The 144,179-nt window shown below is 40.5% G+C and overlaps 1 protein-coding gene across 1 annotated transcript; it reads right to left on the reverse strand.

Moving 5' to 3' along the window:
• Positions 1-40,030: 40,030 nt before the first annotated feature.
• On the reverse strand, positions 40,031-104,736 carry LOC136164252 (uncharacterized). Its single transcript, XM_065929004.1, has 4 exons — positions 104,638-104,736; positions 92,513-96,178; positions 78,690-78,986; positions 40,031-40,459 (listed from the first exon to the last, which is right to left on the reverse strand). The coding sequence occupies exons 1-4, from the start codon at positions 104,734-104,736 to the stop codon at positions 40,031-40,033; spliced, it is 4,491 nt and encodes a 1,496-aa protein (XP_065785076.1).
• Positions 104,737-144,179: the final 39,443 nt, after the last annotated feature.

Genomic DNA, 144,179 nt, shown 5'->3' on the forward strand with positions numbered 1-144,179 from the left:
GATCTACTGATTTGTCCGTGTCCCTTTTCTTTTCCTTCCGGAAGATCTGTCTTAAATTAACTTTTTAAAAAAGAACTGTTCAGTTTGGATCTGCCTTTAAAACACAAAACATGAATTTGATTTTTAAGGTGAAAAGATGTAGGGCTCTGTAAAGATGATAACTTCCTTTCACTATATTCTAAATATGCAAATAAATTAATCTGTTACAACAGTAACACTCACTCTGACGTAACCATCCTCTATTATTCTTAGATAGAGGTGTTTAAGGCCAATTAAAACTTAATTTCCCATGACAGGGACTGTCAAAATATCTCCCTCAACCACTCCATAAACACTTATGTCAAGGGCTTTATAACAGTGAATAACTACTACCAGACAAATTCTTCCATAGATAACTGTAGACACTAAAAAAATATAAACACTGCTATCAGATGACACCGGGGAACGACCTAAAACAGCCTTTCCCAATACTCTTTCCGGAGGTTTATCAACTACAGACTTAAAAAAATAACTAGACTTTGCACAGGAACAATTTTTTTTAATCCTATCATATATTTGCTTTTCATTTAATTAATTTCTTCTCTCACATTGAATATTCCCTCCTTTCTACCTAATTTTGAATTTAACTTGCTGCTCTTTCCCTAACTTCTTTAGATGGATACTCAGATCTTTGATGTAATACTTGATGATCCACTGAGGTGTTGGTTCCACTGTGCTCGACAGGACACATTTGGAATACTATTGGCCACAAACTTCCAAGAGGAACTCTGACAAATATGGCCACGCCTAGTTGAAGGAAGCTAGGATAACGACACGTCTATGAACATCAGGAAATACTGATGGTTACCCTGGCAAAGGGAAGAGTTGGAAACAGTGGAGATGAGAATGATTTTCAGACATTTGCAAGGCTGGCACATTTAAGAAGAACAAAATTTTATTTGAATTACTTCAAAGAATGAACAACAGAAAAAAGCTATAGGAAGGTTGATTTTGCATCAGGAAAAAGCCTTTCTCAAAGTTGTAAAGTTTTCAAAATTAAGACTAAAAGGGCTTCCTTGGTGGTCCAGTGGTTAAGACTGCGCCTTCCAATGCAGGTGGTGCAGGTTTGATCCCTGATCAGGGAGCTAAGATCCCATGTGCCTTGTGGCCAAAAAACCAAAGCATAAAACAGAAGCAATATTGTAACAAATAAAGACTTTAAAAATGGTCCACATAAAAAAATCTTAAAAGAAAAACTTAAGTGTTCAATTAGGGATGAGGGGAGTGACAGGAGTAATAATGAAGGGGTTCTTGACTGTCGTTAATGTTAAATGTCGTAAATGTTAATGTTAAATGTTAAAGTTCTTGGTGATACTCTTCTCCTAAGTCAAAGACAGCCTTAGTTCTATGAACATAACTGCCATAGCCTACTTATCTCAGGAGTATAAACATAAACAGTGTCACGAATAGAAGAGGGGACCCCTGGGCAGGATAACACAGCCAGGGCCTTCCTAGCAGAGCCCAATACATGCTATGCTCTTAGAAGAAAGTGGGGAGGTCAAGGTGGGGTCAGCCAAGGAGCGCCCTGAGGACAAATTTTTAAATCAGTTTCTGTTTTCCCATCCTGCCTAGTCCCATTACCAATCAGAATCTAGGGCACTTTATTAAAAAAATTCTACATATAAAGTCTTGATTACAGATGATTAGAAGAAGGAAAGGATTTAGAAAAGGATTCATTGCAAGATTTCTTTCAATAGCAGGCAACCCATTCCCACCTCTAGTACATTTAAAAGACAGTTCAGCTTTTCTTTCTTTTCTCTTATATGAAACAAATCAGCTTTTCATTGTGAAAAATTTTAAACAGTGAGTACATAAAATGAATAGTGGAAGACTGCCCACCACAGTGCCTGTATAAAACACTATCAATAATTTGGCATGTATCTCTCTAATCCACATTCTGAACATATACATAGACATACATGCCAAGATTCAACTTTTCAAATTTTAACTTATATACATGTCTGTATGTATATGATTCATGACATTAATGTAAGAAGAAATGAAACCACTGAGTACTGATTGTTTATAAAATGGCAGGCATTAAGCTATGTATTTTACTTCATTTATCTTGCTTAATTCTCCTAACAACTCAATAAACAGGTTTCATTCAATCTCATTTGAAAGTTGAGAAGTGGAGGCAGAGAACAGTGCTTTTCCTAGTAAGTGCTTGAGTTCAGATTTTGAACACAGGACTCTCTGGATTAAATTCTCTTGCACTCTCCTGATTCTCTCTCCCTTGGGGCTTGCAGGTGGTATTGCTCCACCATCGTGCCTTCACTGTCAATCTACTGAGGAAGAAATTTGCCCCCCATAATAAAAAGAGGTTCGAGTTGTATAAACCAGACAAAACAGTCTCAACAAAATGCTATTTGCTTAACACTTTTTAAAGAAAGGTGTTTGTTTATTTTTGGCTGTGCGAGTCTTCGCGCTGCATGCGGCTCTCTCTAGCTGTGGTGAGCTGTGGTGCCCGGGCTTCTCACTGTGGCAGCTTGTTTGTTACGGAGCATGGGCTCTCAGTGTGTGGGCTTCAGCAGCTGCAGCACTCAGCTTCAGTAGTTGGGGTTCCTGGGCTCTAGAGCATGGGCTCAGTAGTTGTGGCTCACAGGCTTAGTTACTCTGCTGCATGTGGAATCTTCCCAGACCAGGGATCAGACCCAGACCCAGACCACTGGCAGGCAGATTCTTACCCACTGCACCACCAGGGAAGTCCAATATTGGCTTAATGTTTTATTAGACAGATCCCAGAACTCCTTCTTAATGCATGTGACTATGACTCATGAAACACAACTTTTCAATTCTTCAAATGCTAAACTGCTAACTTATGGATATGTAGTTTCCCTTCCTCCTCAGTATCACAAGCTCCCCAGCCCAGCACAGCCCACAGCCTTAGGAAGACACAAATCTTCCTAACTGCTAACAAGGCAGTTCTAAGAGGGGACCCGGGGTCTTAGGTTATAGCTGTATAAAAAGAGATCTTGCCACATTTGCTTTGTCTCCCTGTTTTTTTTTTTAAGCTGAGATATAATTGACACATAATATTGTGAAAGTTTAAGGTGTATAACATGTTGATTTGATATTAATACATTTATATATTGCAATATGTTGACCACACTGTAGAATTACCTAACACCTACATTAAATTACATAACTATAATTTTTTGTGGTAAGAATAATTAAGATCCATTCTCTTGGCAATAAAGCAGCTGTTAAGTTTATAACATTATTGTTATCATAATTACTATGATAGATCTCCAGGACTTATTTATCTCCTAGTGGCAAGTCTGTACCTTAAATAATACTCTTCTAGTTCTCTCTCCAACACATTCTCTCCCCACACATATGTGACATCTGTCACACACTTTGTTTTTGCTGAACCATTTAAAGGTAAGATGTGGCCATGATAACAGTCACCCAGTACTCAGCATGCATCTACAGGTATGACATTCTGCTAGATGAGCACAGTATCATGATCAAATGTAAGAAAATGAACATTATTTCACTAATACCTAGATCAGAGCACACATTAAAGTTCCCAGCTATTTCTTAAAGAAGTGTTTATAACTGGTTTGTTGCAAAAACTCCTATATATTCTACCCTTGACCCCTTGCCTCTTAGGAACAGTCTTTCAGAGTCATCTAAAGTGCTGTGTTCTGGGCTTAAGTCCTCAGTTTTGTCCACCAAATAAAACATCTCTTAACTTTAAGCTTGTGCATTTTTTGTTCAGGTGACAACATCTACACCAGGTTTGGGGGCAGGTTGTGAGGGGGTTGATCTTGCCCTCTCTAGAAGGTCTTAAGTGAAACGTCCCCTGGATGCAGACCATTCTTCATTCTCGAGTTAGCACAGAGATCTGGACCTGGGCTCTGAAAGGACATGGGTAAGACAGAGACTGTGTACACTGGGGTGGGAGGCAGGGCCGGCAAGTGCAAATAGCCCCAAACACAGCAGGAAGCAGGACCTGGGATGTGGCCCTGGAAGGACTATGGATACCAGCTCTCAGGGTTGATGAGGAGGGATCAGCTTTGCCACTGGGTGAGCTTCCTCACCCCCTTCCCTTCCTGGGCCTTCATTTTCACTCTGAGGGGAAGACAATCATAAAATGGAAACAGTTTAGAATGTGGTTTTAAAATGAACAGATATACAATAATTCCAAAGATGTACCAGAAACTGGCACCACGCTTGCCCAGCCTCCTCAATTTCTTATTCTCTGCCCCTTGCCAGGCAGGTCTGGCCCCCTGGGAGGCTTTGGGAGCCCCTATGTGAAGCTCGCTTTCATTGATGGCCCTGTTTGTCCACTGAACAAAAAAATGGCAACCTAAAAGTTGAGAATTACATTTTATTCGTTGGATATACTGAGAATTTAAGCCTGGGAGACAGCCTTTCTGATCACTGAGGGACTGCTCTTAAGAGGTATGGGGAAAAAGCCAGGATACATAGGAATTATGGCAATAAAAAAGCAGATAGTAGGAACATCAAAAGATTACTATTAATGAAAGAAAACTAGATATCTCAAGTTAAGGAATTTAGCACTTTTCTTTGTATGGGAATATGCAAGAGTCTGGGATTATTGATATGCACTCCTTTGATATGCACCTCAGCTATCAGGGGCCAGCATCCTGCTTTCCTCCAGCCTGAATCCCCTCAAGGTACACAGTTAGGGTGGCTGTCGTGGCTGCTGGCTTCAGGCTGCAACATCCTCTCTTTACTGATAAGGCAGGCAACTTCCATGGCCCCCGGCAAAAATGTTCTTTTGTTGAAAGCTTTCAGATGTAAAAAGTCCCATTTTGACAAAAAACTCCTTATAAAGGATCCCTACATGAATATTTCTAAATCATTATTGCCAGTTATTTTAGCTCTTTGAAATGAAGCCCATCCATTTCACAGCAGTCAATTTCCCAAAAGATGGATCTGAAAACTCTCAGTTAATGCATATGTAACTGTGCTTAGGTTTGAATTTTAGGCTAGGTTGTCAGATATTATTTTCTCTTCAATGTTTCTGCATTTCAGTAGCGTTCTAGCAATTGCTGTCACATACTATCCAAAGCAAGGCAATGCTGGCTAAATCAGAGTTCAGAAGCAATTATCCCAGTTTTAACATCAGTGTCATCAGAGTCTCTGGGACATGGCAGACCCTGGCAGGCTGCTGGGCTGCTGTGTCTTTCACTGACCCAGCAATCTGGACAGAGTGCTTTTTAGACTTTTTTTTCACCCACCTGCCCACAGGCAACTCATCTTAGTGCTTCTGGGGACTCAATGAACCATGCAATCCCAGCAATCAGTGTTTATGAGTGTCTCACCAATGACCAGAACTCTGCTTAGAGCAGTTGCAGAGCTTACTAGACAAATTTCAAGAGACAGTTCTCATGCTTAAGAAGGAAGACACTAAACTAACATTCACTGAGAAGTTACGATGCTGCAGGAATTTTAACAAATATTGTTTTACCTCACACAGACAGTATAAGATAGGAATCACCATTGTTTCATAAATAAAGAACTGAGTGAGGGTTGGAGAGGTTGTGTCTTAGAATAAGCGGAAGGAGGGGATGTGAAGTTTAGCCACAACCAGAGCAAGCTATTTCCACTGAGAAACCAAGATGAATATATACGATAGTAAATCCAAACGACAAGGGATTACAGACATGCCCTTGTACTAGAAACCAAGGGAGAGGTGTTGTGGGTAGAGGGTGTTTCCAAGAATGAGAGACACTGGGGCTGTCCTTAAATTCAGCTGGGGTTTTGGATAGACAAAGGGAGAGGAAAGGCTTTTGGGCAGGAGCAGGAGTGGGAGGAGCTCTGAACTCTCGGGAAGATCCAGAGGGCCTCACCCCACTGGAGAAGAAAGATTTATTTGGAAAATTTTGGAAAGACAAGGACAGAGAAGGTGGTTACAAATACAAAAGACTCCAAAGCCTTGTGGAATTAACCTGTTTGATGAGAAATATTTTTGGCTCCTGATTTCAGCACGGGTTTTGGATTCATACAACCTCATTTCCAGATAAAAGAGTCAGTGGAACGAGGCATTCTTGAACTACAATTGTGTACTTCATATTCCTATTATGATCTATGGAGGTGGAGCAGTCTGCCTAGCGAAACAATCAACGCATGAGAAACAGTGAGGCGCCAACACAAATAACACTAGCCAAGCTGGAAATGAGGAACAGGTACGGCCCTTTCATCAAGACCCAAGACCCATGTCACTATCTGACTCACCTCTGTCCCAGAAGCTGTCTAGGCCTCGTGGGAGTGTTATGGTTGATCTGTGAGAAACCTAGAGGGAGAGAGATGAGGGCTGGTACTGTCAGCGAACAGTTCTTGGAGGAAGGGGAGGGTCTCACTGAGCAGTGAACTGTAGGTACAATTTGGAGAGACAGAAAAGAATGGGGAAGGAACTCAAAATGAGGTTACCGAGTAGATGAGTGGAGACACACAAGTAGGGACAAGCATGCTGATTCCTTAGAGTCTATTTTGGACAGAGCAATAGCTATATGTTAGGGATTAGAGAAATTGACCTGATGTGGAAAGGTCAACTCAGACTTCCTTCAGGTACAGATGGTAGGCAATTTGCCACAGATGGGAGGCAGAATGCCTCTCAATCTTGCTCACCTCGTGGTATACAGAAAACTGGTAGTGTCGGTATCTGTGTACTTCCTAGGGAAAGAGACAGCACTACTATATACACACAGGGGACAGATCTCAAAGGTGGCGTGGATCTGGCCGAGTGAGCATGGTCACTCTTCTGAACACACTTCATCCAGGGTGTTCTGCCTTTCAGACACTGTATCAATAGTACACACATCAGCAATGTCCTAGTTATTGCCTGACCAATCGCTCTATTATCAGACTTCAAATAGTTCAGTCCAACACAGGGAAGAGTGTCCTCATTTGCTCAGTCCCTCCATCCTATTGCTGACTCCTTCAGACGTCAACTAAAGTCTTTTAGCAGCTTTTCTCCCGTGCTACTGTTATGAGCCATATCTCCTACATCTCATCCTGTGCAGTGAGGGTTCTGAAGTTTTAGTTCTTATATTAGGTCTATGATGCATTTTGAGCTAATTTTTGAATATGCTGTGAGGTAGGGCCTAATTACATTCTTTTTTTTTTCTTTCTTTCTTTTTCTTTTTTTTTTCGTATTCCCCATCCCGATCCCCCCTCCCACCTCCCTCTCCACCCTAATTCTTTTGCATGTCCATATCCAGTTGTCTCAATCCCATTTGTGGAAAGACTATTTCTTCATCCAACAAATGACCTCAACACTCTTGCTAAAAATTAATTGAGAATAGATATATGGAGCTATATCTGGATTCTCTATTTGATTCCTTTAACCTGTATGTCTATCTATGCCAGTTCTATGTTGTCTTCATTCTTGTAGCTTTGTAGTATGTTTTGAAATCGGGAAGTAGTTGTTCTTTTTCAAGGTTATTTGGCTATTCTGGTTCCCTTGAAATTCTATATGAATTAATTTCAGGATCAGCTTGTCAATTTCTGCAGCTGAGATTTTTAACAGGGGTGATATTAAATCTGTTGATCACAGGGTGTCTTTCCATTTAGTTAGGTCTTATTTCAGTTATGTTTTATAGTTTTCAGGGTACAAGTATTGCATAACTTTTGTTAAATTGATTCCTAAAATTTTATTTTTTTGATGTAGCTTTCAGTGTACAAGTCTTGCACTATTTTTATTAAATTCATTTCTAAAATTTTAATTTTTCATGCTATTATAAATGGAATTGTCTTAATTTCATTTTCAGACTGTACAGTGCTAGTGTGCAGAAATACTCATTTCTGTGTGTTGATCTTATATTCTGGAATTCATTTATTAGCTTTAAGTGTGTGTGTGTATTGTATGTATATTCTTTAAAATTTCACAGATGTCATCTGTGAATATAGTTTTACTTCTTCCTTTCCAATCTATATGCCTTTTATTTCTTTTTCTTGCCTATTTGTTCTGGCTAGAACCTCCAGCAGTGTTGAACAGAAGTAGTGAGTGTAAACATCCTTGCCTTGTTCCTGATTTTAAGGGGAAAGTTTCAGTCTTTCACCATTAAGTACAATGTTAGCTATGGCTTTTCATATGTTCTCTGGGACACCCAGACTGGTTAGATTTCTCCTTCTTTGATGTACACAGCATCCCATACTTCTCTCTACAGAAACACTAAGAATATCACCCTCTGCAATTACTCTTGGTAATGTGTTTTTACACTCCCTCTTGCTGGTCTTTCCCCAACTAGGGCAAACTTTCTGTGAAGGAACAACTTCTTGTTTCTAACTGTATTCCAATAGCTCACACAAAGCCTGACACATGCTGGGCATGCATGTGCGTTTGGCAAGTGTCTGACACTAGATTCCAGCTTTCAGCTGTGGGTCCCATGCTCCCTTCGGCAGGGGTCCTTCAGGGCTGTGGCTTCCCATGAAGGAAGGCCCATCTCTAGCCCTTTGTTTTTGTCACACACAGTTGCCATCATGAACAGTGGTCTCTCTGTTTGCTCTGGGCCATCCTCAGACACTGTGTACAAGAGAAGAAGACAGACTAACCAGGTCCTCAGGAATAAGCCTTCCACCCAAGGAAAGTCCAGAATGCAGGATGCTGTCAAGGATGACAATACCTGAGAGCTTGGGGAAGGGTGCAGTGAGGATGTCTGGATGGAATAGGCCAAGATGGAACCTGGCCTGGGTCAAATTCCACAGAACCATTAGCACCCTGACCTGACACGTGCATGTGTGTGACGTGTCAGTATCTGTGCTAAGGTGTCTGCACACGCGGTGTCTGCCAAGTTGAAGGGTGAGAGAGGGGTCCTCTTGTTGACTCTGCTGTCATCAGTGAGGCTGGGCTTGTGTGCTGACTACTTAGGTGCCCTGTTAAGCACTGTGTATTTGTACCATATGCCCACTGTCATGGTGACTCCCAGCTTCCTCTTATCCACTCTCAGAAGTTCTTCATACATTCTTTACACCAATCTTTGCCATTTACAAGATACTCTAAGTAGCTTTACTAGTCTGGGACTTGCTCTACTTCCTAGTCTGTGAAAAGTCACACTGTCTAGAAAGTCTTTTGAAGTAGTGTTATATTTTAATGTTATCAAAGTTGTCTGTCTTTTGCTATATACTTGGGTTTCTTTTTTGGCTTTGACTTTCCTGCCAATTTAAAGGCATGTATCTTTTCCCTCTAGTTATGGTTGTATGTAGTTTTGGTTTCTCATTCAATTTTAAATCTGAACACCTAAGTAAAAATGAATAAATTCCTTAAAATGTAAATAAAATGGTAAAATGGAAATAAAATGGCATGGGAAAATGTGAACAAGCCATTTAAGAAACACAATTTAAGAAATTAAAATGGTTTAAAAAAAACCTTTCTGTCCCAAATCTCTTGGCCTGGATGGTTTTATACAGGAGGCTATCAACCTTTTAAAGAAGAGTTAATTCAGGGAATTCCTTGGTGGTCCAGAGGTTAAGACTCTGTGCTTCAAATGCCCAGGGTCCAGGTTCAAGCCCTACTGGAGGAACTAAGATCCCACAAACCACAAGGCACAGCCAAAAATAAGTTAATTCATATCTTATATAAGTTGTCCTAGTAAGTAGAAAAAGAACAAAAACTGCTCAATTGAGGCTGGTATACTATGATTCAAAAACCAAAGAAAGGAATACATGATAATAAAAAACCAGGTTCAGATCTCCTTTATAAAAGTAGATGTAAAAATCCTAAACAAAATATTAACTCACCAATATAACAGTGCATTAAAAATAATGCATAATGCTTAAATAAGGGTTTACCCAGAAGGGTAAGGATGGTTCCACATTAGATTATTGATCAGTGAAGTTCATCACAATAGTAGACAAAAAGAGGAACAAACCAAAAGATATTTCAATCAATTTTGAAAAAGTATATTAAAGGCATTAAGTTTAATGCTTATAAAAAATCTTTTTGCAAAACTGGAATAATAGAGAATTTCTTTTTACATATTAATTTAAAAAGTAAAAAGAACTCATTTTATTATGAAAATGTCCAAATAAGGGTAGTTCTACTATAATGCAACATACATAAAATCACCATGCTATGTAAAAATCATGCAAGAAAAGCTGCAGGATTTGGGGAAAAGTGAGGCTAGGGGGATAATACTCAAATGACTGGTTGGTAACACACTAATAAAAGACAGAAGTCCATTAAAAATGAAAATGAAATGAAAAGAAATGAAAAAAGAAGGAAAGAGCAGAATGTCAATAGCTAGTGTTGGGAAAACTGGATTACTAGATGGAGAAAAATCAAACTGGGTTCCTAGCAGCACATTATACAAAAGTGGACTCCAAGTGATTTAAAGACATAAATGAATGATAAAAATATGAAATTAAATGCTTACAATATAAGAGAAATAAGGCAGTAACTTCTTAATAGGACAAAGCACAAGTCATAGTTCAGTTCAGTTCAGTCACTCAGTCGAGTCCAACTCTTTGTGACCCATGAACCGCAGCACGCCAGGCATCCCTGTCCATCACCAACTCCCAGAGTCCACCCAAACCCATGTCTGTTGAGTCGGTAATGCCATCCAACCATCTCATCCTCTGTCGTCCTCTTCTCCTCCTGCCCTCAATCTTTCCTAGCATCAGGGTCTTCTCAAATGAGTCAGCTCTTTGCATCAGGTGGCCAAAGTATTGGAGTTTCAGCTTCAACATCAGTCCTTCCAACCCAGGACTGATCTCCTTTAGGATGGACTGGTAGGATCGCCTTGCAGTCCAAGGGACTCTCAAGAGTCTTCTCCAACACCACAGTTCAAAAGCATCAATTCTTCCGCGAGTCAACAATATTGATCAATTAAGACACTATGAATAAGACTGCAATAAGATGACAGATTGAGACTATATTTGCAATATTTGTATCCAACAAAGGGTGGCATTTACATACAAAAGTAACACTTGCAATCAATAAGAAAAAATGTAGAAACGCAAATTGAAAAATTAGAATCAGATAAATGCAAATTAAAATGATGAGATCACTTTATTTCCACGAGACTTGAGGTGAATTAGAAAGCTGGTATTTTCCAGGTTTTGGTGATGGTGTGGAATATGGTACTCTCATACTCCAGGTGGAGGGATGCAATAATCCTGGCAGCACTTAATTAATACAGATTAAGATAAATACAGATACTCCATGGTCCAACAATTTCTTCCTGGATATATGTTCTCCCAAATGCCACAGCTTATAAAGAAACATTTCAATGTTATATTTTTTGTCGAATCAATTGTGGCAGTAGCCAGTTGAAGGCAATCTGGGTATTCATCAATGAAATACTTGGTAAAATGTAACAAAAAATCATAGACAAAATCATAGACGATGGTGAGAACAGAACAGCAGCACAGGTAGACCTCAAAAACATAAAGATACGGTGTTTCTGCTCTGGAGGTGGTGACTGTAATCCACACAAGCCACTTATGGAGAACAGTTAGAAAGATTAGACAAAATCTAAAATACAGGCTTTAAGACATGTGAGAACTATCCACAGAGGTCAGGATCCAGAGAACAGGCTCAAGCAAATAAACGAAGTATTTATGGGTGTCCTTCCCTTGGAAAGGGGGTGCTGAATCGCACATGACAAAGCAGAGGAATGGCTGGAGGGTGGGACAATACTTTTGATGAGCCCAGGAGGTTGCAAGCGCCCTCCAAAGAGCGTGAGAGTGGGGACTTTCTCTGCTGGGACTTCAAAGGACGCCATGCTTGGAGTGGGGACAAATTAGGCAGACAGGCCCTTGTAGGATTTGGCTCAGCTTTGAATAATTTGAAACTGGACTAAGGTAAGGCAAAGTACTACTTCCCAGAGTTACTTGGCAGAAGAAAATATGAATCCCCTTTGGGGTAAGGTATATCATCCTAAGCCCAAAATTATTTCTATAAACAATTCTGCAAATAGTCTGTTCATCATAAATATAACCAGGCACATGTAAAGGAAAGGCAATATGAACAAAAGAAAGAACTTCAACAGAAACAAATCCACAGGCAATCCAGAAACTGACTATTTTCTGGTTACAACCACAAAATGGTTATAAGACACAGATTTTAAAATTAATATATAGGTTCAAGGAGATAAAAGGCAAGATTGACTACTTCAGCAGGGAGTGAAGATCATAAAAAAAAAAAAAAGAAACAAATGGTACATTTAAACTGAAATCAAGGGCTCAACAAATGGGTTTAACATAAAGTTAGATACAACTGAATAGCAAAACTAGGTCAGACAAAAATATTGAGAATATAATAGGGATAAAATGATGGAAAGCAGAGAGATAGTAACAGACACAGTAAATTCACTTCTCACTGAGAAGGCCCACATGTAACTGAAGTTCCAGCACATGAGAGAGAACATGCTAGAAGCAATAAATGCTTGAAAAGAATGGCTGAGAATGTTTCAAAATAGGTGACAAACAACAAATCACAAGTTCAAGAAGCCCTATGAACTCTAAGCTGAGTAAATGAAAAAATAAAAACAACAACAACAAACTATATCTAAGGCAAAGAGAAAATCTTATAAGGAGCTGGGGAGGAGATAGATTGACTTTAAATGTGCAGAAATTAGGGAATTTCCTAGCAGTTCAGTGGTTAGGACTTGGTACTGCTGCTGTGGGCCCAGGTTCAATACCTGGTTGGGGAACTAAATTCCCACAAGTCCCATGTTGCAGCAAAAAATTAAGAAACAAAATAAAATAAAACTATAAATGTGTAGAAATTAGACCAACAGTTGATGTTCAACAAAAACAATGAGAACTAGAACATAATGTAATGATATCTTCAAAATGTCAACTTCTTTATGCAGAAAATAAAGGAATTAAAGTAAAAGGAAGGCATTTTCTAACAAAGAAAAACTGAAAGAGTCTCAAGCAGATATACTTTAAAGAAAATATTTGGCATGTTTATTCTGGCAGAAGGAAAAGGATCCTAAGTAGGAAACTTGAGGTTCAGGAAGAAATGAAGAGCAATGAAAAATGTAAATATATGGGAAAATAAAAACAAACACTAACTCTACAAAACAGCGATGTTTTGTTGAGTTAAAAATACATAGATTAAAAATATACAATTAAAGTAAAATTAAAATATGTGACAATGATGGCCTACAAGTCAGCAGAAGACTATTCTAGTGTCCTTGTATTGTTATGAGGATGTTAAGAGTATTAATTTTATTTATTAGACTTTGATAAGAGAGTGGTAATTATAATCTTTAGGGTAACCACTAAAAAATAATAAAGTTTACAACTATCAAGCTAACAGAAGATTAAAAAAAGGAAAAATAAAAAAATAGTTAATCCAAAAAAGAAATGAAAAGCAAATCAAAATAGAATAAATGAAGCATACTTATTAAGATGGAAGATCCAAATCCAGATATATCACTAATCACATTGAATATACCAATTAAAAAAGAGAGATTTTCATATTGGATTTTTTAAAAATCTACTTGCTATTTTTAAGAGATACATCTAAAGTCAGATAAAGGTTAACAGAATGATGTGTCATGCAAACACTAACCAAAAGAAAGCTAATGCACCTGCATTTATATCAAGGTAGACATTAAGACAGTATACACTATTAGAGATAAAGAAGAACATTTAATAATGCCAAAAATGTATTATTTAAGGAAGAGAAAACCAAACCTAAATTTGTAGGCTTTAAAAAACACAGCCTCTAACTATACAAACAAATAGAAAAATTAAAAATTCTAGTGGAAGATTTAGGCATGCTTGTCTCTGCAACTAAAAAAAGCAAGCAAATAAATATAGCAATAAGACTTAAATGACACATCTTGAATCCAATAAAGGCAGAATATACATTCTTTTCAAGTACATATGAAACACTGAAAATGCTGTGAAAATCAATAACATTTCCGTAAATTTCAAATGGTTGAAATTATGCAGATCTTTTCTCTGCCAATGCAAGTCAAAAGTTAAGAATAAAAACCTAATTAGAAAATATATATATACATATATATATATATATAAATTAATAATATACTTCTCAATAGCACACAGGCCAAAGAAGAAATTTCAACAGAAATTAGAATGTATTTTGAACTGAAAATTAAAATATGAAAATCTCTAGAATGCAACTTAATCTGCTTAGAGGAAAGTATATTGCCTTAATCTTGTATTAGAAAAGGGGATGAGCCTTAAAGTCTTTATTTTAATCTCACTCTTGAATGATGTTTCATTGAGGTATGAATTTTTGACACCTTGAAGTGCTGTGAAGTTATTATTGAAGTTATTATTTTCCTGGCTTCCACTGTTACTAAGTGAAACTGAAAGCCACTCAGGTGTGTTCAACTCTTTGCGACCCCATGGACTATACAGTCCATGGAATTCTCCAGGCCAGAATACTGGAGTGGGTAGCTTTTCCCTTCTCCAGGGGATCTTCCCAACCCAGGGATTGAACTCTGGTCTCCAGCATTGCAGGTGGATTGTTTACCTGTTGAGCCACAAGAGAAGCTCAAGAATACTGGAGTGGGTAGCCTTCTCCAGCAGATCTTCCTGACCCAGGAATCAACTGGGGTCTCCTGCATTGCAGGTAGATTCTTCACCAACTGAACTATGAGGGAAGACATTATTAACTAGGCTTTCAATCTAATATGGTTCTTTGGTGGATTATCTGGCTTCTCTCTCTCTTTTTCTGGTTGCTTTTAGTATCTCCTACTGTCTTCAGTGGCTCAGATGGCAAAGCGTCTGCCCAAAATGTGGGAGACCTGGGTTCGATCCCTGGGTTGGGGAGATCCCCTGGAGAAGGAAATGGCAATCCACTCCAGTACTCTTGCCTAGAAAATTCCATGGATGGAGGAACCTGGTGGGCTACAGTCCATGGGGTCGCAGAGTCGAACACGACTGAGCGACTTCACCTTCACTTCACTGTCTTTAGAGTTAAGTGAAAAGGCTGGCTTGAAACTCAATATTCAAAAAACTAAGATCATGGCATCTAGTCCCATCACTTCACAGCATATAGGTGGGGAAACAATGGAAACAGTGAAAGACTTTATTTTCTTGGGCTCCAAAATCATGGCAGATGGTGACAGTAGCCATACAGAATGAAAGTGAAGGGCTGGAAAAAGACATTCCACACAAACAGAGACCAAAAGTAAGCAGGAGTAGCAATACTCATATCAGATAAAATAGACTTTAAAATAAAGGTTGTGAAAAGAGACAAAGAAGGACACTACATAATGATAAAAGGATCAATCCAAGAAGACTATATAACAATTATATATGCACCCAACATAGGAGCACTGCAATATGTAAAGCAAATGCTAACAAGCATGAAAGGGGAAATTAACAATAACACAATAATAGTGGGAGACTTTAATACCCCACTCACACCTATGGATAGATCGACGAAACAGAAAATTAACAAGGAAACGCAAACTTTAAACGATACAATGGAACAGTTAGACCTAATTGATATCTATAGGACATTTCACCCCAAAACAATGAATTTCGCCTTTTTCTCAAGTGCACATGGAAACTTCTTCAGGATAGAGCACATCCTGAGCCATAAATCTAGCCTTGGTAAATTAAAAAAAAATGGAAATCACTCCAAGTATCTTTTCTGACCACAATGCAGTAAGATTAGATGTCAATTATAGGAGAAAAACTATTAAAAATTCCAACATATGGAGGCTGAACAACATGCTTCTGAACAACCAACAAATCACAGATGAAATTTAAAAAGAAATCAAAATATGCATAGAAATGAATGAAAATGAAAACACGACAACCCAAAACCTATGGGACACTGTAAAAGCAGTGCTAAGGGGAAGGTTCATAGCAATACAGGCTTACCTCAAGAAACAAGAAAAAAAACAAATAAATAACCTAACTCTACACCTAAAGCAACTAAAAAAGGAAGAAATGAAGAACCCCAGGGTTAATAGAAGGAAAGAAATCTTAGAAATTAGGGCAGAAATAAATGAAAAAGAAACAAAAGAGACCATAGCAAAAATCAACAAAGCTAAAAGCTGGTTCTTTGAGAAGATAAATAAAATCGACAAACCATTAGCCAGAATCATCAAGAAACAAAGGGAGAAGAATCAAATCAACAAAATTAGAAGTAAAATCGAGAAATCACAACAGACAACACAGAAATACAAAGGATCATAAGAGACTACTGTCAGCAACTCTATGCCAATAAAATGGGCAACTTGGAAGAAATAGACAAATTCTCAGAAAAGTATAACTTTCCAAAACTGAACCAGGAAGAAATAGAAAATCTTAACAGACCCATCACAAGCACAGAAATTGAGCTGTAATCAGAAATCTTCCAGCAAACAAAAGCCCAGGACCAGAAGGCTTCAGAGCTGAATTCTACCAAAAAATTAGAGAAGAGCTAACACCTGTCCTACTCAAACTCTTCCAGAAAATTGCAGATGAAGGTAAAACTTTCAAACTAATTCTATGAGGCCACCATCACCCTAATACCAAAATCAGACAAAGATGCTTCAAAAAAAGAAAACTACAGACCAATATCACTGATGAACATAGATGCAAAATCCTTAACAAAATTCTAGCAAACAGAATCCAACAACATATTAAAAATATCATACATCATGACCAAGTGGGCTTTATCCCAGGGATGCAAGAATTCTTCAATATCCACAAATCAATCAATGTAATACACTACATTAACAAATTAAAAGATAAAAACCATATGATTATCTCAATAGATGCAGAAAAAGCCTTTGACAAAATTCAACATCCATTTATGATAAAAACCCTCCAGAAAGCAGGAATAGAAGGAACATACCTCAACATAATAAAAGCTATATATGACAAACCCACAGCAAACATTATCCTTAATGGTGAAAAATTGAAACCATTTCCCCTAAAGTCAGGAAGAAGACAAAGGTGCCACTCTCATCACTACTATTCAACATAGTTTTGGAGGTTTTGGCCACAGCAAACAGAGCAGAAAAAGAAATAAAAGGAACCCAGATTGGGAATGAAATAAAACTCTCACTGTTTGCAGATGACATGATCCTCTACACAGAAAACCCTAAAGCCTCCACCAGAAAATTACTAGAGCTAATCAATGAATATAGTAAAGTTGCAGGATATAAAAGTAACACATAGAAAGTCCTTGCATTCCTATACATTAACAATGAGAAAACAGAAAGAGAAATTCAGGAAACAATACCATTCACCATTGCAATGAAAAGAGTAAAATACTTAGGAATAAAGCTACCTAAAGAAACAAAAGATCTATATATAGAAACCTATAAAGCACTGATGAAAGAAATCAAAGAGGACACAAATAGATCCAGAAATAAACCATGTTCATGGATTGGAAGAATCAACACAGAGAAAATGACTATACTACCCAAAGCAATCTATAGATTCAATGCAATCCCTATCAAGCTACCAACGGTATTTTTCACAGAACTAGAACAAATAATTTCACAATTTGTATGGAAATACAAAAAACCTCGAACAGCCAAAGCAATCTTGAGAAAGAAGAATGGAACTGGAGGAATCCACCTGCCTGACATCAGGCTACACTACAAAGCTATAGTCATCAAGACAGTATGGTACTGGCACAAAGACAGAAACATAGATGAATGGAACAAAACAGAAAGCCCAGGGATAAATCCATGCACCTATGGACTCCTTATCTTTGACAAAGGAGACAAGACTATACAATGGAGAAAAGACAATCTCTTTAACAAGTGGTGCTGGGGAAACTGGTCAACCACTTGTAAAAGAACGAAACTAGAACATTTTCTAACACCATGCACAAAAATAAACTCAAAATGGATCAAAGATCAAAATGTAAGACCAGAAACTATAAAACTCCTAGAGGAAAACATAGGCAAAACACTCTCCGACATAAATCACAGCAGGATCCTCTATGACCCACCTCCTAGAGTAATGGAAATAAAAGGAAAAATAAACAAATGGGACCTAATGAAACTTAAAAGCTTTTGCACAATGAAGGAAACTATAAGCAAAGTGAAAAGACAGCCTTCAGAAAGGGAGAAAACAGCAAATGAAGCAACTGACAAAGAATTAATCTCAAAAATATACAAGCAACTCCTGCAGCTCAGTTCCAGAAAAATAAAAGATCCAATCAAAAAGTGGGTCAAAGAACTAAACAGACATTTCTCCGAAGAAGACATACAGATGGCTAACAAACACATGAAAAGATGCTCAACATCTCTCATTATCAGAGAAATGCAAATCAAAACCACAATGAGGTACCATCTCATGCCAGTAAGAATGGCTGCTATCCAAAAGTCTACAAACAATAAATGCTGGAGAGGGTGTGGAGAAAAGGGAACCCTCTTACACAGTTGGTGGGAATGCAAACTAGTACAGCCACTATGGAGAACAGTGTGGAGATTCTTTAAAAAAACTGGAAATAGAACTGCCATATGACCCAGTAATCCCACTCCTGGGCATACACACTGAGGAAACCAGAATTGAAAGAGACACGTGTACCCCAATGTTCATCGCAGCACTGTTTATAATAGCCAGGACATGGAAGAAACCTAGATGTCCAGCAGACGAATGGATAAGAAAGCTGTGGTACATATACACCATGGAATATTACTCAGCCATTAAAATGAATACATTTGAATCAGTTCTAATGAGGTGGATGAAACTGGAGCCTATTATAAAGAGTGAAGTAAGTCAGAAAGAAAAACACCAATACAGTATATTAACGCATATATATGGAACTTAGAAAGATGGTAATGATGACCCTATCCACGAGACAGCAAAAGAGACACAGATGTAAAGAACAGACTTTTGGATTCTGTGGGAGAAGGTGAGGGTGGGATGATTTGAGAGAATAGCATTGAAACATGTATATTATCATATGTGAAACAGATAGCCCGACCAGGTTTGATGTATGAGACAGGGTGCTCAGGGCTGGTGCACTGGGATGACCCAGAGGGATGGGATGGAGAGGGAGGTGGGAGGGGGGGTTCAGGGTGGGGAACACATGTACACCCATCGCTGATTCATGTCAATGTATGCCAAAACCACTACAATACTGTAATTAGCCTCCAATTAAAATAAATTAATTAAAAAAATAAATAAAAGACACTTGCTCCTTGGAAGAGAACCTATGACAAACCTAGACAGCATATTAAAAAGCAGAGATATTATACTGCGCCAAAGGTTTGCATAGTCAAAGCTATCATTTTTCCAGTAGTCATGTGAGAGTTGGACCATAAAGAAGCCTGAGCACTGAAGAATTGATGCTTTTGGACTGTGGTGTTGGAGAAGACTCTTGAAAGTCCCTTGGACTGCAAGGAGATCCAACCAGTCAATCCTAAAGGAAATCAACCTTGAATATTCACTGGAAGGACTGATGCTGAAGTTGAAGCTCCAATAATTTGGCCACCTGATACAAAAAGCCGACTCTTTGGAAAAGCCCCTGATGCTGGCAAAGATAGAAGTCAGGAGGAGAATGGGACGACAGAGGAGGAGATGGTTGGATGGCATCACCGACTCAATGGACATGAGCCTGAGCAAGCTCTGGGAGATAGTGAAGGACAGGGAAGCCTGGTGTGCTGCAGTCCATCAGGTCACAAAGAGCTGGAAACGACTTAGTGAGTGAACAACTGTCTTTAGCAGTTTCCCTGGTGTCTCAGTGGTGACAGTGCTGCCAATTGCTGGAAACTTGGGTTCAATCCCTGGGTCGGGAAGATCCTCTGGAGAAGGAAATGACAACCCACTCCAGTATTCTTGCCTGGGAAATCCCATGGACAGAGAAGCCTGGCAGGCTACAGTCCATGGTGTCTCAAAGATGTCAGATACTAAACTCAGTCACTAGACTAGACTAAGAGACTAAACAGCAGCAACAATAACATCTTTAGAGTTCTGTAGTTTCACTATGATGAGTAGTGTGTTGTCATTATTGAATTAAGGATTCATAATTTTAATGAATTTTGGAAAATTTATAGCTATGCATCTTTCAAATGTTTCTCTTATTCTATTTTCTCCTATTTGGACATTCATTAAATACATGAATGTTTCTCAAATACCCTGGGTTATCACTAAACAGGGACTAACTTTTAGGTGATTTCCCAATTTGTAGGGTCTCAGCAATGAACTGAGGTAAATTTGGAGTCATGTATGGTACAGGCCCAATATTTCACATTCTCAAGGAGAGGTTTTTTTCCCCCCTCACTCAGAATCTAAACAGAGATAGCAAGAACTGAGTATAATAAAAAATCCACTCTTCCACCCTGATGTACACCTCTTAGTGAGTCTCAGTTTTGTATTAGGTTTTTAGTTCCATTTCCCAGCCTCACATCAGTCTAAGGACTGATCTGTTCCCAAGTAGATGACAGCAACTCTAGCTGCTGCATTTTCCCATTAAATGCACTGCTCCTCCCCATTAGACGCAGTGTCAGGGGAAAAAATAGAAGAAGGCTATGCTCAGTCATGTCTAAGTCTTTGTGGTGCCATGACTGGGGCCTGCCAGTTCCTCTGGCCAAGGAATTTTCCAGGCAAGAATATTGGAGTGGGGTGCCATTTCCTACTCCAGGGGATCTTCCCCACCCAGGGATCAGAACCCACATCTCTTGCATCTCCCGCATTGGCAGGTGGATTCTTTACCACCAGCACCACCTGGGAAGCCCCAGCGTCAGAAGATATTATTAACTCTTGTCTTTAGAGTCTCCTAGTGCTGGCACCTGAGACTTCTCTTTCATTCCTATGTGTTGAGCTGTGCAGTTAATTTTTGTTGTATTTTATCCAGTGTATTGAAAGGTTTATAGCAGGAGGTTTTTGTTATCTCAGCTCATCATCTTGCAGAACTGGAAGCTGTAATTTTATTTTTACCAGTGTAAAAAATGCTAGCTGAATTGTGACCTCAAAGCTGTAAACTCATCAAGAAACTAATAAGAAATTAAATATTTATTTTAACAAAGAAATCATGGAATCTTGCTCTGTAAAATGTCAGACTGGTGATTTTTTAAAAATTAAAACAATACCCAAAATACTGCCCACAAACCTTTTACATACCTCTTTAAATTGTTTACAAATCATACTCTCCCTCCCAGCCACAGAGATTGAAGAGAAAAGCAGAATTGAGCTAAGCAGAAAGAAGCCTAAATCTCAAATACAGTCAATTTTCATTAGGAAAAAAAATAATAAAACTAACTGCTATTAAGAATGTGTCCAAGAACTTAACCAGTTAACACCTGGAGATCATTATTCATGGGGATTAGCTGCCTATGTTTTTCCCACCCACAGCTCTTGGTCACAGTTGGTGTTTCCGGGGTGACGGCTTCATAACCGTCATAGATCATAACCACTGACAATGGTACTTAGGGAAAGCAGAAGGCAAGTTAAATGCTGATTTAGCATTTAATATGTTCCAAATACTGTTGGGAACTTTACGTTCAATATTTCAGTTAATTAAGTGTCATTAATCCTGTTCTAGACAGAAGAAAATTTCAGGTTCCAGATTAGGTAAAGAACCTGAGCCAAAGAGTTCACAAAGACTGGAGACAGGACTTGACCTCAAACAGGTATGACTTTGAAGCCTGTGCTAGGTCTACTCCATTAAAAAACTTTCTTTAGTATCTGCTGATAAGCAAAGAAGTTAAATCGGCATCTCTAGATTCAACTAATAAGAAGAAATGGCTTCAAAAAGTTTAGGCTGAAAATACAAAAATGTTAAAAGCAAAACAGGCTTGCTGTTTAATCCTCGGCTATTGAGTATATTTTTCTCAACAGAGGAAAATCTAGAAACGCTGATTTAATTTTTCTTGCTTATTAAGTATCAGCAGATACTGAAGAAGGCTGAACTAGGTCTGTATGATATCAATTCATTTTATATAATTTTTTTTTCTTCTGAATCTGTCAAACTCTAAAATCTCACTTCAAAATTTAATATTTCTAGACTCCAAACCTGCAAATCTGACTGGATCCCAGCACATCACAGAGGTTAGGAAGTCCCAGGTAAAGGTGAACATGCAGGGGAAATGATTCACTGTGCATGCTATTTATTTGCATGAGCACCTGCCTGGTGCTCATGACAGTGCTGTGTGGTATCAGCAATATGGAGGCTAGAACATGTGTCCTGGGAGCAGAGAGCTGATGGAGACAAGTCTAGCATATTTCACTGCACACAAGCCATACCAACACAAATACCAAATCATACAGGATGATCTCAGCTTGTGTAAGTGCACAGAAAAAAAATCTGGAAGAAAAAATACTAAAATGTTAAGAATGGATCTAATTGGGAAGAGAGGTTGTGGGAAATTTTGTTCTATTCTTTTACATTTATTCTTCTCAGATTTTTTTTAAATCACACTGATGCTTACTGCTATTTTACAAGATACATTATTTATAATACAGCATATTTCTCTAACACAAATATATCAGGTCTACTATATTACTGAAATTATAGAAGACAATCCTGTTCTAGGGACTCACACCAAATGGTAAATAAAACCACAATCAAGGGACTTCCCTGTGCTCCAGCAGTTGAGAATCTTGCCAGTGCAGGGGACACAGGTTTGATCCCTGGTCTGGAAATATTCCACGTATCTTGGAGAAAATCAGCCCGAGCGCCAAAGCTGCCGAAGCCCACATGCCTAAAGCCTGTGCTCTGCAACAGGAGAGGCCGCTGCAGTGAGAAGCCCACGACCTTAACCAGAGACTGGCCCCACTCACTGCGACCACAGTGCCCACGCCCAGCAATGAAGGCCCAGCACAGCCACACAAATCTCATCTTCAAAGACCCACAAAATTTAATTCAAGCATATCAGAAACCTTCAAATTTTACACGTTTTGCTCAGAAAATACAATTCTAGAAGTTTATCTTAAGAAAATAATGATGAAAGGCTACAAAGATACCCAGTAAAGAGTTTAACATACTAAAAAGTTGTAAACAACCTAAATGCTCAACAACAATGTATTAACTAAAAATACCATGACATGTCTATATAATGGACTAACATGTAGCCATGAAAATAATATTGTTGAGAAATATTTAATAACATCTAGAGAAGCCCACAGCATGTTATAGTGTGTGTGCATGTGTGGCGGGGGTCAGGGGGAACTGGTCATGAAACAATACTATGAGTTTCATCTTGTTAATGAAAGGCTTATACACAAAATAAAGATTGGCCAATATACACCATAATGTTAATAGAAATGTTATCTGGGTTGGGAGATTTCAAGTGATTTTTTTCTAAAATTTCTATAATGATCGTATATTAATTTTATAATACTAAAGATCGATAAAAATTAATTCTTTAAATCTGAACTCCAGATCCAATTTCATTTCTTTGAGTCCACGTATCATAACTTCATGTGTGATACTAATTTCCAGCCCAAGATGCTTCCAGATATGGAACACAGCCTACTCAGATGCAGTCTGAGCTGGGAGTTCTGGCCTCCAAGGCCAACAGGAAGCCTCTAACCTAAGGAAGTCCTTCCTGTCCCCTGGGGTGGACTTCAGGGGCATGGAGTGAGAGGAACCTCACCTGCCTCTGGCCTCTCTCGGCTGAGTCTGTTGCCAGGGGCCAGCCAGCCTCCCTGGGTACTCACTGGGGCATAGACTGACCTACTCATCCACAGAGGATTTACTCAGCTTGTTTTTCTACCAAGAATTAAATCATTTATTCCATGAATTTATTGAGCATCTACTTCCTCTGTGCTAGGCAATAAATTAGTAACTTTTGCACACATTACTTCCTTTAATTCTCATGAAAATCCTCAGAATCATGTTATGGTTCTGATTTTACAAATGAGAAGCCTGAGGGCAGAGAATCAGGTTGCTTGCTCGCTCCTCACAGTAAGAGGCACAGTTGAGATCCAAGATCCCAAGCCCAGTGCTTCCTACAGGTTATTTCTTTAAAAATAAACTAAAAGGTCAATTTTGAAGCTTTGAACATCAATCCACATCTATCACCACATTCACAAGCTGCTTTTCCATTAAAATCCCATAGTCAATGTGGCCTTGACATAGCTAATGCCCACTGCTAAGAGTCTGTAGGCTCTGCCAGGAACCCAGTGAGGAGCAGCATCAATAATGTGGAGGTCTGCAAATGAAAACTAAACTACAGTGAGGTATCACCTCACACTGGTCAGAATGGCCATCAGAAAAAAAATCCAGAAACAACAAATGCTTGGAGAGGGTGTGGAGAAATGGGAACACTCTTGCACTGTTGGTGGGAAAGTAAATTGATACAGCCACTATGGAAGACGGTATGGAGATTCCTTAAAAAACTAGGAATAAAACTACCATATGACCCAGTAATCCCACTCCTAGGCATATACCCTGAGGAAACTAAAATTGAAAAAGACACATGTGCCGCAATGTTCACTGCAGCATTTACAAGAGCTAGGATGTGGAAGCAACCTAGATGTCCATTAACAGATGGATGGATAAAGAAGCTGTGGGACATGGAATATACAGCGGAATATTGTGCTGTGCTGTGCTTGGTCACTCAGTTATGTCTGACTCTTTTGACCCCATGGACTGTGGCCCTCCAGGTTTCTCTGTCCGTGGGGATTCTTCAGGCAAGAATACTCAAGTGGGTTGCCCTGCCCTCCTCCAGGAGATCTTCCCAACCCAGGGATCAAACCCAGGTCTCCCGCATTGCAGGCAGATTCTTCACCATCTGCGCCACCAGGAAAGCCCCAGTGGAATGTTACTCAGCCATAAAAAGGAACGCTTATTAGAACATCAGTTCTAATAAGGTGGATGAATCTAGAGCCTGTTATACACAGTGAAATAAGTCAGAAAAAAAAAAACAAATATATATTGAGGCATATACATGGAATCTAGAAAGATGGTTCTGGTGAACCTATTTCCAGGGCAGCAATGCAGATGCAGACATAAGAGAACAGACTTATGGACAAATGAGCTGGGGAGGAAGGAGAGGGTGAGATGAATGGAGAGAGTAGCATGGAAACATATACACCACCATATGTAAAAAGATAGCCAATGGGAATTTGCTGTATGACTCAGGGAACTGAAAACGGGGTCTGTAACAACCTAGAGGGGTGGGAAGGGGTGGAAGGTGGGAGAAAAGTTCAAGAGGGAGGGGAAATATCTGTACCTATGACGGATTCATGTTGCTGTATGGCAGAAGCCAAAGCAATGTTGTAAAGCAATTATCCTTCAATTAATTAAAAATAAAATTTAAAAATATGGAGGTCATTCCACAGTGGAAGGAGATTCACCATCAACTGGGTTGTTTGAGGAGCCTCTTCTGGAAGCCAGAGATGCTGGGCTACCTTCTGACTTCCCAGAGCTGCCTCCCTGTGCTCCTGCTCAGGTGAACCTGGGTCCAGGACAGTGAAACGCAGCTCACAGACTCCCTGCTGGCCTGGGATGGCCTGGGCACGGGCCGGTACCAGCAGCACAGGGCAGGTCAGTGCCCAGGCTGGCCCAGCCCGGCCCAGCCCTTTGCTGCCTGGCCACATGTGGGTGGCTGCACCCTTGTCACGGGTCATGGGACTGCTGGAACTGTGGCAGATACATCAGAAGGAAGACATGCAGGAAGCACAGAAAAGTCTGATTGCTGAGTGAGATGGGTGACAAGAGGATAAAAGAGGCCCCTTCTCCCTGGTGCCTGTGCAGAGAAGTGCTCTTCCCGCTGAACCGCCCACAGCAGGAGAGGCTCTGGGAGAGAGAGCAGGTGCAGACACTTATTAAGCATCTCTTGCCAATTATTTTCCCACAATTTCACCTGTGTCTCACACTAGCCCCTTTACAATCCTGTTTTCTTAGGGAGATGGCTGCAGCCTGAACATGAAGCAGAGGCACTGCTGAAAGGGACTGTGTGGCTAAGGAGGTCTCAGAGTTGGTTATGCTGGGCCCCAAATTAGTCTGGCTCTATTGCTGGGGCAGGGGGCAGTGTTCTGAGATCTGTCCCGTAGTCCAGGCCGGCCCTTCTGAAGTCTGAGCACAGAAGAGTTGCAGCCCAGACCCCAATGAGCCCATCTCACCAGCTCTCAAGGAGCCTCTCCACTTCAACTGGCTCAGCAGTCCTGTCTGAGCTGTGCTTCCTAACAATCAGTGTCTTCATGGCTTCCTGTGTATAAATAGCATCTTTTTAATGAGACTAGAAACTCCCTTGCAGTAGATACCTCTTGGAACATCTGTCTGCCCAGCTCACAGAGGCAATTATGATTGTGCTGGCTTCCTGGGAAGACGCTGCTTTCCACGGCAGACAGAGAAGGAAGCTAGCATGGAGGAGAGCATCAAGTGCCCTCACAGACCCCCGCTACTGCCTGACCCCCAGGCTCTTGCTGGGCCAGGTTGCGTCTCGGCTTTCGTACACCACACCTCTTCTTTTGCTTAAGCTTTTACATCTCTCATTTTATATCACTTGCCTCTAGTCTATGGGTCCCAACTTTTTTTTTCACTGTATCTTACACAATTCAGGTTCTCAGTTAAGACTAATGAATTCAGAGAGTTGTCCAGATTATTTTCTGAAACTTTCTGAAATGTTTCCGCATCTGCCTTCATCTGCCTTCTCCCCTCAAAACAAATTATTTGCTGGCACTACTATCGGCTGATATCAGTGAGCATAATTCAGAAGGCTCTTTTATAACCTCTCACCTGACTATCTAACTATTCTGGCAATAAACTTGGAGCCCAGGGGAGGCTAGGAGCACCCTACGGTGCAGGTGGAGCAGAAAAATGTGAGCACGAGGTCAGCATCTGCCAAATGTGTCCCTCAGGTGGACATGTGTGGTGTGCGTACACACACACACACACATTCTGGAGTCAAATGAACTTTGAAAGTGCCACAATGTAGATAAGAAAATCATAGGCTCTGAGATGTTTGACCTGCCTTCCCCAAAGTTATCTGATTGGGATCCACAATCTCTTGGATTATAGAAGTAAGCGACAAGTAGAAAAAGTTACTTTTCCACTTAACATTGCTCACAACTAGTGCTGTAATCTAGGCCACACTCTGGGATGTGTGTTTCTACTTTCACTTTCACGGTAATTGCCTTAGACAACCTCATCACACAGCAATTTCCTCACAGCTCAAGAGATCAAATAAGCATTTCAGATGAGACGCAGATGGAATGGAAGAAACATGGTAAACCAATAGACCAGAGGTCAATTTCAAGCTACCTGATCAATCGTCTGTGTGATGTGATCACCACTTGGTACACTCTGTGGAGTCTCATTTTTCTTTATAAAATAGAACTGTTATGAGTATTAAATAGAACAATTCTTATTTAAAATGGCATTTCTCCTTTCTCTTCCTCATCTGCATTCTTTCAGCAGTGTTCTTTGAGCTACTGACAACAGAGGGTGGGTAGAGAGATGCTTAGATGACAGGTCTGGAAGCCTAGATCACTTAAATTCATGTTTTAAAATGCACCCAGAATTAGATTATAAAATCTCTTAAAAACCGCTTTATTTTTGGCTGTGCTGGGTCTTTGTCACTGCTTGTGAGCTTACTCTAGTTGCAGGGAGTAGGGACTACTCTCTAGTTGCGGCGCACAGGCTGCTCATTAAGGTGACTTCTCTTCTTGTGGAATACAGGCTCTAGATGTGTAGGCTCAGTGAGTGCAGTGCCCCGCGGCATGTGGAATCTTCCTGGACCAGGGACTGAATTCACGTTCCCTGCATTGGCAGGTGGATTTTTCACCACTGGACCACCAGGGAAATCGAGATTATAAGATCTCTTAAAGAAGCTTTATTCTGATTGGCCTAGAAAGAAATATTTATATAAGTTGAATATTCCAAATATTACCAGAAGTTAAGGAAATTGAATCTCAAGTATTTTTAATGTTAAAAACAGAGGTATTCTCATAGAAACGAAGAGAAACTTCAAGTAAATTTAGGTAAATCTTTTGACAAATATGACTAGCTTAATATTTGGTTTAATAAACAAAGCTATGTCTTCTTTGTGTTAAATAACTATCCATGTTAAATAATATATTTGTAAATTTTAATTTTGCTTGGGTATGTTCTTCCTAAACATATATGGGCGTACTGATTGTATAAGCTAGCATCATATATACTAAATGTTTAAGATTATAAAAAATGTATATTTGTACCTACCCAAATTGAGTCATTATTCTGATAAACTTTCAACAGTAAGTATGTCAGCTTGAAGATAATTTCTAACAGCTTTATGTAACTCAACCTTGGAGTTAACTGTTGAGTGGGAAAGGTATCTAGATAATTTCAGTAAGATAGAATACTGCATCATTGATACTAAATAGAAGTTAAGTTTATGTACTCTTGCTTTTTATTTTTATATGCTACAGAGAGACTGCATATAGTTAGGTCTATTAATCAATGTATTCATTTTTTCCACTTTGAGAAGCTCTGCTATAAGAGACGGAGAAGGCAATAGCCACCCACTCCAGTACTCTTCACTTTCACTTTTAACTGTCATGCACTGTAGAAGGAAATGGCAACCCACTCCAGTGTTCTTGCCTGGAGAATGCCAGGGACGGGGGAGCCTGGTGGGCTGCCATCTATGGAGTCGCGAAGAGCCAGACACAACTGAGGCGACTTAGCAGCAGCAGCAGCTATAAGAGATAGAACAGAGCTACATCTGTATCTGTAGATACAGAAAGTCTATGTCATGGTCAAAGCTGACTAGGAGTTGATGGGTTTTTAAGTAAGATTTTCAAAAGGAACTTTAGTATATAATATTATACTGATAAAAAAAGATTTTGATGTTCTATTAAAAGGAAAACAATTTCTTAAAATTATTGGTCAGCTATTTTTTTTTCTGGCCACACCACATGGCCTGCAGAATCTTGGTTCTCTGATCAGAGATCTAACCCGGGTCCCTAGCAATGGAAGCATGGAGTACTAACCATTGGACTACTAGGGAATTCCCTACTGGTCTGCTCTTAGTAAGAGGTTGTAGAAGGTTATTAATTGCTTTCTGTGTAATCTGCCTACAAAGTAGAGATTCTATGTATTATCAAAATCATTCCTTTGTGTTTGATGTAGACTTTGTTATGACTTTGATTATTTAAGAAAACAAAAGTTTCTTAGTTAGGAAATAGATAAGGCTCTTTACAATAATGTTTATTTTAGAAATATTTTATTAGTTAGCCAAGTACCGTTCTCAGTAACCCAGATCCAACTTAATCAGTGTTCAAATCTTGTGACAATTTTTGATATTTTATGTTTCCAAAATTAAATCCTAAATGATGACTTTTCCACTTAAAACTGTTTTGTGATTTCCTAGAGGGCTCCTGGAAAATCATAATGCACTTGTTCCCTCACCTTATAAAAAAGTCAAGTGCGAGATATATTTAGGCCTATTTGATACTGATGAGTCAAATGGGAAGAGCTATCAAGCCAGAAGAGTTGCATGGCTTTCCGTTTATTGTTGTTCAGTTGCTAAGTCATATCCGACTCTTAGCAACTCCATGGATTGTAGCACACCAGGCTTCCCTGTCCTTCACTATCTCCTGGAGTTTGTTCACATTCATGTCCATTCAGTAGGTGATGCTATCTAACCATCTCATTCTATGCCAATCCCTTCCCATTTTGCTTTCAATCTTTCCCAGCATCAGGATCTTTTCCAATTAAGTGACCAAAGTATTGAAGTTTCAGCATCAGTCCTTCCAACGACTATTCAGGTTGTTTTCCTTTAGGATGGACTGGTTGAATCTCCTTGCAGTCCAAGGGACTCTCAAGAGTCTTCTCCAACACCGCAGTTCAAAAGCATCAATTCTTCAGTGCTCAGTCTTCTTTATGGTAACTCTCACATCCACACATGACTACTGGAAAAACCATAGCTTTGACTATATGGACCTTTGTCGGTAAAGTGATGTCTCTACTTTTTAATATGCCATCCAGATTTCTCATACATTTCCTTTCAAGGAGCAAGTGTCTGAATTTTGTGGCTTCAGTCACTGTCCACAGTGATTTTGGAGCACAAGAAAATAGTCTGTCACTGCTTTCACTTTTTCTCCTTCTGTTTGCCATGAAGTGATGAGACCAGATGCCGTGATCTCAGTTTTTTGAATGCTGAGTTTTAAGCCAGTTTTTTTCACTTTCCTCTTTCACCTCATCAAGAGGTTCTTCAGTTCTTTGCTTTATTGATGTTTATTAATATACAGATGCTAATATACAGACCTGATTCAGACTTATTGAATCTATATATAGATATTTTTGGCATATTCTAACTGTATACTTGCCATATTCATAACATAATTTGATGAGGATTTTTACATCCTGAAGCTTTGTCCTCTGTAAAGATCACCCTCTGTACAGATTCCCTGTGAATGTTAATCCATTTTAATAAATTAGATGTGATGTTAATGGCCTTCTTTAAGAATAGAGTTAGGCATTATGTTTATAGCTATGATGTCTCAGGTTTTTTTGATTGAATTCATTATCTTTCTTTGTACACTGCAGAAACAACTAAATTTCCTTGTCCATTACATTATTATTATGAAGTCTCATCAGATCTTTCATTTTAATGTTCTGTCTCTTAGATGTACAAGAACCCTCTTTTGTTCTTCTCACATTATCTTTAACTCATAAACTGCCACTTAGTAGACTAGAGTTTATAAAGTTAAAAGAAACATTTGTAAATGATATCTTTATCTCCCTGTCTGGCCTCTCCAGAATTTAAAAATTCTTACTGAGTATTCTTATTTTCAAAGTAATGTAATTATTTGTGTAGGTTCAATAAGAATCTATCCTCCTTGTCAATGGAAGGAATACCTGGAACACTGGCTGTGCAATCAAACCTTTGCCTAGAATGACATATTTGCGAATGATTTGATTTAGTCAAATGTAACCAGACACTGTAAGTAGTTAAGGCTGACTTCATGGAGTCAATGTTTACAAAGCTCTCTTGGAAAAGTGGCCTGATGTCAGGCAAATAGGGTTCCCAGAACAGAATTAGCTGATTTACATAACTGATTTTAACACATACTAGAAAGCTACAACAATCAAGAATCATGTGGTATGGGTAAAAGAACAGACCCTTAGATCAGTGGGAAAGAATAGGGAGTTTGGACACAAACACAGATTTTGCTGAAAACACAGGTTTTCAGCAAAGGTACAAACGCAATTCAGTGGAGAAAGAAGTCTTTGAACTAAATGGTGCTGCAACGTTTGCACATGCACATGCAAAAAAAGAACTTTCACCTTCATCTCAAATCTTAAAAAGCTAACTCAAAATGGATCAAAGATCTAAGTATAATATGTAAAACTACAAAATGTTCCTGAAGAAAACACAGCAAAAACTCTTTGCATCCTCAAGTTCAGTCAAGATTTCTTGACTATAACACTGAATGTATAATACATAAAAGAAAAACTATAAATTAAATTCCATTAAAATTACAAATTTTTTCTGTGCAAAAGAAACTATCAGAGAATTAAAATACAAGCCACAACTGGAAACATTTGCAAATCATATATCTGACAAAGTACTTGTACTCAGGACACAGTATACAGAACTCTCAAAACCCAATAATAAGGAAAACTGGCAAAAGATTCAGGTACTTCCACCAAAGAAGATATAATATAGAAAATAAGCATATGAAAAATGTTCAACATCAATAGTCTTTAGGAAACTACAAATTAAAACCAAATGAGACATTACATACCTAACAGAATGAGTGAAAAAAATGCAATACTAAGCATGGACAAGATTCTGAGCAATGGTAACTGTCATACTTCAATGGTAGCTACTTTGAAAAAAAGTTTGGGATTTCTTATAAATAATAAATAATCTCTGTTCAAAAATGAAAAATGATCTCTGTTTGTTTCCAAGGAAAACCATTTAATATCACAGTAATCCAAGTCTAATGCCCCAACCAGTAATGCTGAAGAAGCTGAACTGTTCTATGATGACCTATTAGATCTTCTAGAACTAACATCAAAAAAAGATGTCCTTTTCATAATAGGGGACTGGAATGCAAAAGTAGGAAGTCAAGAGATACCTGGAGTAACAGACAAGTTTGATCTTGGAGTACAAAATGAAGCAGGGCAAAGGCTAACAGACTTTTGTAAAGAGAACACACTAATCATAACAAACACCCTCTTCCAACAACACAAGAGATGACTCTATACATACACATCACCAGATGGTCAACACCAAAATCAGACTGACTATATTCTTTGCAGCCAAAGATGGAGAAGCTCTATATAATTAGCCAAAACATGACTGGGAGCTGACTGTGGCTCAGATCATGAACTCCTTATTGCAAAATTCAGACTTAAAGAAAGTAGGGAAAAACACTAGACCATTCCGGTATGACCTAAATCAAATCCCTTACGATTATCCAGTGGAAGTGACAAACAGATTCAAGGGATTAGACCTGATAGACAGTGCCTGAAGAACTATGGATGGAGGTTCGTGACATTGTACAGGAGGTAGTGATGAAAACCATCCCCAAGAAAAGAAATGCAAAAAGGAAAAATGGTTGTCTGAGGAGGCCTTACAAACAGCTGAGAAAAATAGAGAAATGAAAGGCAAAAGAGAAAAAGAGAGATATATCCATCTGAATGCAAGGAGAGAAAAGAAAGCCTTTTTAAGTGAACAATGCAAACAAATAGAGGAAAAAAATAGAATGGGAAAGACTAGAGATCTCTTCAAGAAAATCAGGGATAGCAAGGGAACATTTCGTGCAAAGATGGGCACAATAAAGGACAGAAATGATATGGACCTAATAGAAACAGAGATATTAAGAAGTGATGGCAAGAATACACAGAAGAACTATACCAAAAAGATCTTAATGACCCAGATAACCACAATGGTGTGATCACTCACCTAGAGCCAGACATCCTGGAATTCAAAGTCAAGTGGGCCTTAGGAAGCATCACCATGAACAAAGCTAGTAGAGGTGATGGAATTCCAGTTAAGCTATTTCAAATCCTAAAAGATGATGCTGTGAAAGTGCTGCACTCAATATGCCAGCAAATTTGGAAAACTCAGCAGTGGCCACAGGACTGGAAAAGGTCCGTTTTCATTTCAATCCCAAAGAAAGGCAATGCCAAAGAATTTTCAAACTACCACACAACTGCACTCATCTCACACACTAGCAAAGTAATGCTCAAAATTCTCCAAGGGAGGCTTCAATAGTACATAAACCGAGAACTTCCAGATGTTCAAGCTGGATTTAGAAAAAGCAAAGGAATCAGAGATCAAATTTCCATCATCATCAAATTGCTGGATCATAGAAAAAGCAAGAGAGTTTCAGAAAAACATCTACTTCTTCTTTATTGACTATGCCAAAGCCTTTGACTCAATCACAAGCTGAAAAATTCTTAAAGACAGGGGAATATCAGACCACCTTAACTGCCTCCTGAGAAATCTGTATGCAGGTCAAGAAGCAACAGTTAGAACCAGACATGGAACAATGGGCTGGTTCCAAATCAGGAAAGGAGTACATCAAGGCTTTATGTTGTTACCCTGCTTATTTAACTTAAATGCAGAGTTCATCATGTGAAATGCTGGGCTGAATGAAGCACAAGCTGGAATCAAGACTGCTGGGAGAACTATCAATAACCTCAGATATGCAGATGACACCACCCTTATGGCAGAAAGTGAAGAGGAACTGAAGAGCCTCTTAATGAAGTGAAAGAGGGGAGTGAAAAAACTAGCTTAAAATTCAACATTCAAAAACTAAGATCATGGCATCCAGTCCTATCACTTCGTGGCAAATAGATCAGGAAATAATGGAAACAGTGACAGACTTTATTTTTTTTGGCTCCAAAATAACTGTGGATGGGGACTGCAGCCATGAAATTAAAATATACCTACTTCTTGGAAGAAAAGCTCTGAGCAATCTAGATAGCATATTAAAAAGCAGAGAAATTATCTGGCTGACAAAAGTCCATCTAGTCAAAGCTATGATTTTTCTAGTAGTTATGTACGGACATGAGAGTTGGACTATAAAGAAAGCTGAGTGCTAAAGAATTGATGCATTTGAACTGTGGTTTTGGAGTCCCTTAGAAAGCAAGGAGATCGAACCAGTCAATCCTAAAGGAAATCAGTTCTGAATATTCATTGGAAGGGCTGATGCTAAAGCTGAAGCTCCAATACTTTGGCCACCTGATGCAAAGAACTAACTCCTTAGAAAAGACCCCAATGCTCAGAAAGACTGAAGGCAGGGGGAGAAGGGGATGACAGAGGATGAGATGGTTGGATGGCATCACTGACTCGATGGACACGAGTTTGAGCAAGCTCTGGGAGTTGGTAATGGACAGGGAAGCCTGGCGTGCTGCAGTCCATGGGGTTGCAAAGAGTTGGACACGACCGAGGAACTGAACTGAACTGACCATTTACCAAATACAATTCACTCCATGGTATTTACCCAAGAGAAACATAACTTACCTCCATAGAGACACTCATACAGTAATGTTCACAGAAGTTTTATTTGTTATAGACAAAAACTGGAAATAACCCAAATGTCAATCAGTTAGTGAACTAATAAGCAAACTGTGGTACATCTATTCAGTGGCATATTATTTGGCAATTAAAAGGAGAAAATCAATCACTGATACATGCAAAAACATATGCATTATGCATTATGTCAGGGAGAAAAGCCAGACTAAAAATAAAATATGATATAACTCCATTTATAAGACATTCTGGAATAGGCAAAGCCATCTGTATAGAGAATAGCCTAGCCAGCAACTGGAGGTGGGCAAAGGGGTTGACTGCAAAGAGGAAGCTCTAGTTTTTTAGAAATGAAAGTTCTATATTTTGATTATGGTGGTGGTTATACAGCTGCTTAAACGTGTCAAAACTCACAGCATTATATGCTAAAGAGAGTAACTTTTACTGTGTATAACTTTAAGAAAAATAGAGAAAGATGGAAAAAAGTATGCAAGCAATTTGGTCATGTCAACCGTCTGCTTGAAACCTTTCCATGGCTCCAAGAACTGTCAGTCCACATTTTCCAGCACACAGCCACAGTCTGGTCTTCTTGGCTCCAGCCCCATCTCTTGCTATGCTCCTCATTCAATACTATTTGCAATTGCTGCATGTTGAGCCACAGTACCTAGCACAGGTGCTCAGTCAGCACCTGACTGAGGTGCTGACATTCCTTCCCACATCTTTCTGCATTTGTTTATGCCAGCCCATTCTCCTCAAAGCTCTTTCTAGTCCTCACCACAGTTCACTTGCAGGCAGTAAGTCTCAGGCAATACCTCCTACTGACATCTCTCTAAACCACTTCCTCCCTGTCTCTGCCCCCCATAATAAGTTGGGTCTGGCACACTGCTTCTGCGCTTCCTTATCTGTAAAGACAAAGATGTTCAAGACTTGCATATTCTAAAGAAAGGACTGATTTTCAGTTGGCTCCTGGAAGACTGATTCTTAAGTCCTTAAAATTTCCTGCCACTAGCAGTCTTTCATACCTGGGACCTTGGAACATGCCAGATAGTTTATACTAATTATATGATTGTGCTAGGGCCCTTGAGCTACACTGTATTAGTGGCCTCGGGACGGACTGAAGATTAAATAAGGTCGGTCGGTCTTACGCATGCTGCATGCCTAAGTGACTGACTGCACATGAAAACCCTAGACCTCAAGGCTTGGGTGAGCTTCCCTGGTTGGCAGTGCTTCCTAAATGTTGTCACCATGTTGCTGGGAGAACCGAGCATTGTCCATGGGATTCAACGAAAGCCCGTGTTTGGAAGCCTGTGCCTGATTTCTCCTGAACTCTGCCCTATGTACATTTTGCCTAGGTTTTAATTTGAATCCTCTCACTGTAATATGTTGGAACTATGAGTATGACCACTCTTCTGTGTTCTATGATTCCTTCTACAGAATTGTCTACTGAGAGTGATTCTGGTACATCAAACCATTGTGTTAACTTCGGTCAGAGCACTTATCATAATGAGCTGACACTGCCTCTCTCTCTCTGCTGTGATTCCTTCAAGGGCAATGACCTTGGACGATTTGTCTGCCATCTCCGGTGCCTAGTGCTGTACCCGGAAAATGAAGTGTTAAGTAAATGTCTGATTGTAAGAGAGGCACAGTCATCTTATGAGTCTGATTCCCTTCTGAGCCAGAAAACCACCTCCAGGGCTTGAAGAAGAATACAGATGTAGCATGGGTTCTCTCCCAAGAAATCATGCAAAAGCACATGTAGTAAGAACTGTCAACCCCAGCAGCCTGAACTAAGAATTAAGCCTGTGAGACAAAACATCCAGAAGAGGAATTTTAAAAACCTCAGCCAAGTAACAGCAGTGTGATAGCATAGCAGAGGGCTACAGAGGCTATAGGTGCTTAAGGGGAGATGAGAACAGGGAGCAGAAAGAAGGGCCATGGAAATTTTACTCTGTCAACTATGTTGTATTTTCAAATTTTGCCTTTAAGGAAAGCCTTCTTCAAATCAGGATAAGTAACATTACAGTGGAAAATGTCAAGATTGGATATTTAAAATTCAAGAAGTCTTTGGAAACAAAGAATGTCTACCTACAGTTCTCTGCTGGATTTCCTGCTAATGTTCTGCCCTGCAGGTTAGCTGCAATTCCAGTCTCAATTATGAGCCTTTCTGGCTCTTGCTGACAGCTTTTAAAATGTTTAGCAATATTCTCTATCACAAAAATCACAACAACAATACTTAGGTTTTGCTAAGGCTCTTTTACTGGTAATTCTTAACCTTACGTAAGCAATAAACACAGCTCAAAGCAACGTACCTGTACTTTGTCTTAGAGTCACAGATCATTCAAAAAGAAATACAATACGTGATAAATGCCAACTCACTAGCAGGAACCCACCTTAAATCAACATCTCTGACTAGAATCATGGAGTTGATTAGAAAAGAGGTCAAGCCTTAGATATCAATCTCCTCATTTTGAAAATAGGGGTACCTGGGACCCAGAAAACTAGCCCTGGCTGTTGAATAAAGACAACAGTGACCAGGCAAATAGCTAAGACATTATTTCAACGTGTGAACTCCCCCAGAATTCTGCTTTTCTCTGTTGGGCCTGGCATAGGCTCCACTCCAAACCTAGCAGAGTCCCCTGATAAGGCACACCAATCCAGCCCTGAAAGCGAAAGTCGCTCAGTCATGTCCAACTCTTTGCAACCCCATGGACTATACAGCCCATGAGATTCTCCAGGTCAGGATACTGGAGTGGGTAGCCTTTCCCTTCAACAGGGGATCTTCCTGACCCAGGAATCGAACCGGGGTCTCCTGCATTGCAGGTGGATTCTTCACCAACTGAGCTATCCTAGTCAAACATGACCTAGCTGGAAAACTGAGTATGTTACTGCATCTCTCTGACCCTATTTTTGTATCTGAATTGTAGGAGAGCAATGGATTTTTATGTGGTTAATGAAGTAACATGGAGCCTTATGCCTGGCATGTGTAGAAGATACTTAACAAATGTACCTTCCCTTTCTTTTTCCCATTAAGTTCTCCTCTATGGCAGCCTTTCCAATGAGATTTCCTCAACTGAACTACAGATACCCCCAAAATTATTTGAATGTTACCAAGGATGTTATATCCATTGTAAAAGAATAGAATTCACTCATTGCATATAATGGGTGTATCCGGACATCAGGACTTAGTTCTCTCCAGAAATTCAGTTAAGAGCTGGTTCCACGGACTCCTACGGCTACACAGGGTTCGTGTACCCTTTCACACCTCTAGTACAGAACATTACCCATGCAGAGCCTCCCAAAACAAGGCAGAAAGTCAAGGCCTGAGGATTCTCACATCAGCTCTTCCAGTATCATGTTGCTTTAAACCCTCCCCTGCCACTGCAGGGGCAACTCTGAGCCCCTCGAGGAGAAGCCTTCTGGGCCTTAGCTTTTACCTTGTCTCCCCTCACCCACCCTTCTCCCACCCTACACCTTCATGCACACACAGCAGTTATCTCTCAGCTCATCCCAGCTGCCTCAGTTCTCCCAGCCTAGTCCAGACAGTCCACGGATCTCAGGAGTGTCTAATAAACCTAGGCTTCTGCCATATTCATCTGACTTTCGCCTGCCCTGGGGGCCACCAGGGCTACACTCCACACAAACCTCCCCCCTCCCCAGGGGCTCTTTGGGCAGGTCTTCCATTGCTGAGGAGGAGCAGTACTTCACTTGACTGTAGAACTGAAAGGAAAGTTATCTGGGCAAAAAGAAGAAAGGGTTCATTTGCCAATTTGCTTAAAGTTCCCCTTTGGTATTGATCTCGTTTGATTTTCTTAAACTGAGGGCTATTTAAGCACTCCAGAGAGGAAGGAAAGTTTCAAGGGAACTGGGATGGGAGGGAGTAAGAGCTGCAGAATTCTGAAAAGCCTTTAGTTGGAGCGTACATCAACAGCTGAGTCATTCAACTTTTCTGAGTTTCTCCTGCTTGTTCTGAGACAAGACAGATTAAGAGTCATGGAGTGTTCAATGCAGGTGAATGGGCATGCTTCTTCAAGTTTACTGATTTTAGAGCAGAGTTCAAACCATCTATCTGCCATTCTTGGTCCTCTTACACTCAAGCCAACCTCTACTCCTCTTCAACCTGGCCTGTGCTCCATCCAGGAAGGTGGGGACAGGAACGGGACAAGGATGCGGGAGGGGATGCCACAGGACAACCCTGAATATCTGGAGCCCCTAGCTTTCACAGGCTGCACCCCAACCCCCATCCAGAAGCATAATGGGCGCACCACCTCCGTTTCCCAGGCAGCACCTGTCTTCCTTTATAGCTTTCACTGCAAGGGCTCAAAACTAACTTGAATGTTTCTAAGTAAAATATAAAGATTGTAGTTTAACAACTAATCAAGGGTCACCACTCTGGGCTTGCTTCTTTAACTAATGTTTAGGGTCAATATCTTCCTATCAATTTGCACCCAGAACTCGGTCCCTAGGATATGAAAGGGAGCCCTAAGAGGAGCCCACCAGTCCCAGGGGACACCACAGCAATCCCATCTCCGGCAAACGCAGTTTCCGCGGTTCCAGGAGGAGAGCCCCTCCTCTGGCAGAGAGCCTCAGTCCTGGAGCCAGGACCACACACACTGAATCCAGTCCACCCTTAGCCAGAGAGCCTTCTCCTCTCTCCTATTTTACAGAACCCAAGGAGCTGCAGTTCGGAAAGCCAGACCTGTGCCATCTGGTCAAGAACGTTTGGAGAAGGGAAACAGCACATCAAGGGATCACATTCTATTCTCACCGTAAACACTCGATTTCTGAGTTGAGGACGCGCCTGGCACGAGGGGGGAGGGGGCCGACTAGGCTCAGCTGTAACAGAAGTGGTTAAAAGAAGGGACGAGGGTGGTGGGCGGTGGTGGTGGTAAATCAGAAGAAAACCCGATAAAACAGGGATTCGGAAGAGCGAAGCAATAGGAACCAAGGAAGCGGATGATGGAAACGAGCAATAGAAAAAGTGCAGGAGGAAAGGGCAGGCGGAGACACCGTCTCGAGGGGGATGGAGAGAAGGCGCTCTAGACGGACTGACGCGGGGAACGGAAGGGGTGCGGCGGCGCGAGGGGCGGCGGCACCCTTACCGGCGGTGGCCGAGCGCAGGCTCTCCAGGCTCCAGGAGCGGGACAGGGCGCCGCGCATGCCCCCGCTGCCGCCGCGGCCCCCGCACACCACGCCGCTGCTGTCCGAGTCGGAGCCCGGGGACAGCCCGGCGCTACTGCCGCCGCCGCTGCTGCTGCTCGTGCCGAGGTCCCCGCTCGTCTGCCCGCTCGACTCGCTCGGGCATTGCTGCGCTCTCGTGCAGGCGGGTCCCAGCTCCAGCCACAGGTTCGCGGGCGGCTGGGCCGCGGCGGCGCCGGGGCTGCCGGGCGACGGGGCCAGCGAGCCGGGGCCCGGACCGGGCGAGGGGCGTGCAGACGGTCGCGCGGCGTCCTCGGCCCCATCCCCGCCGCCGCACGGCCGCCGCTCCGGGCCAGCTGACATCATGGGGCTCCGCTAAGGAGGCTCCCGGCCGCCGCCAACCGCTGGGGCTCTGCGGCCGCGGCGGCGGGGACCCTCAGCGGGCGCGGGGCGCACGCGGCTCGGGCGAGGTCAGGTGTCCACCGGGTAAGACGCGGCTCAAGTGCTCGCCGCCCGTCCCTGGTCGCCGGGCGGGCGCTGAGCCGCGGCGCCGACCCCGGTGCGGGTCGCGGGCTCGGTCAGCACGCGCTCACGCAGGCGCGCACGCAGACTTGGGGCGGCCGCGGCGGCGGCGGCGGCGGGCGCGGCGCGCTGGGCCCCGGGCAGTTCTCGGTCCCCGCAGGGCCGTGCCCTGCCGCCGGCTTTCGCGCGCGTGTGTTAGGACTGGAGCATCCTTGGAAGGAGGTGTCCCAGACACCCCGCAACCATGGCGGTGAGGAGAGCTGGCGGGCGCTGGCTTTACCCCCTCTAGGATCCAACGCGTCCTTGCCCGTCTGGGGCAGGAGCGTAGGCAGAAGGCCACGCTCAGCCCTGCAAGCCGGGTCGGGGAGCGCGCTTGGTGGAGTCGCGTCCCTCCTCTCCCGGTCTGCCACGCTGAGGTGCGCGGGGAACGCTCGGCACTGACGCCCCTCGGGCCAGCGGGCCAGCAGGAGTGTGCCGGCGGTGCTCTGCCAGCAAAAGTAGAGTCACGGTCTACGCCAAAGAATTTGAAAAAGTGTCTGGGAAAGTCCAGAAACAGGTGCAAACGAAAATGGGTCACAAAGCACATGACATAGAGCCGAGAGCCCAGGATTCTAGGGTTTCTCGAATTTTGTTGTTGCGGAGGCGGGGACTGGAGAACGGAGCGTTTCCTCCGACGCTCCCACACACCCGTGAGCATTCTGTAGGGTCTTGGAGTGTGTCTAGAGGGAGGGTGAGTTACCTCCACTGCTCCAAACAAGCGTGACGATCAGTGAGAAGTGTGAGAAGACGTCCCAGTATCTACTGACAAGGGCTAAGCAGGGCTGCTGACAGCCCCCACTCCCAGGCTCACCACTCCTGCAGGCTCTAGGGAACTGGTTGTAAAGCAGCATAAGTATTAACGATGGTGAGGATGAAATGAGAGTCCTTGTCATGCCCTAGCATACTAGCTGGTGTAGGGTGAATGCTAGAAAAGTGGTCATTCTCTCTCCTTCCCTCCACTTGGGGTCGATTTCCTGTAGCCTATCTCCTTCCCTAAGCAATGTGTGTGCCTAGGTCTGTATCATAAGGGATCCTGCCTCTTCATAGATATCATCTCCTCTTCTTACAGGCCCTGGGTTATCTCTCCATTTGATACCCACCCTAACAACTCAGGGGGCTGGGACAATGGCATGGCAGCGTTTAGGTACAGAGTATAGAACTCTGCACAAACAGAAGGCAATACTAGTGTTTTGGAAGTTCAATTGGTGAGCATTGCAGGGCGACTCAGCTAAATCTGTACCTTGAAGGCCCCCTCCCCCCTTAACTTCTCTGGGAATCCTTGATCATTCCATATGCACACTTCCCACCCATGGCTCCATTCTTTGCCGTCCTTGGAAAGGGCAGCCCTCCTCTGACTCCCCCTTGCTCTTTAGTGCAGGCTTTCTGCAAGGAGAGTCACCATCTGTGTTCTTGTTTCGTTGTCCTGTTGAGGCCTGTGAACCTAGCCCTTGTGGGTAGGAAGAACTTCTGTGGGAGGGATGAGTCACAGATCAGGAGACACCCTCCCAGTCTGTCAGCAAATCTGTGGGTTCTCCCTCCAAAATAACTGTCCAAGGTGCCCGTTTCTTTTACTTTACTGCTACCACTACCACACTGTGTTTGGAAGACAGCTTCAGTTTGTTGACTTCCACACAACAGCCAGAGAGGGAGCTCTAAATTAAGATATAAATCATACCATGACCTGCTCCTGATTCAGATCCTTCAGAAGCTTCTCTCACAATCAGCGAGTCCAGCAAGACCCTGTGTATTCCCCACTCTATTCTCCACTTTCTGTCATCACTTCCTTTCCCTTGCTCTTTGCACTCCAGCCGTGGTGGCTTCCTTGCTGACTCTCTTTCCTGACTGAGGGCCTTTGCACTTATTGTTCAGGGAAGAGTAGAGTGTCTTCACTGAGTTCTGGTGTGCAAAAGGGATCCACATTTAAGACCACAGTGGTGATGGCAGCTGAAATTAAGGCTTACTACTTGAGGTTCCAGGAACATCAGGGGACAAAAGTTGGTGCAGTGAGATGTAGCTGCCCCGCCCCCACCATGGAAAATATTCCATTGTGTATATACCATATACATACTACTGCATCATGAAAAAGAATGAAATAATGCCATTTGTAGCAACATGGATGAATCTAGAGAATATCATACTAAATGAAGTAGGTCAGAAAGAGAAAGACAAATACTTATAGGTAGAATCTAAAATATAACACAAATGAACTTATTTACAAAACAGAAGCAGACGTAGAAAACAAACTTAACGGTTACCAAAGGGGAAAGGAATAAGTTAGGAGTCTGGGATTAATGGATACAAACCGCTGTATATAAAATAGAGAAACAACATCCTTTTACCACATAGCACAGAATACTCAATATCCTGTAATAAAATAATGGAAAACTTAAAAAACTAAAAAATATATAACTTTATTTTCATGGAATAATAAATACAGTTGCAAAAGAAGGAGTGAGAGAGTAGCAAGGAATATTAGTTCCATCCCATAGAAATTCTGTGAGAGTCAACTAAAAACTGTTAGAACGAGTGCATCTTTAAACGCCATACAAAAATAATCAAGTATAGGATAGATATTACAACAGACTCTTTATATCAGTTATGTAGTTTAACTCGGGTCTTTTATTTGTCTTTTACTTCATTTTTTTCAATTTAAGCAAGTATACTACATGATTTCCATGTGACTGTTATTCTAACACTTTATATACCTCCCTTTTAGCCATGGATTCTAGCTATTAATATCTCTCACATTACTACCTGTTAAAAAAGATCATAAAATATAATCCAAATCGCCTGTAAAAGGAGTAAAGAGTTCCTATATCAAGCAGAGTGGGATAACCTATTTTAATTGGTTTGCAGAAGCCTCCAAAAGCTTCAAAATTAAAAAGTAGCTTCATTAAATATTTATTGCAAAATGCTAATGAAAAATTAAAGACATAAGAGGTATGAGATGAATCTGGGCTCTTGGCAGTGAGAGCACAGAACCCTAACCACTGGACCACCAGGGAATTCCCAAGACTGATGTAATTTCTATTGCTCCCTCTATCCTCTTTTATTTGAGTGCTCATTCTGGTAATCCTTGTCTGTAGTGCCCAGTTGAGAGACGAAAGTAAAATTTCATGTCCTCTCCTGTCCAAATCCAGACATACTGGTTATTGATTGTCTCCCAGGGACAACTGTTATCTTCTTGTTCGTCATTATCCAAGTCTTCCTTTTGGCTATCCTTGGAAGTGGTGCTAAGATCTTGTAAGGATAATATCTTCTGCATTGTCTTTGAGAACACCTTTATATCTAATTCAAGCTACCAGAAATATTTAGTTTGTCCCAGCTGAAATCTGACAAGACATTTGAAAGGATTTAATAACTCTATGATCAGAAATTTGGCCAAAATGGAAGCCAAGGTTCACAGCCTGTCAGGACTTTTCTTAAGGCCTTTTCCCCTAAGTTAATTGTACAGAGAGGGAGAGAGAAAAAAATTCCAAAATAGGTGGATGGGTTATTAAATCCTTTCAAATGTCTTCTTAGGTTTCAGTTGAGACAAACAGTAAATATAAACCACAAACTTCAGAGAGGTAATTCTAATCTGGAGAATAAAAGAGGGGAAAGGTTATTTGAATTTAGAGAAATGAAAAATAATGTGTCTTCTCCACAAATATTAGCCAAGAAAGTTTTAGCTATCTGAAACAGATGAACTTATTCCAATTGTTCTTTTATAAATAGTGATTTTTACATCATCGTATCTGTCTTGTAACTAAAATTTTGAAACGAAGCTATGAGGTCTCTGTTTGCCTTTGTATGTTTCTCTGTTTGTATTAGGTTGGTGCAAAAGTAATTTCAGTTTTGCATTGTTGAACTTTGCCATTTGACATTGGGATACATTCCTAAATAAATGTGGCTATGTTATATATCATTTAAATGTACATTTCTTGATTTTTTTGCTAATAATTTATTATTTGTTGTTTATTTTATATTTATTTTAGACTATGGAACTGATTTTAGACAAAAAGCAAATTTGAGTGATTTTCTTATTTGAGTTCAATCATAAAGCAGCAGAGACAGCTTGCAACATCAACAATGCATTTGGCCCAGGAACTGCTAATGAACACACAGTGCAATGGTGGTTTAAGAAGTTTTGCAAAGGAATAGAGAGCCTTGATGATTGGAAATTGATAATGACCAACTGCAAGTCATCATTGAAGCTGATCCTCTTATAACTACACACGAAGTTGCTGAAGAACTCAGCATCGACCATTCTATGGTCATTTGGTATTTGAAGCAAATTGGAAAGGTGAAAAAGCTTGATGAGTGGATGCCTTATGTGTGCTAAGTTCCTACAGTTATGTCCAACTTTTTGCAACCCTATGGACTGTAGCCTGTCCATGGGATTTCCCAGGCAAGAATACTGGAGTGAGTTGCCATTTCCTCCTTCAGGGGATCTTCCCTGATCCAGGGATTGAACTCTCATCTATTATGTCTCCTGAATTGGCAGGTGGGTTGTTTTTGTTTTTGTTTTTTTTAACCACTACCACCACCTGGGAAATCTCACAAGCTGACTGCAAATCAAAAAATCTATCATTTTGAAATGTCATCTTCTCTTATTGTATGCAACAACAATGAACCATTTCTTAATCAGATTGTGACATGTGATGAAAAGTGGATTTTATACAACTGGCAATGACCAGCTCAGTGTTTGGACCGAGAAGACGCTCCAAAACACTTCCAAAAGCCAAACTTACACACACAAAAAAAGGTCATGGTCACTGTTTTGTTGTCTGCTGCTGGTCTGATTCGCTATACCTTTTTGAATCCCGATGAAACCATTACATCTGAGAAAAATGCTCAGCAAATCAATGAGATACACTGAAAACTGCAACATCTTTAGCTGGTGTTGTTCAATAGAAAGGGATCGATTCTTCTCCACGACAATGCCTGACCACATATCACACAACCAACACTTCAAAAATTGAACAAATGGGGCTTCGAAGTTTTGCCTTAGATGCCAAATTCACCTGATCTTACACCACTGACTGCCACTTCTTCAAGCATCTCAAAAACTTTGCAGGGAAAACACTTCCACAACCAGGAAGAGGCAGAAAATGCTTTCTAAGAGTTCATCAAAATTCGTAAAAGTTCATAAAAATCCAAAGCATAGATTTTTATGCTACAGGAATAAACAAATTTATTTCTCATTGGCAAAAATGTGTTGATTGTAATGGTTCCTATTTTGATTAATAAAGATGTGATTGAACCTAATTATAATGATTTGAAATTTATGGTCCAAAACTGCAATTATGTTTTCACCAACCTAATATATATGTGGTTGATGTGTGGTATTTCCTACCTCTGGATGATATTACTAAAATTAATCTGTAAAAGACCTCTATTTAACTGCTTTAAAAACAAATAAGCACTTACAAACAACCACAAATTAAGGGTTTGTTATTCTAAAAGCTCTGAGAATTATAAACGAACACAAATGCTTTTCAGGTTCATGAGATCTGAGAAAATTTCAGTATTAAAACTAGTTTAAGTTCATTGGCTTTGAGTCTGAGCAAACTCCAGTTCAGTTCACTTGCACGGTCGTGTCCAACTCTTTGCAACCCCATTGACTCAGCATGTCAGGCTTACCTGTCCATCACCAACTCCCAGAGTTTACTCAAACTCATGTCCATTGAGTCAGTGATGCCATCCAGCCATCTCATCCTGTGTCGTCCCCTTATCCTCCTGCCCGCAATCCCTCCCAACATCAGGGTCTTTTCAAATGAGTCAGTTCTTCACATCAGGTAGCCAAAGTTTTGGAGTTTCAGCTTCAGGATCAGTCTTTCCAATGAATATTCAGGACTGATTTCCTGGTTGGATCTCCTTGCAGTCCAAGAGACTCTCAAGAGTCTTCTCCAACACCACAGTTCAAAAGCATCAATTCTTCAGCATTCAGCTTTCTTTATAGTCCAACTCTCACATCCATCCATCACTACTGGAAAAACCATAGCTTTGGCTAGACAGACCTTTGTTGACAGAGACAAAGTAATGTCTCTGCTTTTTAATATGTTGTCTATGTTGGTCATGGCTTTCCTTCCAAGGAACAAGTGTCTTAATTTCATGACTGCAGTCACCATCTGCAGTGATTTTGGAGCCCCAAAAAGTAAAGTCTATCACTGTTTCCATTGCTTCCTGATCTATTTGCCATGAAGTGATGAGACTGGATGCCATGATCTTAGTTTTCTAAATGTTGAGTTTTAACCCAACTTTTTACTCTCCTCTTTCACTTTCATCAAAAGACTCTTTAGTTCTTCTTCACTCTCTGCCATAAAGGTGGTGTCATCTGAATATCTGATGTTACTGATATTTCTCCCAGCAATCTTGATTCTAGTTTGTGCTTCATCCAGCCCAGCATTTTGCATGATGTATTCTGCATATGAGTTAAATAAATAGGGTGACAATATAAAGCCTTTATGTACTCCTTTCCTGATTTGGAACCAGTCCATTGTTCCATGTCCAGTTCTAACTGTTGCTTCTTGACCTGCATACAGATTTCTCAGGATGCAGTTAAGGTGGTCTAGTATTCTCATGTCTTTAAGAATTTTCCAGCTTGTTGTAATCCACATAGTCAAAGGCTTTGGCGCAGTCAATATAGAAATAGATGTTTTGCTTAAATTCTCTTGCATTTTTGATGATCCAAGAGATATTGGCAACTTGATCTCTGGTTCCTCTGCCTTTTCTAAATCCAGCTTGAACATCTGGAAGTTCACAGTTCATCTACTGTTGGTGCCGTGCTTGGAGAATTTTGAGCATTACTTTGCTATTGTGTGAAATGAGTGCAACTGTGTGGTAGTTTGAGCATTCTTTGGCATCACCTTTCTTTGGGATTCAAATGAAAACTGACCTTTTCCAGTCCTGTGGCCACTGCTGAGTTTTCCAAATTTATGGGCATATTGAGTACAGCACTTTCACAGCATCATCTTTTAGGATTTGAAATAGCTTAACTGGAATTCCATCACCTCCACTAGCTTTGTTTGTAGTGATGCTTCCTATGGCCTAGTTGACTTTGGATTCCAGGATGTCTGGCTCTAGGTGAGTGATCATACCATCGTGGCTATCTGGGTCATGAAGATCTTGTTCTTGCTACCTCTTCTTAGTATCTTCTGCTTCTGTTAGGTCCATACCATTTCTGTCCTTTATTGTGCCCATCTTTGCATGAAATATTCCCTTGGTATCTCTAACTTCCTTGAAGAGTCTCTAGTCTTTCCCATTCTACTGTTTTCCTCTATTTCTTTGCATTGATCACTGAGGAAGTCTTTCTTATCTCTCCTTGCTATTTTTTGGAACTCTGCATTCAAATGGGTACATCTCTCCTTTTCTCTTTTGCCTTTTCCTTCCAGGTTTGCAAGATGGCAGAGTAGAAGGACGTGTGTTCATCTTCTCCTGCAAGAACTCCAAAATTACAACTTGCTACTGAACAACTGTTGACAGGAAAGATACTTCCACCAAAAAGATACCCACGTCCAAGGGCAAAGGAGAAGCCCCAGCAAGATGGTAGGAGGGGTGAAATTCAGTTTAAAATCAAACCCCATACCTGGCAGAAACACTCGAATGGCTCAAACAAAACCTTGTGCACACCAGAAGACCCCACAGAGACTGAACCAGTCCTGCCTTTGAATGTGTGAGTGTCTCCTGCAGTGGCACAGGTCAGCTGTGGTCTGCCACAGGGGTAGGGGCTCTGGGTGCAGCAGACCTGGGTGTGGCATAAACCCTCTTGGAGGAGGTCGCCATTAACCCCACCATAGAGCCACCAGAACTTACACAGGACTGAGGAAACAGACTCTTGGAGGGCACAGACAACACCTTGTGTGCACCAGGACCCAGGAGAAAGGAGCATTGACCCCACAGGAGACTGACCCAGACTTGCCTCTAAGTGTCTGGGAGTCTCTGGCAGAGGTGAGGGTCAGCAGTGGCCTGCTGCAGGGTCGGGGGCACTGAGTGCTGCAGTGTGCATAGGACCTTTTGAAGGAGGTCACCATTATCTTCATTATCTCCACCATAGTTTGGCCTTGGGTCAAACAACATGGAGGGAGCACAGCCCCACCCATCAATGGAAAATTGGATTTAAGATTTATGGAGCATGGCCCTGCCCATCAGAACAAGACCCGGTTTCCCCCTGAGTCAGTCTCTGCCCAATCAGGAAGCTTCCATAAGCCTCTTATCATTATCAATCAGAAGGCAGATAGAGTGAAAACCACAATCACAGAAAACTAACCAAACTGATCACATGGACCACAGCCTTGTCTAACTCGATGAAACTATGAGCCATGCCATGTAGGACCACCCAACACGGATGGGTCATGGTGGAGAGTTCTGACAAAACATGGTCTACTGGGGAACGGAATGGCAAACCACTTCAGTATTCTTGCCTTGAGAACCCCATGAACAGTATGAGAAGGCAAAAATATAGAACAATGAAAGATGAACTCCCCAGGTTGATAGGTGCCCAATATGCTACTGGAGAAGAGTGGAGAAATAACTCCAGAAAGAATGAAGAGACAGAGCCAAAGCAAAAACAAAACCCAGTTGTGGATGTGACCGGTGATGCAAGTAGTACAATGCTCTAAAAAACAGTATTGCATAGGAACCTGGAACATTAGGTCCATGAACCAAGGTAAATTGGAAGTGACCAAACAGGAGATGGAAAGAGACATTTTAGGAATTTAGGAATTTAGACATTTAGACATCGACATTTTAGGAATCAGTGAACTAAAATGGACTGGAATGGGTGAATTTAACTCGGATGACCATTATATCTACTCCTGTGGGCAAGAATCCTGTAGAAGAAATGGACAAGCCCTCATAGTCAACAAAAGAATCCGAAATGCAGTACTTGGATGCAATCTCACAAATGACAGAATGATCTCTATTCATTTCCAAGGCAAACCACTCACTATAACAATGATCCAAGTCTATGCCTCAACCAGTAATGCTGAAAAAGCTGAAGTTGAATGGTTCTATGAAGATGTACAAGACCTTCTAGAACTAACACTGAAAAAAGAAGTCCTTTTCATTATAGGGGACTGGAATGCAAAAGTAAGAAGTCAAGAAACACCTGGAGTAACAGGCAAATTTGGCCTTGGAGTACAAAATAAACTAGGGAAAATGCTAATAGTTTTGCCAAGAGAACGCACTGGTCATAGCAAACAGCCTCTTCCAACAATACTAGAGAAGACTCTACACATGGACATCACCAGATGGTCAACACCAAAATCAGACTGATTATACTCTTTGCAGCTGAAGATGGAGAAACTCTATACAGTCAGCAAAAACAAGACTGGGAGCTAACTGTGGCTCAGATCATGAACTCCTTATTGCCAAATTCAGACTTATATTGAAGAAAGTAGGAAAAACCACTAGACCATTCAGGTATGACCTAAATCAAATCCCTTATGATTATCAAGTGAAAGTGACAAATAGATTTAAGGGACTAGGTCTGATAGACAGAGTGCCTGAAACAATCTGTTCTTTTAACTTCTTTGTCTTACTCTCTTTCTATCTATAAAAACTTTCCAACTTGTCCAGTTCCTCAGAAACTCCTTTCTACTTGTCTGGTGGGATGCTATTCTGATTCATAAATTATTGCTGCTGTTCAGTTGCTAAGTTATGTCCAGCTCTTTCCAACCCCATGGACTGCAGCATGCCAGGCTTCCACATCCTTCACTATCTCCTAGTTTGCTTAAACTCATGTCCATTGAGTTGGTGATGCCATCCAACCATCCCAAACCTCCATCACCCCCTTCTCCTTCTGCCCTCAATCTTTCCCAGAATCTGGGTCTTTTCCAATGAGTCGGCTCTTTGCATCAGGTGGCCAAAGTTTGGAACTTCAGCTTCAGTTTGGTTTCCTTTAGGATTGACTGGTTTGAGCACCTTGCTGTCTGACAGGCTCTTGAGAGTCTTCTCCAGCACCACAATTTGAAAGCATCAGTTCTTTGGCACTCAGCTTTCTTTATGGTTCAGTTCTCACATCTATACGTTACTAGTGAAAAAACCAGTTTTGGTTATAGAGGCCTTTGTTAGCAAAGCGATGTCTCTGCTTTTTAATATGCTGTCTAGGTTTGTCATAGCTTTCCTTCCAAGGAGCAAGCATCTTTTAATTTCATGGCTGCAGTACCGTCCACAGTGATTTTGGAGCCCAAGAAAATAAAATCTGTCACTGTTTCCACTTTTTCCCCTTATACAAATTATTGAATAAAGGCAAATAGATCTTCAAATTTACTCAGTTGAAATTTGTTTTTTAAACACATGTTGCAGCAAATTGAGAATGTCAATAGATAAATAGCAATTATTTTTTGAAAATGGATATTCTAGAGTTGAAGAGTACAATAACTAAAATTAAAAATTCACCAGAGGGTCTCAATAGTAGATTTGAATCACAGAAAAAAGAAGTAGCATACTTGAAGAGATAAATAGAGATTATGCAAACTGAAGAACAGAAAGAAAAAAGAGTGAAAAAAGTGAACAGAGTCTCAGAGAAATAAGGACTAGCCCTAGCACTGTCACTGTTAGGTGGAAGGATTTCTTAAAGGTGGGGACCAGGCAGGGTGCTCCTTTCCCAGCCATGAGTAGATAATGGGAGTACCAGAAAGAGAAGAGAGAGAAAGGAGAAAAAAAACTCAAAGAAATAATAGTTGAAAGCTTCCGAAATTTACTGAGAAACAAAAAACAAACGTGTCTAGGAAGCACAACAAATTCTAAGTGGGATAAATGGAAACACACCCCCAAACAGACACATCATCCTAAATATGCTGAAAGCAAAAGACAAGGAGAAAAATCTTGAAGACAGCAAGAGAAAAATGATATATAACTTACAAGGGAAACCCAGAAAGATTAGCAGCTGACTTCCCAGCAGAAACTGTGGGGGCCAGAGGCAGTGCGATAATAATAAAATTACTAAGAGAAAAAAAAAAAAAAAAAGCCTTTCAATCAAAAGTTCTATATCCAGCAAAGATTTCTTTCAAAAACAAATGCAAATAGACTTTCTCAGATAAACTCTGAGAAAATTTGTTTTAGGAGACCCAACTTACAAGAAATACCTAAGTTCTTCAGACTGAAAATAAGTTACCCTAGATGGTAATTCAAATGCACATGAGCAAAAACAGAGTATTTGTAAAAGATACTGTAAGTTATTTTCCCCCTTTTTTTCTTTAACTGATTTAAAAAGTGACTGTATAAAATAATATGTATCTAAAGTATTGTTCCTCCTACAACAAATAGAAATGTAATAAATGTAGATTATATCTGCTAATATTAGCATAAAGAAGGTATGTGGGAACAAAGCTGTAATAGCTAGGAAAATAATGACAGATGGTAGAGTAATAATTTTAACAATGCATTGTTGGGTTTGTAACATTAATAGATATAATATGTGTAACAATAATTCCACAAAGAGGAGAAAAGGAGTAGAGCTATATAGGACAATATTTAATTATCTTAATGGATTAAGCTAATATACATCTGAAGTTTATTCTAATAAAGCTGGAGGGGCTGTGTTGACATCAGATAAAATAGACTTTAAAACAAAAGATGCTGGAGACAAAGAAGGGCATTTTATTACAATAAGAGAGTTAATCCATCAAGAAGATATAAGTATAAATATATATACACCTACCTAAGATCAGAGCACTAACATACATAAGGGAAAACTGACAGAAATGAAGGGAGAAATAGATAATTCAATAAAAAGAGTTGGAGATATACACCCAACTTTCATTGATGGATAGAGCAACTATACAGGAGATCAAGGAAAGAGACTTGAACTACACCATAAACCATTTAAGCATAATAATCATACTTAGAACACACCACCCAACAATAATAGAGTACACTTTATTCTTAGGTGCCCTTGAAACATTCTCCAAACAAACTTCTCCAAATTTTAAAAAATGGAAATAGTACAAAATGCTTTCTCTGACCACATGGAATGAAATTAGAAATCAGAAATAAGGGAAATTTGAGAAACTCACAAATATGTAGAAATTAAATAACACATTCCTAAATAATTAATGGGTCCAAGAAGAAATTAAAATAAAATCAGAAAATACTTTGAGATAAATGAAAATAAAGAAAAAATAGGCCAAAGTTATGAAGACAGCTAAAGCAGTGCTCAGAGGGAAGTTTATAGCTGCAAATACCTATATTAAGAAAGAAGAAAAATCTTAAATCAACAACTGGATCTGCATCTAATGACACTGGAAAAAGAAGTGCAAAACTAAATCTAAAACAAACTAAACCTAAACCTAAAACAAGCAGAAGGAAAAAAGCAATGTGGATTAGAGACACAATGGAGAACAGAAATATTGAGAAACAGAAATAAAGACAAGAGAAAAAACAGAAAAATAAAAGAAACCCAACGCAGGTTTTTAAGGAAGAGGAAAAAAGTTGACAGACCTTTAGCTGGTTTGACCAAGAGAAGGAAGATGACTCACTACTATAATCAGAAGTGAAAAAAGGAACATTACTTCTGACCTTGCAGAAATAAAATAATTATAAAAGAAGACCATGAACATTGATGTACACCAACCAGTTAGATGACTTAGGTGAAATATACAAATTCCTAAAAAGACACAAGATGCCAAAACTTATTCAAGAAAAATAGACAATCTGATTAGCTCTATAACAAATGAAGGGATTGAACCAGTAATAAGACTGCCTACAAAGAAAAGCCCACACCTCCAAGTGGCTTCACCCTTGAATTCTACCAAACATTGAAAAAAGAATTAATACCAGTTCTTCACAAACTATTGAAGAAGATTGAGGGAAGATTCCTCAACTTATTTTATGAGGTCCAAACCAAACAAAGACATTAAAAGAAAAGAAAGTTACAGATCAATATCTTTTATGAATATGGACACAAAAATCTTCAACAAAATACTAGCAAACCAAATTCAGCAAACTATAATGAGAATGACATGTCTTGACCAAGTGAGATTAATCTCAGAAATGCAGTGGTGGTTTAACATCTGAAAATTAATGTAATATACCATATCAACAGAATTAAAAACAAAAAGTGCATGATTATCTCAACAGAAGGGTAAATGTTTAAAAAAAATCCAACACTATCTCATGATAAAAAACTTGACATACTAGGAATATGGAAACTTTATTTACTCAACAAAGGGCATCTATGAAAAACCTATAGCTAACATCTTATTTAAGGGTGAAGATGGGATGCTTTACCCTAAAATCAGGAAAAAAACAAGGATATCTATTCTTGCCACTTTTATTCAACTGTACTGTGCTGCAGGTTCTAATCAAGGCAATTAGGCAAGAAAAAAGCCATTCAGATGGGAAATGAAGAAATAAAACTGTCTCTGCTTATAGATAACATGATCTTGTATGTAGAAAATCCTGAGGAATCCATTAAAAATCTAGAACAAATAAAGAGATTCAGCAAGGTTGCAGGATATAAGATCAATATACAAAAGTCAATTGTATTTTTATGCACTTTTAGTGACCGTTCTGAAAATGAAATTAAGAAGATAGTTTCATTCTCAAAGCATCAAAAATTATATAAAATACTTAGGAATGAATTTTCAAAGGAAGTACAAACTTGCATTCCGAAAATGACACACTGTCATTGAAAGAAACAAAAGATATAAATAAATGAGGAAAAATCATATGTTAATGGATCAGAAAACTCAACACTGTTAAGATGACAATGCTCCCCAAACTCATTTACAGATTCAGTGCAATCCTCATCAGAATCCCAAATAATATCTTTGCAGAAGTTGATAACCTGATTCTAAACATCGAGAACTTCCAGATGTTCAAGCTGGATTTAGAAAAGGCAGAGGAACAGAGATCAAATTGCCAACATCTGTTGGATCATAGAAAAAGCAAGAGAGTTCCAGGAAAACACCTATTTCTGCTTTATTGACTACACCAAAGCCTTTGACTGTGTGGATTACAACAAACTGTGGAAAATTCTTCAAGAGATGGGAATGCCAGACCACCTTATCTACCTCCTGAAAAATCTGTATGCAGGTCAAGAGGCAACAGTTACAACCAGACATGGAAAAATGGACTGGTTCCAAATCAGGAAAGGAGTACGTCAAGGCTGTATACTGTCACACTGTTTATTTAACTTCTATGCAGAGTAAGTACATCATGAGAAATTCTGAGCTGGATGTAGCACAAGCTGGAATCAAGATTGCTGGGAGAAGTATCAATAACCTCAGATATGCAGATGACACTACCCTTATGGCAGAAAGCGAAGAGGAACTGAAGAGCCTCTTGATGGAAGTGAAAGAGGAGAGTGAAAAAGCTGGCTTAAAAGTCAATATTCAAAAAACTAAGATCATGGCATCTGGTTCCATCACTTCATGGCAAATAGATGAGGAAACACTGGAAACAGTGAGAAACTATTTTCCTGGGCTCCAGAATCACTGCAGATGGTGACTGCAAGCATGAAATTAAAAGATGCTTGCTCCTTGGAAGAAAAGCTCTGACCAATCTAGACAACATATTAAAAAGCAGAGACATTATTTTGCTGACAAAGGTCCGTCTAGTCAAAGCTATGGTTTTTTCAGTAATCATGTAAAGATGTGAGTGTTGGACCATAAAGACAGCTGAGTCCCAAAGGATTGATGCTTTTGAACTGTGGTGTTGGAGAAGACTCTTGAGAGTCCCTTGGACTGCAAGGAGATCAAACCAGTCAGTCCTAAAGGAAATCAGTCCTGAATATTCATTGAAAGGGCTGATGCTAAAGCTGAAACTCCAAAATGTTGGCCACCTGTTATGAAGAACTGACTCATTGGAAAAGACCCTGGTGCTTGGAAAGATTGAAGGCGGGAGGAGAGGGGAGCGACAGAGGATGAGATGGTTGGATGGCATCACTAACTCGATAGACATGAGTTTGAGCAAGCTCTGGGAGTTGGTGATGCAGGAAGCCTAGAGTGCTGTAGTCCATAGGGTCACAAAGAGTCAGACACGACTGAGAGACTGAACTGATTCTAAAAGTCACATGGAACTGGAAGGGACTCAAAAGAGCCAAGATGTTCCTGAAAAAGAAGGGGAAAGTAGAGAGATTCCACTTCCTGATTTCAAACCTTACTACAAAGTAATATAAACAAGACAGTGTGGTTACTAGTACAAGAATGGACATAGATCATGGAATACAATTGACAGTCCAGGAGTAAATCCATACATCTATGATCAACTACAGGCGCCATGACCATTCAAAGTGGAAAATAGTCTTTTCAACAAATGTTCTGTGGGTGCAGAGGGCTTTACGTGATGCTGTATGCATCATGTTGGGGCTCACAGAATCATATCTGAACCTGCTGATTGCACTCAGAAAGTAGTGGGTGTAGTAGACTTTATCCTGGGAACCTGCCTGTGGGGCAGAGGGTGGCATGCTCTCACATGCTAATTCTTGACTACTCTATGAAACATAGCTAAGTTCTGAAAAGAGGCAAAGATCTTGCTGGGACTGCTTAAAGCTCCCCCACCCCGGGTGATGGAACCTGTGATACACATTATAGGAAAATTTCTTGCTTCAGCTGTGCTTGAAGGATTTTAAGAGGAACCTATAACAATCTCTGAAAGGGTGTCTCCAGTGCTACTTGGCAACCAGCCATTGTTGGGGAAAAGCTGATGTCTATAAAGACAAGCAAATAGAGAAATTTCACCTATAAAAAAGTCACCAGTTAAAAGAAAAGTATATGAACTTGGAAATGGATTTATAAATCAACAGAAAATTTTACAAAATTCCCAACTTTCTGTTTTTAAGAAGCTTCAAGAGGACATTGGAAAGATTGCATGGAGATTAAAAACATCACTGAATCACAAACATTCATGGAGGCAATGAACAGTAGGTGAGGTAAACCAACAAAACAAGGTTGAAGATAAAACTGAGATATTCTCTCAGAACCGAGAGGAAAAGGATAAAACAATAAAAATAATGAGATTCTAGGATAGAATCTGGGGTAGAAAGAAATCACAGAAGTTTGGAATAGAAAAGTTGGAGTAGAAGAAATAATTGAAGAAATGAAAGCTTTCCTAAGCTAAACATTTACAGAGACCCAAGCTGCCCCTCATATTAATCTGGTGAATACAGGATTTATACTCTTTTTTATGTAAAAAGAAGTATGAAATAGAGAAATGGAGGGGTGTGCCCAATTTCTCACCGCTGTATGACAGACAGCTAAAGCCAGAGCCCTGACTTCTGACATTCAGAGCAGTGTCCTTGGCATGGCTATGCTGTGAGACTTGTCACTGAGGCTTTTAAAAATCTCTTATTCTGCAATAAATTCATCTGCTAATTAATTCAAATGAGGTCCCCAAATAATAGGAATATGATTATTAAGCATGAATTTGTAAAAATGTTCTAATTTCAAGAGCCAAAATGAGGATTATCCCAGGAAAAATGCCATGCTTACCTGTCACTGTCCCTTCCATAAGCCCCTAAACTGTTCCAAGACTGAATGAAGAGTTTATGTTAGAATTATCTTTTTCTTTGAAAGGATTCTTTCAGCAGCTGTCAAGTCAGTTTTCATGACTTTGTTTATGGTGAATTTGAGATTATAACCTTATCTGGGGAAGAATAAAAGTCCACAGTGCAATGCAGCATAAGCTCAGACTTTGGTAATGGGAAACAATCATGGTAGCTAAACTGAGTAGCCAGCTCCTGCAGGACCAGCACCCAGCAAGCACTTAGTCAGATCCAGAGGTCAGGTCTCAGGTCTGCATCAGAGCAGACTCATCAGCACAGCACAGAACATGCTCTAACAATCAGGACTCACTCACTGCTCTGCCACATCATCTTTTGCTAATCTCACTGACTTTTACAGGTCTTAACTCCAATAGGATCAAACTACAGACATCCTTGAATACCTGCCCTGTCCCCATCCCCAAGTCTAGAAAAGTACATGTTTGATATGTATAGCCATTTTGTTTCTCCAAACCTGTCTAAGGCTTTTACTCTTATTTATCCTTTTTAAGCACCATATTTGGGCTTCCCAGGTGGCACTAGTGGTAAAGAACCTGCCTGCCAATGCAGCAGACATAAGAGATGCAGGTTTGATCCCTGTGTCAGAAAAATACCCTGGAGGAGGGCATGACAACCCACTCCAGTATTCTTGCCTGGAGAACCCCATGAACAGAGGAGCCTGGCAGGCTACATCCATAGGGTCACATTGAGTCGGACATGACTGAAGCGACTTAGCACGCACGCACCATGTTTGGCCTCTTCCTTCAGTCAGCTGGATGTCTCTAAACCATAAGATTGCCATCTAATGTAATCTGTACCTGAGATCTAATATCTGTCCTTGTACTCAGAGCTTTGAGCATTTTCATCATGTCCAGCTGTTCCTGGGTTCAGTTCAGGAATGGTGGTGGCTGTACATGAAGAGGCTGCATCCCGGCTCTCAGTTCAGTTCAGCTCAGTTGCTCAGTCATGTCCGACTCTCTGCGACCCCATGAATTGCAGCACACGAGGCCTCCCTGTCCATCACCAACTCCTGGCTCTCACTGGGGCCCAGTTTCCTTCTGGCACAAAAATCAGCCCTTTTATGGACAAATATGTGATATGATGATATGATGCTTTTGCCAGTTTTTGGGAAAGGGCAGTTGGTAAAGAATATGCCAACAATGCAGGAGACCTAGGTTCTGTTCTTGGGTTGGGAAGATCCCCTGGAGAAGGGCATGGCAACCCACTCCAGTATTCTTGCCTGGAGAATTCCATGGACAGAGGAGCCTGGCAGGCTACAGTCCATGGGGTTGCAAAGAGTTGGACATGACCGAGCGACTTTCACTTCACTTGGGAAAAGGACTCAGAAAGACTGCCATAAAACTCAAGAGCCTTGTCCCTGAGAAGGAGAAATACCCAAGCCTTGTCAGTGGACTAGATAACTCTGTCTGTAATTATTTCTTCTGTAAGTTATACTCTATTATAAGTGTCAAGGGATGGTCAGTAGTTCTGCTCAAAATAAATGAATGGAGCCAGGTCTAGGAATTCAATAATGGAATCTCCCTCAAGCCAAGAATTCCTTTATCTGGGTACTAGGAACCTCTTCCTAATTGAAAGTGTTAAAGACAGTGATCTATTTCTCACACTCAAGTTACTTCTTCCAGACAAGTAAATGCAACTGTCAACAATATGATCTCATGTCTTGCTCTTGTTGTCAGGACACTGGAGTGTGAAAAAAAAAGACAGTCATGTAACTCACCAATGTCAGGTGTGGGCTCTGGCCAGCCCATGTGGTTCAATCCTGTTGGGGCACTCTGTGAGAATGGATGGCTTCTTCCAGGGAGATTCAAAGACTCTGGAGAGGCAATGATCATCTTCCTCCAACACTGGGAGAAAAGGAAAAGAGGCAGAGAGTAAATGAAGAAAAGAGATAACATGCTGTCATTGACACATAGTGATTTTCCTAATTGCCCAGGACTTTGCTGTGAGCAGAGCAAGCAGCCAAAATGCACACAGCTCTGGAACGTGCCATTCACTTCAAAATCCATGAAAAAAGAAAAGTTTCTCTTGGAATCAGTAGTCTGCAATCTGTACAGCCATATGTAACAACCATGGCAGAATAGGTTGTCATTCAACAATGTGAAATGAGGACTGTCAGCAGGTCTCCAAACCCCAAATTATGCCAGCTGGTCAGCCCACACAGCCTGACATTTCTCCAAAGCAAGACATTGTTTTAGCTATATTCGTGCAGGATTGCTTAATTAAAATGCAATCCAGTGAAGTCTCTGACACCTCATAGATCTACCCTTCAGACAGTAAGGACCAGTGTTGCTTGGGGGCTTGGTACGGCAAGAATATTGTCCCTTTCTTTATCATTCCATTATCCAGAAATAAACTTGGTCCCTCCAGATTTTGTCTACTTTATAAAGTTATCAAATTTTTTTAAAATTTTAGTATTAATCAAACAAATGTTCCATTTTCTTTTGTATTCCACACAAAGTAAGCAAACAGTGCTTAGAAAATTCTCTTAGTGATTTATGGAAACATAAATATAGAAACAAGGATTAGGGAGTGTAATACTTCATTCCATCTCCTCATTTTGAATGCAACTAAAAACCTTGGGAGGACGTATAAGTCAGTTTCCCAAGGGCTATAAATAAATATTAGCTTATGGTTTGGAGTACAAAGCCAGTATTTGAAACTATGTTAATCCTGTTGTGAGTTACCTTTTTTTGTTTGTGGTTCTTGATCTCAAAAGCAGCTTAAGACTGAGTATGGACCAAACATACTCCAAAAAGTCTTCTCTAGTCTGAAGAAAGGGGAGAGACCCTGAGGATATGAATAAATGGGCGAATCCTCTATGTTATCATTTACTTCCATCCTAGACTCCCAGGAAATCCTGTTATATCAGTATGTATGGCAGTGATGGCCAGGAGGGCCCCTAAAACTCTGAGGAAGGGGACTCTTTATGACCAGGAGAAATGCAGCCCCAAAAGCATATGGGAAGAAGCCCTATTCCTTTTTTCCCTCTCTGTCCTCCTGCCACTTGGCTCCAGAGGCAGACAGAGTTACAGGAAGCATAAGGCAGAGTGGGAAAACGAAAGTCTAGCTTTATAGCAAAAAGTTTAGGCAAACGGGGACTCCCGGAAGCCAAGACATGTCTGGAAGAATACACAAAGGAAAAAGATCAAGAAATGATACCATAAAGTTGTTTATGAACTCCCGGACTTACTGCCAAACTGTCCTTGTATGGATCTAACAATGAACGGAGGTTCGTGACATTGTATGGGAAACATGGATCAAGACCATCCCCATGGAAAAGAAATGCAAAAAAGCAAAATGGTTGTCTGAGGAGGCCTTACAAATAGCTGTGAAGAGAAGCTAAAAGCAAAGGAGAAAAGGAAAGATATTCCCATTTGAAGGCAGAGTTCCAAAGAACAAGAAGGAGAGATAAGAAAGCCTTCCTCAGCGATCAATGCAAAGAAATAGAGGAAAACAACAGAATCGGAAAGACTAGAGATCTCTTCAAGAAAATTAGAGATACCAAGGGGACATTTCTTGCAAAAATGGGCTCAATAAAGGACAGAAATGGTATGGACCAACAGAAGCAGAGGATATTAAGAAGAGGTGGCAAGAATATACAGAAGAACTGTACAAAAAAGATCTTCATGACCCAGATAATCACAAGGTGAGATCACTCACCTAGAGCCAGACATCCTGGAATGTGAAGTCAAGTGGGCCTTAGAAAGCATCACTATAAACAAAGCTAGTGGATGTGATAGAATTCCAGTTGAGCTATTTCAAATACTGAAAGATGATGCTGTGAAAGTGCTGCACTCAATATGCCCATAAATTTGGAAAACTCAGAATGGCCACAGGACTGGAAAAGGTCAGTTTTCATTCCAATCCCTAAGAAAGGCAATCCCAAAGAATGCCCAAACTACAGCACAATTGCACTCATCTCACACTCTAGTAAAGTAATGCTCAAAATTTTCCAAGCCAGGCTTCAGCAATATGTGAACCGAGAACTTCCAGATGTTCAAGCTGGTTTTAGAAAAGGCAGAGGAACCACAGATCAAATTGCCAATATCAGCTGGATCATCGAAAAAGCAAGAGAGTTCCAGAAAAACATCTATTCCTTCTTTATTGACTATGCCAAAGCCTTCAACTGTGTGGATCACAATAAATTGTGGAAAATTCTGAAAGAGATCGGAATACTAGACCACCTGACCTGCTTCTTGAGAAGCAAGAAAACTTGACCTGTATGCAGGTCAGGAAGCAACAGTTAGAACTGGACATGGGACAACAGACTGATTCCAAATAGGAAAAGGAGTACGTCAAGGCTGTATATTGTCACCCTGCTTATTTCACTTATATGCAGAGTACATCATGAGAAATACTGGGCTGGAAGAAGCACAAGCTGGAATCAAGATTGCCAAGAGAGAAATATCAATAACCTCAGATATGCAGATGACACCACCCTTATGGCAGAAAGTGAAGAGGAACTAAAAAGCCTCTTGATGAAAATGAAAGAGGAGAGTAAAAAAGTTGGCTTAAAGCTCACATTCAGAAAACTAAGATCATGGCATCTGGTCTCATCACCTCATGGGAAATAGATGGGGAGACAGTGGAAACAGTGTCAGACTTTATTTTTCTGGGCTCCAAAATCACTGCAGATGGTGACTGCAGTCATGAAATTAAAAGACATTTACTCCTTGGAAGGAAAGTTACGACCAACCTACATAGCATATTAAAAAGCAGAGACATTACTTTGCCAACAAAGGTCTGGTCAAGGCTATGGTTTTTCCAGTGGTCATGTATGGATGTCAGAGCTGGACTGTGAAGAAAGCTGAGCACTGAAAAATTGATGCTTTTGAACTGTGGTGTTGGAGAAGACTCTTGAGAGTCCCTTGGACTGCAAGGAGATCCAACCAGTTCATCCTGAAGGAGATCAGTCCTGGGTGTTCATTGGAAGGACTGATGCTGAAGCTGAAACTCCAATACTTTGGCCACCTCATGTGAAGAGTTGACTCATTGGAAATGACCTGATGCTGGGAGGGATTGGGGTCAGGAGGAGAAGGGGACGACAGAGGATGAGATGGCTGGATGACATCACCGACTCAATGGGCATGAGTTTGAGTAAACTCTGGGAGTTTGTGATGGATGGGGATGCCTGGCGTGCTGCAATTCACAGGGTCGCAAAGAGTTGGACACAACTTAGTGACTGAACTGAACTGAACTGAACCCTAAACAGAATACTAAAATCACTGAGAACCAAAATTTTTGAACCAAATTATGGAGTAGACCATTTTATAAGTCTCAGACTAGCCACAGAGTGATCCACATTATCAAAATAACACCGAAAACACCTTGAAAATTTTAACTGACATAAAAAATATAGCTCCTAAAGGCCAGTAAGAACTTCTACCCTAAACTGGATCAGTTACCTGAAAAACTTAATTATTATTCTTCATAGAAACTAAGGCTCATAATGTAATATTCAAAATGTCTAAGATACAACTCAGAATTATTTGATACACAGAGAACTATGAAAATCTCAATAACTTATAAGGGAAACTCAATCAACAGATCCCAGCACCAAGAAGACACAGTGTTGGAATTATAAAAGATTTTAAAGAAGCTCATATAACTGTGCTCTAAGAAGTGCATGTGAACACTCTTGAAATGAATTGAAAATAATACCACAAAAATAGATACAAAACAGAATACAATGGAAACATTAGACATGAAAAAGACAATAGCTAAAATTAAAATTTTACATGGGTGGAGCTTGAGTGCATTATGCGAAGTGAAATAGGTGAGACAAGAAAGAAAAAGAATGTTTGATCTTACTTGTATTGAATATGTGAAATCTTAAAAAAGAAAAGTCAAGCTAATAGAGACAAAATAGACTGGTGTACTTGCCAAAGGCAGGGAGTAGGTGGTAGGCAAACTAGATGAGGGAGCCAAAAGATACAAGCTTCCAGTTATAAAATAAGTCATGTAAGGTGCAGCATGGCAAATACAGTTAATAGCAGTGTATTGTATAACAGACATAAGGGAAACAAATGGACAGTAATACAATAATAGTAGGAGACTTTAACACCTCACATCAATGGACACATCATCAAACAGAAAATCAGTAAGGAAACAGTGACATTAAATAACACATTAGACCAATTGGACTTAATAGATAACTATAGGACATTCCATTCAAAAGAACACATGCTTTTCACATGCACATGGAATGTTCTCATGCTGGTCCACAAAACAAGTCTCAACGCATTTAGAGGACAGAAATTATACCAAGTATCTTTTCAGATCACAGTGGTATGAAACTAGAAACCTATTACAGGAAGAAAAATGGAAAAAATGCAAATATGTAGAGACCAAACAACATGGTACTAAAACCCCAATAAGTCAACCAAGAAAAATTAAAGAGGAAATCAGAGAACACCCTGAGGCAAATGAAAATTTAAAACACAACTTTCCAAAGTGTATGGGAAGCAGCAAAAGCTGTTCCCAAGAGGGAAGTTTATATCAATACAGCCTTACCTCAAGAAACAAGAGAAATCTCAAATAGATAACCAAACCTACCATGTAAAGGAATTAGAAATATAAGAACAAACAAAACCCAAAGTCAGCAGAAGGATGGAAATAATAAAGATCAGAGTAGAGATAAAACAAAAACAAAAACAAAACAACCCATAATAGAAAAAACTAATGAAAGCAAGAGCTGGTTTTTTAAAAAGATAAACAAAATTGATAAGCCTTTAGCCAGGCTCATTAAGAAAAAGAGGGAACTTTCCTAGTGGTCCAGTGGCTAAGACTCTGTGTTCCCCACACAGGGAGTTTGGGTTCAATCCTTGGTCAGGGAACTTGGTCCCAGATGCTGCAACTAAAGATGCCATATGCCACAACTAAGACCTGGCACAATATAAATAAATAGATAGATAGATATTTTAAAAAAGAAAAAAGAGAGAGGATCCAAATACACTAACTTAGAAATGAAAGAGGACAGGTTGCAACCAGTATCAGAGACGTATGAACAAACATAAGCGAATACTGTGAACAGTTACATACCAACAAACTGGATAACCTAGAAGGAATGCATAAAGTCCTAGAAACACATAATCTTCATAGATTGAGTCAGGAAGAAATGGATAATCTCAGCAGACTGACTATTTGTATTGAAACTGAACTGATAGTCAAGAACTCCCAGCAAATGAAAATCCAAAGCCAGAAGGCTTCACAGGGGAATTCTGTGTGTGTGTGCTTAGTCACTCAGTTGTGTCCAACTCGTTGGACCCTTTGGACTGTAGCCCCCAGGCTCCTCTGTCCATGGGAATTTTCAGGCAAGAATACTGGAGTGGGTTGCCATTCCTTCCTCCAAGGGATCTTCCCGACTCAGGGATTGAACTGGCACCCCTTGTGTCTCCTGCATTGCAGGCAGAATCTTTATTTGCCGAGCCATTGGGGAATTCTACCAAACATTTCAGTTCAGTTCAGTCACTCAGTCGTGTCCAACTCTGTGACCCCATGGACTGCAGCATGCCAGGCCTCACTGTCCATCACCACCTCCTGGAGTTTCCTCAAACTCATGTCCACTGAGTCAGTGATGCCATCCAACGATCTCATCCTCTGTTGTCCCCTTCTCCTCCTGCCTTCAACCTTTCCCAGCAGCAGGGTCTTTTCAAATGAGTCAGCTCTTTGCATAGGTGGTCAAAGTATTGGAGTTTCAGCTTCAATGCCTCTAGAAGACTTAATATCTACTCTCAAGCTATTCTAAAATATTGAAAGGATAACACATTCCCAAACTCATTCTATGAGATCAGCATTACACTGAAAGCAAAACCAGACAAAGACACTACAAAAATCAGAAATTACAGACCATCATCTCTTATGAACACAGATGGAAAAATCCTCAACAGAATATTAGCAAACTAAATTCAAAAGTACATAACAAAGGATCATATTGATACACCATGATCAAGTAGGATTTATCCCAGGGATGCAAGGATGATTCACTATCTACAAATCAACCAATGTTATACACCATGTTAACAAAATGAAGGATAAGGGAATTGATAAAAATGGTAGAGTAGGAGGAAGTGGAACTCATCTACCCCCACAAGCACATCAAAAATACCTCTACATGTGCAACAATTACCACTGAAAACTAACTGGAAGTTGGCAGAAAGCCTCCTGTACAACAGAGCTATAAGAAAAAACAAGATAAAGTGTAAAAGTCATATGATCTCCCAATAGATGGAGAAAAAGCATTAGCAAAAATTCAGTATCCATTCATGATAAAAACTTATCAAAGTTGGTATAGAGGTAAATTTCTTGAGATAATAAAGGCCGTTTATGACTAACACACCTAACATCATACTGAATGGGGAAAACCTGAAATCTTTTCCTTCAGGATAAAGAACAAGACAAGAATGCCCACTCTCACTACTTTTACTTAACACAGTATAGGAAGTCTTAGCCATAGCAAACAGATAAGGAAAAAAAGTACCAAAATTAGAAGGAAAGAAGTAAAACTGTCATATTTGCAGATGACATTATATTACATATAGAAAACTTTAAAATCTCCACCAAAAAAACTTTTAGAATAGATGAATTCAATAAAGATGCAGGATATAAGATTAATATACAGAAATTCACTGCTTTTCTATTATACCCTAATAATTAATTACAAAAAAGAGAAGCAAGAAAACACTACCATACAATTGCATCAAAAGTATAAAATTTCTAAGAATAAATTTACTAAAGAGGATAAAGACATATATTTTGAAAACTATAAGACATTGATAAAGGAAATTGGAGATGATACAAATAAATGGAAAGGAAATATATAAAAAATGGAAATACACACACACACACACACACACACACACATATGAACTGGAAGAAGTAATATTGTTAAAATATCTATGCTACCCAAAGGAGTCTGAAGACTTAATGCAATGCCTATCAAAGTACCCATAAGATTTTTTACAGAAGAAAGACAAATAAATAATCCTAATTTGTATGGAACCACAAAGGTCCCCAAATAGACAAATCAATCTTGACAGAAAAGAACACAGTTGGAAGTATTATGCTGCCTGACCTCATACTAATCTTCAAAGCTACAGTAAAAAAAAAAAAAAAAAAGCAGCATGGTATTGACAAAAACAGACATGTGAATCAATGAAATATCACAGACAGTCCACAAATAAACCCATGTACATATGGTCAATTCGTCTATGACAAAGGAGGTAAGAATATGCAATGGAGAAAAAGTCTCTTTAATAAGCAGTGCTGGGGAAACTGGACAGCTACATGTAAAAGAATGAGATCAGAACATTTCCTCACAACATATAAAGAATAAATTCAAAATGGATAAAGACCTATATATAAGAACAGAAAGTATATAACTCCTAGAAGAAAATGTATACAGTATACTCTTTGACATAGGCCTTAGCAAGCATGGGAAAGACTAGAGATCTCATCAAGAAAATTAGAGATATCAAAGGAACATTTCATGCAAAGATGGGCTCAATAAAGGACAGAAATGGTATGGACCTAACAGAAGCAGAAGATATTAAGCAGCTATGGCAAGAATGCACAGAACTATACAAGAAAGGTCTTCATGACCCAGAGAAGCACGATTGTTTGTGGTCACTCACCCAGAGCCAGACATCCTAGAGTGTGAAGTCAAGTGGGCCTTAGGAAGCATCACTATAAACAAAGCTAGTGGAGGTGATGGAATTACACTTGAGCTATTTCAAATCCTAAAAGACGATGCTGTGGAAGTGCTGCACTCAATATGCCTGCAAATTTGGAAAACTCAGCAGTGGCCACAGGACTGGAAAAGATCAGTTTCATTCCAATCCCTAAGAAAGGCAATGCCAAAAAATGTTCAAACTACAGCACAATTGCACTCATCTCACCAGTAGCAAAGTAATATTCAAAATTCTCCAAGTGAGGCTTCAACAGTACATGAACCAAGAACTTCCAGATGGATTCCAAGCTGGATTTAGAAAAGGCAGAAGAATCAGACATCAAATTACCAATATGTTAGATCATAGAAAAAGCAAGAGAGTTCCAGAAAAAAATCTACTCCTGCTTTATTGACTACCCCAAAGCCTTTGACTGTGTGGATCACAACAAACTGGAAAATTCTTAAAGACATGGGAATATAAGACCACCTTATCTGTCTCCTGAGAAATATGTATGCAGGTGAAGAAGCAACAGTTAGAACTGGACATGGAATAATGGACTGGTTCCAAATCAGGAAAGGAGTACGTCAAAGCTGTATATTGTCACCCTGATTATTTAACTTCTATGCAGAGTACATCATGTGAAATGATGGGCTGGATGAAGCACAAGCTGGAATCAAGATTTCTGGGAGAAATATCAATAACCTCAGATATGCAGATGACACTGCCTTTATGGCAGAAAGTGAAGAGGGACTGAAGAGCCTCATGATGAAAGTGAAAGAGGAGAGTGAAAAAGCTGGATTAAAATCAACATTCAAAAAACTAAGATCATGGCATCTGGTCCCATCACTTCATGGCAAATAGATGGGGAAACAATGGAAACAGTGACAGACTTCATTTCCTTGGGCTCCAAAATCACTGCAGATGGTGACTGTAGCCATGAAATTAAAATACGCCTGCTTCTTGGAAGAAGAGCTATGACCAATCTAGACAGCATATTAAAAAGTAGACACATTACTTTGCTGACAAAGGTTCATCTAGTCAAAGCTTTTTCCAGTTTTTCCAACAGTCATGTATGGATGTGAGAGTTGGACTGTAAAGAAAGCTGAGCACCAAAGAATTGATACTTCTGAACTGTGGTGTTGGATAAGACTCTTGAGAGTCCCTTGGAGTGCAAGGAGATCAAACCAGTCCATCCTAAAGGAAATCAGTCCTGAATGTTCATTGAAAGGACTGTTGCTGAGGCTCCAATACTTTGGCCACCTGGTGCAAAGAACTGGCTCATTGGAAAAGACCCTGGCCCTGGAAAAGATTGAAGGCGGCAGGAGAAGCAGATGACAGAGGATGAGATGGTTGGGTGGCATCACCAACTTGATGGATATGAATTTGAGCGAGCTCCAGGTAATGGTGATGGACAAGAAGCCTGGCACGCTGCAGTCCATGGGGTCACAAAGAGTCAGACACGACTGACTGAACTGAAATTTTATATATATACATATATATATATACATATATATATATATATATATATATATATATATATATATATATATGATTTGTCTCCTCAGGCAAGAATTTGTGGGTGTGTGAATCCTCAGTCATGTCTGATTCTTTGCAACCTCATGGATGTAGCCCACCGGGCTCCTCTGTCCATGAAATTTTCCAGGCAAAAATACTGGAGTATGTTGTCATTTCCTACTTGAGAGGATCTTCCTGACCTAAGGATTGAATCTGCATCTCCTCTGTCTTCTGCATTACAGATGGATATTTTACCCACAAACCATCAGGGAAGCCAAAATAAGCAAATGGAACCTCATCAAACTTAGAAGCTTTTGCACAGTGAAGGAAACTATCAATAAAATGAAAAGGCAACCTACTGAATGGGAGAAAATGCTTCCAAATGATATGTCTGATAACCAGTTTATATAAGAAACATAAATATCTCATATAACTCTGTATCAAAAAACTCCAAAACACCCAATTAAAAAAAGGGCAGAGGACCTGAATAACCATTTTCCCAAAGATGACATATAGATGGCCAAAAGGAACGTGAAAATATGCTCAACATGGCTAATAGCTAGTGAAATATAACTCAAAACCACAGTGACCTCCTACACTGTTGGTGGGAGCATAAATTGGTACAGCCACTATGGACACAGTATGGTGATGCCTTAAAAAAAAACTAAAAAACAGTTCAGTTCAGTTCAGTCATTCAGTCGTGTCCGACTCTTTGTGTCCCCATGGACTGCAGCACGCCAGGCTTCCCTGTCCATCACGAACTCCCGGAGTTTACTCAAACTCATGCCCATTGAGTCGGTGATGCGATCAAACCATCTCATCCCCTTTTGTCCCCGTCTCCTACCTTCAGTCTTTCCCGAAATCAGGGTCTTTTCTAATGAGTCAGTTCTTCGCATCAGGTGGCCAAAGTACTGGCATTTCAGCTTCAACATCAGTCCTTCCAATGAATATTCAGGAGTGATTTCCTTTAGGATAGACTGGTTGGATCTCCTTGCAGTCCAAGGGACTCTCAAGAGTCTTTTCCAACACCACAGTTCAAAAGCATCAATTATTTGGCACCCAGATTTCTTCATAGTCCAACTCTCACATCCATACATGACCACTGGAAAAACCATAGCCTTGACTAGATGGACCTTTGTTGGTAAAGTAATGTCTCTTCTTTTTAATATGCTATCTAGGTTGGCCATAACTTTTCTTCCAAAGAGTAAGCATCTTTTAATTTCATGGCTACAGTCACCAGCCACAATGATTTTGGAGCCCAAAATGACAAAGTCTGCCACTGTTTCCACTGTTTCTTCGTCTATTTGCCATGAAGTGATGGGACCGGATGCCGTGATCTTAGTTTTCTGAATGTTGAGCTTTAAGCTAACTTTTTCACTCTCCTCTATCATTTTCATCAAGAGGCTCTTTAGTTCTTCACTTTCTGCCATAAGGGGAGATCTGCATATCTGAGGTTATTGATATTTCTCCTGGCAATCTTGATTCCAGCTTGTGCTTCATCCAGCCCAGTATTTCTCATGACGTACTCTGCATATAAGTGAAATAAGCAGGGTGACAATACACAACCTTGACGTACTCCTTTTCCTATTTGGAATCAGTCTGTTGTTCCATGTCCAGTTCTAACTGTTGCTTCCTGGCCTGCATACAGGTTTCTCAAGAGGCAGGTCAGGTGGTCTGGTATTCCCATCTCTTTCAGAATTTTCCACAATTTATTGTGATCCACACAGTCAAAGGTTTTGGTATAGTCAATAAAGCAGAAATGGATATTTTCCTGGAACACTCTTTCTTTTTCTATGATCTAACATGTTGGCAATTTGATCTGTGGTTCCTCTGCCTTTTCTTAATCTGGCTTGAACACCTGGAAGTTCACGGTTCACATATTGCTGAAGCCTGACTTGGAGAATTTTGAGCATTACTTTACTAGCATGTGAGATGAATGCAATTGTGCAGTAGTTTGAGCATTCTTTGGGATTGAAATGAAAACTGACCTTTTCCAGTCCTATGGCCACTGCTGAGTTTTCCAAATTTACTGGCATACTGAGTACAGCACTTTCACAGCATCATCTTTTAGGATTTGAAATAGCTCAATTGGAATTCCATCACCTCCACTAGCTTTGTTCATAGTGATGCTTCCTAAGGCCCACTTGACATCACACTCCAGGATGTCTGGCTCTAGGTGAGTGATCACACCATCATGATTATCTGAGTCATGAAGATCTTTTTTGCATATAGTTCATCTGTGTATTCTTGCCACCTCTTCTTAATATCCTCTGCTTCTGTTAGGTCCATACCATTTCTTTACTTTATTGAGTTCAACTTTGCATGAAATGTTCCCTTGGTATCTCAAATTTTCTTGAAGAGATCTCTAGTCTTTCTGATTCTATTGTTTTCCTCTATTTCTTTGCACTGATCACTGAGGAAGTTTTTCTTATTTCTCCTTGCTATTCTTTGGAACTCTCCTTTCAAATGGGTATATTTGCTTCTCTTCTTTTCACAGCTATTTGTAAGGCCTCCGCAGACAGTCATTTTGCTTTTTTGCATTTCTTTTTCTTGGGGATGGTCTTGCTCCCTGTCTCCTGTACAATGTCACAAACCTCCATCCATAGTTCATCAGGCACTCTGTCTATCAGATCTAGTCCCTTAAATCTATTTCTCACTTCCACTGTATGGTCATACTTGCATGGTAGTGGTTTACCCTACTTTCTTCAATATAAGTCTGAATTTGGCAATAAGGAGTTCATGATCTGAGCCACGGTCAGCTCCCAGTCTTATTTTTGCTGACTGTACAGAGTTTCTCCATCTTTGGCTGCAAAGAATATAACCAATCTGATTTCGGTGTTGGCCATCTGGTGATGTCCATGTGTAGAGTCTTCTCTTGTCTTGTTGGAAGAGAATGTTTGCTATGACCAGTGCATTCTCTTGGCAAAACTCTATTAGCCTTTGCCCTGCTTCATTTTGTACTCCAAGGCCAAATTTTCCTGTTACTCCAGGTGTTTCTTGACTTCCTACTTTTTCATTCCAGTCCCCTATAATGAAAAGGACATCCTTTTTGGGCATTAGTTCTAAAAGGTCTTGTAGGTCTTCATAGAACCATTCAACTTCAGCTTCTTCAGCATTACTGGTTGGGGCGTAGACTTGGATTGCTGTGATAGTGAATGGTTTGCCTTGGAAATAAACAGAGATCATTCTGTCATTTTTGAGATTGCAGCCAAGTAATGCATCTCAGACTCTCTTATTGCCTATGATGGCTAGTCCATTTCTTCTAAGGGATTCTTGCCCACAGTAGTGGATATAATGGTCATCCGAGTTAAATTCACCCATTCCAGTCCATTTTAGTTCGCTGATTCCTAGAATGTCAATGTTCACTCTTGCTATCTCCTGTTTGACCGCTTCCAATTTGCCTTGATTCATGGACCTAACACTTCCAGGTTCCTATGCAATATTGCTCTTTACAGCATCAGATCTTGCTTCTATCACCAGTCACATCCACAACTGGGTGTTGTTTTTGCTTTGGCTCCATCTCCTCATTTTTTCTGGAGTTATTTCTCCACTGATCTCCAGCTGCACCTGGAGCACCTACTGACCTGGGGAGTTCATCTTTCAGTGTCCTATCTTTTTGCCTTTTCATACTGTTCATGGGGTACTCGAGGCAAGAATCCTGAAGTGGTTTTCCATTCCCTTCTTCAATGGACCACATTTTGCCATATTTTGTCAGTATATGATCCAGCAATCCCACTCCTGGGCACGTATCTGGAGAAAACCATAATCTAAAATGAAACATGCACCCCAATGTTTACTGAAGCACCATTTACAATAACCAGGACATGGAAGCAACCTAAATGTCCATTGGCTGAGAAATGGATAAAGAAGATGGTACTATATACAGTGGAATATTACTCAGACATAAAAAAACTAAAAAATGCCATTTGCTTCAACATGGATGGACCTAAAGCTTGTCATACTGTGTGAAATAAGTCAGACAAAGACAAGTATGTGATACTTCTTATACATAGAATCTAAAGAAATGGTATGAATGAACGTATTTACAAAACAGAAGTTGAGTCACAGATGTAGAAAACAAACTTGTGGTTATCAGGGGGAAGAAGAGAGAGGGATGAATGAGGAGACTGGGACTGACATATACACAGTGCTATATATAGAATGGGCTTTCCAGGTGCACAGTGGAAAACACAACCACTTGCCAATGGAGGAGAAGCCAGAGAAATGGATTCAATCCCTATGTCAGGAAAATCCCCTGCAATATGAAATGGAAATCCACTCCAGTTATCTTGCCTGGAAAGTTCTATGGACAGAGGAGCCTTGTTGGCTACAGTCAATGGGGTCACAAAGAGTCAGACATGACTGAGCATAAGCAAACACATATATAGAATAGAGAGCTAATAAGAACCTACTGAATAGCACAGGGAAGTCTACTGAGTACTCTGCAATGACCTGCTTGGGAACAGAATCTAAAAAAGAGTGGGTACATGTGTATGTATAACTGACTCACTTGGCTGCATAGCATAAACACAACATTGTAAATCAACTATACTCCAATAAATATTAATTAAAAAACCACAGAGAGATACCCCCTCACATCTGTCAGAATGGCTGTTGTCAAAAAGACAACAAATATTTTGTATATTTTTGAGATTAATCCTTTGTCTGTTTCTTCATTTGCTATTATTTTCTCCCAATCTGAGGGCTGTCTTTTCACCTTACTTATAGTTTCCTTTGTTGTGCAAAAGCTTTTAAGTTTCATTAGGTCCCATTTGTTTAGTTTTGCTTTTATTTCCAATATTCTGGGAGGTGGGTCATAGAGGATCCTGCTGAGATTTATGTCAGAGAGTGTTTTGCCTATGTTCTCCTCTAGGAGTTTTATAGTTTCTGGTCTTACATTTAGATCTTTAATCCATTTTGAGTTTATTTTTGTGTATGGTGTTAGAAAGTGTTCTAGTTTCATTCTTTTACAAGTGGTTGACCAGTTTTCCCAGCACCACTTGTTAAAGAGGTTGTCTTTTTTCCATTGTATATCCTTGCCTCCTTTGTCAAAGATAAGGTATCCATAGGTTCGTGGATTTATCTCTGGGCTTTCTATTCTGTTCCATTGATCTATATTTCTATCTTTGTGCCAGTACCATACTGTCTTGATGACTGTGGCTTTGTAGTAGAGTCTGAAGTCAGGGAGGGTGATTCCTCCAGTTCCATTCTTCTTTCTCAAGATTACTTTGGCTATTCGTGGTTTTCTGTATTTCCATACAAATTTTGAAATTATTTGTTCTAGTTCTGTGAAAAATACCGCTGGTAGCTTGATAGGGATTGCATTGAATCTATAGATTGCTTTGGGTAGAATAGCCATTTTGACAATATTGATTCTTCCAATCCATGAACACGGTATGTTTCTCCATCTGTTTGTGTCCTCTTTGATTTCATTGGCCTCCAACTAATAAAATAAAATTAAAAAAAAAAAAAGACAACAAATAACAAATGTTGGTGAGGGTGTGGAGAAAAGGCCACCATAATACAGGTTTGGCGGCAATGTAAATTGGTACAGCCATTATGGAAAACCACACAGAAGTGAGACAGTCAATTCCTAGGCAGGTTGATAAGAAGTACGGGGGTCCCCTAGGAGAGAGGGGTCTGGAATTCTTAAGGAGGAGGAAAGGACAAATGTTTGTTTTTCCTCTACATTCCTTGGGATTATATAACAATCATGAATCCTGTTTGAGCACAATCTCTGGAAAAAAAACTTCTGGCCAATCCTATTATCTTAAAATGTAAATTATGGGAGTGGGTCTAAGTAAGGTCTTTACAACCCCCAGACATACTTTTGATTCACAGTAATAGCTAATTAAAAGTATATAACTCCATTGCTAACGCTAGTGAGGGGCACTCTTTCTGCCCCCTTCTGATGTCTATGTCAGAAGCTTTCTCCACCCCTTTCATACTTTAATAAAACTCTATTGCACAAAAGCTCTGAGCAATCAAGCCTCGTCTCTGGCCCCAAATTGAATTCTTCTCTTCCGGAGGCCAAGAATCCTGGCATCTTTTCATGGGTCAGCAACAACCTTTCAGAAGTTCCTTAAAAAATTAAAAATAAAACTACCCTGTGATCCAGCAACTCCACTACTGGGTGTATATCTAAAGAAAACAAAAAAATAATAAAAAAAAATACATGTACCCCAATGTTCATGTCAGTACTGTTTAAAATTGGCAAGGTATGTAAGCAAACAGTGTTCATCAACAGATGAATAAAGAAGATGTGGTAAATACATATATTTGAATAATAGCCATAGAAAAAATGAAATTTTACCATTTGCAACAATGGGGATGGGCTTAGAGGGTATTATACTTAGTGAAATAAGTCCCAAAGAGAAAGATAGATGCTGTATATTTTCACTTAGATGTGGAATCTAAAACAAAAAACTCAAAGATACAGAAAACACATCAGTGGTTAACAGTGGGGAGAGGATGAATGGAGGTGGAAGATACGAAAAAAGGGGTTAAGAGGTACCAAAATACTAGGTATAAAATAATAAGCAACAAAGATATACAGTACAGAGAAATATAGTCATTACTTTATAATAACTAAATATGGAGTGTAATCTATAAAACCATTGAATCACCATGTTGTATACCTGAAGCTAACATAATATTGGACTTAAATCAACTGTACTTTTTAAAAAATGTATGTAGAGAAAACACAAGCAAATTGTATTTTAATAGTGGGTAGCTCAGCTGGTAAAGAATCCACTTGTAATGCAGGAGACCCTGGTTTGATTTCTGGGTTGAAAAGATTCTCTGGAGAAAGGATAGGCTACCCACTCTAGTATTCATGGGCTACCCTCGTGGTTAGATGGTAAAGAATCCACCTGCAATGAGGAAGACCTGGGTTCGATCCCTGGGTTGGGAAGATCTCCTGGAGAAGGTCTTGGAGGAGGTCATGGCAACCCACTCCAGTGGAGAATCCCTATGGACAGGGGAGCCTGGTGGGCTACAGTCCATGGGGTCGCAAAGAGTTGGACATGACTGAGTGGGGATAGTAAATGAACCTCAGTGGAACTAAGGTTACTAAAGGTCATTAGAAGTGGTAAAATGTTGATAACAGTAGACTGTGATAGCTTATGTATGTATATAATGCTTTTAATATAGTAGCGTTAGTCGCTCAGTCATGTCCGACTCTTTGCGACCCCATGGACTGGAGCCTGGCAGGCTCCTCTGTTCATGGAATTATCCATGCAAGGATACTGGAGGGGTGGTCATTTTCCTCTAGCAACCACTATGAAAACCATACAGAACAATATATTCAAAAATACTACAAATAAATTATTATGGAATCCTAAAAACTGTTCATGTTTTTGACAGAAAAGAATATTGGGAAACAGAAGAAACAGAAAACAAGTAATAAATTGGCAGACTTAAGCCCTAATATAATAATCATTTCACATGCTAACTGTCAATATATCAATTAAAAAACAAACATGACCAGAATGGATAAAATGGAAAGATCCAACAATGCTGCTTACAAGAAATTCAAATCAATGACAGGTTGGAAGTAAAAAGATGAAAAAAGACACATGTAAACATTAACCAAAAAATAAGTGATCATATTAATACTAATGTAGAATTCAGAGCAAAGAAAGCCAATTTTACACAATCTATTTAAGAATACAGGAAAAGAGAATTACTTTCTAACTCATTTTGTGAGGTTCATATTATCCTGATACCCAAACTATGGAAAAATAGTACAAAAGTGAAAACTCCAGCTCAATATCTCTTGTGAGCTTAGATAGAGACGATCTGGACAAAATATCAACAAATTAATAAAGGACTTTATAAAAATTATACATTCTATATATGCTGCACGACCAAGTGGTATTTATTCCAAGTAGAGACGGCTGATTCAACATACCAAAAAATTAATATAATCTACCACATCAAGAGGTTAAAGATAAAAACATAAAATGATCACATCGGTAGACAACAGAAAAAGCTTTGGAAAAAAAACTAACACATTCATGATTAAAAAAGAAAAGTCTCACCAAACTAGGAATAGAGAGGAAATTTCTCAACAAGATTCTATAAAAGTTCTACAGCTAACATCATACTTAAGAGTGAAAAAATGGAAATTTATCCTATTACATCAGGGAATAAGGCAAGGATATCCACTTTTCCCACTCTTATTCAACACAATATTGAAATTCCTAGCCATTGCAATAAGTCAATGGGAAAAAAATCATACAAATTAGGAAATGAAAAATAAAATTGTCACCACCCATAGAAGATATTACTCTTTACATAGAAAATCCCAAGGAGTCTTTAAAAAAATTTTTCTGGAACCAATCAATGAATTCTTCAAGGTCACAGGCTATAGTACAAACACACAGAAGTCAGTAATGTTTTAATATAGTAAGAATCAACTTGTGAAAAATAAAATTAAGAACACAGTGCTGCTTATCACTCCCTAAGAAAATTAAATGCAAAGATATAAATTCTAAAAAAATGTATAGGATCTGTATCTTAATCTTATATATAGAAATTTCTAAATAATACACAAAGATACTCAGAGTTAATAAACATAGTCAGCAAATCTGCATGTACAAGGTCAATACACAAATATCCACTGTATTGTATTTCTATACACTAGCAATGAACAAATCCCAAAGTGAAATTAAGAAAGCAATTCTATTTGCAATATCATAAGAAGAATAAAATACATAGGAAATATTTTAACCAAGGATGTGCAAGACTTGTACAGTGAAAATTACAAAACATTGTGAAAAGCAGCTAAGTAATACCCAAAAAATAAAACACCCTGTGTTCATGGATTTAAAAATTTGATATATATAAGAAGGTAATACTCTCCAGGGTAATCTACAGATTCAATTTAAACTTACCAAAATCTCAATGGCCTTCTTTTTTTCCCCCCCAAGAAATGAAACAGCTGACCCTAGGATTCATTTGGAATTGCAAGGGACAGCAAACAGGCAAAATAATCTTAAAAAATAACAAAGAGGATTCACGAACCCCAACTTCAAAACTTAATAGAAAGTTATGGTAAATAGTGTGATACTGGCAGAAGGACAGATACAAGGAACCAATCGAATAGAATTGAGAGTCTGGGAATAAACCTATATGTCTAAGGTCATTTGATTTTCTACAAGAGTGTCAAGATCATTTAATGAGGAAAAGAATAGTCTATTGAACAAATGGTGCTAAGACAACAAGATATCCACATGGAAAAGTTTGAAGTTGGAACCCTACCTCACATAAACCACAAAATTAATTCAAAATGAATACAAAACCTAAATGTAAGAGAAAAAGGTATAAAAGCTCTTAAAAGAAAGTATAAAAATAAGCTTTCATGACCTTGGATTTGGCAATGGATTCTTAGGCATTACACTAAATTCACAAGCAACAAAAGACAAACTAGATAAACTGGATTACATCAGAATTAAATACTTTCATGCAATAGTAGACACTATCGAGAAAATGAAAGGCAATCTACAGATGGGAGAGAATATTTGTAAATCATTTATTTCATGGGGTCTAGTATCTGCATATGTAAAGAGCTCTGACAATTGAACAACAAAGAAAAATAACCCAGTTAAAAAATGGTCAAAGGACTTTAATAGACTTTTCTCCAAAAAAGAAAAAGACATATAAATGGCCAATAAATATATGAAAATATACTCAAAATTAGTCACTAGGAAAATGCAAATCAACCCACAATTAGGTACCATTCAGAGCCATTAGGACGGTATAATTTAAACAAAATAACACAATACTAAGCAACAAGTGTTGGGAAGCCTGTGGAAAACTTGCAGCCCTCTACACTGTTGACAGAAATATAAAATGGTGTGGAAAAGCCTGGCAGTTGGTCAGGAAGTTAATCATAGAATTACCATGTGTCCCAACAATTCCACTCCTATGTATATATCCAAAAGAATAGAAAACATGTATACATACAAAAGCTTATACACAGATGTTACTGACAGCACTATTTAAAACAGTCAAAAAGTGGAGACAATCTAATGCCAATCAACGGATAAATGAATAACAAAAACAAACATATCCACATGATGGAACCAAGTGCTGCTGTACGCTACAACAGAGAAGAACTTCAAAAAGATTATGCTAAGTGAAAGAAGTCAGGCACAAAAGATGACATATTATAATTCCATTTGCATGAAATATCTATAGGTAATAGGTAAATCCATAGGAATGAAAATCAGATTAGTGCTTGCCAGGGTCTGTGGAGGGGAAATTGGCTGTGACTGTTTAATAGTTGGGAAGTTTCTTTCTTAGATGATGAGAAAGTCTTGAAACTAGATAAAGGTAAGTCCTGAAAAATCTTGTGAATCTACTAAATGCCACTGAATTGTACATTTTAATATGGTTCATTTTATGTTATGTAAATTTCACCTCAATTTTTTAAAAAGTGGATATCAGGGATGATGTGAGACTCAGGGATGTGTACTTCATAAATACTTGATAATAAAAAAAAACTGATATTTTATAAAGGGAAAGAATAAGAAACAGAGTAGGGGTTGTGTAAAAGGTATGCTTCATAAACTATTAAGTCATTTATAAATAGCTGACAATTTCATGTAAAAGTCATGGTGTCACTCTACAGAAAAAATTGAATTCTCTTTATATAATTTTGCTTCACTGAGATTGTTATATCAGAATGTCATGCACCTTTACGAGTATTAGAACTAATGCTGTACAGTGTCTAACACAGTGTTTGACACAGAATGGGTCCTCACTGAATGGTCATTACTATGGGAGGGGCATAAGGGCAGGCCTCCCCGTCTTCAGTTCTGCTCCATCACCTGCACAGGGGTGGACACTGCAAAGCGGGAAGGGGGAGCCACACTACACAGTGTTTCTCCTGCAGACTGTATGGGGCAGAGGTGCAAAGGGGGCAGGAAAGGGAAGCTGCTGCATTGGAAGAGGAGGTACCAGGTCACGTGCGATGACTATGGCATGTGAGCAGCTTACTTGGACTCCATCTTTGTGTGCATGAGTTTTCCTTTCAAACTGGGCCTGCTTCTTCAACTTCCTCCTCTGTGTCTTCTCCAGCCACAGGTCATCTAAACTGATGTGTGAGTGCTGAGGGATACTCCTGCGTTGTGAAGGAGTCTCCCGGGGGACGTCTTCTGCAGAAACGAAGGGAAGAATCCATGTCCCCACCTCAGCAGTACTGAATGGCCCCGGAGCTGGCTCAGTGTGAAAAGCTTTCAGATCCTGGAAGCAACTGGGCTTCTTGCCTGGTTGTTCTTCCCACAGCATGTGGTTCTAGAGAACAGAGAGGAGAACATATCGAGTGAGCACAGTGTTCTTTCTGTGTTCAGTTTCTTTCTATGTTTTGGTTAATCCCCAAAATACAGATTCCAGTGAAGTACTTTGTTCACAGTAATTTTGGAAAATGTGAAGACTAGAAACAAAGAAACCTTGTTTCTGTTGAAATTTTCTATTTTCAAGACTATTTCAAAGCATCAAGTCTTCCTCCTTGATCAAAGAATTAGGTCTTGAAAGTAATTCATTAGAAATATTTTTTAAGGGTCAGTGGTTGGGGCAGAAAGTTCTTGCCTAAACAATACTCCCTGAGAACAGAATTTGAACAGAGATGCACAGGCATTTGTTACTCCTTACTTAGCACAGACATTGACTAGACGTGGGCACACTGCACCTTCCTTAAGCACCTATGCTTCCATCGTTTTGTCTGGGTTGCCATCATCCACTCAGGAACCCTAACTGAATTTCAAAGCAACATTTGTCCACACTAACAGAATACTTTGGCTTCATGTTGCACAACCATCTCTCTGTGCTTTCAAATCAAAGAAGCAGAAACCTTTCTTCCCAAGTGTTCTTTGAGCACCCCCAGTCCCACTCTAGTGGACACCTCCTTCACATCCCCACTTTGGAATGTCATCCCCAAGTACTTTGTGTATACTATTTGGTGGAAACAAAGGTGAAATTTCTCTTAACTATTTCAAGAGGCTTTGTATAGTCACGTATACACACAGATCCAGACACACACATGGAGAAAGAAGAGGAAGCGGAGGCATAATTACTACAGAATGGCTTTGGTGTACAGCCTGGGAATTGGAACTTTTCAAAGCTTGGCAAGTGATTCTAATATGCATCCAAGGTAAAGAATCACAGTGTATTTTTGGTACCCAAATATTGCTCTCAGTTTAAAAAGTGCTTTACTTAGATCCCTCCTGTCAACTTCACTCTAGCTAGAAGCCACAAACATATTATCCATATCCTGTAAATAAGGTAATAGAAACTCAGAAAAATTAAGTGATAACCCAAGTTCACACAACTCTGTGTGTAATTAAGATAGTTGATCCTTGAACAACATGAGTTTGAACTGCCTGGATCTACTTGTGGATTATTTTCAATAGTAAATGCTACAGAAGTATAGAATCCATGGATGGCTGAACCCCTAGATGTGGAACTGTGGGTTTGGAGGGCTGACTGTTAAGTTATATTTGGATGTTCCACTATGCAGAGAGTAGGCGCTATTAACCCTGGCATTGTTAAGTGTCAGCTGTATTCTTCTGATTCTAAATCCCATATCATTTTCACAATTCCACATGGTAAGAATTCCTGTTGTTTTACAGGTGGAAATAACATCTCCTTAACTAAGCAAGGACTGCACCTTAGGCTCTTTTAAAATTCTCAAAGTTCTTGCAAAGGGAATTGAAGTTAATGAGCACATCTTTATGCAAGACTCTCTGATGTGCATTTTATGTATGGTACATAAAGAAGCTGTCCTCCTAAGACTTTCAGTGAGTAAATGACACAAAGCTGCCCAGAAGGAAGCCAGCCTACCCTCCATGCTGAGGCGTCCACAGGAACGTGGTTACTGCCACTAGATATGAGCTCACTCATTTTTGAACAAAAGAAACTTGGACTTTTCCAATGTGCCGTCCCCTAGGCTTCTACCAGCTTGTACGTGAGTTATTGGCTGGGACCTCTGATGCTGTTAATGAAAGATTGATCCTCAACTTTTGCTTTATCAGAATTTTAGAACATTACCATTTTCATAGCTTGGCTATAGGCCTTTAGAGGGAGTCCTGGCTGGAGAATGGTGCTCTAAGTGCAAAATTTCACCTTTATTTTTTCCATTAGCTTAATGGAAAATAGCCCCCCTCCCTCCCCATTTCCCCACCTTGGGGGTGCTATTATGGCCATATATCCATTCACTCACCAAGGAATTTTGATTTTCTCAGTAAAAAAAGTCTTTGTTTGAGGCTATTAATTAGAGCAGTATCTGTAAAACCACCACCATCACCCAGTATGATGGGCAGCTTCTAAGACGGACCCAAAGACCTCACCACCTTGATGAAGGCCCTTGTATGAGCCCTTCCCCTTGAATATAGGCTGGACTTAGTGACTTACTTCTAATGAATGACTTTGGCAGAAGTAACGGAATGTCATTTCCAAGATTAGGTGATAAAAAGGTTGTAGCTTCCATTTGAGGGTGCCTCTCATGGACCCCTTGCTGTGGAAGAAGTCAGATGACATACTGTGAATAGGGCCGTGGAGAAACTCGTGTGGCAAGAAATTGTCTCCAAGTCAACAGCCAGCACGGATCTGAGGCCTGTTAACAGCTACCTTAGTGAGTATGGAAGCAAGACCTCTTGCAGTCTGGCCTTGAGCTGAATACAGCCCCTTGCAAGAGACCATGAACCCAAGTTTAATCAGCTGGTTTTACAGCAATAGGTAGAAACTTGCTAGACCTGAAGACTTTTAAGCCCCGTATTATCCAGCAATTTCACTACTGGGCATATATCCTGAGAAAACAATTCAAAAAGACACATGTATCCCAATGTTCATTGCAGAACTATTTACAATAGCCAAGACATGGAAGCAACGTAGATGTTCATCAACTGATGAATGGATAAAAAAGTTGTGAAATACACACACACACACACACACACACACACACACACACACACATACAACGGAATATTATGCAGCCATTAAAAGGAACAAATCTGAGTCAGTTCTAGTGGATGAACCCAAAGCCTGTTATACAGAGTGAAGTAAGTCAGAAACAGAAAAACAAATATTATATATTAATGCGTATATATGGAATCTAGAAAAATTGTACTGATGAACTTATTTTCAGGGAAGGAATAGAGACACAGACGTAGATAATGGGTTTGTGGACACAGTCGCGGAAGGAGAGGGACAAATTGAGAGAATAGCATCGACATATATACACTACCATATGCAAAATAGATAGGTAGTGGGAAGCTGCTGTGTAACACAAGGAGACCAGCCTAGTACTCCATGATGACCTAGAGGGGTAAGATGGACGGGGTGTGAGGAAGGGAGGTATGTGCATATTCATCTCTGATTCACAGTGCTGTACGGCAGAAACCAATACGACATTGTAAAGCAATTACCCTCCAATTAAAAATACATTAAAATAAAACTAAGGAGATAAAATATTTGTTCACTGAAAACTGTAAGACTTTGATGAACAAAATCAAAGAAGATTAATGTCACATGTTAAGATGCTTTATGATCATGGATTAGAGGAACAAGTATTGTTAAAATGGCCATACTACTTATAGCAATCTACAGTTTCAATGCAATACCTATTAAAATTCCAAAAACATTTTCCACAGAAATAGCACAAACAATCCTAAACTTTGTATGGAATCACAAAAGATCCCAAATAGACAAAGCAATTCTTTGAGAATGAAGGACAAAGCTGGAGGCATTGTGCTTCCTAATTTCAAACTATATAATGAAGTACTCTAATCAAAACAGTAGTGACATAAAAACAGACATGTAGATCAGTGTAACAGAAAAAAAGCCCAGAAATAAACTCACTCATATATAATCAATTAATTTATGACAGAGGAGCCAAGAATCTATGATGGTGTCAAGAATATATGATGAAGAGGACAGTTTTCAACAAAGGATGCTGGAAACTAGACACCCACATGCAAAAGAATATCTTTTACCATACACAAAAATCAACCTTAAATGGATTGAAGGCTTGAATGTACAACCTGAAACCATAAAATTCCTAGAAGAAAACATAGGCAGTAAACTCCTTACATTGGGTGTAGTGAAGAACTTTTCTGGATTTGACACCAAAACCAAAGGAACAAAAGCAAAAATTTACAAATGGGATTATATCAAACAGTAAAGTTTCTGCACAACAAAGGAAACCGTCAACAATACGAAAAAGTAACAATACTCAATGTGAGATAGTATTTGCAAATAATATATCCAATAAAGGGTTAATATCTAAAGTATATTAATACATAGAGCTTACACAGCTCAAAAACAAAAACAAAACCCATCACAATTCGATTAAAAAGTGGATGGGGGTAGGGTGTGAATACACACTTTTCCAAAGAAGACATAGAAATCGCCAATAGGTCCTGAAAAGGCACTCAACAGACCTAATAATCAGGGAAATGCACATCCACAGCACAATGAGATATCATCTCACACCTGCTAGAATCATCAAAAAGACAAGACATGCCAAGTGTTGGCGAGTATGAGGATAAAAGAGAACGCATGTGCAATGTTGGTAAAAATGTAAACTTGTACCGCCACTATAGAAAACAGTTTAGAAGTTCCTCAAAATATTAGAAGTATAACTACCATCTGATCCAGAAACTCCACCTTTGGATATTCAAAGAAAATGAAATCAGTAACTTGAAAAGATACATGCACCATTGTGTTCAACTGCAGTTATTTGCAATAGCTAAGATACCGAAACAATCTATTGATAGATGAATGGATAAACAAAATGTGGTATATATACAATGGAATATTTTTCAGCCTTAAGATAGAATGAAATCTTGCCATTTGTGACAACATAGATGGTCCTTGAGTACATTAGGCTGTTTTCAATTTAAGTCAGACATAGAAAGATTTATGATTTATTTTATGATCTCACTTATATGTGGAATCTAAAAACAAAAGCTCATAGATACAGAGAAAAGACTGGTGGTAGCCGGAAGTAGGGGATGGGAAGGTGCATGAAAGGAGGGAAGGGAGTTAGAAGGTACAAACTTCAAGTTATAAAAGTCTTGTGGGTGTAATATGCTGTCCTTGTTGTTCAGTCAGTAAGTTGTGTCTGACTCTTTACCACACAATGGACTGTAGCACACAAGGCTCCTCTTTACTTCACTATCTTCCAGAGTTTGCTCAAATTCATGTCCATTGGGTTGGTGATGCTATCTAAGCATTTCATCCCCTGCCGCACCCTTCTCCTTTTGTCGTCAATCTTTCCCAGCAACAGGGTCTTTTCCAAAGAGTCGACTCTTTGCATCAGGTGGTCTAAGTATTGGAGCTTCAGGTTCAGCAACAGACCTTCCAATGAATATTCAAGATTGATTTTCTTTAGGAGTGACTGGTTTGATATCCTTGCAGTCTGAGGGACTCTCAGTAGTCTTCTCCAGTACCACAATTTGAGAACATCCCTTCTTTGGCACTCAGCCTTCTTTATTGTCCAACTCTCACATCTGCACATGACGACTGAAAAAAACCCTATCTTTGACTATGTGGACTTTGTTGGCAAAGTGATGTCTCTGCTTTTTAATATGCTGTCTTAGGTTTGTCATAGCTTTCCCTCCAAGGAGCAAGCATCTTTTAATTTCATGGCTGCAGTCACTATCTGCAGTGATTTCAGAACCCAAGAAAAGAAAATCTGTCACTGTTTCCACTATCCCCCCTTCTATTAGTCATGAAGTGGTGGGACCAGATGCCATGATCTTAGTATTTTCAGTAATGAATTTCAAGCTAGCTTTTCCACTTTCCTCTGTCATCCTCAAGATGCTCCCTAGTTTCTCTTCACTTTTTGCTCTTAGAGTGGTATCATTTGCATATTTGATGTTGTTTATATTTCTCCTGGCAATCTTGATTCCACCTTGTGATTCATCCACCCTGGCATTTTGCATGATGTACTCTGCATAGAAGTTAAATTAGCAGGGTGACAACATACTCGTTGTAGTCCTTTCCCAATTTTGAACCAGTTAGTTGTACCATGTCGGGTTCTGCTGCTTGACCCACACACAGGTTTCTCAGAAGGTAGGTAAGGTGGACTGGTATTCCCATTTCTTTAAGAACTTTCCAGTTTTTTGTGATCCACACAGTCAAAGGCCTTCGTGTAGTCAATGAAGCAGAAGTAGATGTTTTCCTGGAACTCTCATCCTTTCTCCAGATTCAACGAATGTCGGCAATTTGATCTCTGGTTCCCCTGCCTCTCTCAAACAGAGCTTATAAATCTTGAAGTTCTCAAACATGTACTGCTGAAGCCTAGCTTGAAGGATTTTGAGCATAGCATGTGAAATGAGTATAATTGTATGGTAGTTTGAACATTCTTTGACATTGCCCTTCTTTGGCATTGCAAGGAAAACTGACATTGTCCAATCTTGTGGCCATCGCTGAATTTCCAAATTTGCTGACATATTGAGGGCAGCACTTTAACAGCATCGTCTTTTAGGGTTTTAAATAGGTCAGCTGGAATTCTGTCACCTCCACTAGCTTTGCTTGAAGTAATGCTTCCAATGGTGCACTTGACTTCCTAAGGCCACTTGACTTCACCCGCTAGGATGTCCAGCTCTAGGAGTGACTACACCATTGTGGTTATCTGAGTCTTTAAGACCTTTCTTGTATAGTTCTTCTGTGTATTATTACCACTGCTTCTTAATCTCTTTTGCTTTTGTTAGGTCCTTACCATTTCTGTCCTTTATAGTGTCCATCTTTGCATGAAATGTTCCCTTGATATCTCCAATTTTCCTGAAGAGATCTCTAGTCTTTCCCATTCTATTGTTTTCCTCTATTTCTTTGCATTGTTCATTTAAGGCCTTCATATTTCTCCTTGCTATTCTCTGGAACTCTGCATTCAGTTGGGTATATCTTTCCCTTTCTTCCTTGCCTTTCACTTCTCTTCTTTCCTCAGATATCTGTAAAGCCTCCTGAGACAATCGTTTTGCCTTGTTGCATTTCTTTTTCTTTGGGAAGATTTTGGTCACTGCCTCCTGTACAATGTTACAAACCTTTGTCCATAGTTCTTCAGGCACTCTGTCTACAAGATCTAATCCGTTGAATCTATTCATCATCTCCATTGTATAAAATAAGAGATTTGATTTAGGTCATACATGAATGGCACAGTGGTTTTCACTACTTTCTTCAATTTAAGTCTGAATTTTACAATAAGGAGCTCATGAACTGAGCTACAGTCAGTTCTAGGTCTTGTTTTTACTGACTGTATAGAGTTGCTCCATCTTTGACTGCAAAGAAAATAATCAATCTGATTTTGGTATTGTCCATCTGGTGATGACCATGTGTAGAGTCATTTCTTAGGTTGTTGGAAAAGGGTGTTTGCTATGACCAGCGTGTTCTTCTGGCAAAACTCTGTTAGTGTTTGTCCTGCTTCATTTTGTACTCTAATGCCAAACTTGCCTGTTATTCTAGATATCTCTTGACTTCCTATTTTTGCATTCCAATCCCCTAAGATGAAAAGGACATCTTTTTTTTGGTTTTTGTTCTAGAAGATGTTGTACTTCATAGAACCAGTCAGTTTCAGCTTTTTCAACATCAATGATGGGGGCATAAACTTGAATTACTGTGATGTTTAATGGTTTGCCTTGGAAATGAACTGAGATCATTCTGTCATTTTTGAGATTGCACCTAAGTACTGCATTTTGAATTTTTCTGTTGATTATGAGGCCTATTCAATTTATTCTAAATGATTCTTGCTCACAGTAATAGATATAATGATCCTCTGATTTAAATTCACCCATTCCTGTCCATTTTAGTTTACTGATTCCTAAGATGTTGATGTTCAATCTTGCTATCTCCTGCTTGACCAGGTTCAATCTACCTAACATTTCAGATTCTTATGCAATATTGTCCTTAACTGCACTGGACTTTCACCACCAGACATAGCCACAGCTGAGCATCATTTTCCTTTTGGCCCAGCCACTTAATTCTTACTGGAGCTTTTGGTAATTTCCCTCTGTTCTTCCCCAGTAGCATACTGGACACCTTCCAATGTGAGGGACTCATCTTCCTGTGTCTTTTTTTTTTTTTTTTTGCATTTTCATACTGTTCAAAGGGTTCTCCAGAAAATAATATTTGAGTGGGTAGCCATTTCCTTCTCCAGTGGACCCTGTTTTGTCAGAACTACTCACTATGACCCATCCATCTTGGATGGCTCTGCATGGCATGGCTCATAGCTTCATTGAGTTATGCAAGCCCATTCACCATGACAAGGCTGTGATCCATGGGAGGGGGTCATGTACTATACACCATGGCAATTACAGTTAACACTGTATTGCATATTTGAAAGTTGCTAAGAGAGTAAATTTTAAAAGTTATAATGACAAGAAAAAGAATTCTGGCTGGGACTTCCCTGGTGGTCCAGTAGTTAAGAATCTGCCTTGCCATGCAGGAGACATGGATTGATTTCTTGTTGGGGAACTAAGATCCCACATGCTACAGAGCAACTAAATTTGTGTGCTGCAACTACTGACCCACACACCACAAATAGAGTCTGTATGCCTCAATGAAAAAGATCCTGCATGATGCACAAAGATACTATATGCTGCAACTAAGTCCAGATGCAGCCAAATAAATAAATAATATTAAACAATAAAATATGTAATGGCTTAGAATTTCCCAAATGTGAGGAAAGATTTTGATAACCTAATTCATGACACTTACAGGTTACCAAACAAAATCTACTTAAACAGAACCTCTCCAAGACACATTATAATAAAACTGTCAAAAATCAAACACAAAGAGAGAATCTTAAAATAACCAAGAGAAAATAAGCTTGTAACTTACAAGGGAATCTCATAGGGCTACTAGTGGATTTCTCAACAGAATCTTTGAATGCCAGAAAAGAGTGTGATGATATATTCAAAGTGTTGAGAGTAAAAATCTGCCAACCAAGAATACTCTATCCAATAAAGTTATCCTTCAGGATAAAGGAGAGATAAAGATTTCCGGAAAAGTAAAAGCTGAGGGAATTGATCACTACTACACCTACCTTTGAATCCCCCCCTTTCTGGGGGGTATGCAAGAATACTGGAGTGGGTTGCCATTCCCTTCTCCAGGAGATCTTCCCAATCCAGAGATTGAACCCGGGTCTCCCGCACTGTAGGCAGACGCTTTACCGTCTGACCCACCAGGGACATCAATGAAATGTCAGTAAGTCAACGTGCAGTCCAGAAGCGCGCCGGCTGCGACGGACCGCGCAGAAACCTGGCCAAGAGGAGCTACCCCTCGTCAGAGGTCAGGGGCGGCGCCCGAGAGGAGATACCCCTTGTCCAAGGTAAGGAGCAGCAGCTGCGCTTTGCTGGAGCAGCCGTGAAGAGATACCCCACGTCCAAGGTAAGAGAAACCCAAGTAAGATGGTAGGTGTTGCGAGAGGGCATCAGAGGGCAGACAAACTGAAACCATAATCACAGAAAACTAGCCAGTCTGATCACAGGACCACAGCCTTGTCTAACTCAGTGAAACTAAGCCATGCCGTGTGGGGCCACCCAAGACGGACGGGTCATAGTGGAGAGGTCTGACAGAATGTGGTCCACTGGAGAAGGGAATGGCAAACCACTTCAGTATTCTTGCCTTGAGAACCCCATAAACAGTATGACAAGGTAAAATGATAGGATACTGAAAGAGGAACTCCCCAGGTTAGTAGGTGCCCAATATGCTACTGGAGATCAGTGGAGAAATAACTCCAGAAAGAGTGAAGGGATGGAGCCAAAGCAAAAACAATACCCAGTTGTGGATGTGACTGGTGATAGAAGCAAGGTCCAATGCTATAAAGAGCAATATTGCATAGGAACCTGGAATGTTAGGTCCATGAATCAAGGCAAATTGGAAGCGGTCAAACAGGAGATGGCAAGAGTGAACATTGACATTCTAGGAATCAGCAAACTAAAATGGACTGAAATGGGTGAATTTAACTCAGATGATCATTATATCTACTACTGTGGGCAGGAATCCCTTAGAAGAAATGGAGTAGCCATCATGGTCAACAAAAGAGTCCAAAATGCAGTACTTGGATGTAGTCTAAATAATGACAGAATGATCTCTGCTCGTTTCCAAGGCAAACAATTCAATATCACAGTAATCCAAGCCTATGCCCCAACCAGTAATGCTGAAGAAGCTGAAGTTGAATGGTTCTATGAAGACCTACAAGACCTTTTAGAACTAACACCCAGAAAGGAGGTCCTTTTCATTATAGGGGACTGGAATGTGAAAGTAAGAAGTCAAGAAACACCTTGGCAACAGGCAAATTTGGCCTTGGAGTATGGAATGAAGCAGGGCAAAGACTAATAGAGTTTTGCCAAGAGGACGCACTGGTAATAGCAAACACCCTCATCCAACAACACAAGAGAAGACTCTACACGTGGGCATCACCAGATGGTGAACACTGAAATCAGATTGATTATATCCTTTGCTTTTTATTACTCAAGGTGAATTCAGTGCTGTCCCTTAATATGGATCTTACAAAGTTAACTCTCTTTTTTTGTTAGCTGTATTTTTCTGAATAATGAAGAAGGAGGCAGAGGCAAGGCTGAGCACCGAAGAATTGATGCTTTCAAACTGTGGTGTTGGAGAAGACTCTTGAGAGTTCCTTGGACTGCAAGGAGATCCAACCAGTCAATCTTAAAGGAAATCAACCCTGAATGTTCATTGGAAGGATTGATATTGAAGCTGAAGCTCCAATACTTTGGCCACCTGATGTGAAGAGCTGACTCATTGGAAAAGACCCTGATTCTGGGAAAGATTGAGGGCAGAAGGAGAAGGGGGTGATGGAGGTTTGAGATGGTTGGATGGCATCATCGACTTGATGGACATGAGTCTGAGCAAGCTCCAGGAAATGGTGAAGGACAGGGAAGCCTGGCATGCTGCAGTCAATGGGGTTAAAGAGTCAGGCATGACTGAGCAACTGAACAATAACATAGATGACATGATCATAACCATGTTAAATATATGGTTCCAGAATAAAATTTGGAAGAAGATTTAATAGTGGTAGTTCTGGAATAAAATGAGAACTCTTGCTTCCTAAGAGCACTGTGGAATGAAGAAATGGGAACACCCCTGGATTCCTTGCAAATTTCTCCTGCAATTACAGCCTGCTCTCCCAGGAGCAACCAGTAGATGGAGCCTCACCTCTAGCTCTAAGTTCAGTTTCTTCCCAAGGTTGCCCAGGGCTTCAGCTAGAGAGAGCAAACTTTTCAGAGCTTTTCTCCCCTGTCCTTCCCATGTACATGTTCTGATGCACAAGGATGTGAGTTCTCATTCCTCCTGTGAGGTTTGATATAGAAAGAGGAAAATGAACGAACATCTTTCCAGCATCCAGTTCATGCCTGACTCCTTCTTGCGTCCTTTGCCATCACAGCGTGCAGGCTGTCTGGGAGTTTGCTGAGGCTCCCGCACTTGGGGGCTTCCCAGGCGGCACAGTGGTAAAGAATCCACCTGCCAGTGGAGGAGATGCAAGAGATTTGGGTTCAATCCCCGGGTTGGGAGAATCCCCTGGAGGAGGAAATGGCAACCCATGCCAGTATTTTTGCCTGGAGAATTTCATGGGCAGTAGAGCTTTGTGGGCTACAGCCCATAGGGTCACACAGAGTCAGACACGACTGAGCCCCCACATCTGCTCCTCCCATAAACACAGGGACAGTCTGAAGGGAATGCTGTTTCCCATTGTGCACATCTATACACATTAATATGTACAGCACTACTAAATCAGTTTTATGATTATATTATTTAGGTACTAAAAATCTTTTTGGACTACTTGATTTTACTCTGACTACTTGATTTTGCCTCAATATTAATCAATAGAAAAATAATTAACTAAATACAGTATAGTGATGCTATGAAATAGCATGCCAGTTTCAACTAGAGAACAAAGTATATAAAACCCCTGGAGGTCTGTATTTGCTGTTTTATTAAAGTAAACAAGAAAGCTACAGGAGAGTATGTGTGTACGACCTGCATCTTTTCCCCAAAGTGAAAGTGAAAGTTGCTCATGCTCATCGTATCTGACTCTTTGTGACCCCATGGATCGGAACTCTCCGGGCCAGAATACTGGAGTGGGTAGCTGTTCCCTTTTTCAGGAGATCTTCCCAACCCAGGGATCAAACCCAGGTCTCCCGCATTGCAGGCAGATTCTTTACCAGCTGAGCGACCCTCCTTATAATCCTATTGATGTGTGCAGATAATGTCGATAACAAACATCAGACTGCTGACACTATTTCCTTCTGTGGAATGTGACTGGGGACTTTAAAGGGAAATTGTTACCTTTTCTCTTCTACATCTGTACTGGCTTTGTTTTTGATTTTACTAATAATTAAAAATAAGCAAAACAATAGGAAAAAATCTTTGAAAGCTAATATTTAACACTTTACAGATGAGGACATATGTTGAATAAAGTGATGTAATTTCAGGTGGTAGTCCTCAGTTTTGAATGCGAAATGTCTAATTCCAGTGCGTTGGGAATGCCCTGTGAATGCTCACGGGCCCAGCTCGCTTCCTCCCAAGTAGCCCACAGAGAGCCTGGTGGCTGCAGTGAGCACCCAGACTTGTCGGTTATAGCACACAGGGCCTTCGGGCTGTCCTTGCACACAGAAGTGTTGTCCATGGGAGGAGCAGGTGCGGGGCCCTCAGCAAACACCCAGACAGCCTGCATGTATTCAGCAAACAGTGAGACGATTGTCAAGTGCCCAGGAAAGGACCAGACACTAAGCAGATGCTGAATAAATGTTCGTTCCTATTCCTCTTTCAAATCTTAACAGGAGGAGAGAGCAGGCCACATGTGTTTGTGAATCAGAACATACAGGAAAGCTGGAGTGCCTGAGCGCAGGGGAAAGGTGCACATCGATGGTGACTGACGCTTGCCGCAGGGAGACCACAGCCAGCTTGCTAAAGGGCTGGGTGCACCAGGAGCCCAGAGGCGGTGCATGCGGGTGGCAGGCTGCATTTGGCCCTGCTTGAGACTAATGCTGAACCTCTGGCCCTTCTGCACCAGCACAGTGCTGAGCACACAGAGACATCACATCTATTTGTCTAAAGAAGCAACAGAGCGAGGGCAAATGGGTGCAGGAGTGGGCAGGAAAAGGGAGGTCTGCTTTCACAGTCCCAACACTACTCTTTCTGGGATTTTTAAAAAGCTCTTCCCTCCTTCAGAGGGCAGCCTGACTTGAGAGAAATCCCAAGCTGTATCCCTCTTCTTGTGCCTGACCCAGCACCTGCTCCCTATCCTGGGTGGGTGCCTTTGCTTTGGGGGAGAGAACGTTTTATTTTACTAGGGATTTCAGAAGAACCACTAATCTCTCCTTATATTCAAACAAGTTAAACTGGATCAGGTTAGATTTCAGAAATAAACCCATAAACATACTAAAAGACAAAGTTGGAAAATTTCCTTTTAAAATTTCACAGTGGAGAAGAATGAAGGCTGACAGGTAAAAGCCTACATCAACCACTGGATACAAAATAACCAGACTGTGAACAGGTCACTGACACAAAGGGGAATTCAGATAGCTTGAATTACATGGGGAAAACAGAGATCACACAGAATTACAGCAAAATGCAGTTCCCACTTATTAGTTTGCCAAATTTCAGGAGATCAGTCTGGCTGTGTTGGTTCTGGTGGGACCCTCGTGTGTGTAAGTGGGGCAAGCTCCATGGAAGACAGACTGGCCTTCCTACTCCTTCCCTCCCCACACTTAGGAAAATGTCCTGTGTGGTCCCCTCCTTCTCTTGCCTTAAGAAGTGAAAGAATGTGAGTTGATTGATGTGAGTCACAGATAACTCACCTCACTTCCAAGAAGGTCCCTGAGTAAGGGTGCTGTGCTTAGGCCACAGGGACGCTGGCCTCTTTTCCTGCGCTCTTCCTTCTGCTCACCCTGGTCTAATGCCTGCAGAGAAAGTAGGAGGCGTATCCAGGCCTGGGACATCTTGGGGCTTCCCGGGGCCTCTGAGCTGTTGTCCACATGGCTGTAGCTTCCAAGAGAAACCACTGAGATGGCCCTACCCTTTTCAGGGCAGTGGAACTCTGCCTGCTGGGCAGGCCTGGGACTCTGGGGCTTGGGGCTCAGGGGCTTACAGGGCCCTCTTTGGCTTCCATGTGCCAGGTAGCAGGTGGAGCCTGAGGGAAGGGTGTGGCTGCTTCCAGCCTGCTGCCTCCCAGGACTGGTGGGTGACAAAGGCCAAGACTTTTCAGGAAAGGTACTCGGAGGTAGGTATTCACCGCTTTCCCGAGTATTTGTACATTTGATAGTTGGTTCACTTTTTCTCCTGTTATCTGAAGAAGTCAAACTGCTGGATGACAAAGGTGTGGGGGAATGTGTGGGTGTCCAATGATCTCTAAAAACACAGCTCTCCTTGTGTTCCGCCTGCTTCTCACAGTCGCTATTGGTCTCTGGTGGAAAATGGCTGGGGGTATTCAAGATTTCTGGTCCTGGAATCAGACTTACTAAGGAGGGTCTTTTGGGCCCTTGGGCATCTTTGCTTTTCAGGAATGTGCGCCAGGAACTCTGGTGCAACCTGCTCTTTTCCTTCTGGTCTTTGAAAGAACATGGAGAACATTCACCAGTGTTCTCTTTTTCTAAAACTCTTGACTCAAAAAAATGTGCAAAGGTCTTATGAGCTGAGGCCAACCTCGCCCTGAGTCTTTTCTCTGGAGTTTTGAGTCTCTTGGCGTCGCACCTTTCTGAGGACTGTCTTCTGCTACCCAGGTTCCCGGGCGTCTCCACGCGGCCCACTTCCATCAACCCTGGGACTCCTTGACTTGAGCCCTGGAGGCCGATCACCGGAAAGGTGCTGGCGTGCGTGTTGCAAGGAGTCCCAGCCTGGCCCGAGGCGCTCTGCGCGCTGCCCGTTGGGGGTTGACTGTCGGAGCACAGTTCCTCGAGGCCAGAGGAACTCCCAGGGTGGCCCCCTCCCGGGCTCTCGCCGGCAGAGGGCTTGCCTTTTCGGAAGGAGGTTACCTTGGGAAACGCCAGGAAGTTTCCAGGCTCCCGCGATGTGTGGCGGAGCTTGTGGGGCGGTCTGGGCTGTTGGAGCGCACTCTTACCGGCGCGGGCCTGAGCGCCGGGCTGCTTGTCCGAGTCTGCATCGCCCTCTGCTGCGCACACCCCTCGCGTGTCCTCCGGGCTCGGGGGCCCTCGGTTGCCCGCGGGGTGAGGGCCCCAGGCCTCGGGCTCCCCAGCAGCTTCCTCCCTGGCCGCTGAAGTCCTGGAGCTCTGGCTGGCCTCAGGTTGGCGCTCTTCCATAGGCGCCCCTGTGCTCAGCAGGTCCCCCGCGCGATCCTGGGAAGGCGTTTTTTTCCTCCCCGGTGGCCAATCTTCCGAAGCAGCCTGGGGGGTCAGAACTATCCCAAGCTCTGAGGCTTGGGCCACCTGCCGAAGAGCCCCATCCTTACCTCGCAGGCTGCAGGCTGCTGGCAGCTCACACTCATTGCCACAAGTTTTTGGTTTCCCAGCCAGAGGAGACTCACAGGGGGTCGCTCCAGCACTGTGGGGAGACCCTGGTCTTTCCTCTAGAAACTCACAGGACTGTGTTTTTAGCAGAGGACCCATTTTCCTCCTGGTGGCCTGCAGCCCTTTCTGCTCAACAGCTATAATGATGAGCGTGCCCCTAGAAGATGTGTCTGCTTTGGGCTCTGTCTGGAGGCCCTCTGCCAAGGGTGTGGTATCACCCTTGTGCCCCTGTTCACACTCCTCATCCCCACAGATGCAGTGAGACATGGTGGCTGCTGCGACTCCTGAAAACTGATGCAAGGCATTTTTTGTGAAGCTGGGATCTGGAGCAATCACGTCTTCTGCTTCCTTTAAAGTGTCCGCTGTGCTTGATTTCAGGGTCGTCTCTGGAGCATATGAATTATCTCTCCCTCTGGAGCAAACTCCGCAGTCTCTGTTCCACACCAGTGACCCGCTCTTGCTGGGATGCTGTGGGACCTTGGCCGTAGCAGATGGCTTTCTTTTTTCACTGAGGATATACTTTGATGTGTAATTGCTGGTTTGGTCTCCTAGCTCAGCAGAAATGTCCTGAAGATGCTTCTGTACATCACTCACGTCCTCAGCATCTGGTGCCTGGCCAGGGCCTCGGGGCTCCTCTGGTCTGCTTTCTGGGCCGTGTCTGGGCTTGCACTCTACTGGCACTGGCTCTTCCTCTGCGGTGAGGCTCACCAACTCTGCAGGAAGGCATGAAGAGACTGGGCAGGACCTAGAATCCTGTCCTAACTGGTTTTCCAGCCGAAGACATTCAGAGGGCTTGTCCTGAGAGGCCCTTTTCCAGCTCAGAGCCCTGAGTTTGTACTGATCCTTCAAAGAAAGAGCCTTCCTTTGGGAAGTAGGAAGTAAGTGAGACAGCTGGGTGGGAACAGCGTGAAGAGGGGTTTGTGTTATTGGAGCCCGTTCTGCTTCCGTCCCTTCCTTCAGATGGGTCCCAAACTTCACAAAGTTCTGCCCTAAAGGGTCCTCAGAGTTTCTTAAGGGAAACTCCGCTACGGAGTGGGCCCTGTTCAGAGTCCTTGTGAGCCAACAGCAGTGCCCTGGGAGTGCCCTGCCCTCATCATCAGTATTTTCTGGGGCACTATGGTGAAACTTAGCATGTAGGAGGCAGGATGTCCCTAAAGGAAGCCAGCAGGTGGCATCAAAGCTGGACTGGGAGCAGAGCAAGCCTGTTTTCGATGTGGGGTCTGGAGGACATTTTTTCCCTGTCCTGGCTCCCAGAGGGGCTGTGCTATTCAGCGGGCTTCTGAGGGACAGCCAGCATCCCCTCTCCCTGTTGTGGATATTCGGCCAGCTCTGGCTCTGTTCAGCGCACCAAAGAAGGAGGGGCCAGACCAGTGGGGTGCGCAGATGACTCTCAGACCTGAATTTCTGAGGAGAAAGAACAGAGAGCCCTGTGATGTCTTGGACAGTCACCACCTTTGCTGGTGAGGGGCTGTAACTACCTGTACGCCCCGGTGCACAGTCCCGCGTAAGGAGAGCAGCCCTGCCTGGGGGCAACTCTAGCTCTGGGCCAGCCACGTCCTCCTGGGGGATGGCGCTCACTTCTCCAGCAACTGTAGCAAAGGTTCGAAAGCCACTCTTGTGAGACTCTTCCTTGAAGTCAAGGCACAGATCTACTTCCTCCTTTGGGTCAAGCCCAGGGACATCTGTCAAATATTGCTCCTGAGGGTTTCCAGACGCTGGGGTGTCAAAGCAGCCCTTGTGTGCTTCCCTGTCCTCGGAGGTGCCGGGTGGGGGGAGGCAGATTCCCTCTAGGAGGTCACCAGGCAGGGACTCTGTGTCAGAAGCACTTTCAAAGGGATCAGTTTTGGTGTCTGATTGACTTTCACTCTGGTGGGACAGTGTCTCAGAATCATCGTGGTCTGTTTTCTGGCTCCATTTCTGTTTCTCTGGTTCTGCGGGAGGAGAGGGGAGCTGCTTATCTTCAATGTCACCATGACCTGGCAGGTCACTTGATTCTGGAGTCTGGGAGGGCAAGAAGAGAAGAGTCAGAGATATGGCCTGAGGACATCTGTACACATTACACTGTCCCTGCCTCCGTCAGAAGAAAGAAGGCTTAGAAATGTCTCATTAGTTCCCCACGTGCCCCTTGAAAGAGAGGTAAATATGAAAAGCTATCTTTTATTAACACAGAAAAGAAGTGATGGAATCAAACCCACACAATAGGGAAAAAGTGTAGCACATGGTTAGAGCAACCCTAATTAAAATAAGTGGAATGAGCATGGGCAGTTTAGTTAACAAAATGTGTGAGTCATGGTGAGGAGCATATCTCTGCCTCATGATTTCAGCAAGAAAGAGCAAATGAATATATGTTTGTTTGGTGTTCTGTTAGTTCTTATGCAACCAGCTGGATTAAAGTCAAAGTTCATTCACTTAGAAGTGTTTTCTGAGTTATGTTTGCTGCTGCCAAAGGAAAAAGAGAAGGACACAGACACACAAGGATTATTGAAGTTGCAATCATGTATCAAGATGTTGTAAATGCCCAAGATAGCTTTGAGAACAGGAGGAAAAGTAGGTGCTAGTATTTTCATACTTTCCTTCTCTCATTACACATGTTTCAATCAACTTGCTATAACATCATTTATATGCATCTCCTTAAAAGTATACAAACTTGAGCTTTTTGACAAATGTATATGCCCATGTATTAGATTGGCCAAAAACTTCATTTCTCCATAACCTGAAAACCTGAACAAACTTTTCTGGAAAACCTGAAAAAACTTTTCTGGAAAACCCGAACAAACTTTTCTGGAAAACCCAGTAACTACCAATATGATAAAAATCCTGAGTATTTCCTTTTCCCAGAAATGTCCCTGCTCTTCTCCAATCACTCTTCATCACCTCTCTTCCTCTCTGTGACCTGTTTCTGCCACGCAATCTAGATTTGCCTTTTCTAAAAGTTTCAGATGATCGGAATATGCAGAATGTATTCTTTGGGGACTGGCTTCTTTCTCTCAGCACAGTATTTTAGAGATTCACCCACATATCCCGGTTGTAGCATGGGATATATAAAACTGTAGCAAGTGTTTCAAGCAACACTTTGAAATTTGTGATAATGCTACCCAGCATTCAGTTATCTAATGTTCAAAGATTCCCCAGGCCAGAGCAGGACAAACACTTCCAGCTAAGGCTCCTCACACAAACTTTGTACAAAAGTCACTCAACCAGTCCTTCCTAAGTACATATTCTGAGGACTTGTCATTACAGGTTTCTCAAAATAAATGTGTTTTTAATCTTTCAATTGAGAGGAGAAAAGCAGACAAACACCAAAGAATGTAATGGTGATGTGTAAGGTATATAAACTAAAAGGTAGATTCAGAAAATAAAAAATAATATGATACTGTATTAGCATCAGATAGTATCATATAGTTTTCATGATATGAAAACTTTTCATATAGTTTCATATAGTTTCAAATATGTTGCAAAGCAGGAAGGAGTTGGGAATAGGAAAGGAAACATTAAAAATCAAACCATCTGGGAAAGAGGGCTTTGTGGTGGCCTTGGGGTATCCAAGACAAGAGAGGAAGTCCCCCTAGTCTGCTGGGGACACTTGCTCCAGAGGCCCAGCTTCCAGGTGGCAAGCCCCTCACTGTACATCAGGAACATAGCCTCTGGCCTACAGACTTCCCACGGCCTGGCAAAGCCAAGAAGGTCAGATGTGAATATGCCTTAGCAAGCAGGGAGGGCTGTGTAATGGCAAGTCTGTGCTTCATGAACAGAGAATTGAACAGGGAGCAGGGGGCCAGCTACAGGCTCCTTCTCAGTAACTCCTGCCTTCAAAAGCACCTCTGTTCCCTCACCTTGATGACCAATTATTAAACTGGAAAGGGACATGCTGACTTTAGAGCATTTCAGTAGTTCTTTCAACATTGCCATAGTTTGATGTCACCTCATAGACTCATATTGGTATCAATATTCACATGCTTCAGGCCTTTTGGAAGAATTCCAAAATCCCAAATTCCAAATGACCAAGACTATGCCAAGATGCTGGAGGTCTCATTTCTGTCCCTGGCCTCTGCTCAGCATCCGTTTACTGGACATTGCCTGGGTCTTGATCAGGGTCAAGCCCTTCTTTGACTTCCAGGTATTCAGACAAGAGGTCTCACTCTGTCTCAGTAAAAATAAAAAATTTTCTAAACTCTTCCAGGTTACAAAATTAGTATTGGGGCTTGGTTTCCCCAGTGGCTCAGTGGGTAAGGAATCCACCAACAGTTCAGGAAACACAGGAGACATGAGTTCTATCCCAGGGTCAGGAAGATCCCCTGGAGAAGGAAATGGCATCCTGCTTCATTATTCTTGTCTAAAAAATCCCATAGACAAAGGAGCCTGGTGGGCTACAGTCCATGGGGGTAGCAAAGGGTCAGACATGACAGAGCACATAAACTCAAACTCTCCCAGATTATAAAACTGGTATAGTCTATGCAAGAGCACTGGAAATCCAGCTTTAATAGCCCTTAAAGTGTGTAAATTCCCTTCATGGACCACTGCTTTGTCATAGCAAAGGGGCTTGCATAACTCAATGAAACTGTGAGCTATGACATGCAAGGCCACCCAAGATGGACGGGTCATAGTGGAGAGCTCTGACAAAACATGGTCCACTGGCAGAGGGAATGACAAACCACCCCAGTATACTTGCTGTGAGAACCCAATGAACTGTGTAGAAAGGGAAAAAGATATGACACCGAAACACGAGACCCCAGGTCAGAAGGTGCCCAATATGCTACTGGGGAAGAGAGGAGGACAACTACTAATAGTCCCAGAAACAATGAAGTGGCTGGGCCAAAGCAGAAACAATGCTCAATCATTGATGTGTCGGGTGATGAAAGTAAAATCCGATGCTGTACGAAGAGTATTGTACAGGAACCTGGAATGTTAAGTCCATGAATCAAGGTAAATTGGAAGTGATTAAGCAGGAGATGGCAAGAGCGAACATCGACATCTTAGGAATCAGTTAACTAAAATGGACAGGAATGAGTGAATTTAATTCAGATGACCACTATATCTACTACTGTGAGCAAGAATCTCGCAGAAGAAATGGAGTGACCTTCATAATCAACAAAAGAGTCAGAAATGCAGTATTTGGGTGCAACCTCAAAAATGACAGAATGACCTCAGTTTGTTTCCAAGGCAAACCATTCAATATCATTGTAATTCAAGTTTATGCAGAAGAAGAATTCACCGATGCAGAAGAAGCTGAAGCTGATCAGTTCTGTGAAGACCTAGAAGACTTCCTAGAACTAACACCAGAAAAAGATGTTCTACTCATCAGTGGATTGGAATGCAAAAGTAGAAAGGCAAGAGATACTTGGAGTCACAGGGAAGTTTGGCCTTGGAGTACAAAATGAAGCAGGGCAAAGACTAAGAGAATTCTGCTGAGAGAACACACTGGTCATAGTAAACATCCTTTTTCAACAACAAAAGAGATGACCTTACACATGGACATCACCAAATGTTCAATATTGAAATCAGATTGATTAGATTCTTTGTAATCAAAGATAAAGAAACTGTATACTGTCAGCAAAAGCAAGACCTGTAACTGACTGTGGCTCAGATTATCAGCTTTTCATAGCAAAATTCAGGTATAAGCTAAAGAAATGGGGAAACCCACTAGACTAGCCAGGTATGACTTAAGTCAAATCCCCTATGAATATACAGTGGAAGTAATTACTCAAGTATAATCCCTTGAATATAAAAATTCAAGGGATTAAATCTAGTAAATAGCTCCTGAAGAACTATGGACAGATGTTTGTAATATTGTATAGGAGGCAGCGAACAAAGCCATCCCAAAGAAGAAGAAAAGCCAGAAGGCAAAGTGGTTGTCAGAGTAGGCTTTACAAATAGCTGGAGAAAGAAGAGAAGTGAAAAGCAGGGGAGAAAGGGAAATGTATACCCAACTAAATGCAGAGTTCCAGAGAATAGCAAGGAGAGACAGGAAGGCCTTCTTCAATGAACAATGCAAAGAAATGGAGGGAAACAACAGAAGGGTAAAGACTAGAGATCTCTTCAAGAAAATTGGAAATATCAAAGGAATATTTCATTCAAAAATGGGCACAATAAAGGACAGCAATGGTCAAGACCTAACAGATGCAGAAGAGATCAAGAAGAGATGGAAAGAATACACAGAAGAACTGTGTAAAAAAATCTTAATGACCTGGATAAACACAATGGTGTGGTCACTCACCCAGAGCCAGATATTCTGGAGTGGGAAGTCAAGTGGGCCTTAGGAAGCACTGCTGTCAATAAAACTAGTGGAAGTGATGGAATTCCAGCAGAGCTTTTTCAAATCCTAAGCAATGTTTCTATCAAAGTGCTGCATTAAATATGTCAGCAAATCTGGAAAACCCAGCAGTAGTCACAGGACTGGAAAAGGTCAATCCTTATCCCAGTTACCAAAAAGGACAGTACCAAAGTGAGTTCAAACCACTGGACAGTTGCAGTCATATCCCATACTAATAAGCTTGTGCTCAAAACCTTGCATGCTAGACTTCAGCATTACACAAACCAAGAACTTCCAGATGTTCAAGCTGGGTTTAAAAAAGGCAGAGGAACCAGAGATCAAATTGCCAACATTTGCTGAATCATAGAGAAAGCAAGGAAATTCCAGAAAAATATCTACCTGTTTCACTGACTATGCTAAAGCCATAAAAAACTGTAAAACTCTTAAAGAGATGGGAATACCAGACCATCTTACCTGTCTCTGGAGAAACCTGTTCCATGCAAGTTTCTAACTGTTGCTTCCTGTATGGAACAACTGACTGGTTAAAGATTGAGAAAGGAATATGACAAGGCTGTTTATTGTCACCCTGTTTATTTAACTTATACACAGAGCACATCATGTGAAATTCCAGGCTGAATGAGTTACAAGCTGGAATCAAGATTGCCAGGAGAAATAGCAACAACCTCAGATATGCGGATGATACCACTCTAATCGCAGAAAGTGAAGAGGAACTGAAAAATCTCTTGATGAGGGTGAAGGAGGAGAGTGAAAAAGCCAACTTAAAACTCAGTATTAAAAAAAACTAAGATCATGGCATCTGGTCCCATCACTTCATGGCAAATAGAAAGGGGAAAGGAGGATACAGTGACAGATTTCCTCTTCTTGAGCTCGAAAAACACTGAGGATGCTGACTTCAGCTATGAAATTAGATGACTTCTTCTTGGCAGGAAAGCTCTTACAAACCTAGACAGTGTGTTAAAAAGCAGAAACATCACTTTGCTGACAAAGGTTCATATAGTCAGAGCTATGGTCTTTCCAGTAGTCATGTACAGATGTGAGAACTGGAGCTTTACACTCCAGAAGGCAGAGTACCAAAAAACTGATGCTTTTGAACTGTGGTGTTGGAGAGGACTCTTGAGAGTCTCTTGGACAGCAAGGAGATCAAACCAGTCAATCTTAAAGGAAATCGACCCTGAAAACTCATTGGAAGGACTGATGCTGAAGCTGAAGCTGCAGTACTTTGGCCACCTGATGTGAAGAGCTGACTCACTGGAAAAGACCCTGATTCTGGGAAAGATGAAGGACGAAGGAGAAAAGGGCAACAGAGGATGAGATGGTTGGATGGCATCACCAATTCAGTGGTCATGAACTTGGGCAAACTCCGGGAGATGATGAGGGGCAGGGAAGCTTTGCATGCTGCAGTTCATGGTGTCACAGAATCAGACATAACTTGGCTACTGACGAACAATAACAACAAAGCATATAAATGCTGAATATGAAGAATTTTTTTTTAAAAAGCATTTATTCAATTGAATATTAGATTCTAAATCTTATGAAGAAAGTTTATTCCTCGTTAGTTGATTCAGCGGTAACTCTCAAATACGTAATTTCTAAGCACAAATCCATATAATTTCAAGGTTATGCCTAAGGGATGGTGTGAAATGAAATATTTCTTACCATATCCCTTATGTCACAGCTATCAGGGGTTCTAGTTGTCCAAATGTAAATTTCTGAGACCAGGAAAAGTAATACTAGCCCTCCAGCAGCCATCAGCCACTTCCTCCCTGGTAAGCACTGAGGAACTAAGGGGGATGCAAGAAAAGTGCCAGCGGCAGCCATCTGCCATATCTGCCACCCCTTACAGTAAATGAGGAATTAAGGATGTGAATAATCAGAATTTGGTCCACAGACAGCTGAGATGTATATGAAAGAAATGATTTCAGTAAGCCCAGATACTTGCATCTTCCCTTACATAGAAGAATGGTAAATCCCTTGATGTGTGAGATCTGGTTTTCTTTAATTAACAGTGATCTTTTAATATTCAGATTATCCGTCTGAATATTCAGAAAGAACAAATTAACAAAGATGGTGGTGGTCAGGCTTCCTGGCCCCACGGCCTCTTCCTCTTGCCCTCCGTTTTGTAAATACACGGTTATGTAACAGCTGAGATCATTTACAGTACCATGCACGTGCAATGGCCTATATGAGCATGATCTGAGACACCACTGTGGTTGTGTATGGCTGTGTACACCGGGTTAACCATGAGAGGCGAGAATGCAGTGTGTCTGCTGCCACAGCTGCTGTGCCCATCAGGAGAGAAGAAACGCATCTGCAGTGCCTGTGACACCCCGAGTTTTCTTCCGGCTCCCCCACTCGTGCCTTGCCTACCATGGGATCAGCAAACTGTGCACAGGGAGAGACAGTGAGACAGTGCCCCTGCTGCAAACTTCTGTATCATTTATACATAAACTCCTTCCCCGCCCCCTCAGGGTCACCCAAGATACTGTCTCCTGGGCTTGAAGTCCTCACGATTTCCGCTGAGTAAACCCAACTCTCAACTTTTAGGCCAGGTTTATTTTTTCAGTTGACAATGGTCTGAGAGTTGCATTTACAGGCAAAAGTATTTTTTTTGCTGAAGCTTAGAGTTTTTTTCTGGGGACAACGAGTGCATCAACTTTGTATGTTTTCTGTTTACAGCAGAAAAACCCTCCCTGTTTTGTCATAGGCCTGGCACCTCCTGATTGTGCTCTTTCTATAACTTTATGAGGCTTCAAACACTAGGGTGAGCTGTCTGGACTTTCTTCTGTAAGAACCGGAGGGTGTTTGCGCAGAGGGGTGGCAGACGGTACATCAGGGAGATGAGAGTAAGCGTGTTACAACGGGCTCCAGCGCCCCGCGCCCACCCTCCTGGCTGTCACTGCTTCCATCACCTGCAGCAAACCTGCTTCCCGCAGAATTCCTGCCCCGTTTCCCACAGTGCCCCAATTGCTTCTCAAACTCCTCAACAACAGTTTGCATTTTACCTCTACGCTTCATCTCTCATTCAGACTTTAAAGTATTTCATGACAAAACATAATATCTGTTTTAAATACAAATTCAGTCTCGAGCCATTAGTATTAATAAGTGGTATTTACATTATCTTGCAATTCTATTGTTTTCTAATTTCCATTATGATTTGCTGTATGACTCACAATTTATTTAGAAGTATGTTTTAGTTATCTTTTTGTTTCTGATTTCTATTTAGTTACATTGTAATCAGAGTGTGGTCTGTATGATTCTTGGAAATTAGTTGAAATTGGTGTTATTGCACAGTACAAGTTCCTGTTGAACCATGGGTAATCATTAGTTAAATCTATTTCACATGTAATCTGTGTTCATTAATCAAAGTTATTTTAATTGTTGCTACAAAAGACTTGCATGTCCTTCCAGTGGCAATAAACCTAAACAATAAGATTTCTGCCTGACGGTTTTGCAGAAACTGGAAGTCAACTGCATCTAGCTCAAGCTGAGCTGGTTAAGACTGGATGGGAGCCCCAGACACTTCAAGCAGGAGTGTCCACTCAGTGACTTTTTGAACTTGAAGAGACAGGCAGCTTAGTTATCAATGTACAGGATGATGACATTATCACGCCTTTTCCAATCACCTTTCCCTAAGCTTTATTCTTTAGCACCTAAATATCCAGAGGCCCTGGCTTCCCAGATTTGGTCTCCTGTCTTCACACTTGGCTGCTTTGCAAATAAAGGGATAAATTTTCCCCTGCTGCAAACCTGTCTCAGTGTTCTGGCTTGAGATAAAAAAGAGACAAAAAATGGACTTGGTTCTGTAACTCTCCACCCATTCATAAATGCTCCATGGGTATGTGGAATGATCAAGTATTCTCTAATGGTTCATTCAGCGCTTAGTAAGTGCTCATGAGGCTTGTTGTGTGTTAAATCCTTGTCAAGGTCTCTGCAATTTGACTAGTTTTTCGTCTGCTATTAAGAGAAAACAAAACAAACAAAAAAAAAAAATTAAAAAAAAAAAAGAGCAGTAGGTTAACTCACCCACCGTAGTGCTGAGGCAGGAGACAGATGGGCCCCAGTCTGGAGTTTCTCCCCTGTGGAAAAAACCCTATAAAAGCAGGATGATGGAGGAGGCCGGGACCTGCCCAGATAAGATAAAAGACCACATATTCCTCATTCTTGAACTCAAGGAGACCTCCATGGATACATGTGTGCAGAAAGGCACTTTGGAGGTCAAAAAGGGAGGGGTCGTCAGCTCATAGTAGGTGATGTCAGCGTACCCATCAACCTCTTCACTGGAATCCATCTTGGCTAAGAGATGAACACACACACATGAGAAGTTCTTAAGATATACAAAATATGGACTCAGAACCAGGCAAATCAAAGTGATTGGCCAGAGGAAGCCCAGAAGAAATGCCCTAAAAGAGTAATTCAAACTACCATGAGGACATGACTCAGTGACTCTCTCTTTGAGTCTGCCCACGTGTCTATCCACATGTACTCTTTTTTCCTCCTAATAAATACTTTGTGGGAATTCTTTTCTGCAAAGCCAAGGGGCCAGGATCTGGTCACTGACCACTGATCAATTTGTTAGGATTCAGTGCTCTCACTGCCACCACCTGAATTTAGTCTCTGGCTGGGAACCAAAGACCCATTTCAAGCCGCTGCAGGTCACGGCCACTCAAGGTCAGTGCTGCATTTGTCAGTTTCCTCCTTTAATTCTGTCATCTTTCATTTCACATGTTTCAGTGTTATGTTAGTAGATGCATGCACAAGTTCTGACTTTTTTTTTTACTATTAAATAAGACTGGAAAATGTCAGTTTTCATTCCAATCTCAAAGAAGGGCAATGCTAAAGAACGTGAAAGTGAAAGTGACTCAGGCTTTTCCGACTCTTTGTGACCCTGTGGAGTGTAGCCCACCAAGGCTCCTCTGTCCATGGAATTCACAAGAGAGGAATACTGGGCTGGGTAGCCATTCCCTTCTCCAGAGGATCTTCCTGACCCAGGGATCAAACCAGAGCTTCCCACATTGCAGACAGACTCTTTACTATCTGAGCCACCAGGAAAGCCTCAAGAATGTTCAGGCTACTTTATAATTATGCTCATTTCAAATACTAGTAAGATTACACACAAAATCCTTCAAGTTATGCTCCAACAATGCATGAACCAAGAAATTCCAGATGTACAAGCTGGATTTAGAAATGGTAGAGGAACCAAAGATCAAATTGTCAACATTCATTGGATCATAGGGAAAGCAAGAGAATTAAAAAAAAAAAAATATTTCTGCTTCATTGACTATGAAAAGCTTCGACTATGTGGATCACAACGAACTGTGGGAAATTCTTAAAGAGATGGGAGTACCAGGCAACTTTACCTATCTCCTGAGAAACCTGTATGTGGGTCAAGAAGCAACAGTTAGAACTGCACATGGAACATGGACTGGTTCAATTTGGGAAAAGAATATGACAAGGCTGTATATTGTCACCCTGCTTATTTAACTTCTATGCAGAGTACATCATGCAAAATGCTGGGCTGGATGAATCACAAGCCAGAATGAAGATTGCTGGAAGAAATAGCAATGTGAAAGAAATATCAACAACCTCAGATATGCAGATGATACCACTTTAATGGCAGAAAGTGAAGAGGAACTAAAGAAACTCTTGATGAAGGTGAAAGAGGAGAGTGAAAAAGCTGACTTGAAACTCAACATTCAGAAAACTAAGATCATGGCATCCAGCCTCGTCATTTCATGGCAAATAGTAAGGGGAAGAGGTGGAAGCAGGGACAGACTATTTTTGTAGGCTTCAAAAATCACTGTGGATGGTGACTGCAGCCATGGAATAAAAAGATGCTTGTTCCTTGGAAGGAAAGCTATGATAAACCTAGACAGTATATTAAAAAGCAGAGACATCACTTTGCCTACAAAAGTCTGTGTAATCTAAGCTATGGTTTTTCAAGTAGTCATATACAGATGTGAGAGTTGGACCATAAAGAAAGGTGAAGGCTGAAGAATTGATGCTTTTGAATTGTGATGCTGGAGAAGACTCTTAGTCCCTTGGACAAGGAGTTCAAATGGGTTAATCTTAAAGGAAATTAACCCTTAATATTCTTTGAAATGATTAATACTGAAGTTCTAGTACTTTGGTTGCCAGATGCAAGAGCCAACTCATTGGATAAGACCCTAATGCTGCGAAAGACTGAAGGCAAAAGGAGAACAGGGTAGGAGAGGATGAGATGATTAGATAGCATCACCAACTCAAAGATACTGAAGGACAGGGAAGCCTGGTGCACTGCAGTTCATCTGGTTGCAGAGTCAGACACCACTTAGTGACTGAACAGCAATTCTCTTCATCCCTAATAAAGGTTCATATTTTAAAGGCTGTATTCTCTAATAAACTTAACCAACTTTCTTTGGGTTAGCATTTGCCTAGTATATATTTTTCCATTCTTTTGTTTTCAGTCTTTTTATGTTCCTTAAGTATTTTATCCATAACTGATGTGTAACTGGATTCTTAAGATCCAATATTTCAATCACTTAACCAGAGAGTTTAACAAGTGAGCATTTATTTGGGTTTCTACCTATCACCATACTTCATTCTTTTCAGCTCCCTTTCTCTTTTTTTCTCCTTGGGATTTGTTTATTTTTTAATGTAAACTCAACAATGATTTGTTTAACACCATTTATTTAAAGGAATGCATGCTTTATTTCTGTGTTTTTCTTGCAGTGAGTATTTTGAGAAATACATAGACTGCAATGTGGTAGAATCAGAAATTTCCTGCTTGCTGCTCACTGTAGTCTGGTTGTCTCTCCATTCACTCACTGAAATCAGTTTGGCAGAGATCTCTAATGACCTCTGCATTGCCAGATCCAGCACTCTGGCCTATCTGCCTTCCTTTCTTCTTTGCTTCCTTCTTCTCTCCCTTCCTTCCTTCCCTACTTTCGCTACTTTTCTGCAACTTTATTGAGGTAGAATTGACATAAGTAACTGCATATATTTCAAGTGTAAATAATTAATGTGTTTACATACATCTGTGAAACCATGACCACAAGCAAGATAATGAACATTTCTCTTGCTTCTAAAAGTTCCCTCATGATGCTTGTAATTCCTCCGTCTTATCCTCCCTCACCTCATCCCCAGGGAATCTTTATCTGTTTTCTGTTACTATAGATTAGCTTGCATTTTCTAGAATTCCATACTAATAGAATCACATAGTATGTATTTTTTGTCTGTTTTTTCTCACTCAGCATAGTTATTTTGAGACTTGTATATGTTTCATTTGTCAACAACTTGTTTTATTGCTGGGCAGTGTTCTGTTGTATAGATATATAAGGATGTGTTTATCCACTCACCTGCTGAGCAACATTTGAGTTGTTTCCAGTTTTTGGCTTTTCAAATAAAGCTGTAATAAGTATGTACAGATGTGTGCTTTCATTTCTCTTGAGTTAGTACTGAGAACCAGAGTGACCAGGCCATATGGTAGGGGTATATTTTTAATTTCTTAAGAAACTGCAAACTGTTCTCCATTCTCTTTTACACCACCCTCAGCAATATATGACAGTCCAGATGCTCCACACTCTCACCCACATTGCTATGGTCAGTTTTGAAAATCTTAACCATGCTAGTGGGTGTGCAATGGCATCTCACTGGGGTTTCAATTTGCATTTTCCTATTGGACTTCCCTGGTAGCTCAAAGGTTAAAGCGTCTGCCTGCAATGTGGGAGACCTGGGTTTGATACCTGGGTCAGGAAGATCCCCTGGAGAAGGAAATGGCAACCCACTCCAGTATTCTTGCCTGGAGAATCCCATGGACGGAGGATCCTGATGGGCTACAGGCCACAGGGTCTCAAAGGGCCAGACACGACTGAGCAACTTCACTTTCACATTGAAATATGTCTTTTCATATGCTTTTTTCAAATTGTACATCTTCTGTGTGAAATGTCAGTTCAGATTTTTTGCCAATTTCAAAAAAACTGGTCTGTGTTCTCATGAAGTATAAAGACTTCTTTATATACCCTAGATATAAATCTCCAGGATAGATCACATCTTGGATTACAAATCAAGCCTCAGAAAATTTAAAAAAATTGAAATTGTATTGAGCATTTTTCCAACCACAATTCTGTAGAACTGAAATCAGTTACAGAAAAAAAAACTAAAGAACACAAACACATGAAGGTGAAACAGTGTACTGCTAAATAACCAAGAAATCACTGCCGAAATTAGAGAGGAAATAAAAATACATAGAAACAAATGACAATGAAAACATGACACACAAAACCTATGGGTCGCAGCAAAAGCAGTTCTAAGTGAGAAGTTTACAGTAATTAAATATTACCTTAAGAAACAAGAAATATCTCAAATAAACAATGTATCCTTACCTAAAGCAACTAGAGGAAGAACAAAGAAAACCCAATGTCAGTAGAAGGAAAAAAATTATAAAGATCAGAGTAGAAATAAATGAAATAGAAATGAAGAAAACAATAGCAAAGATCAGTAAAAGTTGGTTCTTTGAGAAAAATGAACTTGGCAAATGTTTAGTTAGATTGTTCAAGAAAAAAAGGGAGAATACTCAAATTAATAAAATTAGAAATGAAAAAGGAGAAATCACAATTGTCACCACAGAAGTACAGAAGATAATAAGAGACTACTACAAACATTTTATACTATAAAATGGACAACCCAGAAATGGACAAATTCTTGGAAATGTACAACCTTCCAAGATTGAACCAGGAAGAATTAGAAAATATAAACAGACCAATCACAAGTAGTGAAATTGAAACTATAAGTAAAAATCTTTCAACAAAAAGCCCAGGACCAGATGGCTTCAGAGGTGAATTCTATCATTTAGAGAAGAGCTAACACTTTTTCGCCCAAACTCTTCCAAAAATTGCAGGGGGAGGAACACTCCAAACTCATTCTATGAGACAACCATTGCTCTGATATCAAAACCAGAAAAGATATCACTAAAAAAGAAAATAATAGACCAATATCACTGATTAACATAGACCAAAAAGAATCCTCAACAAAATACTAGCAAACAAAATATAACAACACATTAGAAGGTCATACACCATGATCAAGTGGGATTTATCCCAGGAATGTAAAGATTCTTCAATAATGCAAATCAATTAATGTGAAACATCATATTAACAATTGAACAATAAAAACCCTATGATCACCTAAATAGATGCAGAAAAGCTCTTTGACAAAATTCAATATCTATCCATGATAATAACTCTCCAGAAAATAGGCAAAGAGGGAACCTATTTCAATATAATAAAGGCCATATATGACAAATATACAGCATATATCATTCTCAGTGATGAAAAACTGAAAGTATTTCCCCTAAGATTAGGAATAACACAAGGATATCCACTCTCACCACTCTTATTCAACAGTTTTGGAAGTCCTCACCACAACAACTAGAGAAGAAAAAGAAACAAAAAGAATACAAATTGGAAAAGAAGAACTAAAACTACCACTGCTTCCAGATAATGTGTTACCCTACATCAAAAATCCTAAAGATGCCATTAGAAAACTATTGGACCCAATCATTGAATTTGGTAAAGTTGCAAGATACAAAATTAATGAACAGACATCTCTTGTCTGTTCTTGTCTTGTCACCAACAATAAAAGAGCAGAAAGAGAAATTAAAGAAATAATCCCATTTACCGTGTCAACAAAAAGAATAACATACCTAGGAATAAGCCTCCCTAAAGGGCTACCCAGGTGGCTCAGTGGCAAAGAACCTGAATGCTGACATAGGAAACACAGGAGACATGGGTTCAACCCCTGGGAAGGGAACATCCCCTAGAAGGGGGAATGGCAACTCACTCAAGTATTCTTGCTTGAAAAATTCCATGGACAGAGGATCCTGGCAGGCTACAGTCCATAGAGTCCCAAAGAGTTGGACACGATTGAAGATGCATGCATCAAGGAAGTAAAAGAACTGTACTCAGAAAACTATAAAATGTTGGTTAAAAAAAAAACAAGAAACAAAGAGGGCGCAAATAGATGAAGAAATATACCATGTTTTGGACTTAAAGAATCAACATATTGAGAATGAATATACTACCCAAAGAAATCTGCAGATTCAACAGAATTCCTCTCAAATCACCAATGGCATTCTTCATAGATATAGAGCAAAAAATTTTACAATTTGTATGAAAATACAAAAGACCCCAAATAGCCAAAGTAAGCTTGAGAAAGAAAAATAGAGCTGGAGGGATGAGGCACCCCAACTTCAAACTATACTACAAAAGTATAGTAATCAAGACAGTACAGAACTGGCACAAAAATAGAAATATAGACCAGAGAGAGATGATAGAAAGCCCAGAGATAAACCCATACATATATGGCTACCTAATGTATGACAAAGGAGGCAAGAATATACAATGGAGAAAACACAGCCTCTTCAGTAAGTGGTCCTGGGAAATCTAGACAGCTACATGTGAAAAATGAAATTAGAACACTACAAATCTTATATGCAGAGTACTTCATACAAAATTCCAGGCTGGATGTATTGCAAGATAAAATCAAGATTGCTGGGAGAAACAACCTCAGATATGCAGATGATACCACTCTAATGGCAGAAAGTGAAGAGGAGCTAAAGAGCCTCTTGATGAAGGTGGAAGAGGAGAGTGAAAAAGCTGGTTCAAAACTCAACATTCAAAAACCTAAGATCATGGCATCCAGCCCCATCAATTCATAGCAAATAGAAGAAGAAAAAGTGGAAGCAACGACAGATTTTATTTTCTTGGGCTCCAAAATCACTGCAGATGGTCAGCAGCCATGTAATTTAAAAAACTCCTTGGAAGAAAAGCTATGACAAACCTAGACAGCATGTTAAAAAGCAGGGACATCACTTTGCCAACAAAGGTCCACATAATCAAAGCTATGGTTTTTCCAGTAGTCATATACAGATGTGAAAGTTGGACCGTAAAGCAGGCTGAGTGCTGAAGAATTGATGCCTTTGAATTGTGATTCAGGAGAAGACTCTTGAGAGACCCTTGGACTGCAAAGAGATCAAACCAGTCAATCCTAAAAGAAATGAACCATGAATATTCATTGGAAGGACTGATGCTGAAGCTACAATACTTCAGTCATCTGTTGTGAAGAGCCAACTCATTGAAAAAGACCCTGATGCTGGGAAAGATTGAAGACAAAAGGAGAAGGGAATGACAGAGGACGAGATGGTTGGATAGTATTACTGAATCATTGGACATTGATTTGAGCAAACTCCAGGAGACAGTGAAGAACAGGAAAGCCTGGCATGCTGCAGTCCACGGAGACACAAAGAGTCAGACTCAACCTAGCACAAACAGCGCAAACAATAAAAATAACACCATATACAAAAATAAACTCAAAATTGATTAAAGACCTAAATGTAAGATCAAACACTATAAACTGTTAGAGGTAAACATAGGGAAAATACTCTTTGGCATAAACCACAACAAGATCTTTTTCAACCCATCTCCTAGAGTAATTAAAATAAGAAAAAATAAACAAATGGGACCTAATTAAACTTAAAAGCTTTTGCACAGGAAAGGAAAACACAAACAAGATCAAATGACAACCCTCAGAATGGGAGAAAATATTTGCAAATGAAGCAGCAGACAAAGGATTAATCTCCAAAATATACAACCAGCTCACACAACTCAATATAAAAAACAAAATAAACATAAAATCCAATAAAAAAATGGGTGGAAGACCTAAATAAACATCTCTTTAAATGTGGCATACAGATGGCCAAGAGGTACATGAAAAGATGCTCGCCATCATTCATTACTAGAGAAATGCAAATCAAAAACACATGAGGTATCATCTCACACCAGCCAGAGTGGCCATCATCAAAAAATCTACAAACAATAAATGTTGCAGAGGGTATGGAGAAAAGAGAACCCTCTTTCATTGTTGGGGGGAACATAAATTGATACAATCATTGTGGAGAACTAACAAATTAAAAAAACTAAGCATAGAAGTGCAATATGACCCAGTAATCCCACTACTGGACATATACCCTGAGCAAACACGGCCATGTGTACAATGGCTAGTGGGAAGCTGCTAGATAGCACAGGATGGTCACCTTGATGATCTGTGATGACCGACAGGAGTAGGATGGGGCGGATGGGAAGGAATATATGTATACATACGGCTGATTCATGGGGTTATAGAGCAGAAACTAACACAGTACTGTGAAGTAACTGTATTCCAATAACAAGAAAGCTGGATTACATTCTTCTGAGTTGTAAGAGTTCTGTATATACTGTACATGTAAATCTCTTGTTGGATACATGTTTTTCAAATATTAATAGTTTATTCCAGCCTGCAACTTGCCTTTTTTTTTTAATTTTTTTTTTTTTTTTTTTCAGTGGGTTTTGTCATACATTGATATGAATCAGCCATAGAGTTACACGTATTCCCCATCCCGGTCCCCCATCCCACCTCCCTCTCCACCCGATTCCTCTGGGTCTTCCCAGCCCACTAGGCCCGAGCACTTGACTCATGCATCCCACCTGGGCTGGTGGTCTGTTTCACCACAGATAATATACATGCTGTTCTTTCGAAACATCCCACCCTCACCTTCTCCCACAGAGTTCAAAAGTCTGTTCTGTACTTCTGCGTCTCTTCTTCTGCCCTGCATATAGGGCCATCGTTACCATCTTTCTAAATTCCGTATATATGTGTTAGTATACTGTAATGTTCTTTATCTTTCTGGCTTACTTCACTCTGTATAATGGGCTCCAGTTTGATCCATCTTATTAGAACTGATTCAAATGAATTCTTTTTAACGGCTGAGTAATATTCCATGGTGTATATGTACCACAGCTTCCTTATCCATTCATCTGCTGATGGGCATCTAGGTTGCTTCCATGTCCTGGCTATTATAAACAGTGCTGTGATGAACATTGGGGTGCACGTGTCTCTTTCAGATCTGGATTCCTCAGTGTGTATGCCCAGAAGTGGTATTGCTGGGTCATATGGCAGTTCTATTTCCAGTTTTTTAAGAAGTCTCCACACTGTTTTCCATAGTGGCTGTACTAGTTTGCATTCCCACCAACAGTGTAAGAGGGTTCCCTTTTCTCCACACCCTCTCCAGCATTTATTGCTTGTAGACTTTTGGATAGCAGCCATCTTGACTGGCATGTAATGGTACCTCATTGTGGTTTGATTTGCATTTCTCTGATAATGAGTGATGTTGAGCATCTTTTCATGTGTTTGTTAGCCATCTGTATGTCTTCTTTGGAGAAATGTCTGTTTAGTTCTTTGGCCCATTTTTTGATTGGGTCATTTATTTTTCTGGAATTGAGCTTCAGGAGTTACTTGTATATTTTTGAGATTAATCCTTTGTCTGTTTCCTCACTTGCTATTATTTTCTCCCAATCTGAGGGCTGTCTTTTCACCTTACTTATAATTTCCTTTGTTGTGCAAAAGCTTTTAATTTTCATTAGGTCCCATTTGTTTAGTTTTGCTTTTATTTCCAATATTTTGGGAGGTGGGTCATAGAAGATCTTGCTGTGATTTATATCGGAGAGTGTTTTGCCTATGTTCTCCTCTAGGAGTTTTATAGTTTCTGGTCTTACATTTAGATCTTTAATCCATTTTGAGTTTATTTTTGTGTATGGTGTTAGAAAGTGTTCTAGTTTCATTCTTTTACAAGTGGTTGACCAGTTTTCCCAGCACCACTTGTTAAAGAGATTGTCTTCTTTCCATTGTATATTCTTGCCTCCTTTGTCAAAGATAAGGTGTCCATAGGTTCGTGGATTTATCTCTGGGCTTTCTATTCTGTTCCATTGATCTATATTTCTGTCTTTGTGCCAGTACCATATTGTCTTGATGACTGTGGCTTTGTAGTAGAGTCTGAAGTCAGGCAGGTTGATTCCTCCAGTTCCATTCTTCTTTCTCAAGATTACTTTGGCTATTCGAGGTTTTTTGTATTTCACATACAAATTGTGAAATTATTTGTTCTAGTTCTGTGAAAAATACCGTTGGTAGCTTGATAGGGATTGCATTGAATCTATAGATTGCTTTGGGTAGAATAGCCATTTTGACAATATTGATTCTTCCAATCCATGAACACGGTATGTTTCTCCATCTGTTTGTGTCCTCTTTGATTTCTTTCATCAATGTTTTATAGTTTTCTGTGTATAGGTCTTTGGTTTCTTTAGGTAGATATACTCCTAAGTATTTTATTCTTTTTGTTGCAATGGTGAATGGTATTGTTTCCTTAATTTCTCTTTCTGTTTTTTCATTGTTAGTATATAGGAATGCAAGGGATTTCTGTGTGTTAATTTTATATCCTGCAACTTTACTATATTCATTGATTAGCTCTAGTAATTTTCTGGAAGAGTCTTTAGGGTTTTCTATGTAGAGGATCATGTCATCTGCAAACAGCGAGAGTTTCACTTCTTCTTTTCCTATCTGGATTCTAGCAAACAGAATCCAACAACATATTAAAAAAATCATACACCATGACCAAGTGGGCTTTATCCCAGGAATGCAAGGATTCTTTAATATCTGCAAATCAATCAACGTAATACACCACATTAACAAATTGAAAGATAAAAACCATATGGTTATCTCAATAGATGCAGAGAAAGCCTTTGACAAAATTCAACACTCATTTATGATTAAAACTCTCCAGAAAGCAGGAATAGAAAGAACATACCTCAACATAATAAAAGCTATATATGACAAACCCACAGCAAGCATCACCCTCAATGGTGAAAAATTGAAAGCATTTCCTCTGAAATCAGGAACAAGGGTGCCAACTCTCACCACTACTATTCAACATAGTGTTGGAAGTTTTGGCCACAGCAATCAGAGCAACTTGCCTTTTTATTAACATTTCCTTAAAGCAAAATGTTTTAACTTGATGAAGCCAAATCCATGGATTTATTTTTTTCAGATCATGTTTTGTGTGTGTGTGTTTCAAGTTTTTAAAGTCTTTGCAACCTAAAGTCACATTTCCTAGAAAGAATAATGCTCCCTTTTGCCAAAAATTGCCCATGTTATAATCCCTGGGGCTTGTGATTGTTACTATCTAGGGAAAGAGGAGCTTTGCTAATGTGATTACATTAAAAATCTTGAGGAGAAAATCCTGAATCAACTATGTGGACCCAAAGTAATCACAAGGGTCCTTATAAGAGGTCAGAGCTGATGCCGTCTAACCGTCTCATCCCCTGGTACCCCCTTCTCCTCTGGTCTTCAATCTTTCCCAGCATCAAAGCCTTTTCTGATGAGTTGGATCTTCGCATCAGAGGGCCAAAGTATTGGGCATCAGTCCTAATGAATATTCTGGGTTGATTTCTTTTAGGATTGACTGACTTGATCTGCTCGCTCTCCCAGGAGCTTTGACAAGTCTTCTTCAGCACCACAGTTCAACTCTTCGGCACTCAGCCTTTTTTATGGCCCAACTTTCACATCCATACCTGACTACTGGAAAACCATAACTTTGACTATACAGACCTTTGTCAGCAAAGTGATGTCTCTGCTTTTTAAAATGCTGTCTAGGTTTGTCATAACTTTCCTTTCAAGGAGAAAAAGTCTTTTAATTTTGTGGCTGCAGTCACCATCTGCCTTGATTTTGGAGCTCAGGAAAATAAAATCTGTCATTGCTTCCACTTTCCCCCCATCTATTTGCCATAAAATAATGGGACCAGATGCTAAGATCTTCATTTTTTGAATGCTGAGTTTTGAGCCAGCTTTTCATTCTCCTCTTTGACTTTCATCAAGAGGCTCTTTAGCTCCTCTTCACTATCTGCCATTAGAGTGGTACCATCTGCATATCTGAGGTTGTTGATATTTATCCTGGCAGTCTTGATTCCAGCTTGTGATTCATCTAGCCAGGCATTTCACATGATGTACTCTGCATAGAAGTTAAATTAGTAGGGTGACAATATACAGCCTTGATGTACTCTTTTCCCAATTTTTAACCATTCAATTGTTCCATGTCCAGTCCTGATTGTTGCTTCTTGACCTGCATATAGATTTCTCAGGAGTCAGGTAAGGTGGTCTGGTATTTCCATCTCTTTAAGAATTTTCCAGTTTGTTGTGATCCACAGAGTCAAATGCTTTAGTGTAATCAATGAAGCAGACTTTTTTCTGGAATTCCCTTGCTTTTTCTATGATCCAATGGATGTTGGCGATTTGATCTCTGGTTCCTCTGCCTTTCCTAACCCCCACTTGTACATCTGGAAGTTCTCAGCTCATGTACTGTTGAAGCCTAGCTTGAAGGTTACTAAGCATTAACTTGCTAGCATGTGAAATGAATGAAATTGTGTTGCAAAATGTACTGACAAAATGTAGTCCACTAGAGAAGGGGATGACAAACCTCTTCAGTATTCTTGCCTTGAGAACCACAAGAACAATACAAAAAGGCAAAAAATATGGAACTGGAAGAGGAGTCCCCCAGGTTGATTGGTGTCTAATATTCTCTTGGGGAAGAGTGGAGAAAAAAATAGCTCCAGAAAGAATGAAGAGGCTGAGCCAAGGCAGAGACGACTCCCATTAGAGGATGTGTCTAGTGGTAAAAGGAGTCTTATGCTGTACAGAACAAATATTGCATAGGAAACTAGAATGTTAGCTCCATGAATCAAGGTAAATTGGATGTGGTCAAACAAGAGGTGGCAACAGTGAACATTGACATTTTAGCAATCAGTGAACTAAAGTGGACTGGAATGGGTGAATTTAACTCAGATGACCATTATATCTACTACTGTGAGCAAGAATCCCTTAGAAGAAATGGAGTAGCCCTCATAGTCAACAAAAGAGTCCAAAATGCAGTACTTCAGTGCAGTCTCAAACAGGACAGAAGATCCCCATTCGTTTCCAAGGCAAACCATTCAATATCACAGTAATTGAAGTCTACGCTCCTACCACTGATGCCAAAGAAACTGAAATCAAATGGCTCTATGAAACTCCCTTGATGACTTAGTCATTAAAGAGTCTGCCTGCAATGCAGGAGACTCAGGTTCAATCCCTGGGTCAGGAAGATCCCCTGGAGAAGAAAACAGCAACCAACTCTAGCCTTCTTGCTTGGAGAATTCCATGGACAGAGGAGCCTGGCAGGCTACAGTCCATGGGGTCGCAAAGAGTAGGACAGGACTGAGCAACTAACACTTTCACTTTCATGAAAGTGACCTTCTAGAACTAATACCAAAAATGATGCCCTTTTCATCATGCGAGATTGGAATGCAAAAGAAGGAGGTCAAGAAATACTCAGGATAACAGACAAGTTTGGCCTTGGAGTACAAAATGAAGCAGGGCAAAAGCTAATGATTTTGTCAAAAGAACACGCTGATAATAGCAAACACCCTCTTCCAACAACCTAAGAGAAGACTCTACATATGGACATCACCAGATGGCCAAAACCAAAATCAGATTGATTATATTCTCTGCAGCTGAAGATGGAGAAGCTCTATACGGTCAGCAAAAACAAGACTGGGGGCTGACTGTGGCTCAAATTATGAGGTCATTATTACAAAACTCAGAGTTAAATTGAAGAAAGTAGGGAAAACTGCTAGGCCACTCAGGTATGACCTAAATCAGATCTCGTGATTATATAGTGGAAGTGACAAAAAGATTCAAACGATTATATCTGATAAACAGAGTGCCTGAAAAACTATGGCTGGAAGTTCATAACATTGCGCAGGAGGTGGCAACCAAAAACATCCCAAAGAAAAAGAAATGCAAAAAGGAAAATAGCTGTTTAAGGAGGCTTTATAAATAGCTGAGGAAAGAAGAGATCAGAGAGGTAATGGAGAAAGGTAAAAATATGCCCAACTGAATGCAGAGTTCTTGAGAATAGCAAGGAGAGATTAAACAACCTTTTTAAGTGAATAATGCAGAGAAATAAAGGAAAACAATAGAATGGAAAAGACTAGAGATCTCTTCAACAAAATTAGAGATATCAAGGAAACATTTCATGCAAAGATGGGCACAATAAAAGACAGAATGGTATGGACCTAAAAGAAGCAAAAGAGAGTAAAAAGGTGGGAAGAATACACAGAACTTTCCCAAAGTGTCTTAATAACCTGGATAACCACAATGGTGTGGTCACTCACCTAGGGCCACACATCCTGAAGTGTGAATTCAAGTGGCCCTTAGGAAGCATTACTACAAATAAAGCTAGTGGAGGTGATGGAATTCCAGCTTAGCTGTTTCAAATCCTAAAAGATGATGTTGTTAAAGTGCTGCAGTCAATAAGCCAGCAGGTTTGGAAAACTCAGCTGTCACCATAGGACTCAAAAAGGTCAGTTTTCATTCCAATCCCAAAGAAGGGCAATGCCAAAGAATGTTTAAACTACCTTGATTTAAGCCCAAGTGACTGTCCCACCATGGGTGTATGTTGCAACATGGCAAGAAGTTGGAGGACTGTGTAATGTGTAATCTTAAGACCCAGACCAAATTTCCATATTGCCACAGTCACATTTGTTCACTTACTCCCTACAAATACAAATATCTGACATTTGAAACTGAGCTGATCAGGTTTATCTTCTTACTCTCTGAAAGGCACTGATTTCCATGTCAATGATTCACAGTGACAAGGTTCCAAAGGGGATGTATTATTCCTTACACTGTTCAAGGGCTCGAGCATTTTCTATCTCATTGTACCCAAAGTATGTACCTCTCACCCATTTGTTAGACAAGGTGACAGGACTTCTACCTGAAAATCCTTTCAGGCAGTCAATGTGAATTATAATATGACTCTGGGAGTTATACTATTATGTACTATTATGTTTATTTAGAATATTTCCAGAATTCATTTGGCCTTTCCTTTAACTAGCCCAAATTTTGCACTGTCAGGCTGAATTTCCATATACAACAGAAGTTATTTTTCAAAGGCCCTGTAGTTATCTGGTGCTTCATTTGATTTTTCTGGCAAAGCACTGATGCGTTTGCCAAAATTCTGGATTCAGAGTCACTTAAGAAGTTGTCATTTATTAGACACTATTGTGTGCCAGAAACTGTATTAATTAAGAGACACACAAGACAAAGTCCCTTCTAAGGTACTAGGGGGGAAAGGGGAAGGGCACAACTTTTGAAAGAATGACATAATCCAAGGACACAACATAAACTGATAAGCATCAAATGTGTCCAAGAAGGCAAACAAGTCAACTTTGATTAGACCTTGATCTCAATCAGCAATCTAAATGACACACCCAGAAGCCCCGTTAGAAAAGACTCATTAGGAAACTGACTCATTAGAAAAGACCTTGATGAAAGATTGAAGGTGGGAGGAGAAGGGGAATGACAGAGGATGAGATGGTTGGATGGCATCACCGACTCAGTGGACATAAATTTGAGCATGTTCTGGGAGATGGTGAAGGACAGGGAAGCCTGAGGTGCTGCAATCCATGGGGTCACAATGTTAAGTAGTTAGAATAGGAAAAAGGAGTCCAAAATGGTTGTGGCCAAAAGATGAAGAAAGGGAAAAGCCCGTGAAAACAGAACAAAAGAAAATCCATGGACCAGAGTGAGAACCTCAGGTGAAACAAACACACCTCCTTCCTGGCTAACCCGAGTTGCATAGGGCAGACTCAGTGGGGAGGAGACAAATCATTTAAAAAGAGGAAGCCAGGACAGATTGAGGTTCCTCCTTTGGGGTCGACCTGCCTTCATGCCTCGAGGGTGTACTATCCCTTGTTTGCCAAGTAAAGCTCTGAGCTGTAACTGAGCTGTAACACCGGTCCACCACTTCAAATCTTTGTTGTGGTGAGGAATAACAGGAAATTACACACCCTCCTGACATATCTGGTGCCATGACTTGGATGAAACCTGACTGAAGCAACCCCAGCTCAGCCCCAGTGAGGAGGAGACCAAGCCCAGAAGCCCAGCGTGGTAAAAGCTCCTGCTGTGGAAATTGAATGTGAAGGAAACCCAGCGCAGTGGAACTGACGAGAAGCCCAGAATGCTGAACCTGGGACAGCAGAAACAAACTTGGCAGAAACCTCACGCGGCTCAGTCTGACTCCAGGGGACCTCTGGTTAAGGTAGAAGGTCCTCGCCCCTATGGCTGGAAGGACATATGACTAACAAAATCTTAATTCCTTTACAGTCTCTCATTTCTTGTCTCCTTGAACTCCCTGTGAACAGGCGAGCAGCACTGGGTGCAACTAACGGACTCTGGCAGGGGCTACTCCCCAGTGTGTCCCAAAGGTTCCAGCATCCTTTCCACCCTAGTAATAACTGTTGCCCAAGTGGGTGGTGAGGGTTCTTCTGCCCTTCATCTTCTTTGTGCCAAGGATCAGGCCAATGAAAGCTGTGGGCACAGGTCAGGCAGTTAGCAGTTTTTCCAGCAGGTTATGAAGGGGGTTCCTCTGCACAATCTTCCCACTGCTTTTTCCTCCTGTCCTTCAGCTCCTCTCTCTATGCCACTGTTTACAAAGTATTGGGCAGGTCATCATCTTCCCATTTCTGAAGGTTGTGCTTTCACAACTTTCACAGCTGAGATTGGGACTCAAACCCACATGACGGGGACTGTGCGCTGTGCTGCGCTAATCACTCAGATGCGTCTGACTGGGACTCGAGCCCAACCAAAACCCGTGGTGCCTGGCTTCAGGACCTATTGAGCTCAGGTTCTTGATGTCTAACTGTGAGACACAGAGATAGGTAAGAGGTACATTTGTTCAGATTCAGACAGAAGCACACTTCAGTTTTGGTTGACCTGTCTGTAGGCAACCTAATTCCACCCAGCCTATTAACAAAACACATTTAATGCCCCTAACAGGAGCAGATAACCCACTCCTTTGTTAATACTTCTCTTATTACCTACAGTGGGCCTATGAAAATGAAATGTTTCTCTTATGGACTAGGGGAGTGGGGAACTATGGGACTAGGGGAGGACTAGGGGAGAAAATCAGTGACTTACATTCCCTCAGAGTGATGAGAGGATTAGGCTTGTGGCTACTTGCCAGTCTCAGGGCACAGGCTTGGGTTGCTTTACATTGGGGTGTCTATTCCCATCTGGTGTAGACAAGCTGGCAACGAGCTAAGATTACAGCCCCTTAATTTGACCAAGCATTAGTCATGCTGGCGACCTTGGAGATGCCCAACTCCAGACTGGGAATCCCAGGAGGTCGACCTGCCTCGACCTGCCTAGGGATCTGTTCCCTGGAGGTTGTCACGTCTCAACCTGCTCAGGGATCCACTAGGCTGGAGATTTCAGGATGGCAACCTGCCTCTATCTGCCCAGGGATCTGGTCCCTGGGAGGTTGTCACACCTCAACCTGCTTGGGGATTTGTCAGTCCAGGAGCCCCAGGAGGTCGACAATCCTCGACCTGCCTAGGGATCTGATCCCTGGAAGGTTGCCATGCCTCAACCTGCTCATGGATCCCCCAATCGAGGTGTCCCAGGAGGTCAACATGCCCAGGCCTCAACCTGCCAGGAACCTACTTCTTGGGATGCTGACATGCCTCAACTTGCCTGGGGATTTGACCTCCAGGTGGTTGTCCTGCCTTAACCTGCCTGGGGATCTCCACCTTGACCTGGGGATGCTTGACTCTCAGGTTACAACAGTACTGGGTAGGATAAGCTTCAGAAAGGCTCACCCCTAAGGAAGTTCACCCATGGAAATGGAAGGAAGCCTATTGTGGGGCTGTGCTGGGTCTCAGCAATAACTCAGGAGCCTAACAAGAATCTCATTCCCTTTCTGGAATGGCTAAAAGAGGCCCTCCAGAAGCTTACCAATCTGGACTTAGAATCTTACAAGGGATAAGTGATTTTAAAGGACAAATTCCTGTCCCAATGTGCATCAGATATAAAGACAAAGTTACGACAGCTCCAGCAGCAAGTCTCTGCTGCCTCTTTAGAAGAGATGATCCAGACAGCCACCAATACCTTTTATAACAGAGAACAGGAGAGGGAGGCCAAAGCCCAGAAAAGGGAGAGAAGGAAAGAGACAAGTCACACCCAGATGCTGGCTGCCCTCCTGGGAAGCCCTATGGCAAACCCTGAGTCCTTGAAGAATGAGGCACGAGACAAATGCCTAATCTGTAGCCAGATGGGACATTGGACCAAAGAGTGTCCAAATTATGGTACGCCTCCTAAAACAGCTTGCTACAAATGCCATCAATTGGGACACTGGGAGGCACTCTGCCCTGGGGACCCGAGTCTCAATGTCAAGTGCCAAGCCTTCCCTCACAGTGGTTCAATCTGCTCCAGCCAGCCTACCTGCCACAGATAACCATCACAGGGCTGGAGTCAAGGGTGTAAGTGAATCTGGAAGGTAGATCCGAGAATAAACTGGTTAACACAGGGGCAACATACTCTGTCCTGACCTCCTGCTCCAGAGCCTTCTCCCCCCAAACCTGTACGCTTTTGGGTGCTACAGGAAAAGCAATTACATAAAGATTCACCCGAGAGCTTCTTTGTTGCTGGGACGGACAAATTTTCCCACCAGTTTTTGGTGGTCCCTGAGTGTCCTACTTCTTTATTGGGAAGAGATGTACTCACTAAGCTAGGGGCCACCCATGATGGGAAGCTTTTCAGCCCCTAGAGCCCCACAGCTCCTGGTACTACTGAGGAACCCATTATGCCCTCTCCAATAAGGAGGGACCAGAAACCATAGGAGACTCCAGGAGAAAAACCAACAAAAGACTTGGGAAGTATTACCTCAGGGGTTCAGAGATAGCCCCCACCTGTTTGGACAGGTTCTTAGCTGGGATCTCCTAGACCTGGGCCTGGGACCAAATGGGAAAATATTGCAATATATAGACGACCTACTAATCTGCAGATGAGGGAAATGCCCAACAACATGTGATTCAGGTTCTAAACTTTTTGGCAGAGAGGGGATAGTCTCCCGTGCAAAGGCACAGATGACCCAGACAAAAGTCCCTTACCCAGAAGTTCAGATTATTCACAGGTCCAGGAATCTGTCCTCTGACTGAGTACAAGGAATCCTCTAGTTGCCTTCCCCCATGACTTGAAAACAGTTGTGAACTTTCCTGGGGCTAACCAGGTTTTGTAGAATTTGGATACCCAAATATGGTCTAATGACCCAGCCCTTACATGAAAGCTTAAAGGGCCGGGATGATACAATCCCATTGATGTGGGGAACTATGCAAAAGGGGGCAGAGGCTACATTAAAACAAGTCTTAACTCAAACACCCGCCTTGAGGCTGCCAGTTTCCCAGAAAAAGCATTCCAATTATATGTCCACAAAAAGGAAGGAATAACCTTGGGAGTATTAACTCAAAGGTTGGGACCTGAGTCCCAGCCAGTAGCTTACTTAACCGAGAGGCTTGACCCAACCACCCAAGTTTGGTCTCCCTGCCTTCAAGTCTTGCAGCTATAGAAGCTGATAGAAAAGACTTTAAAACTCTCTCCTGGGGCAAACTCTTTTTGCCAGTCACCAAGTGAAATAACTTCTGAATGGGAGAGGCCATTTATGGATGTCTGATCAAAGGATTCTCAGATATCAAGTAGTGCTGATGGAAAGTCCAGGCCTGATTATAACTCCTTGTGAGGTTTTTAACCCAGCTACCCTCCTGCCTACTGCCGAGGGCTTTCTCCCCCTTTCACTATACCATAGAAACTTTGAACCATTGGATAAACCCCTAGAGTGATTGTCAGAAGATCCTCTAGCCAATCCTGAGGAAATCTGGTACACTGATGGAAGCAGCTTAGTCTTAGACGGAAAAACAAGAGCCATATATGCAGTAGTCTCCAATTTCAAGACAATAGAGGCTAAAGTTTTGCCACCAGATACTTCAGACCAGTTGGCTGAGCTCATAGCCTTGACTCAAGCTTTCAGTCAGTTCAGTTCAGTCGTACTCTTTGCAACCCCATGGACTGCAGCACGCCAGGCCTCCTAGTCTATCACCAACTCCCGGAGTCTATCCAAACTCAAGTCCACTGAGTCGGTGATTCCATCCAACCATCTCATCATCTGTCATCCCCTTTCCGCCTGCCCTCAATCTTTCCCAGAATCGGGGTCGTTTCCAATGAGTCAGCTCTTCGCATCAGGTGGCCAAAGTACTGGAGTTTCAGCTTCAGCATCAGTGCTTCCAATGAACACCCAGGACTGAACTGAACTTTAGGATGGACTGGTTGGATCTCCTTGCAGTCCAAGAGACTCTCAAGAGTCTTCTCCAACACTACAGTTCAAAAACATCAATTTTTTGGCACTCAGCTTTCGTCATGGTCCAACTCTCACATCCATACATGACCACTGGAAAAACCATAGCCTTGACTAGACGGACCTTTGTTGACAAAGTAATGTCTCTGTTTTTTTAATATGCTGTCTAGGTTGGTCATAACTTTCCTTCCAAGGAGTAAGTGCCTTTTGATTTCATGGCTGCAGTCACCATCTACAGTGATTTTGGAGCCCAAAAAAGTAAAGTCAGCCACTGTTTCCCCATCTATTTGCCATGAACTGATGGGACCGGATGCCATGATATTAGTTTTCTGAATGTGAGCTTTAAGCCAACTTTTTTACTCTCTTCTTTCACTTTCATCAAGAGCTCTTTAGTTCTTCACTTTCTGCCATGAGGGTGGTGTCATCTGCATATCTGAGGTTATTGATATTTCTCCCAGTAATCTTGATTCCAGCTTGTGCTTCCTCCAGGCCAGCGTTTCTCATGATGTATCTGCATATGAGTTAAATAAGCAGTGGGACAATATACAGCCTTGACGTACTCCTTTTCCTATTTGGCACCAGTCCGTTGTTCCATGTCCAGTTCTAACTGTTGCTTCCTGACCTGCATACAGGTTTCTCAAAAGGCAGGTCAGGTGGTCTGGTAGTCCCATCTCTTTCAGAATTTTCCACAGCTTCTTGTGATCCACATAATCAAAGGCTTTGGCATAGTCAATAAAGCAGAAATAGATGTTTTTTCTGGAACTGTCTTGCTTTTTCGATGATCCAGCAGATGTTGGCAATTTGACCTCTGGTTCCTCTGCCTTTTCTAAAACCAGATTGAACATCTGGAACTTCACAGTTCATGTACTGTTGAAGCCTGCCTAAAGCATTGGGCATTACTTATTACCTCCATTGTCCCTGGAGCCCTCAGTCTTCAGGAAAATTAGGAAGAGCCAATTAGTTCTTAAAATCATAAAAAAAAAGATAAAAAAGATAACCCAGGAGACCTCACGTGGATGGAAGGAGGTTTTACCAATAGCACTCCTCCACTCTTGTGTTGTCCCTAAGAATAGTTTGGTCTTGGCCCTTATGAGATGCTATATAGGAGATCTTTTGTTTATGACAATGATCTCTTTCTAGATCCAGAGGGTTGGACCCTCTGGTCTTATACCATGGCTATTGGACAATTTGAACAAGAAATATGTTTATGATGTGTTAACCAGGACCCAAAAGATTCTAAAGAGCCACCACTATACATTCCAGGGACTCAAGTCCTAATTAAAGTCTGGAAAGTTGGGTCCCCAAAGGCTCATCTCCAGGTCACATGGAAAGGCCCCTACTCTGTAATACTTTCTACCCCAATAGCAGTCAAAGTACCAGGGCACGACTCCTTGATTCACTACTCATGGGTCAAGCCATGGAAGAAAACAGATGAGGACACTGAATACACCTGTGAGCCCCTGGGAGCTCTCAGGTACCTATTCAGGACTACAAATGAGTGCCACTCTAATGAACACCTCCAAAACTAAGTTTCTGGGAATAAGCACTCTAAAGAGCCAACTTGGCTTGGCAGAGGTTGTAGTCCAAAATAGACAGGAGACAGATCTTCTGGCCACTGAACAAGGAGAGACTTGAGCCATCTTGAATGAGACATGTTGTTTCTGGGTAAATACCTCCAGCCAAGTTGAAGAAAGTCTCACAGTCCTCAAGAAGAACATTCAGATCTTACAGGATCTCAAAGAATGAGCTGGAGAGTCCTCAGGGTGGCTACAGTCTCTCTTTGGGGGATCTTTCTCCTGGCAAGGGGGAATTTGGAGTTGGCTAATGCCCCTACTAGCCTGCCTGCAATGCAGGAGACCTGGGTTCAATCCTTGGGTTGGAAAGATCCCCTAGAGAATGAAATGGCAATGCACTCCAGTACTCCTGCCTGGAGAATTCCAGAGGAGTTCTGGCAGGCTATAGTCCATGGGATTGCAAAGGATCAGACACGACTGTGCAACTAACTTTCACTTTCCTACTAGCCCGTTATTACCATATTGATACTGCCTATGATTGCTCCAAGTATTATCAATTGTTTACCCATTTTGTCTCTGCCAAGGTCAACAAGCCACAAAATGCAGTGCTAGCTCAACAAGGATATATAAAACTACACCCGGCCATGGAATATCTATCACTCATCCTTAGACGAACACCACTATAAGGACTCTGAAGCTTAAGACTAGCAAGAGGGGGAGGCCCAATGCCCATCGCCATCCTAGCTCAGTGAAAAGTAGCCAGAAAGACATTGACATCCCTTTTCCCAAAGAATTGGGCCTCCCATCTCTTGAGGGGGAAATGTTAGGTAGTTAGAATAGGAAAAATGAGTCCAAAATAGCAGTGGCTAAAATACAAAGAAAGGGAAGATTCCACAAAAATGGAACAAAAGAAAATCCATAGACCAGAGTGAGAACCTCAGGTGAAACAAACACACCCCCTTCCTGGCTAGCCCACTTTGCATAGGGCAGGCTCAGGGGGAGGAAACAAAATGTATAAAAAGAGGAAGTCAACACAGACTGAGGTCTCTCTTTTGGAGTCAGCCTGCCTTCACGCCTCAAGGGTGTACTATCCTTTGTTTGCTAAATAAAACTCTGAGCTGTAACAGAGCTGTTACACTGGTCTGCCATTTCAAATCTTTGTTGTGAGACAGAACCAAGGAAATCACACACTCCTGACAGCAAAGAGTTGGACACAACTGAGTGACTGAACTGAGAGGCACCATGACAGTTTTAAGGCATTGTCAAAAGACCAAGGAGTCGGTGGTGGAACAATTCCTGGAAATCTCCACCCCTTCCCCAAAATAGTTAGAATAATCCTCCCATTCATCAGCATATGAAATTACCCAACCTATCAAAACCAAGCATGTCATATTTCACGGCCACACTCACCCTCTGGGATGGTTCACATTCCATCTGTGAAGTGTGCTCCTCTCTGAATCTGAATAAATTCACTTCTTACCTATCACTTTGTCTCTCAAGGAATTCTTTCTGTGATGAGACATTAAGAACCCTATCTTCATTAGGTCCTGAAACCAGGTACCATGGGTTTTGGTTGGGTTTGAGTCCCAGCACATGGGTTCAAGAAACAAACTGGGTTTTGACTGGGTTTGAGTCCTAGCCACATGAGTTCAAATCCCAAACAGGGTTTTGGCTGGGTTCGAGTTCCAGTCACATGGGTTCAAGTCCCACGCTGGGCTCTGGCTGGATGTGAGTTCCAGCACATGGGTTCAAGTCTCAATCTGATGTAAACATTTTCACTAGCAGAGCAGTTGTGAACCAATAAGAGAATGAGCCATATACAATGAGCAAGGGTGCGCTGTGTTCCACTAATGACATAAACAACAACTGTCCACACAGAGGAAGATGAGTGATTCCAGGGTGTGGAGGGTCTCGAGGGTGTACATTTGAGCTGTGATATAAGCAATGACCTTTCATGGGCACCAGGTGAAGTATGAAATGGCGAGTTGGTGAGGAAGGCCACTGTGCAGACAAGTAGCAAACACTAGTCCTCAGAGTTCTCCATTTTTTCTTTTTAAAATTTTTATTGGAGTACAGTTGCTTTTGGAGAAGGAAATGGCAGCCCACTCCAGTGCTCTTGCCTGGAGAATCACACAGACGGAGGAGACTGGTAGGCTACAGTCTATGGGATCTTTAAGAGTCAGACAGGACTGAGAAACTTCACTTTCAGTTTTCGTTTTCTCTCCTTTTTAAAAAAAATTTTTTTTTCATTTATTTATATTATTTGGAGGCTAATTACTTTACAGTATTGTAGTGGTTTTTGCCATACATTGATATGAATCAGCCATGGATTTACATGTGTTCCCCATCCTGAACCCCCCTCCCACCTCCCTCCCCATCCCATCCCTCTGGGTCATCCCAGTACACCAGCCTTGAGCACTTGTCTCATGCATCCAACCTGTTTTCGTTTTCATGCATTGGAGAAGGAAATGGCAACCCACTCCGGTATTCTTGCCTGGAGAATCCCAGGGACAGAGGAGCCTGGTGGGCTGCTGTCTATGGGGTCACACAGAGTCGGACATGATTGAAGCGACTTAGCAGCAGCACAGTTATTTACAATGTTGAATTCGTTTCTGCTGTACAGCTAAGTGAATCATTTGTATGTATACATACAGGAAGTCCCCTGTATATGAAAAGCTTTGTTCTGGGAGCACATTCCTAAGTCCAATGTGTTCATAAGTCCAACAAAGTGAGCTTGCATACCCAACTTCCCTAGTGGCTCAGATGGTAAAGAGTCAGTCTGCAATGCCGGAGACCCAGGTTCGACCCCTGGGTCAGGAGGATCCCCTGGGGAAGGAAACGGCAACCCACTCCAGTATTCTTGCCTGGTAAATCACATGGATGGAGGAGCCTGGTGGGCTACAGTCCCTAGGGTCACAAAGAATCGGACATGACAGAGTGATTTCACTTTCACCTAACTAACACAGTTGGATATTTAGTACTATACTGTAATAGGTTTATGATAATTTTCATACAAATAATGCATATGTAAGAAACAAATACAAAAAATAAAGAAAACATTTTTAACCTGACAGTACAGTACCTTGAGGCTCAGCTAGTAGAGAATCTGCCTGCAGTGCAGGAGACCTGGGTTTGATCCCTCGGTTCGGAAGATTCCGTGGAGGAGGGAACAGCTACCCACTGGAGTATTCTGGTCTGGAGAATTCCACGGACTGTATAGTCCATGGGGTCGCAAAGAGTCGGACGCGACTGAGCGACTGTCACAGTACCTTGAAAAGTACACTACACAGTACAGCAACTAGCATGCACATGTTTGCATCTTTGAAAGTTCACAACATGAAGGTGTGTATGTAGGGGAATCACTATACATCCCTTTGTTTGTTTCCATCCCATTTAGGTCACCACAGAGTGTTGAGTAGAGTTCATACAGAGTGAAGTAAATTAGAAAGAGAAAAACAAATATGATATAATATTGCTTACACTTGGAATCTCCATTTCTTCTAAGTCAAGTTTTTGCTACCCTGTACTCATCTCTGATACCACAACTCTGTTATCACTTACACATTGTGTCATAGTTATCAGTGTCGTTTAATAACATCAAAGCATGGAGATGTCCAGGCAAACCAAGCAGATCTCATCACTGCCCCCAAAGACACACACGAACAGCAAGCAAGGAACATGTACAAATGTGACCACAAATGAAGAGGAGGGTTAGGAAGGCAGAGAGCCCAGGGTGATGAGAGGTTAGGGAAGGGCTCTCCAGGAGGTGAGTAAGCAGAGTCATAAAGGCTGAGTGTGTCAGCCTGGGGATGCTTGGGGAGGAGAACGTTCCAGGCTGAGGGGCAGGCCTTGTGAAGATTCTGAGGTCCTGAGACCTTGGCTCAAGGGAACAAAAACAGTGGGCCTCATGGTGAAGGAAAAGAGAGGCAAAGGCCAGTACTGTGGGACTCATAGGTGGATTGAGGAGTTGGATTGTATTCTGAGTTCAAAGAGGAAGCTAATGTACAGTTTAAAACAGTGAGCAACATGATGAGGGATACCTTTAAAGTAGCCCTGGCTACTAGGAGAAAGCAGTCAGAAAGCCACTGCAGTCATGCAGTTTTCTTTGCTGTTAACTCTGGTTAACAGAATACCCCCAAACCTTGCACCGTTGAGTGCCCCACGTTGTGAGAAAGTAGCCCAGGGGAAAGTGGGCATTTAATCACAGCTTTGAGAGGTAATTTCCCTTGTGATGAGAACTTGAATTTGTGCCAAACTACTACCACAGGGTGACTTTAGGTGGCTTACTTTCCCTTTTTGCACCTCAGCACACTCATTTATAAATGAAGGCATATGAATAGATTAGCATTTTAAAAACTGCATTCTGATTTTACCTTCTGATCTGATATGAAAGAGCCCAAAGGAGCATCATTTCACTCTTCTAATGAAAAAGTCAAATTAGCTTAACATTCACAACTTTTTTGGAGCCATCATAGAGCTGAGATGGTTTGCAGAGCAAACTGCTGGCCCAGGATTTGAGGAGAGAGGAAACCCAAACATTCAAGGCCAGTATAAGATGATCCAACAGAGGCATAAATGGAATCTTAAAAGAAGAGAGACTAGGGTAGAAGAAATATTTGAGATCAAGAAACAAAATAAATTGCAAATTTATACAATAGTGGTGAGCAATTAGAATTTGAAGTAAAAACAGCATTTGCCATAGTAGCCAAAAATTATATCCTTAAGGTATAAATCTAACAAAATATATTCAGGACTTGTATACTGGCATTTCATCAGGATGGCTTTTTAATCAGTGAAAGAAATCAAAGAAGACCTAAAGGTAATATGGTGCTTATGGGTTTAAAGACCTGATATATTACTTAATATAACTTCATATTAAGTAATGTTCTTATTACTAAGAAGCCAATTTTCCCCACATCCAAGGGCAAAGGAGAAGCCCCCAACAAGACAGTATGAGGGGCAAAATCATGTTTAGAATCAAACCCCAAAACTTGCCCACCTGACCTCACACTACAGGATGTCTAGCTCTAGGTGAGTGATCACACCATAGTGGTTATCTGGGTCATTAAGATATTTTTAAAATAGTTCTTCTGTGTATTCTTGCCACCTCTCCTTAATATCTACTGTTTCTGTTACGGCCATACCATTTCTGTCTTTTATTGTGCCCATCTTTGCATGAAATGTTCCCTTGATATCTGTAATTTTCTTGAAGAGATCTCTAGTCTTTCCCATTCTATTGTTTTCCTCTATTTCTTTGCATCAATCACTTAGGAAGACTATCTTGTCTCTCCTTGTTATTGTTTGGAACTCTGCATTCAGATATATATATCTTTCCTTTTTATACATTGCCTTTCACGTCTCTTCATTTCTTAGGTTATTTGTAAGGCCTTCTCAGACAACCATTTTGCCTTTTTGCATTTCTTCTTCTTGGAGATAGTTTTGATCACCACCTTCTATACAATGTCATGAACCTCCATCCATAGTTCTTCAGGCACTCAGAGCCTGAAGAGCCCTTGAATCTATTTGTCACTTCCACTGGGGATATGGAAGTGGGGGAATAGAAAATCACCAATAGATAACCAGTAAGAGTTGTGTCAGGGATCATCTACAATGAATGCTAAAATTATGTATAAGGAAGAATCAAAAGGGTCATACTTTGACCAAGTAATCTCACTTGAGAGATTCCAGCTTAAGGAAAGATTCTGCAATGTGACATGTTCATGGAAGTGTTATTTGGAAAATTTTAAAAGGAAAGTAACTTGTGTTCAACAATACAGAAATGCTTAATCAAATTAAACAATATGCATGCAACAGAAAATTACACAGCCATTAAAAATCTAATTTATAAAAGATATTGAATAGTAGAGGAAATGCATAACAATGTGGGCTAGAATTTTATATAATGTATGATTATAAATCATTTAAAAATATAAATATACACTCCACTGTATCATAATAAGGGATTTGATTTAGGTCATACATGAATGGTCTAATGGTTTTCCCTGTTTCTTCAATTTAAGTCTGAATTTTGCAATAAAGAGTTCATGATATGAGCCACAGTTAGCTTCCTTTTTTTTTTTTTTTTTTTTTTGCTGACTGTTTAGAGCTTCTCCATCTTTGACTGCAAAGAACATAATCAATCTGATTTCAGTTTTGACCATCTGGTGATGTCCATGTGTAGAGTCATCTCTTGTGTTGTTGGATGAGGGTGCTTACTAGGTCCAGTGCATTCTCTTGGCAAAACTGTTAGCCTTTGCTCTGCTTCTTTTTGTACTCCAAGGCCAAACTTGCCTGTAATTCCAGGTATCTCTTGACTTCTTACTTTTGCATTCCATTCCCTATGATGAAAAGGACATCTGTGTGTGTGTGTGTGTGTGCGCGCGCGCGCATGCGCGCGCGCACGCACGCATACAGTTTTAGAAGATCTTGTAGGTCTTCGTAGAACCATTAAACTTCAGCTTCTTCAGCATTAGTGACTGGAGCATAGACTTGGATGACTGTGATATTGAATTGTTTGCCTGGGAAATGAACAGAGATCATTCTGTCTTTTTTGAGATTACTCCCAAGCACTGCATTTTGGATTCTTTTGTTGGCTACTAGGGCTATTCCATTTCTTCTAAGAGATTCTTGCCCACAGTAGTAGATATAATGGTCATCTGAATTAAATTCATCCATTTCAGTCCATTTTAGCTCACTGACTCCTAAAATGTTGATGTTCACTCTTGACATCTCCTGTTTAGCCACTTCCAATTTATGTTGCTTTATGGTCCTAACATTTTTGGTTTCTATGCAATATTATTCTTTACAGCATCAGACTTTACTTCTATCACCAGTCACATCCACAACTGGTCTTTGTTTTTGTTTTGGCTCCATCTTCTTTGTTCTTTCTGGAGTTATTTCTCCACTCTTCTCCAGTAGCATTTTGGGAACCTACTGACCTGGGAAGTTCATTTTTCAGTGTCATATCTTTTTGCCTTTTCATACTGTTGATGGGGTTCTCAAGGCAAGAATACTGAAGTGGCTTGCCATTCTATTCTCCAGTGGATCAAGTTTAGACAGAACTCTCCACCATGACCCCATCTAGTCAAAGCTATGGTTTTTCCAGTAGTCATGCATGGATGTGAGAGCTGGACCTTAAAGAAAGCTGATCGCCAAAGAATTGATGCTTTTGAACTGTGGTGTTGAAGAAGACTCTTGAAAGTCCCTTGATAGCAAGGAGATCAAACCAGTCAATCCTAAAGGAAATCAGTCCTGAATATTCATTGGAAGGACTGATGCTGGAACTGAAGCTCCAATACTTTGGTCACCTGATACGAAGAAGAGACTCACTGGAAAAGACCCTGATGCTGGGAAAGATTGAAGGCAGGAGGAGAAGCAGATGACAGAGGATGAGCTGGTTGGATGGTATCACTGACTTGATGGACATGAGTTTGAGCAAGCTCTGGGGGGTGGTGACAGACAGGGAAGACTGACATGCTGCTGTCCATGGGGTTGCAAAGAGTTGGACATGACTGAACTAAACTGAATTTCCCCAAAATTTGGAACAATTTAAGTAATGAAATCGATAACCATATTATTGAATTATAACTCCAAGGATACCCATAAGCTCACATTGGTATGGATAAGTGACTGAATGTATTTAAAAAAAACAGGGGAGAATAGAAACTCTTCCTTATGGAAAATTTCCAGTTAACAAATGTGGAAGGAATGGGGGAAATAGAATATCACCAGTAGATCACCAGTAAGAGTTGTGTCAGGGAATATCTACAATGAATGCTAAAATTATGTGTAAGGAACTATCAAAAAGGTCATATTTTGACCAAGTAGTCTTCCTTGAGAGATTCCAACTTAAGGAAAGACTCTGAAATGTGACATGTTCGTGGAAGTGCTATTTGGAACATTTTAAAAGGAAAGTAGCTTGGATTCAACAATAGGAAAATGATGAATCAAATTAAACAATATGCACTCAAAAGAAAATTATACAGCCATTAAAAATCTAATTTATAAAGGCTACTGAATAGTAGAGAAAATATATAACAATGTAAGCTAGAATTTTCTAAAATATATGATTATAAATCATTTTAAAAATACAAAAAACTCTAAAATAAAATATACAAAAGAACAATGTTTTTGTTACAGTCAAAATTGCTTCTTTTTCAAAATTATTTATCACATCAAGTGCTTTGGTTAATTACCGTTACAATTTAAAAATATTTGGAAACAATTTGATTTGTTTTATATAATATTCATTGTAGGTAATCCTGTTAATCATTCAAACAGACCTTCAACTCCAGTAAAAAGGGCCACATCAATTACTTCTTTATATTCCCCATAGAGCTTAGTTGCAAGTCTTGATATGTAGAATAATCTCAATCAGTATTTTCATACTAATTGATTTCCAATATTCATTGCTATCAGTGTCACCTCAAAAACATATAGTGCTTGTTTCTCTTCAGGTGACAGCTTTTATCTCATCAATGGGGAACCAGGATTCCCAGCCTCACCTGGCAGTAATGAGGTGGACCTCCCTATCCCCTTCCAGGCAGTGACAAAGGAGGGCTGCCAAGTCACAAGATTTAAATAAGATCTAAAGTTTGTTCCTAAGTTTTCTTTTTATCTCCGAAATATTCTGGGCTGGGAACCAGGGAGAACGGGAACCTGGAACCATCAAAAGAAAGGAAGGAATGAAGGGAGCAAGGAGATGGGGAGCAGGAGAGAAGGATGAAAGAAGAGAAGGGAGAAAAGCTTGCTCCACTTCATGTGTATGCACAGAACTCTAACTCAAGGATGTGACTGAGCGATGACATGGAGAGGCAAATGCCCCTGAAGAAAAGATTTAGCTATGTACAGCTTCTGAGAGGAAGAGGCACGCCATGCTGCAGAGGGCCTGTGGGGACGCACCAGAGTGGCTCAGGTGGCGGAAGGAACAAGGGGAAAGTCTAGGCTAGAGCCTTCACTGGGGCTTCCAAGAGAAACAAGAAAAGACAAAGTAAACAGCTTAGCGCTGGCAAGTCTGAATAACTACAGCAGGCTCTGAGAGAGTGGTTGGCCCTGGGGGGATTTAGGGCAGGTAGCTTTAGGGCAGTGTCAGCGTTTGGTCAGGAGGTGGTTCAGAGCATAGGCTCTGAATCTTAAGGAAGATGTAAACAATTTAGCCATTAGTTTTGTCCTGTAATTAATGGATGCCAAATAGAAAAATGCAGACTCTAAGAAAACACAGAACACTCTGCCCAAAGTTCCAGGAAGGGAAAGCCCAGAAGGAAGATCTATCCTTGTGGCAGCAGTATCCTGACCTGCCTGAAATAGTAGCTACAACAGATCCCAGGCAGTTCAAACCATGACCACCCCTTCCCTCATGCATTAGCAACACAAGGGGTCAATCTGCCAGCAGCAGAATCCCCTGCCAGGAGCAGGTGTACCGTCTGCCTGCACAGATGGTGCCAACAATCCTGGTGTCTTCTGCCCCTCTACCCAGCAGCAGAAAGCAACGTAGCACTAGTGTCTCCCAATCCTCCACCCGATAGCAGAGACCCTCCCAGACCCCATGGTTCCAGCCCTTCCCAGTGGCACAACATGGCCCAGGCAGGCACTTCTTTCTATCAACAGCAATGGCAAAGAGAGAGACTGAGAAGCCCACCAGCACTGGGTCATTGGAAAACAGCCAGGGGGAGTACTCTCTTTTCTATGGGTTGGGCTGCCTATACCCACCTAACAAAGCCAGGAAGCCCAGGGAAGCCATTTCTGGACACTGCAGACAGTACTAACAAGGATCAAGGGAGAACTCAAGCTGAAGAGCTAAACAATCAGAACACCATTGCAAAAGTTCAGAAAACTAAATTGTCCTTGGAACTGCAGCCAATAAAATAGCCCAGACCTACAAACTAAACATAAATAGGGAAAATTCTTGCTAAAGAGATTTAAATAAGATCAAGGGTGTCTTAACATAATATTCAGAGTGCATGGAATACAATAAAATGTGCTTGTCATTCCAAGAGCCACAACTTAAGTGGGAAAAAACATTAAGTTGATGCAACTACTGAGAAGAATCAGAACAATTTGTAAAAGATCTTGAAGCAGCCATCATAAAACTGCTCCAACAAATACTCATAAATATACTTGAAACAAATGGAAAAACCGTAAAATATCAAAAAAGGGTTATAAAAAGAAACAAGTGGAAATAAAATAAATAAATTCCATTTATTTATTGAAATGAAATAAAATTGAATATGTAGGTTAAACAGCAGAATGAAGGGAACAAAAATGGAATCAGGAAACTTGAGGACAAGTTAATAGAATTCTGAATAACAGAGAAAACAGACTATAGACTCATGGATATTTATGTCATTGAAGTCTTGGAAGAAGAGGAGAAAGAGGAAGGACTGAAACAGTTTTAAACAAATAATGCCTGAATGATTCTCAAATTTGGCAAGAGACAAACTATACATTAAGGAAACTGAATGAATTATAAATAGGAAAAAATGAAAAGAAACCCAACCAAAATACATCATAATTAAGCTTCTGAAACCAAATTGAAACCAAAGAAAAAAAATCTTAAAGCAACCAGAGGAAAGCTTCCACCTATTACCTATAAAGGAAAGTTAATTTGAAAGACAGCCTTTCGTCACATGAAACCACAGAGGCCGAATAAAGTGGTGAATTTCTCAAGTGCTGTCAAAAGAACACTTAACTGAAATTCAATATCCATTTGAACACCTTCAGTAATGAATCAGATGAGGGAAAATTAAGATAATTTGCTGCTAGCAGATCATAAGATAATGTCTAAATTAAACTCCAAAAGAAAAGAAAATGATTATAAAAGAAGACTTGAAACTTTAGAAAGGAAAGAATGACAGAATAGACAAAAATAGAAGTAGATATAAAAGACTATCCTCATTAATTTAATAAAGCATACTTGATTGTTGAAGTAAAAACTGTACCTTTATCTGTTATGGTGCTCACTATATATGGAGGAAATAGTTGAGACAATTATACTTTAAAAGACTCATTGGTAAAAGGATGTAAACAGAAAGTTTCAGTACTCCACAATAAAGGACAGAAACAGCAAGGACCTAAGAGAGCAGAAGAGATTAAGAAGAGGTGTTAAGAATACACAGAAGCACTGTACAACAAAAGTCTTAATGACCTGATCACCACGATGGTGTGGTCACTCACCTAGAGCCAGATATGCAGGAGGGTGAAGTCAAATGGGCCTTAGGAAGCATTACTACAAACAAAGCTAGAAGAGGTGATGGAATTCCAGCTGAGCTATTTCAAATCCTAAAAATGATGCTGTGAAACTGCTGCACTCAATATGCCAGCAAATTTGGAAAACTCAGCAATGGCCACAGGACTGGAAAAGGTCATTTTTCATTTCAATCCCAAAGAAGGGCAATACCAAAGAATGTTCAAATTAGCACACAATTGCACTCATTTGACATGATAGCAAGTTAATGTTCAAAATCCTTCAAGCCAGGCTTTAACAGCTTGTGAACGGAGAACTTCCAGATGTATAAGCAGGATTTAGAAAAGGCAGAGGAACCAGAAATCAAATTGTCAACATTCAGTGGATCATAGGAAAAGCAAGAGAATTCCAGAAAAACATATACTTCTGCTTCATTGACTTTGCTAAAGCCTTTCACTGTGTGGATCACAACAAACTGTGGAAAAATCAGAGATGGGGATACCAGATCACTTACATGCCTCATGAGAAATCTATATGCAGGTCAAGAAGCAACAGTTAGAAATGGACATGGAACAACTGACTGGTTCCAAATTGGGAAAGGAGTATGTCAAGACTGAATATTGTCACCCTCCTTATTTAACTTATATGCAGAATACATTATGCAAAATGCCAGGCTGGATGAAGCACAAGGTGGAATCAAGATTGCTGGGAGAAATATCAACAACCTCAGCTATGTAGATGATACCACCCTAATGGCAGAAGATGAAAAGGAACTAAAGAGCCTCCTGATGAAGGTGAAAGAGGAGAGTGAAAAAGCTGGCTTAAAACTCAAAATTCAAAAAACTAAGATCATGGCATCTGGTCCCATTACTTCATAGCAAATAGATGAGGAAAAAAATGGGAACAGTGGCAATTTTATTTTCTTGGGCTCCAAAATCACTGTTGACAGTGACTGTAGCTATGAAATTAAAAGTAGCTTGAAAGAAAAGCTGTGACAAACTTAGATAGCATATTAAAAAGCAGAGACATAATTTTGCTAAGAAAGGTCCGTTATAGTCAAAGCTATGTTTTTTCTAATAGTCATATACAGATGTGAGAGTTGGACCGTAAAGAAGTCTGAACACCAAAAAATCGATGCTTTTGAATTGTGGTGCTGGAGAAGACTCTTGAGAATCCCTTGCACAGCAAGGAGATCAAACCAGTCAATCCTAAAGGAAATCAAGGCTGAATATTTTTTGGAAGGACTGACACTGAAGCTCCCGTACTTTGGTCACCTCATGCCAAGAACTGACTCATTGGAAAAGACCCTGATGCTGGGAAAGATTGAGGGCAGGAGGAGAAGGCAGCAATAGAGGATGAGATGGCTGCGTGGCATCATTGACTCAATGGACATGAATTTCAACAATCTCAGAGAGATAGTGAAGGACAGGGAAGTCTGGTGTGCTGTAGTCCATGGGGCCGCAGAGTCAGACACAACTTAGTGACTGAACAACAGCCCCACTAGAAATGGTAAAATATCTATACTGCATGCAATTTTTTGTTAACATGTGTATATTGTAATATCTAGAGTAAGTTTTAAAGAAAACTGTATAAAGAGATATACTCAAAAAGTATAAGTAAAATGTTCAAGTAACACCCAAGAAGGCAAGAGAAAAAAAACAGTGAAACAGAAAACAATAAAGTAACAAGGCTTCTCTGGTGGTCCAGTGGTTAAGAATTTGTCTTGCAAGCAAGGGACACCAGTTCTATCCCTGGCTCAGGAAGATCACACATGCCACAGAACAACTTAGCCCATGGGCCACAATTCTGAACCAGTGCTTTAGAGTTCATGAGCCACAACTGTTGAGCCCATGTGTTGCAACTCCCCAAACTAGAGCCAGTGCTCCACAAGAGAAGCCACCACAGTGAACCCATGCAGCGCACCTAGAGAGTAGATCCCATTCATTGCAACTGGAGAAAGTCTGTATGCAGGAACAGAGACCCACCACAGCCAAGAATAAATAAATCCTAAAAAAACAAAGTAGCAAATTTAAGCCTTACATACCAATGATTATTTTAATGGAAGAAGTCTAAATATAAAATTTAAAAGACAGATTGGCATAGTGGATAAAAATGATCCAACTATATATGCTGTCTAGAAAAAATAAACTTCAGAGAAAAAAAGTTATCAGAGGTAAAGAATGAAATTTAATAATGGTGAAGAAAACAGATCCAATAGAAAGACCTAATAAGTATATATGCAACATACAGCAGAGCTTCAACCTACATGAAACCAAAACACAGTTTAAACAAGAAATAGAAAAATCCATAATTAGACTTGGAGACTACAAAACTATCAGCAATTTATAGAACTACTAGACCAAAAACAAGCAAAGATGTGGAATAATTGAACAACACAATCAGTCAACCAGATTTAATTGACATTTTTAGGACATTCCACAAAACATCAGTAGAATACATACATATTCTTTTTAAACACCCATGGAACATGTATCAAGACAGACCTTCTCCTAAGTCACAAAATATAACAAATTTGAAACAATTGATATCATAGTGTTCTCTAACCATATTAGAATCAACTGGAAATAAACAACAGAAAAGTAAGAAAATGCTCTAACAGTTGGGGAAAAAAAAAACACCACATTTCCATGAGTCAAAGAGGAAAGTTTCAAGGAAAATTTTAAAAATACACAGAACTGAATGAAAATGAAAATACAACACATGAAAAGCTAAAACAGTGCTGAGACAGAAATTTGTAGCACTAGACTCTTATATTAGAAAGAGGAAAATTCTCAAATCTCTAAGGTCCTACCTTAACAAACTAGGAAAAGTAAGAGCAAAATAAATCCAAAGCAAGCAAAAGTATATAATTTTAAAAGTAAAATTCAATAAAATTAAAAACAGGACAAAAATGAAGAAATTCAATGAGACAAAAACTTTTTTTTAAATATCAATTGCTAAATGTCTAGTAAAACCAATGAAAATATAGAGAATGCATGCATACACAAAACCAAATTCCAGAATGAAACAGGAGCTATCATGATACATTCTGCAATTCTTAAAGGGATAATAAGAGAATATTACAAATAACTTTAGGCTCATAAACTCAATATTGAACAAATGGACCAATTCCTCAAAAATTACAAAGTACCAAAACTCAACCAAGAATAGAAAGTAATTCCCCAAATTGTTTTATGAGACCATATACCTTGGTGCCAACCTAGACAAAGAAAGTATAATTAGCCTCCAACTAATAAAAATAAATGAAAAAAAAAAGAAGAAAAAACTATAGACTAGTATCATCATGAACTTAGAGACAAAAATTCTAAGCAAAATATTATCAAATAGAGTTCAGCAATATGTAAAAAAGAATCACACATCATTAGCCTGAAGGATTTATTCCAGGTATGCAAGTCTAAGTCAGCATTCAAAAAGAAATCACTATAGACCAACATATCAACAGGCTATGAAAAAAATTATAAACTATATTAATTGATGGAAAAATGTATTTAGACAAAATTCAACACTTATTTATGATAAAAACTCTCCAGAAATTAGGAATAGCAGAGAATTACCTCAGCTTGATAAAAAGCATTTTGAAGACTAATTTTACATGTCAACCTGACTGGGTTAGAAAGTGCTCAGATATCTGGTAAGACATTATTTCTGGCTGTGTCTGTGAGGGTGTGTCTGGAAGAGATTAGCATTTGATTCAACAGACTGAATAAAAAGCATCTACTCTCACCAGGCATGATCTGATCTGTTGAGGGACTGAACAGCATAAAAAAGTGAAGGACCAGTTAATTCTCTGTTTTGAGCTGAGATGTCCATCTTCTACTGCCCATGGACATCAGAGATCCTACTTATCAGGCCTTTGGACTCTGGGGTTTACACCATTGGCTCCCCAGATTCTCAGCCTTGAGACTTAGACTGAATTACACCACCATTGGGCTTCCTGATTCTCTAGCCCTCAGGCAGCAACCTGTGTGGCTTCTCCATCTCCGTAACCCTATAAGCCAATTCCTATAATAAATCTCCCCGGATACATATCTCTATACAACCTATTAGTTCTGTTCCTCTGGAGAAACCTGACTAACAAAATCATCTATAAAAAACTTACAGATAAAATCATACTTGATAGTGGAAAACAATTCATTACCTTCAAGATTGGGTTTATGGCAAAAATTTCCACTCTCACAACTTCTATTCAACATAATTCTAGATACTCTAGCCAATTTTAGCCCCTACCTTCAATACACATACATACTAACAAGAAGAAGAAACAAAGACATACAAACTGGAGAGGAAGAAATACAAATGTCCTTTTTGTGAATGGCTCGGTCATCTCCTAGGAAATCCCAAAGAATCTACAAAACATTCCTAGAATGAATAAGTAAGTTTAGCAAAATTGCAACATACAATTTCAACACCCCCAAATTAATTACATTTCTATATATTAACAGTGAACATGTACAAACTGAAATTAAAAATACAATATTAGTTATAATTATGCCAGAGAAAGTGAACTACTTAATAATAAACTTAACAATATATATAAACCATCTATATTTTGAAAATTACAAAATGATGATGAAAGAAATAATCAAAGACCCAACTAAATGGAGAGACATAATGTGTTCATGGATTGAAAGACTAAATAAAATAATGACTGTAGCCTGCCAAGTTCCTCTGTCCATGGAATTCTCAAGCAAGAATAGTGGAGTAGGTGGTCATTCTCTTCTCAAGGGGATCTTCCCAACCCAGGGATCAAACCTGGGTCTCCTGCATTGCAGGCAGATTCTTTACTGTCTGAGTCACCAGGGAAGCCCAATAATGATGTCATTTTCCCCCAAATTTATTTATCGGTTTAATATAAGTGCTATTAGAATCACAGCAAAGGTTTTTGGACATAGACAAAATTATTCTAAAATTTATATAGAAAGGCACAGGAGCTAGAATAGGCCTTTGAAAAAGTCTTAAAAAGGAATGATGTGGGAGGAGTTAGCCTACACTATAATAAGGTTACTATAGTGCGTCTGTAATCAAGGTACGTGGTATTGCAGAAGAATAGACATGTACATAAATGGAACAAAAGAGGTAAACCAAAAATTGTTGTTTAGTCACTAAGTTGTGTCCAATTCTTTTGTGGCCCCATGGACTATAACCCACCAGGCTCCTCTGTCCATGGGATTTTCCAGGCAAGAATACTGGAATGTGTTGCCATTTTCTTTCTTCAGGGAATCTTTACAACCCAGGAATCAAATATGCAGTTGTAATTAGTAGGCAGATTCTTTACCACTGAACTACTGGTCCACCAGGGAAGTCTAAAGCAAAAGTAGACCCACACAAATATTTCCAACTGTTTTTTTTTTGACAAATGTGCAAAGCAACTCAAAGGAAGAATACTAGCTTCCTCAATAAATGATCCTGGAATTGGATACCCACAGGCAAAAAACCTACAAAAACCAAAGCTGACATAAACTTCACAACTACAGGAAAACTTAACTAAAAATGATTCAGATACTAAAAAGTAAAATACAAAGCCTTTAGCAAAAAAAAAAAAAAAAAAAAAAAATCCCTTAGAAAAAAGTAGGAGCAAATTTTTGGCCTCTAAGGCTAAGCAAATAGTTCTTAGATTTGACACTAAAAGCCCCATTTGTAAAAAGAAAAACTGATGAATTGAATTTCATCAACATTTAAAACTTTTGATCTGTGGAAGGCTCTGCTAAGAAGATGGAAAGACAAACTACAGACAAGGGAGAAGATATTTGCAAGTCACGTGTATGACAAAGGACTAGTATCAAGAATAGGCACAGAACACTCAAAACTCCACAGCACAAAAACAATTCAGTTAGAAAATGAGATGCACTGAAATTTCATTGAAGGTGATAGACAGATGGGAAATGAGCATATGAAATGAACTTATTAGAACAGCTAAAATGAAAAGTTGTGACATCAAATGCTGGTGAGAATGCAGAGAAATTGGATCAATCATCCATGGTTAGTGGGAATATAAAATGGTACAGTCACTGGGGAAAATGGCTTGGCAATTATATTTATTAATATAAAACTAAACAAGCAACTAACAAATGACCTAGCAGTTACATAAAAATATGTACACAAATGTTAATAGCAGAATTATTTGTAATAACCCCAAACTGGAAGCAACCTAAATATCCTTCAAAAGGTGAACAGTTAAATTGTGGTACATCCATAATGTGGAATGGACTATTAATAAATGCAATACTTTGGGTAAATCTCCAAAGAAGTATTCTCAATGAACAAAACTAAACCCGAAATGTGGTCTGCTATAGAAATGTATTTGTTAAACATTCCTGCAATTATAAAATCATGTAAATAATGAACAGCTTGTCTGTGGTTGTCAGTGGTTAAGGATGAGAAGAGTGAGTGCTTGAGGAATGTGGGTGTGGTTATATGGCAACATGAAGAATATTTTGGTGATGGAACTCTTCTGTGTTTTGGCAGTGGTTGAGAGTACCCTAATCTACATATGATAAAATTGCATAGAACAAAATACACACACACAAACACAAATAAGTACAAGTAACACTGGGGAGATGTGCTCCAGATCAGTAGAATATTTCCTGTTGTAATATTTTACTATAGATTGATAAAGTATTGTTACTGTGGGAAGCTGGGTAAAGTTTCTGTGGGAAACGCTCTGTTATTTCTTACAACTGCATGTGAACCTACAAAATTAAATTCTATAAAGTTACACTTATAAAATAATTAACACCCAAAATTAAACAGAGGAAGAAGTATTGAGAAATGCACAGGGTCACTATCAACTAAACATGTAAAAGCAGAGGTGGTTCTATCTACTACCCTGCAGCAAGACTTTTTCAGACCTGAGCCCAGGCTGTGAGGATCTGATGACACTACAAGTTGTCTTTGTCTCTTATAAAGTCTCTCTGCAATGTGTGAAAGGAATGACTACATTTTTTGGACATCTG

Source organism: Muntiacus reevesi, chromosome 3, assembly GCF_963930625.1.
Source record: "Muntiacus reevesi chromosome 3, mMunRee1.1, whole genome shotgun sequence".
Taxonomy (NCBI): domain Eukaryota; kingdom Metazoa; phylum Chordata; class Mammalia; order Artiodactyla; family Cervidae; genus Muntiacus; species Muntiacus reevesi.

Bases quoted from the DNA above. Each gene is read 5' to 3' on its own strand.
- LOC136164252 (XM_065929004.1), bottom strand. From the start codon at position 104,736: ATGGATTCCAGTGAAGAGGTTGATGGGTACGCTGACATCACCTACTAT. The intron at 96,179-104,637 runs GTATCCATGGAG...TTGCCCTCCCAG, and splicing joins AAGTGCCTTTCTGCACACAT to ACTCCAGAATCAAGTGACCT. The intron at 78,987-92,512 runs GTGAGTTATCTG...TCTGTTCTCTAG, and splicing joins GGGACCTTCTTGGAAGTGAG to AACCACATGCTGTGGGAAGA.